This window comes from Serinus canaria, chromosome 2 (genome assembly GCF_022539315.1).
Source record: "Serinus canaria isolate serCan28SL12 chromosome 2, serCan2020, whole genome shotgun sequence".
Taxonomy (NCBI): domain Eukaryota; kingdom Metazoa; phylum Chordata; class Aves; order Passeriformes; family Fringillidae; genus Serinus; species Serinus canaria.
The window spans coordinates 82,335,009-82,479,187 of record NC_066315.1 but is presented as its reverse complement, the minus strand read 5'-3'; the positions used below and the strand labels follow the sequence as shown (position 1 = coordinate 82,479,187).

General features: G+C 39.3%; 2 protein-coding genes across 3 annotated transcripts in view; both read right to left on the bottom strand.

Moving 5' to 3' along the window:
• SPATA48 (spermatogenesis associated 48) overlaps positions 1–14,480 on the bottom strand; it is a 19,911-nt gene extending 5,431 nt beyond the window's left edge. Inside the window, 13 exon segments of the mRNA XM_050971021.1 lie at positions 4,823–4,922; positions 5,289–5,304; positions 5,443–5,470; positions 6,626–6,693; positions 7,153–7,264; positions 7,266–7,289; positions 11,992–12,075; positions 12,077–12,187; positions 12,189–12,267; positions 12,270–12,359; positions 12,362–12,420; positions 13,405–13,466; positions 14,310–14,480. Coding sequence (XP_050826978.1) covers positions 4,823–4,922; positions 5,289–5,304; positions 5,443–5,470; positions 6,626–6,693; positions 7,153–7,264; positions 7,266–7,289; positions 11,992–12,075; positions 12,077–12,187; positions 12,189–12,267; positions 12,270–12,359; positions 12,362–12,420; positions 13,405–13,466; positions 14,310–14,480 — 1,004 coding nt within the window.
• A 32,009-nt stretch (positions 14,481–46,489) lies between these two features.
• Positions 46,490–123,678, bottom strand: VWC2 (von Willebrand factor C domain containing 2). Of its 2 annotated transcripts, none has more exons than XM_050971068.1 (4): positions 123,528–123,678; positions 99,035–99,816; positions 92,321–92,450; positions 46,490–46,864 (listed from the first exon to the last, which is right to left on the bottom strand). In XM_050971068.1, the coding sequence occupies exons 2-4, from the start codon at positions 99,746–99,748 to the stop codon at positions 46,713–46,715; spliced, it is 996 nt and encodes a 331-aa protein (XP_050827025.1). In that variant the 5' UTR covers positions 99,749–99,816; positions 123,528–123,678; the 3' UTR covers positions 46,490–46,712. The 2 variants fall into 2 exon arrangements, with proteins under 2 accessions (XP_050827025.1, XP_030084010.1); XM_030228150.2 differs by lacking the exon at positions 123,528–123,678 and adding an exon at positions 100,973–101,008.
• Between the last annotated feature and the right edge of the window lie 20,501 nt (positions 123,679–144,179).

The following is a 144,179-nucleotide window of genomic DNA, read 5'->3' as shown; positions in this document are numbered from 1 at the left end:
ATGATGACTGCCCCATTTTTCACTTAATTGAGGAGGCAGAGGCTTTTACTGTGGAACAAGAAATCATAATTACTGTCCTAACTGCTTTTGTCAGATGTCAAGAGGCAAATTCCAACAGGCACAGCAGTGAATGAGGAAGTTATTGTGTTATAACACCAAAGACACACTAAAGAGAAAAGCAAAAGTCACATATAGGAAAGGAACCTGGATTGATATAACCTGTTGCTGTGTATGCTGGAATGCACTAAATGTGCTACACCATTACTACATTAAGTTCTACCAGCTCACTGAAGGTGAGGGAGCTCTAACAATACCAGGGAGAAGAGTTTTTGTGCTTGTCAGACCAGAGCCCAGCCCCAGAATGCTACAGAGGAAATCCCCATCACCAAAGCGTGGGAGGCTTTTTTCCATTGACCCTTAAAACACCTGCAGAATCTAAAATACCACATAGAGCATAACCTTGTTTCAGTAGCTGGTTGGGGAAGAAGTCAACAGAGGAAAAAAGCTGGTAGCTAGGGTGAAGTAGAATTATACATAATAAAATATGAATATAAATATTTTTAAGAAGAAAAGAACAGCAGATGATTATGTTGGAAAGCCATATGATCCAATAAAACCAGTTTCCCTACAGTTTTCAAAATTGTTGAGTTGAAAATGCACTTCTAAATAAGAAAGACAGTATTTCAAAGTAGTTGTTAATAAAAAGAAACAATTATTTTAGTCATTACTTATTTTCACTTTTTAATAACATGGCACCTCTCAAAAGTGCTAAGAGAATTCATCAGTCTGAGCCTTCTTGGAAGTCACTGTAGCTCTGCTGCAGAATTTCCTCTGAAAACACAATGTTTTTCCAGTGTTTGGGCTGTCCTCCTCTTCCTTGGTGCATATGTGGGTTGGAGCAGCAGTTAGACACAGGAGATCAGATTGTGGTGTTTGTGGCCAGATTTTCGCAGGAGCGTAGCGATCACTGTGCACCCAGAATGTGAGCTCTTTCAGAATTCTGGTTTGCATGTGTGGTTGCTGAGCTATTTTTGAAAGCCTGGCTAGCTGCACAAAACATACTCATTTAGCACTCAGTTGCTTACCTAAATAATATATGGGTAGTTATGTGGCATATAAAGCCAAATGCTTTAATCATCTTCCACAAATAAAATGAATATTATAAGGGAATTTTAAACAACCAATCTACTAAGAAACAAAGCAAAAGTAACCAAGGAAAACAGACACAATCAATTCAGAGTTTAAAGTCTTGTAAAAGAAATCCTAGAGGTCTCAGTTCTGCAAAATATGTGAACAGATTTTCAATCCTATCCCTCTTCAGGAAATCTTGTTAGGCAAATACCCTTAATTCACTGATTCCAATGGAATTTACACTTCATGGGCTTGAAAAAACAAGAATGCAAATACAAGAGAGTTTACAGTTGGCAGACAAGTAGAGAAGGTAGGAAAAAAAATTAAGGAAAAAAAGTATGCACAAAAAAATGGTGCATTTCAAAACACCACAAAAGCCACTTGAGCCACTGGGCAACTGTTATCCAGTATACCTAAAAAATCACTCAAGCATCGTACACTGAAAATACAAAAAATTATCAATGCATTCAGCTTGGAACCTCATTAATTTTTGGGATAAGAAGATAAGTTTCAAGCCTACACCACATGTGTTCAATGCAGCCTACTCAAGCACTGAGCTGTACAACAGGATTATAAGTTTTTAAAAAAATTTTATGAGGTCTCTTGGTGAAAGAGGACTGCATCAGAGAGAGATTTTCAGAATGCTCGTCCACAACAGCTTCCTAATTTTTTGACTGTCCCTTTAAAAAAACCACCAAACTTATTTCTATATTACCCTTGACAAAGAAATGGTAGAAGATTCAAGATTCCAGCTTTTAGGCATAGATCACAGCATATCTGGGGATGAAAAAGAGCAACAAGTTCATTCTAAAGCATATTCAGAGTACATATACAAACCATGGATATTAGGAATGATGCTACATTCCTGGGCTGGAACAGACCTCAAAAGACTATGCCATTCATGATTCTTCCCAAAGACAGGTTTTAATGAAAGCCTGGAAGAGAATGAGAAAAACTGAATTATGATCCAGGATTTTTGGTCACGTGTATAGATGAAGAGTCTGACCCAAAGAGCACATCTATAGCTCTCTTTGGGCAATTTTCTCTGATTATTCTAGACTGCTACCAGATTACCCTCACAATTATTAATAAACTCATATTCATAAATTTAGCACTTCTAGATGAGTCACATTTATGACATGGCTTTTTACATGTGCTCCCACAGTTATTCCATATCTGAACCACAGAGAAAAGCTGGATAACACGATTTTGATTCTTAAATTTTCATTTTTATTTCAGCCCAATTTTCAAGATGTATGACCATCACTTTGTCCTAATTAATATTATACAAAACCAAGTTTGAGCAAAGAAATATTTTAAAAGCCTAAATATGAGAGTTCAGTTTTTAAAATAGCACATTCTTGGGCTCAGGATATGTGAAGTTTCATTCCTAACTGTGCTACAGATTCCCAGTGGGAATTTAGTGAATGACCTTATCACATTGCTATTGACTTCATATTGGAAGTCTTACTGGATTTACATCAGTAAGATTTCCAATATGCATGGTGATGACTTCACAATACTATCATCTAGAGTGCTGGTTATATGCACAACAGCTCTTCACAACAGTGATCTTGTATTAGGGGCTTTTAGGCTCAACTACAGCTCAAGACTTTTATCTTTTTTTCTAATTCCTTAAGAAAAAAAGAAGAAAAACAGAAGATGGTTTCCTGTTCTGCCAAAAGGAAGAGAGGGTGGGTGCAAGGCTAACATAAAAAAACATGCCCAGGTTCACCACTCTTCCTGTTTGTCTCTGCAGCTACATGACAGATGACTCTTAGTTACTTTCAGCTTTGCTAGTAATTTGAATGGCAACCACTTTCTCGCATGGTTTGGGGAAGAACAGTGTCTCACTCTGGAGTAATGCCCTGGCACTGATGCTGTTGCCCAAGTGCTGCAAGCAGGAAGTGCTGTTGCTACTCTGTGAGAGTGAAAGTGACTATTTACTAAGAGAGCTTTACCTTTTATACTTAAAAATCCCATTTAAGCTTCTCAATCCAAAGTATATATCTGACTTTTCAAGGATTTTGGTTGAATTTAATGGCCTTTTTCTCAACTTTCCAAAACTACTGGCAAACACACAAAGTGAGAAAAACAAATTATAGGCAAAGTTTTATGCCTTCTGACTTCCTTCTTTCTTCTGCTCAAAATCATAGCAATCTTGATGTCTGACAGTCATGGATGGATAACAAGTGTGAAAAACTTAATAAAATTTTCCAGACACAATTGAGTTTATTACAACTGAGCTTTTTTGAGCTTTGAGATGTCAGAATCCTTTAAATCTTGGAGATCTTGGGCTCCCTGTTGCCAGAAATCAATGAAATCCATAGCCTTACTCACTAAAAAACAGAAAAATGAGACACAGGGTTCCAGAGAAGGCAATACAGAATGACTTGCTCAGACTTACAAATCACTCCATGTGATGCAAATAGTCCTAGAGAAGATGTCTGCCTGCAGCAGGGTGCACACATCTGCTTCTCTTCTTCAAAGTTCCACCATAACAGCAGTACAACCTAGCAGAACTAAGGGTTAACAACTCTGTAACTTCACCACAACCCAGACATCTCTGTTCAGCACTGTGCTGTTTCTGCTGTTTGTTCTGTATTTTGAAAGCACAGCCATTCCTCAATAACCATTTAAACTGTTTTTGTCATAATTCAAGCAGAAAAATTAGATGCAGGCTCTGAGAAACCAGATGACTCGTGCAGAAGGTGAGATAAAATAATCAGAATGGTGCATTATGTCATAAAAACTTGGAATTGATAGGCTTGTTTGCAGTAATATGGATCAAATGTTACCTTAGAACCTTACAATGATTAGCACCTCGCTTTACCTGTGAATCTGCTGCTGTGTGAAAAATGATGTGCTGTTCCCCACACAGGTAACAACATGTGATGCACTGCAAAAGGATATACATTCACCCTGAAACAGATGTAAGAAACATAAAGGAACAGATCTAAGTTGTAGCTCAAAAAATTCCAGCTACTCACAGGGCAGCTCCCAACAACCAGGAGAGTTTAGCACATGCTCTGATGTGAGTAACACCCAGCATCAAGTCTTTCCTTCAGAACAGGGAGGGCAATATTTCTACAGCTTCGGACCCTCTGCTTTACCCAGTGAAGTATCTTTTCTGTACTTTCCTCACAAATGTGAGCTGGAGAAGACCATTTCAAGGATGCACAGGAAAGGCTGATGCAAAGAGAAATTCTGTTCAACTAAAAAAACGAATGTAGTTTCTCTTTTGTTTTATCATTTTAATTCTTATCATTAAGCTGTTACTTTTACCATTTTCCTTTCTCAAAAGTTTGCAAATAAGCGCTTAATATCAGCTCAAGCTACTAAAGACAGATTTAGGAATGGCTTAAAATGAAAACCTTCAAAGTTAATGATCTAGCTAAAAATATAATTTTCCAATAGTATTCAGGGAGATTTTGCACACTCAAAGGCCATCTAGTGACTAAGGTTAACAATCACACACTTTTGACAGGGCAATATTCAAATCATATTACTCATCAAACATGCAACAGACCATTAATTATAAAGACCAGGAAATATTTGAAATATGAAAGCATGGTATAGTGTGAAAATAAACATGTTTCCGTTCTTTCAGATTTTTAACAGTTTTTCCCTTTTCCCAAGTAACAAGCATGCAAGAGGCAGTGTCAAAATGATGCTAAGAAGTGAGACATAGTGTGCAGTGTTTGTGTAGTGAGGTTTGGAAGTTTGAACATGGTTAAGTAGGACTAAGTCTACATCAGCATTGCTTTCAAAATTTACTGCACCAACACAGCAGATAGAAAGTAAATCAAAAATATGTACATTATTTATAAGACAGCTGGTGGAGGCAGCTGAACCATACGCTGCATGCTCCAAAATTCTAGTTATTTATTAAAATGGTCTACAAGAAAAGAACAGAGAGTTGAACGGCCCTGTGTGCTTGGCATATCCCAAGATGAAGGCAATCATCTGCTGAACTTGCAGCACATAAAGACTGACAGCTCTAATACATATGTTCAGAGAGGCTTGGGGAAAAATGGAAATAAGGTAGAAAAGAGTCATCTCTTGTCTTTTTGGCTATTCTTAACATCAGGGATACTCTTACAAAGTGGACATAACAGATTCTGACTTCCAGTATACGGGTAAAAAGTTGGAGATACCCACATGCAAAGGAGACTCAGCATATACTCTGGCACCAGGAAATGCCTTAAGATTAAATAACATAGTCCAACTACAATTCTTGTTTCAGAAAATGAGAGAGGGACTGCTTGGGCTTAATCAAAAATGGCAAAAGTTGAAACAACCCAGGGATACTGTACAGGTTTGAGAGCTTTGGCTTACACTTTTAAATACAAAATAGATCAATCACTTTTTTTTTTCACCAGACAGAACATTTTGATAGAATATTTATGAGGTCCCAAAAGACAGGGGGTGACAAGTCAAAGTTTGCCTCTTGGAATAATACAGTGCTCATTTGAATTTGGTAAAAGACTCTGGTAAATATTTAGTTTGGCATATATGTTAAATGAACCAGCTCAGCAGGCAGAATCTTATCTTTTAACCTCTGCTGATAGTAGGACTACAGTAAATTTCATAGGAGAGTATAAGAAGTTTTCTTTAAAATTTAACTACGTGCCTTAAAGCAACACTTATTTCATTGAGTTCTTGAGAACACAGGACAATTTAACATCAAGTCTGAATTTCTCTCTTCGTCTGTCCCTGCAAGCAACTCTCACTATATCCCCTTGAAAGAGCATCATTCAAGAAACGATGACAGCATTATCTATCTATCTATCTATCTATCTATCTATCTATCTATCTATCTATCTATCTATCTATCTATCTATCTATCTATCTATCTATCTATGCTTTTATTCCACCTTCCTGAGGTACCTGTCTCTCCCACCATATGCCTGACTCTGCCCAGCAACTCACCTATCCATTGAGTTTGACTGAGCAAACCTTCTGGCTCATAGTCTGGAAGGAACACATATTCCCATTTTTCTATCATACTTTGATCAACTTTTCTTTCTTTGTCTCAGCTTAGCTCTTATTTGACCCCTTTTAACACTTCTGTGACTTTTTACTGGACATATCTAAAATACTTCACTCTGAGATAGATTTGAATAGGTGAAATACAGAATAAATAAAAGACACCAGTGCAGAAGTGATTGTTTTGGACAGACAGCAAAAATCCCCCTGAGTTAGTGCGTGGGTATGGTGTTTTCATAGATGTCAGGTCTTAATGCAAACATCAGATGTATGAAATCATGTCAATCATTCCCTTTGCATGTTTCTTCTGTTCTGCTTTTTATATTTAACTCTCTCACAGGAGAAACATGCAGAAAATATTTTCGATACAGTTATTAACTGACTATCTTAACTTCTCTAGCTATAGAATGCTGCTGAATTTAGTCTGCTGAGATAATTAACTGTCCGCAGACTTCGTAAAAGGACTGTTCAGGCAACTCCAAGATTTACAAAACCTGAAATTTACAAACCACCAGATCTCTGTGGAGAGGTAAAAGATCTTGTTTGAAATCTGTCCTAGAAGTCTCCAACAATCTAAAATCATAATTACGTGCTTCTTGTATGCAACATTAGCAAATTAATCTGACTTAATAGTTTCTTCAGGCAGCGATCAGAAACAATTGTAAGAATTAATTTTAGTTTTATTAAAAATAATAATTGTTACAGTTAATAATCACACATAAATTAACTTGAAGTGAGATTTATTAAGGTAGATCATTCCTATCAACCAATTTTTTATCAATATTCTTGTACTTGGTTTTGATATTCTGCATGCATGTCTTCTGTATCAATTTACAGAGAGGGCCAGGGAAAAAATATGAAACTTGAAATAGTTTGAGCAGTTACTGGCATGAGGTGGTGACCTTTAATGTGCACTTGAGACTATTTTTACTTGAAAATATTTTTTTGGGTTTATGTGGATGACCTACACAAATTTTAGGCTCCCTTTTATTAGCAAACCTAAAAACAGTTACTAAGAAATTGTTCACTGACTTGGCTTATTTTAGGTTTGGAATTGTATTGTCTTTTTGTGAAATACTGGGAAATAGGATCATCCAACATCTCCCCTTTTGATTTTGGAGGCTGTATTTTGGAAGAAAACATTATCCCAAGGAGCTCCTTTGTAAGCTCTCGATCAACAATTAAAAAAAAAGTAGAGAAAAAGTTCCCATATAATCATTAATGAATGACACTGGTAGATAGATATAATGACTAAGTGACATAGATGTAGAAAGTAACAAAAGTATCGACTTCTTTTTTAATGGGAGATGAAAAGCTGAGGATTATGTGCTGCTTGCTGGGGAACAGGTAGTTACTGCACAGGATTTTTCACTGGATTATCTTCTTTAAAATGGTCTCACTCACTAAGTGAAAGAGGTAGCTTCTTCTCCAATAAGCTCACAGTTGTGAAGGGATTTATTTTGTCTGAACTTGAATAATCAGTAAAGGGAGAGGAGACATAAGTAGGGACTGGACACCAAGCACATCATGCCCCTGATAGGTGCTGAAGACAGAGGTACAGCATTCCCTTTTGGAAACTACAGTTTCTCTTCACTGTCTACAGGGGAAGTGGAGATGAAAAGCACGGACTGGATACAAGCTTCTAGAGAACAAAAGTTCATGAAATGAATCCTATGCTAAACACTATTAAACAGCAGAAATTCTGATTGCTAGAAAATTTTTTTGTAGTCTTGTATGTTCTGCTACCTAAAAGTGCTTAGTAGCACCTTAGAAGATAAAAAAATGAAGTAAAAACAAAAGTAAAAACTGTTTTAAAAAGAAACAGCTAGTATTTGACTTGTAGACACTGTGCACTGTTTTTGACCCCTTATATTTTAAAATTAGGAATATTAACTTTAAGAAACAAATAAAAGATTTTCAAATGACTTTTCCAGATTCTTTCACTTGATTTTATTGGTTAATTATTCTATTTCTCTTCATATACAAACGACAAAGATAATACCATTACTTCTTGTCTCTCTTTTAGTCTTTTGATAGAAAAGGCTACAAATGACTCCCTGAAAACCACTTGTAACTAAGCATGAACCTCACCAGTTTATATTGGAGAGAACATCCATGGCAAAATGAGCCACAGAAAAAACTTAAGCTGTTTAATTAACAATGAATTATTCTGCTATTGGGCAAGGAAGAACAAATGCAAAGTGAAATACTTTAACTGCAAGCATGATAAATAATCTAACCCTTAGTAAAACAACAGTTGTTCTATTCAATGGAACTCAGCCTTGAAGAGATTATTTCAAGTTTTTTTACATATTTCCAGATGGCCTATTAGCTTATTCAGCAGTATGCTATTACAAATTTCATTGTTTTATGGGTATTTAATAGCACAGATATTTTTGAGTATGCTGTAGGCCATTTTTCAAAGAATCACAAAATATTCTGACTTGGAAGGGACCCCCAAGCATCACCGAGTCCGGATCTCCAGTTTCCTTTCCATGGCACTTCTTTCCAACATCTCATTCCCCAGTCTGTTCATGCAACCAGAGTGCAGATTCCATCCCTTCCCCTTGTTGAACTTAATTTGGCTGGTTGTTGTCCTGACATAGAATTTGTCAAGGTCTGAATGTCCATAAATTGTTCATTTGTTGTTTTTCAAGTTGCACATTTCTTTTCACTTTACTTTACATTTTTTTTGCTTTTGATTAAACTTTCTTCTTTCTATTTCCACTGGCATTCAAAACTTTTAACTTACTAAGTACCAAAATATTGCCTAAGGTAATTTTTTATCAATATTTGAAGTGGAAAAAAGGCTGAAATCCTACCTTGAGATACCTCTCAGTCAATGTGATGATTGCTTCTCTAGAGTAATTATCTATAAGTAGGGAGTTGGAATGTAAGTGATGTGCTCAAAAAGCAAATGTATATATTCATGAAGACAAATCTATGAATCCATGACTATTAAAACACATAATATCCTGGTCATGAATCCCTGATCAACAAATCATCACATGAATGGAAAATATTTAGAGGAAGGATGATGACTTTACTAACTATGCACAGTCTTGGATGAAACCCTGGACTACATGGACTTTTGGAGAAATTCAAAATTCTAGTAGCAGCTTGAGTAAACTACTTATTCCTTTAAAAAATGGTTACTACCAAGTCTATAAGGTAACTCTATAGTATTTCCTACTTCTCATTTCCAAGATTTGGAGAAAACTGTGTCTTCAGATGTGTTAGCTTCCAGCAGAGGCAAGAAATCATCTCTGCTCTTTATCAAACTTGTCAGATAACCTGGTTCATTCTGCAATCCCCATAACCTCTGTGTTAAGGCCTACAAATAGAATAATATTTACAAACTGGGCCGGGGCACTTAATCACCAGGTCCTCAGTACAAATACACCTGTATGGTCAAATTCTTAGGTCATTCTCCTCCTAACCACTGCAAAGAAAACTTGAGACCACAGTAAAAAGGGCAGAAAATTCTGTTGTCATATGAGTGAGAGAAGGGGACTCTACAGGCAAACACTATTAAGTCCTGTCCTTCTAGCACAGAGCACCTCCCCTGTATGGAATACATGGGAGAATAGCTCCTCAGCTGTCATCCTTTGTCTGATTCTTCAGTCTTAGAATAACCTCCTTCACCAGCTTCTCAGATTTGCTTTGCTATTACAGAACTTCACAGAGCTTGCTTTGCTCGGCAGATGCAGAAGTCTGCTAAAGGAGTTCAAAGTTGTGGACTGCCAAAGCCACAGTGCTACATCTTCTCAAAACAGAGAACTGTCTGCTGCAGATGTTTTATATACCACAGCTCATCTGTCTCAAAGGCTGCTTCTCTCTCTTTTCATGCTCATCCCAGACATGGTGGAGAAAGTGACTGTAGAATTTGCTTACAAAATGCCTGACTGATCTCTCTTTCAGCACAACTTCCCCAAATGACTTAGCTGTGGAATGTCTTGGGACTGGTATTTAGAAAGGTTAGTAACTTAGATCACATGCCTGGGGGCTGGTAGTTGGGGTCTGAATCATACAGCTAAAATCTGGAATTTTTTTATTCAGTCTCATTAAGAATAGTACCTAAAAACTCATTTACTTTTTATATTAATATTTACACATTTGAAGGTAATACCTCAGCATCACAAAAAAACTTGTAAATGTATATTAGGTTTGGAAGAACACTTATACCACTTCCTTAAGAAATTTATGCTGAAATTTACCTGTTTTAAGGTTTGTCCCTGAGTTCAGTTTGACTTTTCCTGACAACTTCAGCAGGATCAGCATTTTAGCCTAATAGTGAACTTTCTGAACAAAATAACATCAGAAAGCCACCAGGCAGTTTCTATCTGCATCCTGGAACTGCTGTCCCTTTCAGAGCACTTTCTTGACTGTAACCCAGGTTACTGACTTGATGTCATTCAGTTTCAGGTTTTGTCTGTGTTCATTTCAGGTGTGTGTTCATTTCGGTGTGTCTCCATGTGCCAGAGTATGTCTCTCTCTGCCTGCTTTTCTTTGCATTGGAAAAATTATTGGGAAGATAAAATTGCTTATCTCAAATCTTCTTTCCCCTTCACTTTTCCAGAGGCTTGCAGAAAAAACAGCTGAACATTTCTGACTGATGTCTGTACTCTAATTTCCATATGTAAATGAAGAAAACAGTAAATGAGTAATAAGAGTGAAAATTACATGGTATGGGCAAGAAAAAAACAAAAATGAAAATAATGTAGTATATTTTTTCTGCCTTGTGGTTTCTTGGGTTCCTTACAGTTCTTTTATATGGCTGCATTAAGCAAGAAGTGATTTAAAATACAAAGTTTGAACAGAAACCGGGAACCAAAACCACTGCCAGAATCTATGGTACTTAGAGACTTTTTGATGACAATAAAGTGCATAAAGTGTTGTTAACTGTGCAGTAACTGCACTGTTTAACTGTGCAGTGACTGCACTATTTCATAGCAAAATGGAACTAGGAGTTTATTTACATTTTGCTACCATGTTCTAAGAAACGCCTCCCCTCATCTATGAGCATGCAGCGTGAGATACCATAAACATTTGTTCTAGCTATAATGAGCATTTCTCTATGCAAGCCCCTGAAATTAACTTCAAACATATTGTTTTTGTTAATTATGTCCATCCTTATAAGTCCTGGGCTGGTATTTCTGCTTTCAACAATTTTTATCAAAAAATTCTGAAACCATCAAGCGAATTTTACTATATGTTATAAGGAATGAATTTCCATTTTGTTGCTACAATCACTACAAAATAATCAGATTCAAATTTGGGTGTAAGACACTGATATAAAGTAAGAGGGTAATGTTGTACTTTGGCCAATATGTGATAGCAGTCTTCAAAAGCTACTGTTTGATCAACCAGACACTGGAATAGTCTCTAAATGTGCTGCACTGCAACTTGTCAGGAAATACTAAAATACACTGAAGTATCCAGGGGATTTCCTAACTTTGGAGTCATTTGAGTTTCTTAGTTTGCATTAAAGTGGGTGTTCATTAGAACTATGGTAAATAACTTCACATTTTACATAAATAGATTTTTTTAAAAACAGTAATTACCTTAAAAGTTGTTTTGGTGGTTTTTTTTTTAGCATTAGAATTCTCATTAAAATTTGCTGACTGGTATCTCTTTGCTACAGCAGGGATAATGAATCATACAAACTACAGAATCATCATACTGCAGTTGTTCTGCTCAGTTCAAATATCCAGGACAAATGTAAGATTGTTCCTTTAGGATTGTTCCTTAAACATAAGATTGTTCCTTTAGGACACTGGGGAATGGAGTTCTGAAACTCATTTTATTTCTTTGTTAAGCACCACCAATTTCTTCAGTAATTAAAAAAATTGTTTACCTGTGAGTCATAACCTGGACTTCCCCCTTCTGTCCTGGCTGGTTTCCCCCAGGAGGTGTCCGTGGTCAGGCTGGGCTCTCTCACCTGTGGTGGGGACACTGGTGAAGTTCTCTGTTGCTGTAGTTTGCCAGGGATTCAATAGCTCTTCCAACATTGGGCTGCTGTTCAGCACCTGCTGCTGGACTCACAAAACCTGAGCAGGGATCTATTATCCTGGTGAGGAAATAAAGGGTAATTTGCCCCTACTGGAGGGGTGAATAGATAGCATTTAAGTAAATAAGTACTGTTCTCTCTTCAAAGATGGCAAAACTGTGATTGCTCTCAAGATCCCTCATAACAGACACACACATCTCCTTCAACAGACTTGGATATCTTTGGTGACCATCTTGTGACCTGGTTCAACTGGCAAGGCAGTTGAGGACTTCCCAAAGGCACTTTCCTGCCTTTCAGGTCCATCAGAAAACAGTTATTCTCTTCTATTTTCCTTGTGTGCAAACTTAAAAGATGCAACTTGCTTCTCTTTTTCCAAGATTCTGAAGTCCCAGCCAATAAATCACAGTAAAAGCAGAGGTCATTCTCCAGAAAAAAACAGTGTATAGAAAAGCATGGCAGTGTTCAATACTGAATTCTTTACTGAATTCTCTGAAAAGAGGTTTATCAATTTTGGTACAGAAAGAACAGGGCCATTTCGTGCTCAGCTTTTTTCTGTTACTTGGTAATGATGGAAAACACCTCTTAATGAAAATTTTTCTGATGTGAAACTTAGTTCATGCCAACCACTACAATGTAGTCCTTCAAGGGGACACATAACAAATTGCAGTGACAGCTGAGAATGTTTAAATGCAGTGTGGGCACTGTAAGGCTAAGCCAACACACTGAAAACACACAACTCTGTCTGATACATCCTGTGTCCACTTTTTATCATAACTCTACAGTTACCTGAGTAGAAAAAAAACTTCCAAAAATTTGACTTCTGCTAGTAACAACTTTTAAAATGCCATACTGGTGTCTATATTTACTGACTCTCAGTAATTTCCATATCAAATATTATCAGTTTCACACTAGAAATTACATTCAGTGGTGCAGACTGACTTTTTCCTCCCTACCTTCTTATGTCCTCCTGGAAAGTTTTAGAAAGAGATGACAGGAGAGGTGAATACATGGGACCTAGGTAAGGCACAGGATGGAAGTCATCACAAGGATGGGTCTTGTTTTATTGCATTCACCTTGTAGAATGAAATGCAATTTAAGCTGTCTTGGATTTCATTGACAGGGATTCTATCCTGTTTATCCTCATAAGTGAATTGGCCAAGGAAGGCTGAATTATTTCTACTGTCAACATTGTGAAGTGATCCATGCCTAAAGAAGCACATGAATGAATTGATTTTGTGTCCGGGCTAGTCCTCTCTGCTACAGCCGCCTTTTACTTTGCTTCAGGATTCCTGTGGATCATCCTTGCTTCTTTGACATACAGAACTGCTTTCATTCTCTAGAAAAGTAACAATATACCAAATCTTCCACTATTTTTTTTTTTTTTCTGTCAGACATTATTTGCTCCCCGGAGAATTTCTCGTGTCTCTCCTCTCTTTTCCTTGTCTCCATCTTTCAGAAATCCCTTCTCTACGGCAGCACAGACTCTAAATACTCAGAGCCACAGGAACATGCAAACGACCTCGGATTCCTGACACTTTTTAATTGTCGTTTTGTAGTAGTGCAATGAAGACGGAGCAGCAGAGCTATGGATGCCCACGACAAGGTCTAGTTTAGCACTTTAGTTCTTTAGCTCTGCAGCCAGGACTTCCCTGGTTCCTATCTTTTTAAGGAAGAGCTGCAGGGAGCGCGGTTCCCAGCGCCTCTGGCCGGGCGCAGCCAAGCCTGGCTGCTCCAGAGGAGCTGGCCCGGAGCGGGCACGGCTTGGGACAAGTTCAGTAAACCCAGCTGCGGGACGATTTCGGATGGCAGAGCGGCGGCGGCAGCAGCAGCAGATGTTTTCCTGGGGTTTGAGGATGTGAAAGCCTCTGCTCTGCTCCCCCTCCCTGCTTTCGCCAGAGGCGAAGGCAGAGCTGGGCGCTGCGGCCGGGAAAGCCCCACGGCTTTCCGCCCGGGAGCTCCAGGGCAGGGAAGGACGGTGTGCCTGCCCTGAGGTGCCTGGCGGGGTGCGGGGCCGCCTTCCTGCCCACCCTCACCTCCTCCACCTCCTCCTCCTCTTCCTCCTGCCCACCCTCTCCTCTTCCACCTCCTCCTCCTCTTCCTCCTGCCGCAGCCCACCTACCTGTTCCAGCACCTGACAGCCCTTTCAGTAGAGGCATTTTCCCTGTCATCCCATCTGAACCTCCCCTGATGCAGCTTGAGGCCATTTCTTCTGCTCCTGTCGCTGGTTACTCGGGAGCACCCCTTGGCAGGCTGGCTGTTGAGTTGGTGTTGCTGTCTGGGACACGCTGTTCCACAACACAGGAGCTTTCCCCTGCGGGTTTTGTTTTACACCTTCCAGCGCTTTACCCATCTAAGCTCACCCAGTGGGATTCAGCTTCCTTTCCCTGTGTGAATTTGCAGATGGATGCAGGAAAGCTAAAGGATTATCTAATTTGATTCCTTTCCCCCACAAGAATGAAAAAAGAGTGCTGGAGACAGGGGTATTTTGCCTTCCCATGTGCCAAAGAAGTTGCATGCCAGGGTGGGGGTAACAGTCTCTGCTTCCTAGTGAGGTTTGGAAATTCAAACACAGTAAATTGCTTAAGCTTTCTGGTAGTATTAAGCTAGGTAGTTTAATCAGTGTACATATGTGCTGGATCTTATTCTATGGTCTGGTTGTGATCAAAGATGAAATTAAATGTTCTACTTTCTGACAAAAAAGGGAAACCCACATGCAGCGTTTTAATACACAGTCACTAAAATATCAGAGTATTTTTTCTGTCTTTGCTTTGAGTAGGCATCATAGACGTTGTCTTCTCCAGAAAAGACATTTCCATTTTATTGCACTAAAGTGTCATTAGTACAGTCTGAGTTTCAGACTGATGTAAAGAACATTGGACTTTTAATTTTGGTTTGCTTATTTGCTGGTGTTTTTGTTGATTTTTGTTTGTTTGTTTCCCCTAGGGTTTTTAAAAAACTTACAAATGTTGACAGTTTTGGTACTATATTTTACCCTGATTAATGAAACTTTTGATGACAATGTAGAGCATATTTCTTGAAGTGTCATAATTACATTTGAGTTTTCTGAGCCATCTAAAGGAAGTTTTGGTCTTACTGAAAAAACACTGCATTTTTAACTTTGGCATGCTATATGATAAAGAAGTTTCTTTTTGAACTTTGGAAACACACGAGTGGTGTAGTTGTCAGAAAGAAAATATAGAGATCCACTTGCAAAACATAAAAGAGTTGATATCTTGCAAGGTTTTTGTCTAGAAGGTTACACTTAAATGTGACAGATTAGAAACAGAAATTATTTCTCCTGTATGACTTTAAAATAACAAGTAATAGAAATGGTAATATTTCTGCACAACACTTAACTTGAATGGGCAGTTTAGAAATTCCAGCTGTCATTAAAATACTTGGATCTAGAAAACCAACCTTGACTATTAGCATGATTGAGAAAAATAACTTAAGTAAATAGAATTGCTATTTATATAATCGTTTGGTACAGAAATCTCTTTACTAAAACTATCTCATAATATAATTACTTTAAGAAAAACTTTTGGCAGTTACCGTAAATATTTTCCTATCACTTTATAGAATTTTAATTTCTAAATACACTAATTAAAACAATGCCAATTGAACACTCTAATATAATAATACAGCACTTTATTAATTAATAAACTGACTGTTTAATTATTTAAGGCTCATTCTAAACTGTTTCCTGCCAGTGCAAGCGTCAGACTAAATTTAATTTTATGATAAATTCTTGTGAAGATATTTGATTTTGAAACTCTAATGCTGATTTTAAGGTGGAAAGATTCAGAAAAAAATATTTTATGAAATAGTAGGATGTACTTGATGTGAAACTTTAAGGGGGTGAATGGCATTTCCTTTCAACTCAATGGGCTTAGGAATAATGTTAATTTGGTCTAATATACCCTGGTTCCTCCTTTCGACAAGGAGTGGGAAGAGACCCTTCTTTACCTGAGGCTGTTGTAACTCTCTCCTCAGGGTGGAGCAGGAAGGTTTGTTTTCCTGTGTGGGAACAATCCACCTACTCTTTCTCATCTTGAATCAAGACTCTTCTCCAATATGCAGAACCTTAGAAACACAATAGCTCGATTTCTCGAGCTATTCAGTAGAGTCTGCACTGCTGCCCAAGTAGATTTTAAATGCATTGAACTGGATGTTATCATTTTACACTTGAATTTAGCTCACTGCAGGCTCTTTTGGCCTGTTTCCATGTCATAAATTAGTAGCAAAGCTGTTGAATTAACTCCATCTGATTTTAAAGTTGAGCAAGGGATCCTCAACAAACAGATACTTTATATGTCAAATGTACCTTTTGAGGGCATGGTCCCAACTGGGAGTTTAGAACTATCCTGAGCTTGGGGGTGAATTGCCCCAAACTTCTATGTGTCTGATCACTATGTAAACTGTTTTTCTTCATATGTGTTCTTCTGCAAAAGGAACTGTTGTTCATACATTGTATAATGCCTGTAAAAAGCACAAGCCAAGGAGCAATCAGACCCTACGTATTTCTGGTGTATTTGGCTGATTAAAAAACTTAATTAGAGAGTTAATTTAGAAATTAGTTTTTTGGATTTTTTTCTCAGAGGGTACTGAAGCAAAGGATTTTCCCACTGCTTGTTAAGGATAGGTTCAGACAGAAGAAATGGAATAATATATTTAGTTACTTTAAAATGTGGTTAAAGCAGTTCCCTTGTACTTTATTTTTTGTGGCTCTTTCTGTGGGACTTACTGACTTCTTAATACTTTATTCTTTCCCTATGGAATCAGAGTCTTTAACCTGGTCACATTCCCTCTTTACACAGAGAGAAGGAATGGGAAAATCACTTGTACTAGACCCTGCTGCAGCAAGCACCATTTAAATTCCAAAGGAATTCCAGTAAGAAATCTAAAAAAAAGTTTTAAAAATTTTTTGAATTGTCTCAAATGTGAGGAAAGCAGTGTTTGAGAGCTGGAATTCATCTGTGGACAGGAAGATTTGCAGAGTGAAATGGCTGCAATGAAAGTGAAATGTGTATGCACATGAAAGAGAATTTAAACTGATTTTCTCACAGCATAGCATGCAATGCCATTAAAGATACTAAGAAAGTAAATCCAGAAGTTCTACAGTATGTTCCTTTGGTAACTGTATGGCTTTCACTTTTTCTGGTTCTTTTAAAATAAACAGTTCAAGAGCTCCATCTTCGGGTTTAAGGTGTTATTGTAAAAAAAAGGTTTCTTTTTGCATTAATTACTACCTAAACCTCCTACAAGTTATGTGATGTACATATTCTCATGTCTTGTCAGTTTGCAGTGCTTAACATTTCTAGATAAATTTATTCCATTGCATTTTGATAAACTTTGAACACTCTCTTTTTAATATCATTGTTTTCAGTTTTTATTTCACTAACTCACCTTGTTTTGGTGCATTATGTTTTCCCCTTTCAATTATGATACATAAATCAATTTGACATTTCATAAAATATTTATGGACCATGACAGAAAATAGTGGCAGATGGAATTTTAAAACAGGCTGTTTTTCAGGTAGGCTTTGTTATTTGTCAGGAGTTAGTATGCTTTTATTAAAATGAGAACATATGCTGATTTTTGTCATTGGGGAATCTGTTCTTTTGGGAGCAGAATTTTAATGAAACAACAATTTTGTTTCTGCCAGTGCAGCAGGGTTCTAAAAGACTTAAATATTACAGTGGAAAAAAATTTAATCAATTTTATTTTTCAATAAAAAGCCTCTAATATTCCATGAAGTCTTTGGGGAAAATAAAGTTATTAGAAAAACTTTGCTCCTCAAACAAAGTTGTGAAAGTGGTACATAACAAAAAAATATTGTGAAGTATATTAAACTGTTAATCACAGAAATCCACCACCTATGAGATACTCTTATCACTATCTTCTTTTTTTTTTCCCCTCTCAAGTGAAATTTTATTTCTTCCTGCTTTCTAGGTACCTTCAGTGGCATACCCTGCTGAAATTCTGACATGACAGGTACAGGCAGTTCTTTTACTTACCCTGACTGTCTTGTCCTTAGAGCCAGAGAATTTGCCTTGCTTCTGTTTTCCATAACAACACTGTAGAGAAGTACAATTGCAATTTTTGTAATGGAAGGGGTGACTTGGTGGTTACCCATTATTGCCTAAATTATTGTTTAAATCAAGATAAATCAAATCCAAGTTGTGATTTGACCCCATATTTCTTCTTGTCCCCAGCCAATATCTCAATCTGTAACCAGTTCTTGTGACTATTTATTGTTGCTCTTAGTTTTTGACTATTGAATCTAAGTTAGCAACAAGCACCAATCTGGCGTCACATAAATATTTAGCTTGCCCTCTTGAAATATTTGCTAATATGGTCAGCATCTTATTGTTGCCTTTTTTATTTGAGAGCTTCTCCTCTATTGTCATTTATTTTCCTTTCCAGATTTTTCCAAATGAATTAGAAATCACAATGACTGAACTCCCTGTAACTCACGTACTTTCCAAGCAGAAGGTGGAGACAAAGAACACAAAATGCTGAGAGGCTGAAAGCTGTCCTTATCCTTCTGCTGGCTCCAGTTCTGTACCTCAGAAAACTCTGTCAGAGACCCTCAGATCTGACTTGTACTAAAATGCCACCTGAACAAACTGTCAGTTTTCTTCCAGAAGCCTTGAGCATCTTGCGAATGCGGGATACAATCTTTATGAACGTTTTAAAGTTCTATTTAAAATAAACAGAAATTACAGCAGAAATAAAATACCTTGTATTTAATCTCACGAAGAAATTAATAAGGTCACAGTCATGACAGAACCCAAATTCATTGCTTCATTGAGGGTTGATGTATAAATGGATTGACCTGCTGACTGGGAGTGTTGTAACAAGGTATCTGAATTTTATCCATGTTTTGGAGAGTGCTTTTTCCCTTTTTCCTCCTTATGGACAGCCTTAATTTGAAATGTGTCAGGTCCTTCTTAAAACATGAATATATTCAAAACTAAATTTAAACTTAAGTGCTATTTAGAATCAGAGTGCTTTTCTGATATTAGACCTTTGGCATTGTTTTTGGTTGCAATGAGTCGTGGTTGTAAAGATATTAAGCAGAAATTAACTGAATACCCATTGAAGAAAACAGCTATTAAAGAGTGTAGATTAACCTAAAGTATGCTGATAATTTTTTTTTTCTTAAACCTTAAGTAGTTGTATTAATGTCATAGTTCTGTCTTCCAAGTTCAACTCTTTAAGAGTTTCTAAGTGTGGCACCAAGACAAAACCGCTTAAAAATAGTGGGTTACGTTTTATTTCCAGTTTTTCTTTAAATATAAAGTAACAAGTTCAGTGAAAATATTTTCAAGAGAAAAGGCTCTCCTTTATCAAATCCCTTGTTACTTAGTGGTTTTAAATTATTTTAAGTGTTTTGAGTAATTACAATTCCAGACTGATTGATGTATGCTTATTAGGTCATCTAGCAGAATTTTTTTTTATTATTATTTCTTTGGATTCTTGCTCATAATTTTTATGAAACCAAGATAATTATATTCTGTGATTGTTGTTACAATAACCTTCTTTCTACTCTTCCATTTGTCCGTAGAACTGTTTACCCCAAAATATTGCTTTCTTCTACAGTAGGTATTCCAACTTCATCTTATTTGTTATGTTCACCGAACATAAAAAAAGGAAGAGTTAAGAATGTATTGCTTTCTAAGTTGCATGTATCTAACTTCAGAAGAAAAAGTTGCCACTTTATTTTCTCATTAAACAAAACAATTACTGGAAAATCTGAGACTTATTTTTTTCTCTAAAGGTGAAATAATTCTGGGAAATAATTTAAAGATTTATTTTATTAGCTTGTAATATTATTTAATGTTCAATAATGACTCTGAGTGGTATAAAGGCTTATCTTATTAGTGTATATTTTGCCTCTTCTGACTTTAATACCTGTAAACATGAATACTACTTGAATGGCTCAGTGAAATTTGAAAGTTAAAAGGTAAGATGTAAATGTTTTATCCCAACTCTGTTTCTAAACAATTTAGTATTAGGATAGAATATTTTCACTATATCTGGAATAGACCACTGTGAGTATTCTAGGCTTGGCTCCAGTGTTCTTATGAGATGCAGGGCAATATCTTTATTTTACAGTTGCGTTCTTTCTTTTTTCCCCACAAAAATTTGGTTAAATACAATCCTGAACTTTTTAAATCCTCTAATTTTAAAATACCTTATGTCAATATTCTTTTTTTGGGACACTATCTAATCTAAGATAAATATTTTTATGATGAAGAAAATACAAACAAATAAGACCAATAGAAAAGAGCTTTAATTAAAGAGTCAGGCTTCATTTTGAAAGGAAAAATAAAAGGTTGCAGTTATTTGTTTCAGCCTTCATTTTCTATCATATGCCCTTCTGTATCCTATGATACATGCTTGCAAAACTGTCGAGGAAATTTACAGGGGTATGACAGAATTTACCGCTTTGGCAGGTTATGATGATAATGACACGATAATTTTGTTACTTATGGATACATAGGGCTTTTTTCCCATTCCTCCAAGAGAGAACAAAGTGACTTTGAGGAAATAAAATATGTGAAGAGGGAAACATGTGCAGCATATAAAATTTTTGCCCCAATAAACTAATAACAAACCTGCTGGTTAGTAAACTTTGAGAAAAAGTAATAAAGATTTGCATTGGAAAATGACTAATTGGATTGGCAAATGCATTGACATGTAGAATTCCTAGTAGTTTTCATGCTTCAAGGTTAAAAATGGACACCTGCAAATGGCATTTATTTCCATGATAGTGTATTGCACAATTGGAAATGTGTAGTATGCTGTTTTCTGCATTACAAGGTACAGTAAAAAAATCTGAGTATTAGCTAGGATGGCCTACTGATCTTAAGAATATCAAGATTCTTTTTCAGAAAGATACCTTTAATGATGTCATTGTCTGAATAATCTAGTATGGTGTGAAAACCCCATATCATTGTTTCTACATGGAGTAAGTTGGGTTACTTGTATATTTGTTATTTTCTCAAATAATAAGAAGATTGCTTAGAGATCTTGATTGCTTCATCAACAATATCTTTTGAAGTCTGAGCAGGGAACCCAAGCTCTGCTTTTTTGTTTCCTTCTATGCATGTCTCAATTATTCTTTGGTGTAATTTCATTTTTTACAAAGAATAAGAAGAATGTTATGATTAAATTATAAGCCTGTTTAATCTCTTATTAATTTTACAATTTAGACTGTGAACCATTAATCCTTTTACAAGGCAAATCCTATCCTATTTGCTTCCCTCTTAGTTTATACTAGCATCTATCAGAACTCTGTCCTTGGTCTGATATTTTCCTGTTACACAATCTGAAATATCATTTATATCATCAGTGTTATTTCATTCCTAATCCTGTACATGCCAACCTTCATGGTAGAGCATCTCTCATGTCTGTGATTTTTATCTAATACTGCCCTGTGTTTTTGCTCTCAATCTGATGAAGGACTTTCCCTTCTGAACTTTTAGCATGCTTTGCCTCAAAATGGTTTTGTTTATATTTAAGGCTGTGGGCAATGTCCTTGTAGTTTAGGCTGCTAATCTCCCTTTGGATGAATATACTCTCTTATCTGAGTGCCCTGTAGCACTGTAACTGATATATTTTGATGCCCAGTCTATGATGCATGACAGACACAGTCAGGAGTGTTGAGCACTGAACCTTATCTGATCTGACAGAAGAAAACTTCTGATTCACAATTAACAAAAATTGCCCATTTCACTCCTCTGGCTTCTGTTTACTGAAACTGCAGTTTCATCTCTGTAGAACAGAAAACCATGGAGACCTCACACTTCTTCCAGTTGACAGGGCTAAATCCCTTAGGGCAGATTGCTTGAGTAGTATCCCAAGTTGCTATGTCAACCTTGGTTCAGCAGGGAAAAAAATGCATGGTGGCAGGGATTCTTGGCTCTGTGGCAACTTCAGGTGTATTGCAGTCAGCAGCAGGAGGGCAAAAATTGCTTCAGTAAGAGAAAAAAACTTATGATTCCCTGATTTAACTTTGTATGGGGATGAGTAAGGTTTGGGAAAAAAAATTTTTTAAAAATGTTGATCAAAGACTTCATCTTCAGCCACCACAACTTGGTAAATACCAAGAAGACACTCCTTATTTTAGGACTTTGATAATTTTTTTTTTATTATTAAAAAAAAATAGAAACAGAAAAAAAAGCTACTTAAACTTTTAGCTCATTAAATGTTTGCTGTGTAAAAAGAAGAATCTGATAATTTAGCCTCCTTTAACAATGGGTGTAATCCTCTCTACATAGTAAAAAATATCTGGGTTTTTGTGTGACTACTGAGTCTTCTTATATCTCTCATAGCAAGTCTCCATTACAGTAAGAAATTAGGATTCATAAACTTGCTTGATACATCATTTTATTTTCAGTGTGGTTGCAGGAAAGAAAAAATGGAAATGATGAATTAGGAATCAAGTTTTAGGAAAGACTAATAAAATACCTCTTCTTGGGATGTTTTAAAATAAATAAATGCAATTGTTTAAGCATAACATCAGCAGGCAGAGAGCCTATCCTTCATTGCACTGTCAAAGTTAGAAAAACCAGCTTCTCTTTCAGACACATTGGCTCGTGACACACACACTCCCCAAGAAGGTGTTTTTTGTCCCAGAAGTCTGTCTAGCTGCATGCATTCAGACATCATGACTGCAATAAAAGCCCACAAAATGCAATAAACACTTTTCTTTCTGTAGCATTAAAACCCAGTTGTTTTTTGAACAAGCAGCTTTGTTCACAGATTGTTCCCATCCATGTATAGAGTTATGAAAAATTAAATACTGCATGTAATTTAATTTAAAATCCGTAGAACTTTAAAATTAGCAAACCATTTTTCTTCAGCTGGCATAGTGGCTCTTTTGTACTGAGATCTGGAAATTGTATTTTGAAGTTTTTGAGCAGCTTTTGAGCTGGCTGAGAATAAGAGGTTTTTAAAATACACTCTGAATGAAGGGAAAAAACTTCTCAAAAGAATTGCTTCTTAAGTTCAGGATCTTAGAGTTTTACTGCATTAACCAGAATTTTTGATCTTCTAAGCAGCCCAAATAGAAGAAAGAAAAAGATAATGTTTCAATTTTTATTACCAAATGCAAACATTGGAATAGGCCTGTTCCAACTGTGTGAAAATGAACATAGGAATTTAGATTTACAGGAAAGTAACTGCTTTTCATGCACATCACCCCTTAATATATGCATAGAAGGAATACATGTGGGGCAAGATTGTGAATGTCCTTTCATACTGGAAAAAGAGCATCCTAGAATTTTGTAAAACAAAGCAAATGAATAACTGAGAAATCAAACACCTGCAGTCAGCCTCTCAAGTATAAGCCAAACCCCAGACATTTTAAAGCCTTCCACTGGTAAATAAACCAGTTCTTCTGTGGATAGGAAACAAAAGAGAATCAGAAAAAATATAAAATAGATTATAGTAGATGGGTCTATCTGTATACTCATTTTGTCCTTATAAATGGTACATGAGTTATTTCCTGATAATACTGTCAGAGTCCTACAAAACAGAGTGTATTTCATCCCTAAGAAGCTTTTCAGTTACCTCAAGTTTATTATATATGTACGTAAGTACATATATCAATATATACACACATATAAGTTTTATATGTACATATGTTATTATATCTGTTACCTTCTGCTTCTGTACATGAATAATTAATCACTGAATTCGGGCATCTTTATATATTGATTATTTAAATTTGAGCATGCACAATAGTTTAATCTGAATTTATGGTTTGGATTGATAGCTGTTTCTAATCGTCTAAAAATTCTAATTCTTAAAAGCCCATCAGCATGATTCTGTTCTCACTTAATTTTGTTCTTATTTTATAATTTCAAAATACAGAAGCTGATCTATGTAAAACTGGTCTGAATAAGAGATAGGGTGAAAGGATGGGCAGTAACTTCATCTTTTGCACTGAAAGAATTGGAAGAAGAATCAATCTGTTGGTTTTAAATTAAGTAAACAGAGAAACTAAAAATAGGAACATTTGCTTCAAATAAAATTATATAAAGTTAATCGATTCATAAGCCTTGCTTGATCCATCATTCATACTTTTTCAGTGGGATTTAGAATCCGTAACAGAGTTCTCACAGAAATAGCTCTGCTTTGCATCCTTCTAATTCCAGAGGGTCCTGGAAAATGGTCTAGCTCCCTCTCTACCATTAATTTAAAAAGAATTTCAGTTTTAAAATATGCCAATTTCCACCGACTCCAGGGAATCTCTGAATTTGCTTTTGGTCCATGGTGCATGTGAAAAGCATCCTGTGTAATTCAGACATGTTCTCACAATCACAGATTCACAGAATAATCTCAGTTGGAAGGGACCCGCAAGGATCACCAAGTCCAGCCTCTGGCCCTGCACAGGACCATCCCCAGGAATGACACCATGCACCTAAGGGCATTGTCCAAACCTTTCTTGAGCTCTGTCATGCTGGTGCTGTGACCACTTCCCTGTGGAGCCTGTTCCACTGCCTGACCATTCTCCAGATAAAGAGCCTTTTCCTGACATCTACAGCAAAAGAGAGGCTACATGTAATCCCAAAATCTGCAAGATAGGTTTACCTGAGAGAACTGCTAGAGGTCCACTTCTAGTTTTGTTTTTCTGTCTCTTACAGTAGCATATAAAGGATTGCTAGGGGGAAAATGTAAAAACAGGCCAAAAATGGAATAAAGTTTTCATGGTGTTGACTCTTGCTCTCGGCAGTCTGCAGTTTAGAGACACCCTGAACCAAAGTCGGTGATATTAGTCTCTGACATTACTTTTATAATTTTTAACTGTTTTTAAAAACAAAACTCTAACAAAACAAAAAACAAAACACCAACAAAATACCAACCAAACCAAAAAACAACAAACAAACCAAACTAACCAAACAAACCTCCCTCAAGTATGTATAATATTAAAAACCAGTGGGTTTGGGTTGCTTTCAACTTGTTTATTTTTCAATGGGTGTCCCTCTTTTCATTATCACTAGTGCTGAAAAATTGTTTCCTTAACTCCCTTCCTCATTTAGTTTTTCAGTTAACACAGAATCACTGAATAAACTCAGTTGGAACTGCCCCTCAAGGATCATCAAGTCCAAGTCCTGGTTCTGCACAGCACCATCCCCAGGAGTCATGCCAGGTTCCTGAGAGCATTGTCCAAATGCTTCTTGAACTCCCTCAGGCTGGTGCTGTGACCACTTCCCTGGGTAGCCTGTTCCAGTGCCCAACCACCCTCTGGGAGAAGAACTTTTCTCCAATATCCAGCCTAACCCTCCCTTGACAAAACTTCAGGCCATTCCCTTGGGTCCTGTCACTGGTGACCACAGAGAAGAGATCAATGCCTGCCCCTCCTCTTCCCTCACAAGGAAGTTGTGACTGCAATGAGGTCTCCCCTCAGTCTCCTCCAGGCTGAACAGACCAAGTGACCTCAGCTGCTCCTCATACAGCTTCTCCTCAGGGCCCTTCACCATCTTTGCTCCTCTCCTTTGGACACTCTCAAATAGCTCAATGTCTTTTTTATATCGTGGCTCCCAAAACTGCACACAGGACCTGAGGTGAGACCGCCCTCATGCAGAGCAGAGCAGGACAATCCCCTCCCTTGCCTGGCTGGCAGTGCTGTGCCCAATGCACCCCAGGACCTACCTGGCCCTCCTGGCTGCCAGGGCACTGCTGGCTCATGTTCAACTTTCCATCAAATATATTGATGAATATTTAATCAATATTCACATCACAAACCCGCTCACTTGTCTTACTGAACCTACTGCAGAGAAGTAACATGAAAAAAATTATTTCAGTGAAGGGTGAAAAACTTAGTCCCTTAAAAAAATTTGCTTTAGAAATAACTCTATGTGAACAGAAATTCAGCTGGTGGGCAGTATTCATTTAGATAATCCCATGGAGAAAGGCATTTTAGGTTTGGTTTCCTTTACAGAGCTGGGGGGAAAAAACCACATCAACCAACGATATAACAGGCTCATAATTTCATGATCTGAAAGGACATCCCTTACCCTCAGACATACCATTAAAATAATTAATGGTTCCCATGCAGAAATTCTGATCATTTCTGGTATATGAAGCATTCACTGTTCTAGGCAATAAAAATTCTACAATAAAGTCAGGGACTCAGTCCATCAGAAGAACAATTTACTTTTACATTGCTGATGTACATTGAAAAAATATTTCTGATCCCTTCGCAGGATTTCCAAGCTTTTTCTTTTCCAGACTTGCCATTTTTGCAGTTCAGTAACATGTTATAATATAGCAAAGCTGTCCTTGATACATCTTAAAGGTGTTCCAGCCATCAGTCATCTAACAGTGTTCTTGCTTTTGGCTCACACAGGACAGTTGTGGATGTCAAAGATCAGAACTACATGTAGTTCTCAAATCTGTGCAGTTTTTCTGACAATGTGAATCTGTCTCTTAGTTGTTGCAGCACACAAGAGAAAATGATGTCTAGTTCACAGGCTAAAAACCAAACCATCCTGCAAAAAACGAAGGACAGTGCACCATTATTGTAAGAGCCTAGGCAAATATGGAATCCCAAACTATTCTTGCCAAAGAACTTGTATTTTCTTTTTAATAGAAAAAGAAAATTTCTGTTTCTTTGAAACACAGTCATCTATACAACAAAATTAATCAAAAGCTCAGTTTCTTGTGGAACAGAGTTGTCCTATATCCTCCTGAAAAAATACTCTAAGAGATGCACTTCAATTGTGTTATTTTTATTTCTCAATATCTTTCTTAGAATGACAAACCAAGAAAACCAGCATGTGTCTACAGTAACACGTTGTTTTGAACAGGAGTGTGACTTGGAAGTGAATTGCTTGATTGTACCCACTTGCCACATTTTGTTTGGATCATTGTCTGGTTTCTTGAGTGCACAAACTGGAATCATTTCTGATGAAGCTTATTGAAGAGGTTTGCTTCAAAAAACATGTGCTCAGCCTGTAAAACCACATTAGGACTGGTCTGAAGTAAAAGCCCTAAGATATGTGTGATACAGATATTTCATTGATTTTTTTATTTTTCAGTCTAAAAAGAGACTGCTTTTGCACCACCCTAACTGTCCGAGCTTGTGTTGTCTACATAAAAGGTCTGAATTATTTAGATTGTTAAAAGTCTGTGGTGGGGTTTAGTCTGAAAAATGGAAACAAAATAAATATTTTTTCTCAAAATATTTTATGAAAGTGATAATTTTACCTTCAAATCTATTACAACTGACTCCAATATAATCTAATATAGGCTTTTTTCAACAGCAATATGGGCTGTTCATATCATTATTATTAAACCCTTTATTGTTACTGCCTGAAGACTTTTGAGGAAAGGACCCAACAACTGTCATCAAGTGACCCACATGCATGGTCAGTGCTCAACCCAGACCTTCAATAGTCCTTCTCTTTCAAATTAAAGGAACAGTTTAAGAGCCATGCTCATGATCTGTCCTTTGAAGAAGAGCCTAATTCCGCTCTGCCTTGAGCTAGGGAGATCTGTTAAGACTTTGGCCAGCATGACAATGCATAGCTTTATCTTCAGAAGGATTATTTTACAATATTAAACACATCTCTTATTTTGGCATAGAAATACAATTTTTGAAGGTCCATTGTGCAGTACTTGCTTACCATAAACTTCCTGTCTTGTTTACTTTGAGGTTTACTGCATGTTAAACACCACCAGCAGCTAGCTCATAAAGCAGCTCTGAAGACTGAAAGGTTGCTAATCTGTTTGACTATACAAAGGTATAAAGAGATTATTTACACATTTTGTCCTTTTTTCCAGTAATTTTTTTGAGTGGAGTCTGCATTTTTTTCCATTATTTATAAACTAACAGCAGTTAAACCTGATAGAACCCTCATAATAAACTACTTTGCTTATACTGAGTTATCACTCCAGGTAAGTGGGGTGGTCTTGCCTTGAAGGAGTTTTACTTTTTAAAATATGTCTTGCTAATTTAAAATAAATGGGCTTATTCAGAAATTATTATGCTGAGATAGGAACATTCTGTTTCTCTGGGAAATAATTTTTAATATTAGTCACTATCAGGCAGTTCATTTAATGCTATTTACACAGCCTTTAGTGAAGCTCAGTGGCTGGCTGAGAAACTTATGATACTGCTCTTGTCTAAAAAAAGAAAAAGAAAACATTAAATGTAACTTACTGAAAGGCAGCAATCCTTAATAACATTAAAATACTATAATTTTAAACAGTTACTCTTTAGGAGATTAATTTTAGCACAGCCATATGAATGCATTTCACACATGTTAATGCCTTGATTATTATCTGATTGTGTTTTTAAAGAACATATAATTTATTGATGTAATACTTGTAGCTTATTTTTTCCTGCTCTGAATAAATTTTCTTCTGTCAGCAGGTAAAAAGTCCTTGATAAGGTGAAATACTGTAAAGGTGTTGTACATTAGAACATTATTTATTAATTACTAGCTCTTTTTTTCTTCTTTAAAGGATATTCTGTTCTTGGGGAGATGTAGGAAAGAGCTCTTGTTGCCCTCAGCAGGAACTACATCTGTTCTTTAATTTCCAATGTATACCAGTGCTCATTTAGAAACACAGTACAGCCCAATAACTTCAGTTAATCTCTGAGGAAGTTTAACATTTGGTCATGTAGCCTTCATTCAGAATAATCATGATTTTAGCATCTGGCTTCCTTGACAGCACAGGAGAGGAAAAGGATTTTTGAAACAGTTTTGACAGAAAAGTTACAGTTTACATATATACAAAAAAAAAAAAATCTGAAATATGCAGCAACATATAAAGATAAATGTTCTAATAAGCTGCCTTAATTTGGTACTATGTTTTTGATGCTCTGTTTGTCCTATTAGCTGATTTCTTTTTTCTTCCTTGACACCCCTTCTCATTTTTGTGACTGTACCCACACCATGGTGCCTCTTCTTCACTTCCTTATTTCTATTTTCTATTTAACACTGTGTTGGTCTTCAGCTTTGGATAAGTAGAGTGGTTATCCTGAAATAACTGGAAAAACATTCATGGTACATTGGATTATTTGTAAAAGATGCTCAGCTATGCATTTAACTTCACAGTAAATGTGAAATAGCCAATCCATCCATAAAAGTAAATTTCTTACCTATACAAAACCAGTTTCAGTTTCTCACTGAGAAAGAATTCCTGTTCATCTATTAGTTCATCTAGTAGTTCATCTTCTTGTTCTCTGGGAAAGAGGATTCAGTTTTTACACCCCTGAAAATACTTTTGCAATAGTTGACTAAAAATATGTACTATAACTGACCAAAATATATGAGATGAAATATTTTGCCACATAGGAAAGTATATTTTGCATGTTTCTTAACCTTAGATTTCATACTCCCTATTCTCTTACTGTAATCTTCTGCTAGTTTAAATACTATGAAAGAAAAATTACAATAATAAAGAGTAAAACTTCTGGATGTAAACAAGAATGTTGAATTGTAAAAATCTCTTTAGTGTTTCCAACTGGCCAGGCTTATGCTATTTTATCATTTAAAATTCTGTATGGATGAAAAATAAGTTTAGTTTATACATTGAGGATTGAACCTGGAAATTTTATCTTCAAATATGCAAATATTTTTATTTTCTTGGTTTTATATTTGTTCCTCATCATCTTCCACATTTTTTCTTGAAGTTTATTCTGATTATAAAAATTACCATGAGTTCATGGCCTGGTATCAAACAGCCCCCTGGAACAGTTCCCATAACATTTCGGAGGAAGTATTGCTTCTGATACTAAGGAAAGTAGTTTCTGAACTTTGTGAGTGGCCATTAATTAAAGTCAACTTGCCATCATATAGAATGCAGAGGGGAGGTCTACAGAATCTTACATATTCAGGTAAACATCTGCCTTACTTTGAAAGCATGATTAGAATTTTAATTTTTAACAGTATTTACTGCTTACATGCAGAACATATTGTAGATTTAATAATAAAGTTTCTCGATTCTACAACTACATCCAAGCATTGAACGTGAAATTCATATCAATAGCAAAAGAATAGTTGATCAACTCAAAAGTGCACATTTGACTTTATTTCAAATAGCTTTAGAACTTCTTATAAATGTGGATAGATGAAGATATTTCGAATTTTGTATCATAAACCATTATAATGTCCCCTCATGCACAGTAACACAGGAAGGAAAGTGATACAGTGCATTCTTTAACTGCCCCAAGAGCCTTCATCCAGCCACGTGCAGCAGGGGCATAAATCACTCTGTGGATGCACCCTGGTCTTTATAAACATCTTCCCAAAGACAGACTAAGGCTGGATGTCTGATTTTCAAGAACTAAATCTGAGTGAGATGAACTTAAATACTTTTCCTTCTCTAAGTGGCACCCGTCAAAAAGAGAGATGTTATAACTTGGCATTTCTTTAAAACAAAAGGAGCCTAAAGGAGACTTGGATAAAACTGAGTTGTCAGAAATATTGAGTTGGCTTGATTTATGGCAAGAGAGTAGGTGTCTTGGGAATATGTCACCAAATGACAGGATATTTAAGGATTCTTAATGAGTGTGATTGTGTATTCTAATAATTGTAAAACTTTATATTTGATATCCAGGTATCTAGATGTTTGAATATGAATGAGTTTATACATAAATGAAGACCCTTCAGTGTCTTAGTTATTAATTTGCATTTGATAGTGTTGTAAAAATACATTTTTGCTTCAACATGTATTTGCTTTAATAAAATACTTTCATTATCAGATTTGCACTAAAGGCATTAGGTGTGGAAGGCAGAAATCTCAGTGCCATGTCAATCCAAAAGAGCTTTTTTTCCCTTTTTTTTATTTTTTCTTAAACCCTTCATTCTAAACACTGAAGCCACATGAAAAAAAAAAAAAGTTTCATTTATGCTTTGAGTTCTGAAGGAACCTATAACAGAGTTCCAATGTACAATCAGTTCACTGAAGTCCTTTGTTACTAAAAGAGATATCTAAACCCCAAGGAGGGGATACTTATAATTGTTGAGCTGAATGCACATTAGATGCACATTAGAACACCTGCAGTATTTTCTTGGACTTACTGTTTCTAATCATTTTGGTTCTAAAAAGGCCATTGTTTCCCCATGTTGTATTAGATTATTTACTATGTGTCAAGATGTCAATTTGAAAAGATCTCTTGCTGAAAAAAGTGCATCAATTATGCTTCATTTTTTTTTTCATTAAAGCATTGAAATCTTTAGTCTGTTGTGTTTCTCAGAAAACTGTATTTGTAGTGATGTACTTGATGGAAAACCTGCTTCCTCTCATAAGCAGTTAGTTAAGGTTCGTTCTAAGGTTTTTGAGACTACATAAATGAGATTTGGCCAATGTGCAGGCTTTATATAATATTGGAATGTTAGTAGGAGAAAGTCTTCAATGAGGGATTTTGATGAATGTAAACTTTGATATGAGCTAGTCATAAACTACATGGTCTTAAGTAGCTCCAAGTCCTAGAAAGTACTTTTTGATCTCTATATAGCATTTGATATTTCAGAATAACTTCTGTGACAGAGTTAGGTAAAGTAATACAAAGAGATAAATTCAAATGCTAACAGTTTATTTAATTCTTAATATGGCAGCTTACTTTAATGTCAGTCCTGGAGAGCAGTTCAGCAGCTTAGTTAGTAATTCCCCAGGTCTTGACCACAAGTTGCTACTAGGCAGCTGATAAGGAGTGTGGAGCCACACAAATGGATTAATAAAAGGTAATTATGCTTCTTCTTCAGTCTGTACTTGAAATCTCTCTTTGTTCCTATGTGTCAGAGACATTCCAGGGAGAATATAAAGGGTTGAGTGCAGGAGGCTCAAGAACTGGTATGTTTGTGTAGGGGGCTGGAGCAGTGAAAATCTTTAAAAGCACTAGCTATTAACCTGATTGATTGCTCTTGAGGGAAAACTCGAGTCCACAACAGAAACAGCCAGGAGCTGGGACTGTTATGGTTCCTGTATGACTGTCTTATAAAGCTGAATCTTCAGAAAACCACAACAGCAGGGAAGTTGTGAGGGAGTAGTTTATTTTTTTTAAAGCAATTCTGATTATATAAATCTGGGAAGAGTCCAGAATTATAGAGTTCCTTGCCATTAGAATTTGCAAATATCTGACAGTTCCCATGAAATATTTAAGTATACTGAAAATTAAGTGTAGATGTGTGATATTTATTAGAGGGATAGATTTCCTAAATACTTGCATCAAAGCTGACTAGAATCCTGAGTAAATAAAAAAATAAATAATTTCATTGACATTGTTCTTCTATAATCAGATGATGTTTTTAACAGTTGCTTCCTTAGACAGAGAAAAAAAATCAGCCTGTGTCAGCAGAGTGCTTTTGAGCACCTCAGAGACACAGCAAGGTGCTGTAGATGGAAGCATAAAACAGCACCTAACATAATGAGCCACTCTCCCAATAAAGAATAACAGCACTAAAAAAATGAAACTGCCTTTGTTTAGTAAATTATTAAATCGATAGAAAAGTCCTAGTGGATACAGAATTTTATCGGTTACAATTGCTAATATTCTATTGCCATTATGGGTAAGGCAGATCACACTATCAATCTATATTAAGAGCATAAAAAGTGGCAAGCCAACCAGGAAACTTGAACCTGTGCTATCTTATAAATAACCAACATGCTGCTCTGCAGTGGGAGTGCTTCTCCATCACTTCAAAGTGATTTTGTTATTGATTGGGCAGAATTTTAGCTGCCTGGGGGCATTTGGCTGTTACACTGAAGATCCAGAAGCCAGAGTCCTGCTTACCAAGTTAACTGATAATTCAAAGATTCTTAGAGGGAAAAGTACAAAGGGGAAGGGAAGTATGGCTGAATAGCAAGAAAGAAGTATACTTTTGTGTACTTAAAGTGCTTTGGGATTCCAACAGAGGGCTGAGGGACTCTAAACCAACATTGCAGTCATTCAGTAGCTTCCATCTTGCTCTCTGAAAAAAGTCTTAAAAAATCTGTAGGGAAAGCTCGCAACTAAAGTGAAACTTTTTGATAAAAAGGGATGAAGTTAAGAGAGCATGAATAAATTTGTTTTTGCCAATTTGTGTGTGTACTGAACCTTGTAAGCATTATAAATGCTTTTTCTTTTGCTTTTTCTTCTTAGCTCTCTTTCTATATAACTAGAAACTTTATACAAATAAAGCAGAGTGGATGTGAAGCACTGACAACTTTTAATGTTACTTTTTGTCAGATTGCTAATTTTTTTTGTTCTATATTCCATGTATTTTAGCCAGTTAGAAGTCACATCTTCAGATTTAACTACTATGACTTAAAGCCTTTAATATTCAAATAAAAAATCGTGTATAAAAATAGTCCAAAATTCATGAGAAAATAAAGCATTTTTAAAAACAAACGTTGTCTTTGGCTAGGGAGATGGAATAAGTGTGATGCAATAGAGCTCCTTTGGATTCTAACATTTCTGTGACTCTGTGCTGCAGACCCTACTCTGAAATGAATGTTTTTCATACCTAGGATTGTATTTGTACAAATATTTTTAGTAAGGGCATTAGTCTTCCATGATTATATTTGATTGATTAATCCTTATCATCATCAACATCATCACCATCATCATCTTCATTTAACTCAGTTTCAAGAGACTTCCAGCACTTTTCTTTACTGAACAGAAATAGCTAATAAAGATGGAAAGTATTTCTGAAATATAAGTAGACATAAACAATAGTATTTATGCAGATGGAAAACTCCAATTCTACTGAGGGTGGGCTCCAGCTCTCTAATGTAGGCAAAGTTGCCACAGATGAGCTTTGAAAATTCTATTTGTACAATCATTGAACAGTTTCAAAGACATTGAAGTAATTGATCAAGGTTTATCTAAACTAAATCAAACCTATCTAAGAATATTACTTGTCCTGCTTCCATTTAGCCACAGCCCAAAGATTCATCCTTTGGTACATCCTTTACATCTTAATCCTAACTCATACCTAGATGTTTTTGACTTTTCTTGTATTCTGACCTCTTTAAATCAAAGATTCTGAGAAAATCCTGTTTGCTTGAATTTAGGCAAAACACTGTATGGGGATATTTTCATTGTGGAACTGCCTGAAGTCAGAAGGGGAAATCCTGATTTATTCCCTGTAATACACCACACTGAAGGTACCCTGCAAATGGCAGGAGTTGATTGCTACCATCCCAGGAGTATACACGGAATATCCATGGAATGAATGCTCTAATACATCCTTACTGTTGTCTTAAGTGCCAAATTAATTTATTATTTGAAGTACTAAATGGTGCAATGCTTCTTTTTCTCTGATTGGACTCAGTACTTTGATACTTAACTTCAGAAGGTTATTATGCCAGACTCTTTGGGGACAAGCCTGTCAAGGCAACAAGCACTAGATCAGGTTAGTACTTAGCCAGAACCTTGTTCATTTAGATTTCATGCCAGACCCTACATTTCTATGGCCTGATTCAAAGTAAAAGCAATCAGATTGAGTTCAAACCTCTAAGTAGCAATGGTATTATTTTGTAATTAAGATTTAAAATCTGTAATCTGACAAGGTATGTTTCAAGGGCTCTTTGCCAATGAGACAAACAAGATAATTATTTTTGTTCTTAAATTTATAAAGGGGGTCATGATAATGGAATGCTTTCATCTAATTACAAATTCAAACACCCCATTCCAAATCTAAGTATAATAAGGATAATTGGTACAAGAATTGCTCTGTATAAATTTGCAAAATAAATCTAAATTTGAAAATCAAGTTTAGAAAACCAGGGGCTTTTTAGGATCACTTGCTTTGCATGGACTGCACTTTTGTTTTGGGGTTTCCCTCAGAATATTTTACTCGAGACTAAGCTAATTTGCATTTCTTTTTTCTTCAAAACACAACTTTCATATTAGCTCTGGTGGTTGTTTAACATAAGTAGCAAAAATACAACACTGTTTTCTTAGCTTCCATGCTCCATTACCTCCTGCACTAGACAGAAACATCACACAGCCCTACCCCAGTGTCAATCCAAGGAGCTGATTCCAGTTCAGCAGGGATTGCAGCAGCCACATCTTTGGCAGAGGCTTTGACAAGCTTTCACACTTGAAGAACACAAGAATCCTGAAACCTGACTGCTACTACTTGGCAGGGTTGAGGATGTCCCAAAGTCTGAGTGTTAGCATGCTCAAAAACACACCAGTTTCCTAGGTCAACATCTTGGTAAAATCAGGAATTTTCTTCCCCAGAATCCAAATCACATTGCTTATCATGTTCTGCTTATCATTCTACCTCAAGCCAATATCTGAGCTTCCGTTATACCTAAGAGATGTATCCCCCATAAGATTTTAAAACCCCAGAAGGCTACACAGACTCCCAAGGAAATAAAACTCTGTACTGCACATCCTCACCACTGGATAGCAAACCTGTATCCTACATGTAATGTTTGACTTTAATATCCTTACACAGGGGTCACTAGATTGTAACAGGCTATTTCGTATGAGCTCTTACCAGTGCCTTTTACATCATCAGACCTTTTCTCTTGGTCCACAGAACCTCTTTCACCAAAGATGTCCCAGCACACGCTTCCCCTTTCCATTGTGACTGTTTGTGCCCGCAGTCCTCTTTAATCAAACAAATACACAGGCCACTCTCATTCTTCTGTTTCTTCCTGCCTATTTACACACTCTCTTAATTCATGGCTTCTCACACTTTTATTGTCAGCATTGTCAATTGGGACTTTTTCTGAAAATCTTCTTAGTGGAAATATTTAGTAAGTCTCTCTAAATGCAAGCTCCAGAGTAACCCCTTCAGCAATTTCTCTCTAACTCTCATCTCCCTTTTAGGATTATTCAGTAATCTTTTTTAACTTCAATTCTGATCATTGTATTTTTTTTGGTTAATTAAATTTGTATGTGATGCCATATCGGGCTCCTTCAAATTAATTACATGTTTATCTTAATTTAAAAAACACATCGGATTGTATTTGCTTGACACTTAACCTGCATGGCTTTCAGCATTCACTCATGAAGTCTTTACATATTACATAAGTCTGATCAGCTGGTCTGTGATTTCTTATTTTCTTATTTTTCCCTTTTCTGAAGAGTTTATGGTACATTTCTTAGCAGTCACAGGCTATCACCACAGACACATTGAAAACCTCACATTACCCTCTGTGGGTCAATCCCACTTTGGAACATGCGAACAGATGCCACTCAAGAATTTCTAAAGTACATTAAACTTTGAGCAGTGCATCTGTTTCTAGTCTCCCTGTCTTGATAAGGATCTGACAGAAGGAAAGAGGTTATGGAGTAGGCCCAAGAGCATGGAAAAATTAAAAAACCTATCCATAGCCTCTGCAGGTTTCATAACCAAGGCTGTTCTATTTATACTTCTTAATACATCAAAATAGTTGATATTCAGTTACACCTGTTCTCTTTCCTCTATTATTTTTAGAATACCTCTTTTCACGTGGTGTTTCAGCAGTTCTGCTCCTGCATACTGTGGTGCAGTGCTCTGTTGGGCATCATTTATTTCACACTGCCATCACACAATCTGTGCACAAAGCATAAACCCCTTTCACTTACTGCATCCTCTGCCAATCCAAACCTTTGTATCAGAACTTGCATTCATCTTCTTCTCCACGCATCAGCCTCGTGCTCTTCAGTATCAAACAAGATCCAGATTTGTTTTTCCACCTCTACTTTTCTGCTAGCATGGCAGGAAACACCGAGCTATTGTCTCAACTTCTACTCCTGTTTTCTAGTCTAAATCTCTTTCTGAATCAGTTAAATGTGTTACCCTGGTTAGCCATTGTGTGCTGTACCTATCCATTGAGAAATCTTTTTGGCAGAAAACAAAGGTGGTAAAACATTTCACAGTTTTGTTCATCCAGTACGAGATAAGCCTCAGGCCAACCCTTTACTGAGCAGTTTTGTAGAGGCAATGTCTTAAAGACATCGAGTTAATGATGATTCATAATTCCATTTAGTGTTTTGCTTCTGTAAGGAGGCCTTGAATAAACAGAATTGATAAGCACAAACATCTGAGAAATTATTTCATATTATTTTGTATTAATTTTAATGCTTTTCTACTTTTAAAATCCTGTTTTATGATAAGTAATGTTATTTCAGAATAAGTTAATTAACAATTTTGGCAATGTGTTTGATCCACCATTAAATTTTACTGAAGATAAGCAATGGAGTCACTTTCATGTCATCAAAACTTTTAAATATAATTTGTATGCTTTATAAATATATATTTTATACATATATATATATATATATATATATATATAAATCACATGCAGCTGGGGGATTAATACAGTGCAAAATGTCATATATTCTTAGGTCTTCTCTGAGGAGAAAATTTGATATGAGATGCTGTAGTAACTTAATGAAATATTTTTATTCTGCAGAGCTTGATTTCCGTGTTATTTTTAGTAGACTAGATACTGAATAGTCAGTTCTAATTTGGTTTACTTCAGCTCTTGCTCACAGTATGGTGATTATTTATATTGCAGACATAAAGTAACTTGAAAGTTCAAAAGGAAAAGCAATATTCAAAGAACATTGAAACTGTCCTAAAAATCAGAAGAAAGTGCAAAATACTATTTAGTTTATAGGATGCAAGATAAGATTAGAATGTGTCCATTTTAGTTTGTGATGTGGCAAGTATGTAAAATATGCTGTAAAAAGTATTTTGTTAAGATTTTTATGTTTTCAAAGTGAATATAAAGAAACAGGGGTTTTCCATTAGTGAAAAGATTGAAACAACTTAACAGTTAGCGAAAGTTTCCAGTAGCTGGGGAAGCATGCTCCTGGTTTTTAATTCTGATTTCTTTCTGTTTTTCATGCTTTCTGATAGATAACAAGCAGATGACACTTCTGAGAAATAAGTTTTTACCCACCACTGTAAGAGAAGTCCACCTTCCTACATTTAAAGAAACTGAAAATTCTGAAGGATTTGCTAGATCTGTGTCTATAATCTTCAATAAAAAGAGAAGAATTATTCCTCTGGTGCACAAGATGATGGATTTTCCAGACAGAAAGGTTGCAAAATATCTTTAGTTACCTGTAAAGCTTTCTCTTTCCAATGCAGCCATCTTGGTCTGCCTGCACTGATGTACAGGAATGTTCTGACATCACCTGAAGAGGACTCCTTCCCTCTCACATTCCATAACCTCTAAAACCCCTTCCATCAACAGCAGTGGCAAAAAATGCTTGGTGAGTTTGTAACAGCCGCTGGGGATCCAGGGAATCCTGCCAGCCTCAACAAACAAAGATAAACCAAACCAAACACTGAAAATCCTGCTGGAGGTTTGTGCAGCAGTGACTCTGATGTCAACATTGAGACAGGCAGAACCCAGGGAAATGGCAACTCTGCAAAAGGGAATTAGCCTTAATTATCTTTGTATACTGAATGTAAATGCTGTTAGTTAAAGGCTCATTCAAAGAAAGGCTACCATTGCCAAATCAAGGTATGATTTAGTCAGTCATAACCAAGTAGCTCAAATCCTGCTTTTTTCTGCCAAGAGCACAATGCTGAGTGAGTCTTCTGCAGTGAAGTCATTCTGTAGGTGACTGTGCAGACTTTGTCAAATGGCGTAACATGAGCAGAGAGGAGAAAAGGATTTCATTCAGAACACTTGTTCTGCATCATACATTGATGTCTAATTTGATGTATTATTTTTTTATTATTTTTGCACTACTTCTTAATAATTACCAGAGTGCAAATTTCAGCTTTGTTTTTTCTTGTAGTACTTATACAAGGTGCTATAGAAGTGTATTTAAAATATTACTGCACTTAGGCCATGTTAAAATGCAATTGATGGGCATATCCCCCATATGAAAATGGAGTAAAAAGTGAAAAAAATTATGGCTTAAGAATGGATGACGTAGAAAATATATACAATTTTTTCATCATCAACTCAGAATGCTCAAAAAGCCTGTTCCAAGTAAAGATGGGCTGATGTAAGGAGTCTGTACTGTAGTTTTCAGCTCCCTGCCCATTCAGTCGTTGGTTTAGAGGATTAGAGTCAGCAGCCCATTGTGTTCATGGAAGGTCATGAATGATGCCATGCAGCCTCCAATGCAAAAACATCCTGAAGTCTTTCTTTCAGGGTTAATTATATCACCACTTCTGACCCATCGGTAACTTCTTCCCAAAGGATTAACATATCCACTTGGGTCAGTCATCTGTCCAGCTTTAAGAGACCACGTTGAGCACAAGACTTTTGCTCTTACCTGAAGAAAACAAACAGCCACATGAAGAACCATGATACTTTTCCTGACACTCATCTACTTTTGCAAGACTGCTCAGAATTAATAAGTGGTTGACTCAATGCATTCTTTGTCATCATCATTCACTAAGTGCCTTGTTTAAGTTGGTATTCACTAGTGGACTCCTGTTTAAAATCCTATTTGTTTTGTATTTGCAAATTGCTCAGTTTTTAATAAGCATTACAGAGTTTATAATCTTCCACTTCTCTTCCATGTAATTCATGTATAACAATCAGCTAGATGTGAAGGTCATTTGTGCTGGTTTTGGCTGGGGTAGAATTTATTTTCTTCACAGTGGCTGTTGTGAGCCTCTGTTTTAGATTTGTGCTGAATGATGATAATAAAGAGATGCTTTAGTTACTGCTGAGCAGGGCTTGCACAGAGCCAGGCACTTTTCTGCTTCTCACACTGCCATGCTGGTGAGAAAGTTGGGGATGCTTGGGAGGCTGGGAGGAGACACAGGCAGGACAGGTGACCCCAACTGACCAAAGGGATATTCCAGATCATCTGACATCATGCTCAGTATGTAAAGATGGGGGAAAGAAGGAAGAAGTGGGAACATCTGGAGTGAGGGTGTTTGTCTTCCCAAGCAACCTTTTTGTGTGAAGGGGCCCTGCTCTCCTGGAGATGGCTGAACAGCTGCCTGCCCATGGGAAGCAGTGAATAATTTCTTGTTTTGCTTAGCCTGTGTGTCTGGCTTTTGCTTTCCCTGTTAACCTGTCTTTATCTCCACCCATATGTTTTCCAGCTTTTACGCTTCCAATTCTCTCCCCAATCCTGATGGTGGGGCAATGAACAGATGGCTGCACAGACTTTAGTTGCTGGCTGGGGTGAAACCATGACACCATTTTCACCTCTTTGTCACATCTGGAGAATGAGGTTTGCAGGTATTTGTTTTTTCAAGCACAAATATGGACAACAGAGGTAAATATGAGTCTTCAGAAACTCTACTCTGAAAAAAGGGACTAAAAAGAAATACTGTCCTAGGTCTAAGAAATAATTTCTCAATATGATGTATTCTCTTAAGATACTATAAGATTCCCACTAATATCTTGTTAACATGACAGAGCCTGAAGCTCCAAATACATTATACTTTGATTTGACAGATACCAAACTGAAAACAGTACATTTGAAAGTAACTACTAAGACTGTGTCACTGGCCTTTCTGGTTTGAATTAAGTACAGATGAAGTTTTTTTGTATAAAACATAGGCAGCTAAGGCACTTGGAAGAAAATGGAAAGAACACATTTTTAGCATTCTACAGTTACACCGTTAACTGCTCAAACATTAGTATAAATGGCATAACTAGCAGAATATATAAAATAGTTCTTTTTATTAAATGCCATTTGAAAAAAAAATAGCTGGAAAAGAACATTACAAAATGTTTGGCAGTTAAGAAATTGAACTCTCTTTTACTGTAACCTTTGGAATGACTAAAGGCCACCTATTCCTTGTTCTCTTGTGGTAACCAGAATTGAAGAGATGACTGGGTTGTTACGTTAAGCAGAAGCACTGCATGTCTGTGTTATCTCCATGATTTCTCATTCACAGCAGCACTAAGGTAGTTAGCATTCATTTGAATTAGCAGTGGCTAAAAAGAGAGCACCACATACAGCATTGCTTTTGTGAAAATGCAGACTTTGGTTTTGTTAAACAGAACTGTAACAAGTAACACAGCACATGGACCTTACTGAGGTATGGATAGCGAACTAATTTGAGAATTATCCTCTGAAATGGATGCAGCTATTTAAGGGAATAGCCATTTAGGTTAAGCAGCACTTCGACATTTTTATAATTTGCCTTCCTTTATATCAGAAATGGAAAGCTCTCGTTGGCAGATGTTTTCTTCAATTAAAGGCATTCGTGGATTTTCATCTATACTTTGAGAGAGAAAAATAAAATGGATGTATTTCTCACTGGGGTATTATGCACACTGGAATACTGAATTTCTTCTCTGTGCACACATTGATGGATTTTAGCAGAGTATAGAAATAGTAGGAATTGGTCCTCCTCATAGGTGAAATTCACTTTCTTTCACAAGGTTTGCACAACCTTTAGGACTTACTGAAAAAAGCAAAGTGAATGATTATAAATAAAGGTTTGTATTTAATTCTGCCTACTATGAACAAAGGCACTATACACCAGGATTTGTGAATTTTCCCTCTCATTCAACAACTGCAGTCAAGTACAGAGACTTTATTATTTCTACCTGTGTTTACCTGGGCTTCTGAAAAATTCTTGTTTTATGCTGATTTAGCCAAGAAAAGAATTTTTTCCTATTGCTGATAATTTAATATTCTGTATCATTATTTCCACTTTTCTGTAACTACTGAGTGACACACTAGAGTTTGGAGTTTTCCTGTAATTTTTTTACAGGCATACAAAATAAATAAATAAATAAATTATAAACTAGATTGTGTTTATTTTTTGCTTGCTATTGAAGTTATTTAATGTGACATTTCAAGAGGCTACAAATTTTCATTTTCAGTGTGGTTGAGCCTAAATATATTTTCAAAGGAGAGAGAAACCTGGGAAGGAGTGGTTGTCAAAACTGAACAACTTATGTACTTTCTAAAGTAGTACTTACCTTTAGCAAAAAGTGATGAAAATTTTGAATTCTCAGATAGTCAGGAAAATAGTCTGTGATATTCAGTGCTGCCTCCCAAGTTTGAGTTTGGTTTTTATTGCAGTAAGAAGTTGCATTTTTGCAGAGAGAAAACCCATGTTAAGACAGGCTGTGAAGAAAACTCATTGCCTTATAAGGGGAATAAATGGAGCATTTAATTGGATTACATTAAATTCTAAAATAATGTGTGCCTTTAAAAGCCTTCTATGTATCATGGAGCTATAATAACTTTGGTAATAAAGTTACTGTCAAAAGTAACATCAAATACTTTACAAGCATGACAGTGCAGCTCCCCATTTGGAAACAGAACAGCTGTTTTCCAAAGTGAGGGAACCTTTCATCATATCTTTTTCTTTCTTGTATGTATTAAAGACTTTATTCAATGTCACTTGAACCTGGTTTTTAGTTTTGCACCTCTGGAGAGCACACCATCCAATACCTTGCAGAGTGCAAGCTCAACTACAGCAGGCTGCTCAGGGTTGTGCCCTGTTGGAATTTGGCCATCCTCAAAGATGGAGACTCCAAAACATCTCTGTGCAGCATCCTTCAGTATTCATTCACCTTTACTGGGTGATTTTTTTTTTTTTTTCATTGCCAACAAGAATTTTTTGCATTTCAATTAGTGCCCAAATACTTTTCTCCTTTACTTTTTTTATCATAATTCTTAAAAATATATGGGGTTTTTTCTTTTTTTTTTTTTTTTGTTGGTCACTCCTATTGTAATGCCCAGCTCATACTTTCTCTTTTTCCCCTTTCTCTTTTACATCTCACATAATATTTGTGTATCAGCTCTCCCATTTTTGTGGCTTAAATGAGTAGTACAGAGAATCCTACTGCACACTAACAGTGCAATTTTATAATTACCTGAAACCATCTAGAATGTAATCTCTTCAGGCACCTGCTTACACAGGCTGGAAGACAAATTCATGTATAATGCACTCCTACAGAAATGGATTGTCTTGATTTCAACTGGGAAATGAGCAGAAGCAAGTGAAGCAGAAGCAGAAATCTCATATTCATGCCAATGCAACAAGAACATCTGAGAAGAATATTCATTATCCAAGCAACAGACCTTCAAATACAAAATTATTCATCAGTTATTAGTGTGTCTGGAAATACAGCTTTAATAGACACAGCTCACCTGCAAAGCTGAAGAACTCCTCACGTGCAGGATGCATAATCCTGTTTGCACTGATGCTAAAACCAGCTGAGTAGCTAGGCTTCAGTAGGGAAGACAATATTTTCTGGAGTTTAGGTCACTGGAAATGATGCAGATGACTTTTCTCTTATTTTTTAAGGTTACACATGAACAGGTATATTACATAACCAAAGCATAACATTTAGATAAGTACATGTGGCCACCGCAGCAGTTCTGGGGTTGTTATTTTATTGCCTTGAGATGAAATTAGTTTAAAGGCAAATGATTCCCAAAGGCATTCAATAATGGCTAACTTTAAACATTTTACTTTTCCTATTTTCATTATCAACTCCAATAACAAGAAAATTTTAAACTTGTCTGTGTGAAGTGACATTAAACATCAAGCTGTAAATCTCAGCTCCCCAACTCGTCTGCCAAAGGCCCATGTGCTGCTTGGTGCAGTCACTGGTTGGAGTCAGGATTTTGGGGTCTTTTGGTGTGTTTGCCTCTGTCCCTGTGTGGGGTTGCTGGCAGAATCATCACATGCTGGGATGGAATTACTCTCCCTAATAGGCAGTAGGAAGCTGTGGTTTAGGCTTGTGACCAAAGCAATGCTGAAACACACAAGTGCTTTGGCTATTGCTGAACAGGACATGCACAGTGCCAAGGTCTTCTCTGCTTCTCACTCATCCCCTGTGAGTAGAACGAGGTGGGTTAGGGCTTGGGAGGGCTCACAACCAGCAGGTGACCTGCACCAAAGAGATATTCCATGCCATATAGTGCTCTGCTCAGCAGTAAAATGAAGAAGAGGGAGGTTGAGGCTATCTTTTGCTCAGGCCACTGGCCTGCCCATGGGAGGTGGTGAGTGATTGTGATTGCAATTGCCATGCTTTTTCTGATGCTTCTTTCTTCTCTCCTTTCTCTCTTTATTGAGTTAGTTTCACTTTGACCCATGAGTTCTCCTGCTTTTACTCTTCCTTTATTTTCCACCACTCCACTTGGGTGGGCAGGTGGGGAGTGAGTGGCCATGTGGTACTTAGCTCCCTACTGGGGTTATCCCACAACACACTGTGTGGCAACTGGGCAAGACTGGTGAGATCTGCCTAGAAAGAGTCACTCAACTCCTTTCCCCACCTCAGGGATAACCAAAGAGCTCTCATGTGGTAATACTATAGGCCAAAGCTGGATGTGGCCAGTGATCTAAGCATAAAAAAGGTCAAAAACTCAGAATAACTTCTACATCACTCCACAAAAAGAAAAAAAATCTAAAAATACCTGAAGTTTGCTTCTCAAAAAACAAAAAACCCATATAACTCCAAATATAACCTCTTTAAGAAACAACTCATAGTGCTGGATGTCAAGATGAACACTCCTGGGAAGTTTCACATGCAATCAAAAGGACCATCCTATTACTACAGTAAAAATGACATTAATATGTTGGTACCACGACTGAAAGACAGAAAAATATTTTTGAAAAAATGTGCAATAGAAAATATTTATAAAAGATACACTAGAAACTTACCCTTTACCTTTATACTCAGTACTCTAACAAAGAGAACTGCCTAAAAGAACAGAAATTCCCCTTGGAAATGGTCTAAGGCTTCACAAAAACCTTCAGTAAAGAAGCAAAGTGTTACTAGTCTGAGGCGAGAATTCCAAAAACTTACTCATTTTGGCCATACATTGAAACACATAAACTGTGAGTTTCTCACAGTTCACTGAAAACACAAATGTCTCTTAGAGTCACCAAGCAGCCTGCCTGGAAAGGCACTCCCATGTTGAGTTGCAAGTTCACCTTCTCTGCTCAACTTTCATGCCTGCTTCCGACATGGGTACTTCCACTTGTCTTGAGAAGTCCTTCATGGAAGACCACTGACACTCATGGCAGTCTCTCAGAGCTGTGCTGGCAATTGATTTCAGTAAGCAGAAGCCCAATAGCCATGAGGCATGGGTCTGACTGGCTCAGGAGCTAGCTCTCTGTCATATGACTACTGACTCCTCTGAAATGGACTGGTATGCTTTATCACAAGTTTTAGACAAAACATACATCCTTTACTCCCAAATAACTCACAGTGAGAGAAATATGCTCAAAATAAGGACATGAGGTGATAACTGGGGTCCACTGAAGTCACTGGCAAAAGTTCCTCAGTGTTCAGAAGCAGCAGGAAGTCTACTTTGTATGGATGCAAAGGTGGCAACCAGGCTACACCATAGGAGAAATTAGCAAAGATTAGGTGGGAATTTAAGCAACAATCTTCTCGTTTCAGACATTTATTCACCAAATCTTCCCTTCAGCAAAAGCTTAAAAGTAAATCCATATTTCTTGAGTCACTGCCTTAACAGATATCCCAAACAGATATATTGTTGGATTTGATGACAAACTAAACTAAAACTGAAATGAATTTAAGCAAAGGCTGGTGGTGGCTGAAGCAGGGAGATGTAATTCACCTCCCATGCAGTCAGGGTCAGATTACGTGCTAGAAATCCTCTGATGGATTCAACGACAGTGTTTTAAACCTTTCACTTCAATACAGAGTGTGTACAGATTCTGTACACTCTGCCAAACAAAATGTTGAACCAGGTTCCAAAAAGGTGGCAAGAGCAGGGCTAGGGAATGGTGCAGCTACTAACCAGCTCTCCTGCCCACTACTTAGCAATGTGGAGCCACATCAGTGAAGGCTTGTTTGGCTGCTGTAGCCCTTCCAAGCTGCACTTCTCCACATCCATTATGCACCACATCAATGATGCTCTGTGGTTACTTACCATCACTCCCACCAGCTTGGTGATGCCGTATTATGTCACAGCCATATCTGTCCTGCTGATAAATTTTATGTCTGAAATGAATATTAAGAACTGAATTCATCTGAATAAATTTTTAGCAGCAGCTATGACAGACCAGTTTCGCATTACCCACTGCTCCAATTATCTTGGCAGTGGATCAGGAGACAGGAGTACAAGTAAAACTGAGATATGGAGCAGACTCACCTCTACACTACAGCCCATTTACATTCACAAACGAACACATGTTCTCTGAAAGTCTATTCTTCTCCTCTTTTTTCCAAAACTGAGAATGCCAAAGTTTTGTCATGTGCTATCTCTTGCCTGCCCCAATAAACTCAAAATAAGCAAAAGCAAAAAAACCCCAACCCCAAAACAAAACCAACAAACATGCAAGAAAATCTTCATATAGCGAAACTGGAACAGAAATGTATAGTTTTAGCCATGGCACATGTGTACAAGAGTAGAGGCAATGCTACAGTACTTCAATCTGTATTGTCTATATAAAACATTTATTTTTAAGCTCTATAATGGTATTATAGAAATACATAGAATATTTTATAGTGTATTTAAGTGTACTCACTGTGAAAATAACACATTTAAGACAGGTATTCTTATGTCCAAATATTTTAAATATATGCACTTCTTTGCCTTGCAGTATTATGTTACTTTGAAAAACAAAATATCAGTATTTTATTCCTTGCTCCTCGTCAGAATCTTCTCATTCGGATTTCCCTGGGTCATCTCGGGTGCTCACTGCTGTGGGATATTTTATAAAAACCACAAAAAGTCTGTAGATTTGTAGATTTCCTATATTTGCTTGCATTCATGTCTAGTGCACATTGCTTGCCGTTCAATCCTCCAAGTGCCTTCTTCGTAGGTACAGTGACATATAGTGCATTCATCCGTTTTCACCTCCCGGCCTGCTGGAATCACAAGGGTTTCTGCAAAGCAGTTCGGGCCTGAAAGAAGGAGAGAGTTCATTATGTGACACCAACAGCACACTGCAATCCATGGTCCTGGTCCTGGGCACAGAAAGCCTGCAGCAAAGTGAGTAATGCTGGGCACATTACCCAAACGTGGGCATCATGCACAAGGCATAAAAGCAGCAGAGAGCACAAGGAGCCTGCTTGCCCAAATGGTTGGATGTTTCTGGTACAGACTGTCCCTGCTCCCTGTGCAGGAAGGTGCAATAAAACCTTTCTGTGCCACATGCAGCTGTGACAGAGACCTGGGCACACCCAGATGGTGCAGATGAACACAGACTGAAGCTAGAGGAAATGCCAGCTGTTGATAATTCTGCAGTGCTACTGTAAGCTAGCTACAGAGCCACTCGTACATTTTATTACATTTTTCCCACTGGAAGCAAGCATTTTACTTTCTGTAGTAATCAGAGTATCACATTAGTTTATCTTCCCTTTCATGAGAAAATAGTCTATTTCCAGCAGAGTGGAATAGCTTCAGCCTCTTCTGAAAGAGGATACTTTTCATGTATAAAATGAAATATTCCATTTTATGTAAGTCAGTAAGTCTCCAAACACCTCTTTTCATAGTACACTGAAATAACTTCATTCCCAAGGATGAGGCAGGAGAAAAACCCACCAGCACAAAGTTCAGAAGACCAATCTGGTTCTTTCAAAAAGCAGAAGGCTGTAAGAGCTGGATTATCTATATTTCTTTACACATATTTTTATATGTCAAAAAAGAAGTCTATTTCTGCCTTGAAAATCCACATGCCCTTGCAGAGCAGTATTAAACCCTCCAACCATGCACCTATTCACTGTCATGCCCCCAGTGGAACCTGGCCCTTCCATTTAATGAGCACAAACAGCAGCAGCTCAGGCACAGCCTGGCCAAATCTCAGCACTTTGGCACCCCTGTCATCAGGGCAGGATCTGTAAGAGGGGCCAGGACACACTGATCTGATACTACTGAAATTCTTAAAGGCTATGGATGCACAAAACACTTGTTGACTGCCAGCCTGTTTGCCATACAAATAAATATATCCCAGATGGGCTCAGTCTTCCAGTGCTGAGGGTTTACTCCAAGACCTACACCAAAGAGCATGGCTTCCTCTTCTACAGAAAAGTAGCCCACCTCCTGGGCAGTGCATTTAAAAGCACAAACCAAATCAGTTTTAACAGTTACCTCATTGAAACAGGTTATGTCACTGTGTGCACACAACAGCCTGAGAACTAGATGCCAAACTGGCCATAAAGAAAGCCTCTCCTCACGTAAGAGCTACCTCTGGATGAGACCAGCAAGACCTGCAGAAATTTGCTTCCCCATGTTATACTCTTTCTTAATGCTCTTAATATTTAAGCCCATACTTTGTTTTCATAAAATCACAGACTGTAGAATCATTAAGGCTGGAAAAGATCTCTAAGGTAACTGAGTCCAACTGTTAACCCACCACCACTGTATTCCAAACTAAACCACATCCCCAGGTGCCACATCCACATACCTTTTCCACACTTCCATGGATAGTGATTCCACCACTTCCTTGGGCAGCCTATCCTGGTTTTGGAACTGACTGTTGACAATTATCTCCAACATGTGGCTTCTTTCACAGTTTTGGGTGACTTCCTGCGCATTTGGATGCAGAAAGTGCAGCAAACTACATCATATCTCATTTAAAATCATCTGCTTCACTATCCCAATGTTACTGTGATACTTCTGTGTTTTCAGTCCCCTGTACATGTAAAGTATTACTGAGCTGGAAATACTGCAAGGAGGACTTTTGGGGTGGAAGCAATGCTTCTGGGTCCCCACTGAGAGGTGCCCAGATTTTCAGCCAAGGTGAAGCAGAGTTAACCACGCTGTCCTTCGTGAAACATATTTGAATGCTGATCTGTACAATTCTGTTTCTCTAAAATACAGTATTCTTCTTGCAATTAATAAAGTTTCATCCCAAAATGAGTTCACCTGCACATTACGTAAAGATACCTGAATGTTTTTCAAGTTGGACTGTAACAGCCCCATGATTTACAAAGCTATATGATATAAAGAGTTAAAATATTAAAAACAGAAACTACTTTCCATGAAGAATTTGTATGAAACCAACAAGACCACTTGAAATTTAAACATTACTTAAAAGGCACTATAGGAAAAAAAGTGATGTCAATCCCCTGCAAATGGGAAATTCAAATGCAAATTCTGGAAAAGCAAATGTTATAGGTCATACTTGGTTATAAAATCAACTGGGGAAAGAAGTAAAAATGGTACAACACAAGTAATAAAATTCACTTGGATTCAGAATGTAAATGCCTCCCGTCACAATTAGCAATACTTTAATGTCATGTGTGAGGAGTCCTTTTTACACCAGAAAGTCATTTAATGAAAGATTCAACAAGTAAGTCCTCAACTGTTAAACTATTTTATATGGGGGTAAGTAATTGCTTTGGTAAATCTATGGAAGAACAGTAATCGTTGACCTGAAACAGGGACCTGAAAAAAACAAGTGGCAGCAACAAACGCTGTTTTAGTACCATGGAACTTTTCCTTGGAAAACTGCCCATTTTCTGATTCTGCATTTGCATCCATCATTACTGTAAGTGCAAGTCTTATATTGTACTTAAGCTGACCACTGTGAGCTGGCATCCTTGCCCCCACCTTTTTCTCTGCAGTATCGCACACAACATTGTGGGCAATGTTACAGGAAAGGTCATGGATGAACAGGCTGAACTGACTGGATTATTGCAACATCATGCACATAAATGTCAGTGCAATACAGTGTCCAAACAAGGGAAGATAATTCCAAAACTCTTCTTTCATCATTTCTCCAAAGTCTCAGACTGCTAGGGAAAATAACTCTGAGCTTCACCCCAACCATCATTCAATTTTGAAGCTGTATTAGCTTGTCCTGGCTCTTGGTGTCCTGTGGCTCCCTTCCCACAGCACAGGGAATGCTCCCCTTTCCTCTTCCCCTGAGGAGCATCCACAGAACACAGACTATCATGGCTGGACTGATGAGACCAGCCTGCAGTGATGGGTTATACATGGGACAGCACTGGTGGGACCCTTGGTGAAGGGCTGCTCTGGCTACTCCTGTGCCTCCAGCAGCCTTTCCCTGTCCCTGCATGTCACACAGTCACAGAATATTCTAAGTTGGAAGAGATTCACAAGGATCATCAAATCCAGCTGAAGGGACAGCGATGATGATGCCACTAAGGATTCTCTGCCTGTCTAAAAGGAGAGTAGGGAAACTGAGGAATTGAAGATTTTGAACAGACAGTGAGAAGACATGGAGGCACAGCAGGCACACAAAAGATGATTTTAAAAGTGTAAGAATGTCTTTTCCTCAGTGTCCCTCTGAAGAGGGAGGTCCTCCACATTCAAGGAGGATGAGCTGCCACAATGGCAAGGCACTCGCTGAAAGTACTGCTTTACTTAAAACTGCGCAGTTAATATTCATTTAGCAAGATTTTCAAAAGATTTGTTGGGTTTTTTTTCATTTTTGAGTTTTAAAGTTTGCAAAATTACCTGACTTAGCACATGAAAAGCATTTCCAAGTAAATTGGGGCTGTTTCAACCCCATGGCAGTGGTGGGCTTTCTCACTAGATACTGCTAGTGAGAGCGGGAGCATTGAATTTGTTCTCCTTGGTTTACAAAGGAGTTTGCCTGCTTTCTGAGCTCCTTTTTGGCTACACCACTACTCTGCCCAGCTTCAGCATCTGGTACTTGCTCAGTGCAGTGCTGGCTTGTTTGCTCTGCAGTAAAAACCTCCTGGCCCCATCCCCATCTGTGTGCACTTACATAGCACTAAGGCACTCAGTGGTGCTGCACTTCTTCACAGCAGATGAAGATCTTGTGTATCACTCTAAATCTGGCAGAAAATTCATTATGACATATTGTATCAATTCTGAGCGCAGCTTGAAATCTACCAGGACACTGTTTGTTTTCCTGAAGTATACAACTGGTGCTGTCAGACTCCTCTCGAGCCATGCCACGCTGGTATCAGCACAGATTTCTTTCCCAGGGCTAAGGCACAGTTGCTGCCATTGCAGCCATGTCTCAAAGCAGCAAGTTCAGTGCAAATCCTCAGTTCTCACACTGAGCACCAGACTGGCATGCAGCTCTTGGCTTCCCTGCATCTGAAACAGTGAATCCCGGCTTCCAAAAGCAACATTTTTACTGGGATCTAGAGAACTAAGAAGGCATTTCTGGGTGGTTAATTCATTGAGCGATTATAAAGAGATCCTCATCTTGGAAACACTGAAAACCTAATGAAGTTTCAAAATATTATTGGGGTAAATGCTGCTTTTGTAATTTTTTTTAAAAGTAATTTCACTGGTCCTGTGGAAAGTTTCCAATGACTTACATGCTATGCTTCAGTGTTGACAAAGGCAAAAATCTAATTAAAATGCAAATTTTTTTATTTCAGACGGAAACAGTTGATGCCAGTTCTCAGCAGAAAATGCCCAAGCCGCTCACCTACAGAAGTACCTGTAACCTTGGCAACCTCAGAAGTGTCTCTCTGAAACTACTCCTCCCCTCCTTCCACAAAACCACAGGTGTTTGTCACAGAGCTGTTCCTGTTTCCTCTTCCTCCTGTCCTTGCTTTTGTACATGGTCCAATCAGTTACAAAAGATGAGATACAGCAATTTGGTAAATCCTGATTTAATCAACTGTTTTCATCAAGTGTTAAACCAAAGCATGGACAAAGAAATCTATTCAACTCCAAGTTACTGTGCTTGCCTGGAGAGTAACTCATGGTGGATTTTTGCCAATTAAAACTACAGTGACAACCTCTCTGTAATACAACACTTAGACTTAAGACTCCTCTGGGCTCTGGTTTGCACTAAGCTTCCTCACAGCTGCCTCTCTCTAATAGCTCCTTGCAGCAAACAGGCCACCTCCCAGGCACCTGATGGCAGTCCCACCTACCCTGACAGTTTTCTGGCATTCATCACTGCCATCATTCATGGGGTATTAGAGCACTTTGCAAATTACATAACCTCAGTATTTACCTTACCCCCTTGGGTTATTTACTCTTTTCTTCACTTTTCACAGAGACAGTTCCAAGGGTTGCAACGTGGAAAGAGAGGTCCTACACTTCGCCCTGGAAGTGTGGGGAACCATGACAATATACAAGAATGAGCAGTGCTGGGTGAGATCAGAGGTCCACCTGCATCAGCAGGAGGCAGAACGAGATGCATGGGGAAGTATACAGGGACAGAGCAAGCACACATGTCCAGCTTCCAGCACTGCATGCATTGGATACTTGGCCAATTGCTCCTCCATGCTGAGTTACGGAGTTAATGGATGGAGTTAAAAGGTTACTTTATGATTAACCTCTCCAACATCCTGCTGAACCAAATTCTGAAACAGAATTTGGTTGCAAGGAGGTCCACAGCTATTGTGCACAGGGTAGAACCATTTTCTTTTGTTGTTCACCCACTAGCTCAACTTGGTATTTCAAAATCCTCATAGTGGAAGAGGTGGTAACAACCATCCTCACTTCTGTCATGCTGTCATGACCTATATCATGCTTCCCTTCCATCCCAGTACCTCACCTGCAGGTTGAACAGGCCAGCTCTGCACCATCACTGTCCCTGCTGACCTCCCCAGACCTCCCCCAGTCCTGCTACCTCTTTTTGGGGCTGTGAGGATCAGACCTGTGTACCTGTATACACAAATTGTACAGACACCATGGACCTGTACAGTTAGCACAGTGATATTCCCTGTTTTGTTTCCTATTTTACTCCTACTTCCTGACATTTGCCTTTCTGTTGTGACCACTGATGAAAAAGTTGAGCTGATGTTTTCATTACACTTATGAATTTTACATCAGATAGAAATCTTACAGAAACAAACGTGTCATTGCACTTAAGTAAAACCTGTCACTGCCTGTGTTATGTAAAAGTTTGGCCGCCCAGAAATGCTATTTGACAGTCTTCCATGTACAGCAGAAGTGTTTTTGTTGCTCAGTAGTTTCAGGAACATGCTGGAGAAAGCAAAGCCTCCCTCCCATCTCTCAGATCTTTGTTCTTTCTGACCTTCCAAGACTTTCTCCATTGCAGGTACCAGGGAGACTAATGAAACACTGAGCTGGAAAATGTAGACAACATTTCAAGCTGTCTACTGCTGCAGATGACCTGTGATGCCACAATACAAAGCCAAGGATGTTTTGGAAGTTACACTGAGGAGCTAGGACAACTGAGGACCAAACCACAGGCAGATGCCGGCTATGCCTGCCTCCCAGTGCACATGAACACAAAGTCCCTTCTCACTTGCTCAGCTGTTTGAGATGGGTTTTGAAACGTGCTAATGTGGCATGGTGAGACATTAAAATAAGGCACGTAGCTCCACAACAGAAAGATCTCTGAGACACGGGCACTATCTCCCTCATCCCTCTCAAACCTAATCACTTTCCCCAGGGATGGTATCAGTACCTGCCTTGTGTGCTTCCCATCTCTAATCTCTTCTAAGGGGTCTGTATCTCCCTGGCTTGATTTTGTTTCCCTCTCACGTGGATGTGTATATATATATATATAATACATCTGTCTCCTGTGAAATGTCAGCTCAGAAGATAAAGCACAAAAAGCAGCTGGCAAAAGGAGTCTGTAACCAGGATTACAGCAGACTCTCATTCTCTCACAAAAATAAGTTCATCACCCCTGCTACTGTCATGGTTCTGACTTCTCCCAGTCCATCAAAATCTTTTACTTGCCTCAGTACCTCTGGACACAACTGAACCAAGCCCAAAAGAGAGTTTTCAACAGAAGAAGGATTCAGGTAAACCCAATTTTAAAAGCAATTTGAGACCCTGAAAATCATGTACTATTTCCACGGTTTATCAATGCTTTAAGATACTGGCAGCTAGAGAACCATGGCAGGTATCCTAAGAGACTTCCTGTAAATGTGTGTATGTATATATACATATGTATGAAAAGGTAAAGCAAAATGAAAGTATATCCATTTTGTGATATTCCTACCTGCTATGGAAGTAACAAAAAAGCACTGGGTGCAATATGCAACCCTCCATGAAAGCATATTTTTTTTTTCATACTAGACAGAGCTTTGGTGATTTTAACAATAATAAAACCCCTCCTTCTGTTAGGGCCATATTTTGTTAGATGCACAGGGAAATGACAGATTGGAAGAAACAATTTAAAATAACATTTTGCCAACAATTTAGAAGGATGTGTATGGAAGTGTCTGCTGTTAGCAGACAGACAGAAGAGAGCCCAAGGAAGCTCTTCTGTAACTAAACAGGGTGACCACGTCATCAGTGACACTGCTGTAACAAAGTGGGTATCAAAGCTCTGGCACTTGCTGTAGCCTACGTGTGCCAGTGTGGGTACATGGGCTTTAATCCAGAAGATAAACCAGCTATAATCTACTTAAGAGTTGGGTTTTAATGTTCTGCTGATGGGACTCACAGCCCTGTTTACGACTACGTTCCGTTGTTTTACTTTTTCATTTATCACATGTGACAGCACTATTGATGAACAAACATTTAATTCTGGCTCCAGTTCTAGAAATTGCACAGAAAGACCCACAGAACATGAAACAATGCCACCGCAGCCACTGGACTGATCCTTTTCACTGCTGCTTCTTCCCAGCTCTGATTCTCCTTCACCTTGAACTTTTTGGTGATGTTGACATCCCTGGAATGAAATGCCAAATACTACCAAAACCACTGACAATGCCAACAGTATCACTACCAAAAAAGGCTGCACAGTTTTGCACAGATAGAAATGGCTTGCAGGAAGGGAACAGTCTGCAACCTGCCACTGCTGCTGTCACCTTAGATTTTCAGGTGTATCCAGTGAGCAGCACTTCAGCTCTTCGCGTACTGCATACAAAGAAGCAAAGGAGCATCAAACACCACACCAATACCACATGAGCCAAACAGAGAGTCTTGAAGCATAAAAGGACCAAATTAAACATGAGACTTGACTGCCATAAAATATACTGTATCAAACAACTTCCTTTATCAGAGAAAATACAGGAAGACTCAACTAGGCTACTTAAAATAATTTCATTACTTGTAAAAGGACATTGTATTCAGCCCAGGAACAGCACCAATTAGACATGAGCTGAACATTGTGGGTATCTCAAAGAAAATTACATAAACACTTAGAAGCCAGCAAGCTGCATATCAATTTTAGGTTCAGCTTTCTTGCAGGTCTGTCACAACCCAGATGATTAGGAAATTAAAAGCATCAGGCTTGAATGTATGGATAAAAATGTCAGATACCTGAGATAACAAAGAATCACAGAAATATTTATTTTGGAAAAGATCTCTAAGTTCATTGGGTTCATATGTTAACCAAGCACATGCAGGTCTACCACTAAACCATGTCCCCAAGTGGCACATCCACATGCCTAATGAATGATTTCAGGCACTCATTGGCATGACAGCAATGTCATACTATTACTGTTTCCCTGGGCAGCCTGACCACCATTTCTACAAAGATTTTTTTAATATCCAGTCTAAATCTCTCCTGACATAACTTGAGGCCACTTCCTGTCACTTGCTGCTTGGGAGACATGACCTGCACCTGGCTGCAACCTCCTTCCAGGTAGTTTTAGAGAGCAATAAGGTCTCACCTTAGCCTCCTTTCCCCAGGCTGAACAACCCCAGCTCCCTCAGCTCGTCTGCATGGGACATGCACTCCCTACATCAGCTCCAATGCCCCTCTCTGATGCTCCAGCACATCAATGTCCTTGTAGTGAGGGACCCAGAACTGGACACAGGATGCAAGGTGTGGCCCTGATGCTGAGCCCTGGGAACACCAGCAGTGACCAGCAGCCAGCTGGATGTAGCTCCATTCACCACCGCTCGCTGGGTCTGGTCATCAGCTGTTTTTTTACCAAGTGAACAGTGAAGCAGTGCAAGCCACAAGCAGCTCATTTCTCCAGGAGAATGCTGTGGGAGAAAGAGGAACTCTGGGGGCTGGCACTCCTTCCCCTGCTTACCATTGTCCCTGCCTGCTGGGCCAGGCACAGCTGCACAAAGCTGCCTGCCTGCACTCCCTTAGCTCCATCTCTGCTTCCCCTGCACCACCCAGACTGGAGTGTGAGCCAGCCTGGGCTAAAGCCAGCCTGGAAGAGAGGAGGGTGACTTGGTCTGGGACATGAGCTGTGCTGCAGCATTCTGCAGAGGTGCTGGCAATGGAGTGGAGCCCAGGGAGTGTGTGGGAGTAGCACTGGCTACTTGGAAATTACTTCTGAAGCCCAGAGAGGGCACTCATGTCCAAGAAAACAAATGGAATCATTGCTAATTTTTCCCTCTGTTACAGACACTGCAGAAGCATTTGCAGGCATTGCAAGGACTGCAGCAGTGATGGGGCAGTCTGTGGGCTGCAGTGGAGTAAAATGCCTGCCTGCCCCAGCACTTGTAGCATGGGAGTTTAAAAACCCTTCTGTTGCGGTTAACGGGGCTAATCCTTCCCTTTCTTAAACTGTTTATCATCCCAGTGACCCTGCTGGGCTTGGCAGGATAACTGAGGGCCTGGTGAAGCATCTGCTCAGCACTAAGACATCTTTGCACTGGGAAACATCAGCTTACTCTTCAGATTAAGCAAACCATGTGAAATGTCTTGGCTGAAAGATCCTCAACAGGTTGTCCTAAAAACTGTTATGCGAGTTTAAAAAGATTCTGCTCTTCCAAAAGCTTATGATACAGGCCTCAGAGATTTGCTGCAAACACTGTAATAGAAAGCACATTTTAATTAGCCAAAATACTGCAGCACTGATGGGCTGTAGGGTCTATCACAGGCTAGTTAGGTTGCTGAGAAGAGGTCAGTAACTTAGGCAAAATGCACAAACAGTCGGGATTTTATATGTCCTGAAACAGAGGCTAAATTAAGGATACTAATGAAGGATAAGATTAGAGAATTATTTTGGGAAAATCCCTAAAGATTTCAACTAAATCAAAAGCTAAAGTGGTACCAAAATATAGTATAATTCTGCTTTAGCAATGAAGCAGAACCTAAATCAGTGTATTTTTCCAGTCAGTCACTATAAATCACTGGGTATGGAGAATACAATATGTGAAGATGGCCAGTGGCTCCCTACTACTACAAGGAATCATTCAATAGAACCAACAAAACATCATCAAGCATCAGTCATTTTTTCACCACATTTTAGATTAAACACACTGAATACAGTTAAACCAGAGGTTATCTTTCTTACAGAAAATGATTTATACCAAAATCCTTAATGTAGCATCATTCAAGTCCTGATGGACTGTCACAGCAGACAGAGACAACTCTCCCAATTACACAGTCCCCTTGCAAATTTAGGTCTTTTAAAAAGACTTGGTTTGACTTGTTGTTATTTCCTGTTTTGTGCCACCATTACTGATCCTTTGGGTTTTTACTTTTTGTTTTAGTTATTATCTTTGGGGCTTGCATACACAGACAGATTTCTAGCCACTCTTCACTAGAGCTGATTTGCTCTAGTTGTAGGTGTACAGAAGTCCCAAGCATGCCTTTCTCTAGGTAATCTGCTGCTGAACTAACACACACACACACACACCAGTGAGAAAAAAATGTTAATGCTGGAGGAGCTGCAGTCTGGGATCTCAGACACCTGTGTAACCCTCTCATACAGACAAACTGTGAGCACAGCTGACAGCTGCAGAAAAAGGAAACAGAGGTTAAGGCTCTTAAAGGCAATAAAGTTTCTGCAGTAACAGAAATAAGTGGTCTGTCACATCTGAACTGCTCAGCTTTGTACTTGAGGACTTTGGCCCTGTGGCATTTTCTTGATTGTATCTGCGATTTTGTGCTTATTTTATCCATTTGAGTTACAAAAGGTAGGTACCTAGCCAAGACCAGTACCAGTACAACTGTTATGTACATTAAAAAAATCCAAAAAGTTCCACAAAGGATATTCTTCAATATATACTGAAGACTGACTACCTTCTTTCCCTATCCTACCTTTCTCATTTAGAATGTTTCCAATAATCTTCCTCCTAAAACCAGACGAACAGTACCCCTTCTAACAGGAATAGAAGCGTCAGGGATCTGTGCCAAAGAATGAACTACAACTGTCAGCATGTCATGCATCATTTTAAAATACAATGAATTCTAACAACGTCCTTTGCTTTGCTTTGTTAGTTACACTGTCTGAAATAAAAAGCTGTCCTTGTGAAAAACAGCTGTAATGCATGGGAACCAGAACAGGAAAATGAAGAGCCTGTTTAGTCAGTCTTAACATAATAATTCCATAGGTGTGAAAATTTACAAAATATACAGTTGCAATTGCTAATTGTTTCAATGTCATACTATTAATATGTCAATATACCTGTAAAAAATGGAGTTGTTATGTTTTCCTAAGGAAAAAATTCCTAATCAGCTAGCTTTAAGATGCACCTAGGTTACTCCACAACTGAGAAAAATCACAGTATTTTTATGAGCAAAAGAGAGGTTATGCTTTGCCCTCCATGCTACTCAATCAATAATTCCAGCTTTTTATCCCCTTTAACGATTTTCCCCTGGGGGTTATGAAACACAGCCCTGACACAGCTGCTTTGGAAAGACTGCATTTGGTACCTGTGGAGGAAGCTGAATTTAAAATCACAGGAAAATGTCTCTGTGAAAGCGTGCTCTTCCTGCCCCTGGTACCCCAGGCAGGGTTCCCCGAGCAGCCCTGCTCCCATGGCTGGCCAGGATGCAGTCTGGGAAAAGTTTGGCATCAATCCCTGTTCCAGCACACTGCTTCTGGCCAGACACAGTTGTGGGCATAGGCACCCAGCTTTGCCCCCTAAAAACGAGGGATCTGGTCCAAGCCATGGACTGTATGCAGAGGGAAAGGAAGAGGCACCTCTGGGGACAAGTCCTTGTACCTCCTGCAGACAGGTGATGCCACAGCTGCTCACCAGTCTGCTCTGCAGGTTGAGCCCTGCACCAGCACACAGGCACGCTCCTCACATTCCAGCCCCATTTCTCACATGGGCTCCTTGGATCACTCCCTTACCTCATCAAGGTCTTGCACAGAATACTGAGTGAGATGCTAAAACACCTCAATTTGGATGAAAGAAATACTCAGGATAGGAAGGGGTGCATCAAATATTAGTTAATCTGGTGATCAGAAACTGTCAACAAGTCAGAGCTGAACATTTGAGACACCATTCCTGAGGAGAATTCACACACTCTGCTTAGGACCATGTTAAAGCCAGCTTTTAAGAAATACAACCAGGTATTATGCAAATCTAAATATATTAAGTTGCAACATGAAAATCCATCACTACCTGAAGTTAATTTCCTCTTGCTTCCATTTGCATCACTCTCACACAACTCATGAATCAAAAACTAGCTAACAGAGATGCTTTGGAGTAGGAAGAGTGGGAAACCAGAAGATGGAAGGGTGATTGATTGCAAAAGCAAGAGATTAGGAAGCCACTGGTGTTGGAAGAAACCAAATCAATGTGATTTTTCAAGCAGGAAGGAAGAAAGAAGAAAGCAGGCAGGGTGACTAGCAAAATTATTTTAAGGAATCACCTTTTTGCTGAAATGGAAAGACAGATGATTTAAAGTGAGAGACATGAATCATGAAAGATATGAGAACCATCTTTGTTAAACATAAGGATTGCCTCTGTGAGTTATACAAATCCTTTCATCCAAGAGAAGTGCAGCAGCACAGAAATTTTAGATCACTCACAGGGGCACACATAAAAGGACACACACTACCCAAAAAAAATCTTCCACATAACACTGCCCCACTTCTTCACTTCTAGTCTTAAGCAGCATTTATTTTCCCAGGAGCTGCAAAGCCCAGAGCACCATTTGATAGTGCAGTGCCCTTCTTCCATGATGTTTAGTGCAGGCTCTTTCTTTCCATTTCACAGGTGTGAGAAATTGGGCAGAGCCCAGCAGAGAGCAAAACCTCCTTGGAGCAGAAAGATCTCTTCTTCCTGGACATATGCCAGCTGGGGCAGGGGCTAGTGAAAGAAACCCAGAGTGAGGCTGATTAGCTCAATGTTCCCTTCAACATTCCCATGGCAACTTGTTAAGGGCTATCAACGGATTGAGCCACCAACACTAACACAACAGGGTGGGCTATTCTGGCTGGGAAGATTCAACATTTGATCCCAGTCACACAGCAGGATACAGACACCTTAAAAAACACCAGGGCTCATGTAGAGCCCTCTGGGTTTAGCCAATGGAAACTCAGTCTAAGAAGCCAAAATTCATATAATGGAGACTGCAAAGATGTCTGCTCTTCTAAGGAGAGACAAGATATTCCCAGCAAGGGGTTGAACTATTTAAATGCCCAACCACTAAGCCAAGGCACTAAGCCCTAGAGGAGACAAGCACTACCAATATTACTGGGGTTCCTGTTCACAGAAGTAGCCATCAAGCTCCTGCAAAGATGCTCAGGGAAAAGTAAGAAATCAGATCAGGACTTTCATTAAATTAATAGCCTAGAAAACTCTGAAAAAAATAAAACTGGATTCCAGAAATGGCCCCCAAGATGGTCAAGTTGGCACTGGGAACTTCCTAGAACATTCTTTTCCTTTTTTTTCCCCTAACATGTATGACCTCTGCAGCAGTTACTGAGGCATGAAAGCCAGTCTTTGTATATATAGTAATAGAATTATTGTAAACCTATTCTTAAATATTTCCACATATTTTATGCTTCTTCTTGTAAAATTACCTCCAAAGGCAATTATTATGGAAATAAAAGTACTGGAGGAAAACAGCTGGTACTTTTATGTTTATCTGAAAGCTATGTTTGTTTTTTTCCTAGGCAAAACCAAAGCATTATGAAACTGTAAATGATTCCCAAGGCATTTTGAACTGATTTGTTTGAAACTCAGATTAGTGCACTAGAAAAAGAGTAATAAAAAAAATACAAAAGTGGTAGAAATAAAAATTACATTTTACTTTTCTAATGAAGTTATTACTCCAGAATGTCCTGCAACCAACAATTAAGCACTTGGTGTAAGATTAAAGTGATGGCTACTCAATCTGTCTCGGGGATATTCTACTTCTGGTGATAAAAATGAGCACTGCTCACCTGCTGCATACACATCATAAGTGTAAAGGAGACTTGAGAAGTTTGTGTTGAGTCAAAGTTATTATTTTCAAGAACCTCTCTAGAAGACAAAAGTAAATTAAAATGAGAAGCTCTTAATTACAGAGTAGATGGGAATGCTGTAAAACGTAAGATTCAGGGATGTGGAAAGGAGATGTTTCCTGCAGAACAAGTGATGTCCTAGGAAAGGGGGGTATCAGCCCAAGTGGGAGAAACCAGCAGATCTTCCAATTCGCTCCCTTCTGCAAGGCGACATTCATTCATGTCTTGCTCTAGGGCTTAATTTGCAATTACTCCCTTTGCACTTGGTGCCATAACCATTAATAGCACGATATGTACTTGTAAAATCTACAACCATTACTGGATTAGTAATTTATTTTCTGATTCTTTATTCCAAGTCAATACCTAATTTATGCATGTGCAATTGAAATCCATGTAATAGCATGCATAAAAAATGAATTCTGTAAGGAATCTTTGTGGAACAAAAGCTCTGGATGGGTTTTCAGGAGAGGAGAGAAAATTGGACAGAAAAGAGGTAAATCACCAAAAAACCCTAAACCAAAAACCAAAACCAAAACTCTGCAACAGTTTTTAAGGGAAATCTTGACCACAATGCTGTGAATAAGACCATGTAAATGCTTCAAAATAGACTAAACCACTTGGGAATGGAAACTTTCATACAGAATATTTATCATTCCAGGCCCATTACAACAAGGAACAGAATACATCAAGGAGTCTCTTTCCTCAAGCATGATTGTCAGCTGACTTCTACTGTATTAGGAACACTGCTCCAGGTAAAAACATCTATCAGCAAGGCAAAATAATACAGTTGTAAACATGAGATTTCATGAGGGAATTACACAAACAGATCTCCTTCAAACATCTCTTCAAAATGCCAGCAATAAAAACCATGGTTAAATACATCTTCATCTTTGGCTAGTGCTGCAAACACCAGAACTGTAAAAGGATACCAAAACTAAGTCAAAATACCCTTATCATGGTTAAATAATGGGATTGACAAATTTATAATTCTGATTTTAAGCCTTCTTGGCACATTAAGTAATTTTTTTCCTCTGGGCACGATGTCTTATCAAATGGAACACCTCTATACCTGTAGTTATGAGACTGATATTTCAGCTAATTATGGCATATTCATTCTTAATAATGAAAAAAAAAATCATGTTGTCGAGTAATGACTAAATACAGATGCTGACAAGCCAGAAAGGGGAAAACTCTTACAATAGGATGAAATGGCAGCTATAATGGAAGGCAGGAAGAAAAACTTTGCTTTTTGGTACTTCCCCTTGTTAGTTTTAACTTCTGTTCAAAGTGAAACTCCTAAAAGCTGCACTCAGTCACTTTTTTTCCTCAATAACTAATCTGTTGTGGGTTCTTCCTGCAGATGACATTGCTTTTAAAAGATCATTTCTAACACAGGCTTCTGGTTAAAGACAGATTTCACTTCCAGGCTGTTAAAAAGTGAGAAAAAATGTCTAAAGGAAACGGCCAGCCTGCGTAGCCATATCTGACCACACTGGACTCCCATCACAGACAGAACACCTATGGCTTTGCTTCTTGCTAAGTGTTTAGAGAAAGATTTGAAGAAAAGCTTCAACCCTCACCTCATTTATTTCCCCCCCTTAAGGTACAGTCCTGCCCTGTGTTCAGATTCCAGATGTGAGCTGTGTGAAAGGATTGTAGGAAGACTGTACAGAGCATTTAAGCATAAGACTTAAGGAAGAGAGCACCTTGGCCATACTGCAGTAGAGAGTAATAGGGAATGATAAAAAAAAAAAGAGTGGAAAAATAAGAAAGTAAGGAAATGAAAGAATCTGCAAGGTTTCCATGCAGAAATGTGCAAGTCTGCATGTTAAAGAAAGCAGGCCCAAGGCACTAAAAAGATTTCAAAAGAGGTCATGCAATATAAATGAAACTTAAAAGCACTTTCTCTTCCTCCAGCTATCATGGCATGAGCACATCACATCTAAACAAGTTTTCTCAAATGTACCCACTGCCAAGTCTTTATGTGCTGCTGCAGCCCCCAGCAGCACCCTTAGCACACCACTTTTCTTACTAAGTCCCTCACCTGCCAAGTACACACAAGTACCATCTGTAAGCAATTTTTTTACCTTTTAATAAATTGTAAAGTTGATAAAATAAAATTACGGTATGCAAAGATCTCCAAGTTCTCATTCCTTTTATCTTTCTGTCTTCACCTCCAGTCTTTCTATCTCCTTCTGCTCCAGTCAGATTTACTTTGCTTCCTTCCCTGCCCTTAACTCCTCCTGATTTCTGAGACAGCTGCAGGATCCCATCATCTGTTGTGCAGCAGCACCACTTCATGCTGCCTGTTCAAGCCCAGACAGCAGATCTGACCAGAAAGGTGCACAGCATCACATTCTCCCAGACAGGCACCCCAAGTATTCCCAGCTGCACATACACTTCAGGAATTCCACACCCTGGTGAGGCATTTGCTTTCTCCTCATGAATACTACAGCTTTCATTATAGAAGAGCATGTTGCATGAATTCACCCATGCATCTCCTGAACTCCTGCAGAACATGGATAAAAAAGCTGGTCCTGACATCTTTGTTGTCACTAACATTCTGAGGTGTATTCAAGGCTGATCAAAAATACTGCAGCCACTTTGGTGCTTTTGAACAGCTGCTGTTAGTGTGCTTCTCTCAGAGAGGCATTTTTTTTTCCCAGCAGAAATCAAAGAGCCTTATTAAGATCCCAGCAGAAATCTAGAAAAATAATTGCCTCTTGGTTTTTTTTTTTAATGACAGGTTCAGGTTTTTGAAAATTTCCATGTTTCTAATACAGGCTAGTCATTGTCTTAAATTGATAGCATTGGGGTAATACAGAGCTTCTTCATATCATTTCTTTCCAATCAGTAACATTTTCTTTCAATGATTTAGCCAATATGTAGCATACTCAATACCTTAATAAAGTTTAAATTGTTTCTCTTTCTCAGTGCAATATCTTGTGTCACTTCACAGTTGTGGGGGGTCCCTTGCTGTATGACTTTTTGCCCTATAGTCATTACATAGACTGAGCTGCTAATTTAGGCATGGAATGCTGCTGACCATCCACATTTTTGCTCATTTTTTTTATTCTGCATTTTGATGGACTTTTCTAAACCATCCAAAACCTAAAGATTCCCAACAGTTTTAAGAAAAAAAATGTTGCACATGCAACTCCAACCCAAAACTCTGATGTCACACTGCTGGAAACTGCTGTCCTCATAGGCCTGCACACACACTCATATACACTAACTCCAAAGTAGTTCAGTGACTTGAGGAGGACTCAAATCTCCTTTCAAAAAGAATGAAACTGTGAGACACAGTGAATAAGTATGGGCACTTGGGCACCTATAACCTTTGCTTTTAGTATATTAGAGATATACTTATTTGGATGTTCCCTCATTCATGCTTTTAGAATAACAGTACTTGCAGAAATCACAGGCCAAGCAGACTGCAAAACACCTTTCAGAGTACTAATAGCAGCCTGTGAACTTTCAAGGAGGGGACAAAGAGGCACTTGTCATCTTCTAATAGAGATACCTCAAGGTTGTTTTGATATAGATTTAATGCACATAAGAAATTAAAATCTTGATCAGTCAGAGCCCCAGGACCACGTGGCTAAACAGCCTGTCCTCCTGCAGAGCCCTGGTGCAGCATGGGCAGTGTTGATCATTCCAAGGACCAAAGGAGATGTCAGAATTAGAATGAGTCTACACATTCAGCCAAATAAGACCCAGGACAAATGGAAGGAAGGTGTTTCTTTTCAAGAGCTTGGGAAGAAGGGCAGAACAGAACAAACTGGCTTCCTGAACTCATGCCACGAAAATTTCTGTACTCATATACATATATACATATATAACTAAAATGTTATATATGGCTAAGATAATCTGAAACCTGATCAATTTCAAATAGAAACACACTGGTTCTTGTTATGGTAATTTCCATATGCATTTGAAATTTTCATTTGCAAGGAATATATCAAGTCAATAAAATTCTACCAAGGCTTTGCAAAGTAAGAATATACTGGAGTCACAATTAAAAGTGGCACTTTGCAGATAGACTGCTCTCCTCCCTCCCAACATCTGTTCAATAAATAGATTAGTCTTAGATCATACACATAACTTCTGATGTTGATTCTGTGTTCAGTGGCACACACACAGACACACACACTCAAATTTCTATGAAATTTAGTATTACCTGTCTGCAATATGAAATGAAGCACCTATGCACATATACATAAACAGAGGAGCAGCATGGAAGGCAACTGAAGAGCAAGAACAATTCCTTAAATGAAAATTGTGTAGAATAGTAATATTTAATGCTCCAGCAGAGACCTTAATCATGATACAATGCACTACTGTATAATAAAACTTGTTCTGCTATAATTCACATTCAAGCAAGAAAAAAACAGATGAGGCAAGAGAGATTTTCATTCTCATAATTTTAAACATATGAAAGTTATAAATTCTTTTTCTCAAGGTCATGAGGAAACTCTGAGGCAAAGCAAAGGTTTCTATGAATACATTCAGTGGTATTCACAGCAGGTGAAAAATGAGCCAGATCCATGGCTGTTATAGCCCATATTAGCTCCATGGGCTTGGAAGTATGAGCTTGAATGACCTGTATTGACAGGGCCTTGCTGACAGTGCAGAGCAGTGCTACTTTGCTGCAAAGCAGTTAACTATATGATCATCAATGAGGGGCAAGAATTTAAGCATTTTCTTTTGAAGGCAAGACTAATGTTTCAGCATATAGCCAACACCTTTGCAAATGGAAGTGAAGCAAACCTGTGTCCAGCCTGAGGGAGATAAACCTACTAGGTGCAGTGATGCCTAACTGGTACAGGGAGTGCAGGACAAACAGACAGCCTGGCACAGGGGGAAATATCTCATGCAGAGCGACTTTTTTGTATTAGAATTTGGGGAGAACTGTAGCCATGATATTTTCTGAAAAATCCTTTCCTTAGGATTTTTTTCTCCTGAGAAGCTGAGAGGCCTCAGGAACAAATGTAAACAATGATTATCTGTTGCTGTGGAATGCAACAGGGGGATCTGTGATTGGTCTCATGTGGTTGCTTCTAATTAATGGCCAATCACAGCCCACCTGTCCAGACTGTCTTGGTCAGTCACAAGCCTTTGTTATTCATTCCTTTTCTATTCCTAGCTAGCCTTCTGATGAAATCCTTTCTTCTATTCTTTTAGTATAGTTTAATATAATATATATCATAAAATAATAAATCAAGCCTTCTGAACATGGAGTCAACTTTCTCGTCTCTTCCCTCATCCTGGGACCCCTGTGAACACCGTCACAGAGAATATTTGGATCAGCCTTTGAAATGGATCAGGGTAAGACACATGGTGGCCAAGTCTGTGATTAAAAGCATTTCTGGAACATCTTCTGAAACTGACTCAAGCATGAGTCTGCACCAGACCCAGCTTGCAAGCTCTTCAGAGACCCATGTGTGCCAAGAATGTCCTCCAGCCCTTCCCAGTGACCAGCACTCCTGACAGGGAAGAGCCAGAGTGGGACTCATGGTAGGCAACCAGCTAGAGGAAGCTGAACTAAAGCAGGGAAGCATGCAGGGGGCCCAGAGAGCTCTCCCAGGGCAAAGGGCAGGTTGATGACACAGAGACTACACAAAAGATCAGCTTCTAAACCCTATCAGCTTTCTGTACAGCCCAGAAGAACAGTGCAGGATAAGCACTGTTCTGGGCTGTACAGAGCCTTCCAAACCATCCTAGTGTTGGACAATTTGGAACACCCACAGAAACAAGCACGGCTGGCAGGCTGACTGACCTCAGCAACTGCAGACAGGATTTTCAGATAATTCTTCCAGCATCTACAGCTGAAAATTCCCATCTGAGATTTTTGCCTCACTACTATATATGTTTCAAAATATTAAACCTCCAAGGTCCTGGTTTTATTATTAGAATAATTTTCTGCAGACTCCCCCCCCAAATGTACCATTTGATTTTTAAAGAAATTTCCCCATAAATTATTTCACCCCCCACACCCCCCAGTCAAAGCGTTACACTGCTTGCAGGAATTACATTAATTCTACAAAGACAGACAAGAGTTTAGTGGAAAAGCAGTCAGTCAGAACTCATCATTGGACATGCTGGACCAGCATTTGCCTCTCAGCTCCTGCTCCCTCGATAGGTGATGCAAAAAACCACAGATGCCAAATCATTTTAGCAGCTGACTATAAACAAACAAAAAAAAAAAAAGGATTTTTGAAATATCTTAGTGTGAAGGATTAAAAGAGAAAAATGATTTTAAGGTTTAGAAACAAATAGTAGGAAGTCTGAAACAGTGTCACATACCTTATGCAGCCAGCAGCCTGGCCAGTACCATAAATTCAGGTACTGGCCAGGGACTTAAAAATTGTGGGAAATTTTACCCAGCTAGAGGTGTAATTAAACACAGCTGGAGATCACACTTAAAAAGTGCCTCAAGGACTGCTCTTGGATGTATGAGTTTTGTCCATCTTGCTCACAACATGGAACTTGTCCAAGCACTTTCAGGAAAACACAGCCAGGGATCACTCTGCTCCTCAGGCCCAGCTGGTACTCTTTGGTCTCCACAATGTGCCAGCTTCTAACTCCTCAAATTGCTTCTCTGTGCTGATCAGGGTCTCACAACAACAACAACAGACAAAATGAAGTTCCTTGCAATGGAAAAAAAATTGTATTGAAAGTCAGTGTCCTTAAGCCTCATGCTCTTCTACTGATAGCTAGGGACTTGGTTAAAAAAGAAAGATTTTGAGCCATAAAGTAAAAAAGAAAAAAAGCTGCTTGAAGTGTGTCACACATTTTTGCAGAGCTACATTCTCAACAAGTTTTCCAAACATGTGGGACACCACATAGTCACACTAAAAAGACCCAAGTTTCAGCTCATCACAGGATATAAGTTCATGGAATATTCTTAAGTTGCACAGATCTGTATTCAAAGTGCAATTTCAGCTTCTGACAATACTTTGAATTAAGGTGAGACAATATTGAATAAAAATTCTGATATTACTTTGAGAATTTACACAGATAAACCGCAGATTTTTGGCTGTCAAAGAACTTGTCAAAGACTGCTGTGGGAGATGTTGTACTGAACCATCCCAGAGCACAGATGCATGTTGGCCCTATATTTAATATCTGAAAAGATCTGAGATATTGATTTTCATTACTATTACTATTTCTTCTTATTATTTTACTTAATTTCAAGTTATTAAACTCTTTTAATCTCAACCTAGAGGTTTTACCTTTTTTTCTGATCCTCCTCCCCATCCCACTGGGGGCAGGGAGGGAAGGAAGTCAGTGAGCAGCTGCATGGTACTTACTACCAGCTGGGGTTAAACCAAAACAGAAGCAAACAGCTTCAGCTTACAGTAATAGAGGTCAAAACCTGTCATCTCATCAACATTTGACAGCTCATAAACCTGTGGGTCAAGGAAAGTTAGCTCAACTTATCTAACAACACAAAGGAGCTGCAAAGCAAGTTTCTTTGATGAGTTCTTCCAGCTAACCAAAGACAAAAAATCCTTCTCAAAACCCCTCTATACCACAAATTACTTTTCTTGTGTCTCATCCTACACCTAGGAGATCCAGTTCAGTCCCCCTATATTAGCAAACACAGTGCCTGGGCTTTTGGTGATCTAACATGTCCAGAGCACCAGTAATTTTGAACATGCAACACAAATTAACCTTAAATTAATCATGTTGTTAATACATGGGCTCAAAATCCTCACAGCACTAACAGATCAAAATGCCTTTTTGGTGTGATAACCACTTAGTGCACTTGCAGGCAAAGAAAACTGGGAAATCTTCCCAGCTGGACTAGTATTTATTGGGGAATATACTCCTTTCTGTATCTGTGAGAAGTTCCTATTCATGAGCAGCTCTTCCACTGTTCTCATGAAGAAACCAGCAATTCATGTACCACCTCCACTTCCCTAAGAGCACAATGACCAGTTAACACTGCTGCAAACTCCCCTGCCAAAAGAAAACCTGATTCAATATCTACTGGACCAGCAGATAGGAGAACAAGGTAGCAGCTGGAGACAGCTCCTGCAAGGCAAAAACCTCCTGACAGGACCAACAAAGTATAGGGATGGAGCCCAGGGCTTTTGAAATTCATTCATTTCTATCCTTTCTTACCAAATCAGTCACAGGAATCAGTTCCCCTGAGGTATTTCAATGTTATCAACAGATACTTATATTAAACTTTTTCCTTTTTCTTACAATTGATTTAAGCAAGGTTGTCTCTAGCAAGGCTATCTATCTATCTATCTATCTATCTATCTATCTATCTATCTATCTATCTATCTATCTATCTATCTATCTATCTATCTATCTATCTATCCTCTCTCTCTATATATATATACACCTATAGATGTAAGCTATCAATAAGAATGGATTTATTACTGCTAGGCTACCACTGAGAGGTGGTCATCAGGGACAAATCAGAATCTACAAACAGGCACAATTCAAAAGAAAATCCCCAAATCTATCACCCTAGGTTGTAACAAGCTGAAATTTCACAGTGAAGCTCAATGACTAAAACTGATTGGGGGAAGACACCTGCTCTATTAGAAGCATGGACTGAATTACATTTTCCATGTATTATGGCAGCCTTTCAGTGGCATTTTCTGCTCAGGGGAGCTAGGAGAGAGACCAATTAAAGCAATTACAGAACATGTACCAAGGGATATTTACAAAAGGGACTAAGCTGTGATCCTGCCATTAACTTATTATAAGTAGATGATTTTATACATAACTTACACTCTCTCCTGGTCAATGAGATGCTGTAATTACACCTAAATCCAGTACCCCTACAGGAGTAGGTTTTTCAAAATAAAGAATATGTCTGTACACAGATACACCTGTGTCTACACACACACACACACGCATAACTAATATACTGTGTGTATTAAATAGTAAATTACTGTAGAATGTATTGAAAATAAAATTATTATATACTACACCATCTGTATGCATTGTATAAAGTGAAACAGGAAAGACAGTATTCTACTTAGCATTATAAATCAGAGGAAAAAACCCACATGCATTTGGTTAAAATATTCAAATATAGCAGCAAACACGAGCCTGTCAGTGACAATATTTTCTTCTTTTGTAAGATCTGGATTTCCTGTACCATGCTGCTTTAGAAACAATGAATTTTTTTTTCTAACACTAAAGCAGCAAACAGGTTGCAGGGATAAACACACTCTAGCTGCCTGCTAACCAGCTCCAGAAGAGGAACACCAGCCTCTGTGGGAAGTGTGTTGAGGCCACTGGCTCAGCACGATTCATTTAAAGCTGTTACTGAAGAGAGCTCAGCTCTGCCAGTGCTCACCTGCCCACAGTGCAAAATGAATACTTGACCTGGGAGCAAACAGCTTTGGTTCATCTGGCATGAAAACTCAGAGCAAAGGAAAGCACAAAAAGACTGACAAAGTCTTCGTTCTGCAAGATGAAATTTGAAACCATAGGCTTAACTGTGAATCGTTTGTGTTTTAAAACCAAGACTATGCTATCCCAAAAACACAAAAACAGAGCTCAGCCTCCCTTACCAAATAAAAGAAATGAGTGCACAAGCACAGACTTCTTTCTCCATACAGCTTGCACACTCCTCTCTCATCCACATTCTGAGAGGTGCCTCTGTTTTGACAGTGCTGTGCTGGAACAAAAAGCAACTGCACACAAGAACAGGAGGAAAATTCAGATGAGCTCTAAGTCTTCAGCCACTTCTCTTGAATCTTTGCCTAAAGGAGAAACTGCAACTCTTCTGAGGAGCCAGTTCAAGAGAATAACTTAAAGGTCTGATCAAGGCTCAGGACCTGGGCTGTTGTGCCAGGAAACCAAGGGCAGCAGTGGAGTCTGATCCCCACAATGCATACAGTTGGATTCTCCACAAAGCTCAAAACCAGGGATAAACTACTTCAGAGTATTTTTACTGTTAGGCATGTAATTATGAGCAATTATTACAGAGGCAATACCTGTAGTATCACCTGTCCAGAATCACTGTCATCCCCAAAAGATAATTAGAAGAGTCTGTTTATCATCCACTAATTATATTGTACCCATTTTAATTCTCTCTTCCACTTTTAAGGAAATATTTAATGACTCAAATAATAAAATTAAGGAAAACAAAGAATCGTGCAAGTGTGACAGCACACTGTATAGGAAAACACCAGTTTTGTGAATCCTCACCTCTGAATGACTCAAACTCTTTACTGCTGTTGGAAACACCTCAACCACAACCTCCAAGTGGGGTTTGAACATAATAATGCCATTCCAAGAAAACAGCAAGTAAAGAAATAATTAGTCACAGGATTCTAATTTTGATTTATGCTTTGTAATGTACCAGGAATTGGGTATAATTTAAGGGTGCCTGGCCAGTGGAATTTCATAGGGTGTGCCTATTTCTTACAATAGTTGTAAAACTGAAATCATTATTTTAAACCTTTAAAATATAGACATGATGTATTTACAACCAAGTCTTAAAAATAATTGGATCATTATCATTAAAAGCTCTTTAACTGTCTGCAACTTGAAAGTACTTGCAATGGTGGAGATATGATGTATAAAATGAGCACATTTTTAGTCTTGTTTTTAATCTCATTTTTAATGCTATGTGATCTAAACAACCAAGACATCAAAGACTAGCATTTTCTAACAGCTTTTTTTGTTTTTAAGTTAAATGACATCCAGTTTTCCTCTGCACTTTCCTCTTTGTCTCATGTCTTTCAATTTTCCCATTTATTTAAAATCCCATTAAACCTACAGCAAAGAGCAGATGTGCAATCCTAAATGATTCTCACAGTGGCAGCCCCCAGTTGAGAGCAGCCAGCACCACCTCTCTCAGAGGTGACTTTATTTCCTTTTCAAATAAACGTCAGCTTCACAGCACAGGCAAATGAGTCAACATATCCTCTAATTATCAGTAATCCAAAGATGACTTGAAAAGATAATGAATGACAACTCTGATGCTCCAGCTCTCTGCTGCTGCTGCCTTTGTCCTCATTTCCACTCCTTAACAGATTTGTCCCTGACCTTGTGAGGGCACACCTGACTACGGCACTGCCACATACTAATGTAAATCCTTTAAACCACAAGGTGGTTTGGAGAGGATTTTCTTTGACCCTGTTCTGTGTGAAAGCAGCTTCCTGCTGCCACAGAGGCTCCTTGGCAAGCACTGCTGGCTGGTTCCCTTCCTGAGGCACTGCAGCACTCATTCCTTCAGCTGCAGCCATACAGGCAAACTCCCTGTGCAGTCACACCAGATAATCTCTTGGTTTCTCCACTGCCAGCAGTCTGATGCCACATGAGCTCCAGAGACAAAGGTTTAACCCTGTTTTGCTTGCTGGGACACCTGGAAGCCAGAGGAGGAGTAGCAGCAATCTACCTGTGAAGGGCGGAGGGGGAAGGGGTTCCTGTCCCTTTGTGGGTGAGCAGGAACTGGAAAAATCCTTCATAGCCAGAAAAGTGCTGGCCAAAGACAGGAAAAACAGAGAGGCCTAAATGTCTTGGAGAAGACTAAGCAGCACTGCAGGTAACATGAAACCTTGATCAAAGGAAGAGTGGAGGAGCCTCTCCTCAGTCAAACCTTTCCAAGCCATCCACATCACAGCCTGGGAGACAGGAATGCTGTGGACAACCTCCTATGGTCGGACACAGTCCAAGTCATCTGTTGACACAGAGGTCAACAGCTCAGTAGTGAGTTAATTCACAGGCTGCAGAGGGGAAAAGAGATCTGAACAGTTCAACACCTTGAACACTTTCAGCACTGAGAAGTTACAGAGCATCTTTGCACACCATGACAGCGTGTGCACAAACTCACCCTCTTCCTTCTCCCGTTCTCCTTATGCTTGCACAATTATTTATTTAAGATGTGAGTTGTTCACAGGAAGGGCCATCTGTTTTCTCACCTCACAGATGCTCTTCCATTATTAAAACCATGAAATAACCAAACCCTGTCCTTACTGTAAAGCACATGGAGTATAGATATGTTGGTCACTTCATGATGTGTTTTTCTTCGGTGGTGTTTTTTTTTCCTGCAGTGTTTATTACACGTAGCAACAAAGACCTTGTCCTAGATTAGGATCCTGCTGAAGTTCTGCTGTCTTGTTATTTTCTTATTTGTTTTTTATCTTTTGTTTGTTTCTTTTTTCTCCAGAAGTAAGGTCAGAGCACAGTGTATCCTAGTTTCAGTCTGTTAGGACTGCATGATCACGACTGTGCAACACAGCCAAATCAGACTGGGTAACCCAAAGAGCTCAGCTGCTGCATCTAAATGTCTATATCCAGGACAAGGCACTTCTTTCTTGCAGTTCTGCTAAATAAAATCTGCAAAATTGTTGCAATGGCAATCTGAATTCTCCTGTTCCGCACAACTGCAAACAGCAGAAGCCCATGGGAAATATTTATAAGAGTGCACACAAATCAACACATGCACTGTCTATTCTGAAAACACTATAAATAGGCAATGACCTGAATGTAACCTGGCTATGGCCCAAACCAGTCAGTTTGAAAGCTGGCAATTAAAATTATACCAACCCAAGAAAACTACCTGAGAAACACTACACCTTCATTCAGATAGAAGTTCTTATCCAAGAATGACTTATACTTTTTTTTTTCCCAAAGGAACTGGGCAACATGGCAGTATTGATGGCACTAATAAATGCCTGAGTACACATATTCTAAATAAATGGTCTGAATGTGGAAGTGGAAAGATCCCCATTTCCTTAAACATGTACACCTTTCTTGTGGTTTAATAAAAGCAATTAAAGAAAATGAAGTCAGGGTTAAACAAACAAGCTTATTAAACTGGAACAATCATATTTACAAGTAACAATTATTTTTAAAGCAGTCCTGAAGGTTTCTTGCTTCTTTCACTGGTCAAGCTTCAAGATCAGTGATTGACACCATTCTCTAATTTTTCAATACTTTCAAACCTTACGTTGGCACAGGATTATCAGTGTAATGCCCTGGATTGTTCTGGTCATGAGTAATAAAAACAATTGGATTTTTTTCCATCCATACTTGATACACATCCTTCAGTGCTATCCAAATCCCCTATGTTTTGTGGTTATAAAAGATGACATGTTAGGGTGAGAAAACCACTCTCTACAAGGCAGGCAATTGATAATTTAAGTAATGATAGTGTGGGGAATATGACATTAAGAACTGTATTAATGAAAATAGCAATATACTCCTTACAAGAAATGTGCATTTAGACTGTATACTGGTTGAAGCAGGGATTTATTTTTTATTGTCCACACAAACCCTCATGGATTTGGAAACTGTAGTGCTATTTCCCATACAAGCCAATTGCAAGTGTAGTGAAAGTTTCCCCAAGACTAGAAACCTCTCGAAGCAAGAGACATTTCTGCTGGCAGTGTGGTGTGAGGAAGGATGCATTGAGATGCTAAGATACATTGCTTGATCTGGTCAGGAAATCTGTGCTAGAAATCCTTTCTGAGTTATGCAAGTAAACACAAAACCACCCAAAAGCAGCTGAGAGGGAGTAATTTTATTCAAGCGATGAATTCATTACCACTGCCAAAAAAGTCACATGAGCTACAGGTGCCACTAGACATCAAAATGCTCATTTCAGAACTTCCTGTTCACATGGATGGCATGTCCTTAAAATGAAAGAGGGAGAAAAACCAAATAATTCCCCAAACCTGAAATATTTTTTTTCAAGCCAACGCCAGTTTTGATGGCTACAAACAGAATTGGGCACCATGGGCTCCCCTCAAACAACATAGCATAGGGATATCATGGACTATACTGGATGAGATTCCCTTGGGTCCCCATTCTGAGTTTTTCATCCTCAGGATGCTTGCCCTAGACACTGAAAATCTGGGAGTCTCTAAAGTACCTAAGAAAGAATTTGGATATGATACTGACCTTAGAACAAAGGGAGTCTTTCTCCTCTTTGCCACACTCTCTTCAAAAACCAAAAAAACCCCAAAACAATTTCCTTGTGATTTTGGTACTCACAAAAGATGAAATGGTATCTTACAACCTGCGGCATGGAAAACTTTTGCCAGCAAGTAAAAGCATCATGTCTGCTCACCCAGAAAAAAACAGCTCAGAAGTGAAATCATTCAATATTTCCTTAAGTTCCTCTGTTGTTCACAATTAGTTTTAAGGTCATGACAAATCTATTATGACCAAAGGCAATAACTAATTAAAAAAATCAAATTACCAACCAAAAAACCCAATCAATTTTCTTGAATACCCCTGTGCCTCTATTGACTACAGATCTCTATTACCACATTTCCTTTTTAAAATAAACATTTAGCTGGGCAAAAGTCCTGCTATGTTTCATACATAAAAAAAAATAATAATAACAAAATCTCCTGCCAAAGCAACAGAACTGTGGTTTGATGAAAGCCATGCTGTCAGACTTATAAAATCTCAATAATCTCATGAGTATAATGGCTGCTTAGCTCCTGTGATGCTGGGAGGAAAGTTTTAAGATGGTGATGGATGACTTTGTTGAAGATGATTAAAATGATGAAATAAATCTGGGGCTGGTGCAGGACAGATTCAGGGAAATCTGCACCAGAAACACATGCACCACACAGTTTGTGCCCATCTGCCTTGCAGGGTTATGGTCAGCCAAGCAGATGCAGGCTGGGTATGTGCAGAATATATGGCCACCACAGCTCTGCTTTCCATGCCTCCCACTCCCTAATTCTTCACTGGAAAAACATTTTGACTTGACCCTATGGCTGGGTATGTTCTTCTCCTCCAAACAAATATAACAAGATAAATCAGACTACAATAAAAGCACTTCTTACCTACCTTACTATGGGAATACAATCTTTTTCTTAAGTGTGTGTCTCTAATTCATCCTCTCCCATCTTCTTTGACTCCTTCTGTCTTTCTTCCTCTTCATCCTTCCCTCTCATTTTTTCCTCATTCCTATACCTTCCATCTCCTTTCCTTACATCACTTAAGTGATATTTGAACTGAGATGCTGGCAGAAGTAAAGACCAGCTTAGATGACCAAGAAATATCCACACCAGATAGGTACACCAGAACAAATTTTTTTAGAAAGGCAAAAATACTATTTTGTTTCATATCCCAGGAATTTCCCGAGCTAACAAATGAACAAAATGGTTTTTGTTTAAATATTTCACATTTCAGTGATGATATCAGAAAAAGTGCCTGCATTTTCACTGCAACACCAGAAGAGAGGAGTTTACTCTCTTTACAAGTCTGCATGTGTACAAGGACATAACAAGGGCTAGCATACTCTTGTTTAAAATTGTTCTAGACAGAGGTGGAGACAAGAAAAAAAAGAATGCAAGCTTTCCCTTCCTTATTTCATATTTTCAAATCTCCTCATATCAGCGTGTTCTCCTCATATCAGCGTGGGTTTTTTATCCTTTTCTCATTCCTGTGCACATAATCTTTATCACAGTTTGGCATGGCTTTGCTCTGTGCCTCTGCAAACAGGTATAGCTCATTCCAGTGGGAAAATGGCCAGTGACAGAATTGAAGCTGCAAACCTCATAGCTACAGACCTATCTCAAGCCCACCAGCAGTCTCAAAGCTGACAGAGAAAATACACAGACAGCACACTGGCTTCTGGTTAAACAAAGAAAATTGGATTTTTATCAGTTCCACTGTCACCTTCTACATAGCACTGTTTTGTCAAGAGCCACTAATGAAAGAGATTAGCAGCAGATGAAGAACATACAGTTTTGACTGAATTCATAGATTTATCTAAAACATTTTCCAGCCAGAATTATATTACATTCTTTTCAGAGCTGAAATAGGATTACAAAGCAAGGAAATGAATGTCTTAAAATATATATCTATATTATTGCCTATGACTGAGAAGCTTCATTAATAAAGATGTCTCTAAAGATTTCGGGTTTGTGCATAGTCTTGGTGGAGGTTTAAATATAGTGACAGTAAATGTCAGTAATCTATATTCCCTTCAGCTGGCATCTTGAATGGATGTCCTAGGAAAGAACAGAGGGATTTAGTAGTTCATAGGCTAAGACATAACTCAAGAGTTAACATGCAATTTCCTTTTCCATCCATGTCTCATGTGCACATCACCAATGGCATGATATTTGGACCACCAAGATTCTTCTCCAACACTAGCTCTGTGTGTTGCAGAGGCACTGTGTGACTGAACTGCACTGGAGATGGTTGGGATGACTACATACAGTGTGCTTGTGGAGGTCTGTACAAACACCTAAAATAGACAATGCTAGCTGTAAGACGATGCAGCTGGAAGACCTGGAGGTCTTTCTGAAACGCCCACCTAATCACTCAGTGGGGCAAGAAGAAAGGAAGAAACTTCTGAAAAAATGAAGGGAAACTCTGAACCAACACACAGCTTTTAAATGAGACCATTAAAAGAATGTGTTAAAAAAGATAAATTATGGGATGAAAACACAAATCCCAATAGCAGAGCAGTAGCACAAACTCTTCCCATAAAACTGGAGAGGGAAACTCTTTTCCAGAGTCAAATATAAGGCTACCCCAGGCAAGGCAGCTCCCAGCAGACACCTTCCCATGCATCCAAGGAGTCAGAGCAGACTAAATAACGTGGTAACCACATCATTTCTTTGTGCACACAAACTGCAGGAAACTTGTGTGCCTCAAGCGTACTCACCAGATGGGATAATTAGGCTCAGACAGATCACTGACCTTGCTAATAAAAATAACCCAGAAATAGAGGTTGACTGAAAAAATCTGTGTCATCTGTGTCTGTTTGTTACCAAACTCCTAAACAGTCTATGGAAAGCCATCTCTACTGACTCACCCAGTAGCTTGGTGTTCCTACAGGTGCATCTTGTGAGGGCACAAAACACTTGCTTTGGGGCATTCTTAAGTATTCCTTGAATTTTCTTTACGGAAAACAGGCACTGAGATTTCACTGCTGGGAACTACTCAGTTGTCCTTCTATGAAAATGATGAAAGCACATATATATGCATTTATGCTAAGCTATTCTCTCTATAATTATCACTGAAGCTGGTTTCTCACACTAAAACAATTTCAGAGAACTCAAGTCTTTCAAACATCACAAAATGCAAATGCCATTTAACCTTCCATAAATGGAAGGCTGGCACCCATTTAAATAACATCATTTTATCTGGAATTAGAAATGTAAATATTATCAAATAATCTGATGCTTGAAAATAAATTCATTATTTTAGAGTTTCAAAGGCCATATGAGATGCCATGCTCTCCCTGAAATCAGAGAGGTTTCCATCCTTTCCCCAACGATTCTGTTTTTCCTTCCTTGATGTGTACCACAATGTTTAAACCCGTGTTGATGAATAACTACATTCACACAAGGCTACGCTGTTATTTTCCAGGCACTGTCACATCATGTAATTCTCTTCCATGTCCTAAACCAGAAAGGATTAGACACAGTGCCAATTATTGCTAAGCACAACCTGCTACGAACAAAGCACACACCACAATCCCAAAGACAAGCAATTCTGCAAGTTCACAGGCAGAAGATAACTGCAACTCCTCAAGAGGCTCATCGCTCCCATGGAGATTAGGCCTGGCTCAGTGAGCTGCAGCAACTGGCAGCATCTTTTCTTGTACACCCATGGCCTGACATTCTCAGGCAGCCAAAAATTTGATGTATCCAGAAGCTTTCTATGAACACAGCCTATGAACACGTCCTCAACACAGACAGGCAGCTCCACTTGGCCAAGCCCTGGATGCCCATGGATCCATATTGCTATTTGAGACCTAGATCTATTTAATTTCCACAAGGAAAAACTAGGCATCAAGGCCCAGTCCTCATTTTATTAAAACACATATATTCCAAAAACCAAACTAACTAAATATTCTAATTCAACTCAGAGCAATACCTGCCTTTTACAAGCAGGGCTTCTTTAGCTTAGTATTCAGAGGAGACTGAAGGGACCTACACTAAAGTTTGGAGGCAGGGCTTTGGTGAGAAAGTTTTAGATCTCTGACTCCACACAAGACACACTCATACACACGGACACAACTTCCTATATATCCAGCTGCTGTCCTGCAAAAAATCGTGAATCGCAACAGAATCACAACAGTATCTGTACATTTAACTTCTGATCCCAACCCCGACTGAAAATTATGTTAACAGCTATTCAATTCAAACTCTGCTAAAAAGCTAACCCACACATTTGAAAAGGAACACAGATATTTAATTATAAAGTAGGCAAGAAAGCAGGGAGGGGAAAGAGAAGACAATAAGTCAAATCACCTTGTTACTTACCTCAAAAACAGCAGTCACTCCACCAAAACAAGAGATAACAAGAATGTATGAAATGACTCAACCCAACTATTTAAGCTCTCTATTTTATTCCTTTTATGCGAGTCCCACCTGCGTCACAACAACCCACAGCCCAAATCTACAGACAATTCACTACATGGTAAGAATAGATTTGATCTTAAAATTAATGCTGACCTCTAGTGACAACTGATGGGAATTTACCTTTTTATGGGCCTGCCCATTTGGGAATAACCTTCGGGCTTCTCTGTAACAGAGCTTGCTCCAACTCACAGCTACACCCACTGCAAGGAATGTACAGCCAAGGAGAAACCCTGAACTCACATTTATTACAGTCTCAGGTGAACTAAAGGTGACTCACCACGGTTGTAGAAATGTTATGATTAAATCCAAACCTCTGATTTCACTTATTTAAAAGAGGAACCGGCAACAAAATACAAGCACTAGATACTGAGCCTCGCAACTGTAACAAATGCATTACAGAACCAGCTACACACAACTAATGACAGACAACTGCCCACATCTTCAGGCAGACAACCAAAATGTCATATTTCATCTCCAGGACCATAATAACAAGGGAACCTCTTGTCCTCTAGAGCTCTACAGCAAAAGCAGCCCCGCAGCTTAAGCAATACTCCTGCAGCTTTCTCTGCAAAACAAGGGTGTGGTGAGCCCTTGGGGGCAGGCATTTCCCCTGTACACCCACTGCAACACAGTCCAGATGGATGGATACTCAGGTTACACTAAGTCATCAATCACCTCATCTCATAAAAGCAGGGAGGAAATGACAGTGGCCACTCCAGAAAGCAGGCTTGAGTGCTTCCAGTGATGGAGCATCAACAACATCAGCATCATAAAAAAATTCTTCTTTACATCAAGTCTAAATCTAATTCTTATTTACATCAAGTCTAAATCTAATTCTTCTTTACATCAAGTTTAAATCTATCTTCTTTTAGTTCAAAACCATTACCCCTCGTCCCATCACAAGAGACCCAACCGAAAAGTTTGCCCCGGTGTCTGAGAGGCAAAGTAAAAGGGTGATGCTCGTGGACCACTGTAAGCAACTGGTTCGAGAGGGCTTCCAAAGTGGGAGATGTTTTCATCAAGTATGGTGATTGATGACCCTTGTACCATGTGCTTGTGTGTATATACATATCTGTGTACACACACACACATTGAAAGAAAGTACTTAGCCAGGAGGCTGGAAATCTGCCAGCTGGACCTCAGATGGTGAGAACCACTTTTGGAGGTGATCCTAGCTTAAGGTAAATTTAAGTGGGTTTTTATTATCTGAATCTCTGATGTTCCCTTTTGCATTGCCCAGATGTTGTAACCCATGTATATAATTTATATGGCCATGACTGGCATCAGGGGGAATTTTCACATTCTGTCAACTGTCCACCCCAAATACTTGTCTCTGATAGAGCCCTCAATACCAGAGTCGAGAAAACTTCTACCTTCCTAAAAGCTTGCATAAAGGACAGTAAAAGTTTCCAGACTGCTCCTGCACTTAGCTGATAACACAGGGATTTTTTATGGAAGCAGCTTCTGTTGCACAGCCATGGCCAGGTGACAGCACAGACAGCAGCACAGCCAGGGAGAAAGCCCCAGGGCCCTGAGGAAGCGTGCACCACAACAGAGCGCAGAGCCAAAGACTAATCAGTCATACCTAGGCACAAACCCATGTACATCAAGATAATTGGCTGGACTCTTCAGTCACTCTGACTGGAAAGAATCAGCTGTCACAACAAACTTAACTTCAGAAGATTGGAGATTAAACACTCAGCTGATGTGAAATTAAAAAGCCCACTCATACTGACAAATACAGCACCTTCTCATAATGAAGACTGCACAATGGTGAAAACATCTCTGCTGAACAAGCTGTGGGCAAGAAAATCCAAGGAAGTGTTTATTTTTCAGCACCACAGGCATATAAACTGTACACTTGACATACACCTGCTTGCCAGCAAGCCAGGCAGCCTCTGGCAGCAAACCTGGATCTTCCTTGCCCAATACTTGGACTTGATGATTCTTCCAATGTCTTAACAGCTTATCTAATCACAGCAAAACACAACAGTCATGTGGGAAGGAAAGCATACCTTATTTAAACACACTGAAATCAAACTCCAACTTGCGGACTTAATATCTAGGCTACGAAGTGGGTAAATGAAGCTTCCTCATGGATGCCAGCCACATGTAGGAGTGCTTAAAGATGTACATATATAATTAGACTTAATTATCTAAGAGGTTGGCAGGGGAGAGTGGAGGGGAGAGAGAAAGAGGGGGCAGGGGCTTAATAATGGATACAGAATTACCTCTAAGTTGTCATAATCATCACCTAGCTTAGACATCAGCACAAAGTGGTCCTAATCATTTGCTCATGTTAGTGGCTGTCAAAGCTCCATCTAATCCATTCATTAACAAAATATCAGGTTAGCAAGCTGCTGTGGCCAGAAGATAATTAGTTCTTATTGTGGGGTGGCACATTCTGGATCACATTGATATAATAACTCCATAAACTGCTATAATTTATTTGCTTCTGAGCCCTTTTTTTCCCATTATTTCTTCAGCAGATTGTACTAAACCCACGCTACCCAGAAATACAAAGTCCTTTGACCAATCTCAGAAGTCTTAGACAGCCTGGATAGCTATTACACAAGCAATTCATGGGTGACTAGCCTTTAGGTCATTTAAAGAAAGCTTGATAGAATAACTGAGAGCAGACCATGCCAAAAAGGCATCCTCATTAGATCCCATCTCCATCATCCAGAAGCACGGAGTAAGGTGCTGTTGTGGCCCAGCACACAACACAAGGATTGTGCAATGGTTGTGCAGCAAAAGGACTGCTGCTCTTCTAACACCTCTTCATTAGCCCTGTGCTCTTGCCTTCACAAGAAAATACCCATCCAACAAGGGTTTGGCTGGGCTGAAGTCAAGATAGCCTAATCCTTTTTCTGCAAAGTAATTAAAAAAAAAAACAAACAAAAAACAGTTCAAAAAGGAAGTTGTAAGATGTGGACAGTAGAAAACAATGTTATATTTCTGTTCATGTAAAAATGAGAAGGTTTCTGGAAGGCTCTTCAGCATGCCACCCCAGCCAGTCTTATGGTAGCTAGGTTAAGGTATTTTATTCCTTCTATCAAAGACATGATCTTTATTCTAATCCTAGGAAACTGTTTCAGCACTGTCTTCTGCAGTTCATGGGTTAATTACACAGTGCTCTAAAGAGCTCGTGTTCAATGTCTTTTTGTTTTCTTGCTTCTCCCTTGACATAGGAGCACAGGGAAGATTTTCATTGGTACTGTCCCTCTCCCCTGGTACCACACTTTATCACATGATTTTTAATTCATGTGCTATCACTACTAGAGGCCTCATCTCTTCTCACAGGGGAATGTTCAGGGAAATTTCTTGCTGCTCTTCTCTGTACTTCTGCAACCTCTTCTTGCTGAGTGCTCAGCAAACATGGAAGATTATACAAAGCAGGTGGGAGGAACCAGTCTTCAAATAATAGTGTACTTCTAATACATTCAAGCCTTTCTTAATGAAGCCTGACAGATGTTTCCATACAGTATTTCACACTGATATGTAAATAAAACCACTTCGCAGAAATCTTAAAAAAATGGTCATCAAAATACTCAAGCAATTTCTTTCACTCTTTAACATATGGTTTTGCTGAATTTCATTTACCACTGTGCTGCCTTGTTGTTTGGCTTCATGAGATATTAATGGTCACTACTCCTTCCTTTTCTGTCTTTAACTGGACTTGTTATTTGTGTATCTCCCCCAAAATTGTCCAGTTTAACCAGTAATCTCCCTTTTGAATTCAAAATGTTTGAGAAGGTATTACCAGAAAGAAAAGGAATGGGAACCATTTTCCAGCATAACAAGCTACTTTTTCTGGAAAAAGCAATTCACACTTCAGTGAAACTACCTCTGAGAAAGGAAATAACACTGCAAGTATTTGAAACACAGGAGGCCCAAATGCAATTGTTTGGATAGGGATCTTCTTTATTCAATGCTAAGCACCAGACAGTATTTTGAGTCCTGTTACAATGCATTGCTTGTTCTCTTCTTTTTGCCACTGTTCCATCTGATCAACTCCACTTGAAAAGAAAAAAAAAATTAAGTTACATGTTGGGTGAGCACACAGTGAAGATACGGTTGTCTTTTCCAAGGGTAATAAAGAGTGTGTGACTCGCTGCTCACAAGTACTTCAAAGAAAGCTGGTCAGTAACCAGTGTGCAATAGTGAGATGAAATGATGCAGGAGAAAAAGCACTCATCACCTACAAGACTGTAAGGTAAGTAGAATTTATGCATGAGGTTTTTTTTAATGGGCCCCTATCCAAGGGCTAGCAGCACAGAAATAACCAAGCAGAGCTGACGACTCAGCAAAAGAACAGGGCATTTAGAAGAAAGTGATGTTTACCAGTAGGAAGTCATTCCTCTAATGAAAATTTAACAACCACTAGTGTAGGCAGAAAAAAAAAAAAAAAAAAAAAAAAAAAAAAATTACTGTTTCCCTAAACGAAAATAGCAATCAAAGTTTTTGATTGCCTATCAGCTTTGAAATGCTAATCATTATGGTAACTGTGTTGGTGAAGGTAAGGAATTACTTAAAGTGTGTTATTTTCTTTTTTTAGTTTTTTTTTTTTAATCAGTGCTGCTCTACAGCTGCACATGCTCAAGGAAACAAAACTGTATAATTACCCCTATGGAAGCCATCCAAAGGTTCACGAAGTAAAAGCTCATTCCACCTTAAAGATCAAGGTTTTAAATTAGGAAAGTACTTAGGACTCTAGCTGACAAAGGTGTTTGACCTGCTGGGCAAAGGTAATCTCCAGGGCCTTAATTCAGGACTCTCACAGCACACAACATAGGGGGGATCCCCAGTGCAGTACTTTGAAACAGTAAGATGCTACTTAGAGCAACAAGAAAAACAAGTACTGCAATTTTACAAATATTAATAAAAAATAAGAGAAGCTTTTAGCCTTTTCCCTAAGAACTCATCTTTCCTTTTCCTTCAGAATCCTTTTCCAAACACTGGCAGAGGTGTCCCAGTCAGCCCCTGGTTGAGCTCATGTCAGGAAAGGAAACAGGTTTTCCTGTTGTTGATCAGATTTTGACCTCATTTACAAATACAGTTCCATCAGGACTGGAAGAAAACTTCTGAGACTTCTGTCATGCCATGGTAAGAAAGAAAGAGGAGTTATGCTGACTTAAGACAAACCTGGCATTAGCAATTCTGCACTGTGTGGAAAGGCCATCACAATGGCAAAGCTCAACCCCAGAAAAGTAAAGTGGTAAGGAAATGAAATCTAATGAAATCAGCTAATTCCCTGTTTCCATCAACCAGAAAGTCACTTGGATCAACTCAAATCGTTCTTAATGCCTAAATCTCAACTTCCTATGAAAAAATAAGCTGAGAAAATTACACTGAACCTAGAACTATAGGAGACTTTGACTTTATCATTAATCAGAGGGCAAGTGTTCTTATATGAGAGAGATATACCAACATACCACAGCACTTTAATATAAGCCTCCATTTCCCCTCAAAGCCAAGCAAACTCTTGGATGCCTCATTGAACATAATGAAATAGCGATGAAAAAACACAAAAGAACATAAAGCAAAATGCACAAGGTATCTTTCTTCATTGCTCCTTTTGATCACACCACAAAATCAGCCATGTAGACCTATTACTGTAGCACCTAGCTAGTAAACAGCTTCTATTCACAAAGAGGATTACCTGCAAAGAACAGAACTAAGAGCTCACATGGGCAGTACAGGAGCTCAGCTGACATTGGATAATGAATTAACCTATGGTAACTCAATCTGGATTAAGACAGGGTTTCAGAACCTAAGAGCTCACAATTAAATCAAATAGTGTAGTGCTCTATTCACAGGGAATTTTACTCCAAGGATGTAGCATACAGCAAGATGCACACAAGTGTTCCAGACCTTGGAAGCCTACATGCCCCCCAGATGCTTGCCACAATTTCAGCTAGTGATACACACAAAATTAAAACAGGTGTCCAATAGCAGAACGGGGGAGAAAAATTAGCAGTGGGAATATTTCCTCTAATGCAAAGCATATAAAGAAATACTGGATGTAGGAGACAATGTTTGCTTTCTTTGAACAGCAAAGAACTAACGCTGGGGGCAGTGTATGGAGCAGGGGAAGCTCACAATGTGAGGTGTGGGATCTATTTTTCTCTTTTTACATCTTACCTGTCTCCATGTCTGTGGAAATAAAACTGCAATATAAACTCTGAAAATTCTTATATGAAGAACTTAAAAATACAAAACAAACAAGCAAACAAAATCCCAAAACAATTGAAAACTTCATTTTGGGGAGCATGGGCTACCTATCCTGTTAGAAATCAAGCAAATGCCCAAATGTGGCTCAATGTAGCAGAGGAAGTGTCAGGAAACACAAATCAAGCAAGAGCACACTGTTTACTCCAATACTCTGATGGGTACTGGCATGAAGGCACTTTCCTGTCTGAATCCTAACCAGCATCCAGAAAGACACACGATGGCAGATATGTGAAACTGCCATGACAAGCACTGTAAGCTGCATCAGATATATGAAAGTTGCTAGAAAATGTTCTGCTCCCATCCCAGGATTTCAGTGTCCATTCTTTTTCTATCAGCACCGTAAGCATGTTCATTTTTCTGCTCCTGAGGCTGACACAAAACACACTTTAAGAAGCCAGGTAGCTGTGACACACGGAAGTTCTGAGCACCATGGGGAACTGGTGGCTTGTTTCCCTCACTCACCTGGGACCACCACCACTAAATAACAGTTTAGGGCATTTCATCATTGGCTTTTGCTTCAGCTTACAGTAAAATGACAATCCCTGCAAGCAGCTGTCACAAAAGTGGACTGATACAGCAGAATTTAGCTTTGCTATATGACTTAAACCTGCAGTATCAAGTAAGAGGAAAAAAAGTGAATGGTTTTCAGGCTCACTGTAACAGCCTGTAAAGAAAAAATATTGCAAAGCAAGTTCTGAAAACTTTATAGGATACACTGCTTTTATAGTTTGATAGGCTCTTCTACATCCTTCTACTTAAGTATGAAGTACCACATTAAATACCAAGGTTAGTGTAATTTCTGGTTGTCCTCATGTGTCTGAGCAAAATGATGGGACATTATATACTCAGAGGAGTTACAACTGCCTCTTGACAGCAAAACTCCCAACTGAGAGCATTCTGGCCTCTGGAAGAAAAAAAAATGCACACAATATTTATTTGCAATAAATACATACAGACTATATAAACTGATTTATCCTTGTAACTGATCTAGGCTCAGGATTTGGATACTTATGCCATACCTTCAGACAGATCCTCCTCATGGTCTGATGGGTTTCTATACTTAGGAAAACATGTATACTCTGGAAGTCAACATAACTTGACACTAAATAAGCACCCTTGGAGGAAATAACACACCTACTACTCCTTAGCCAGCTGAACACGAGCCATGCCAGCAGCGGACCCTACATCCACGTGCACGCATGTGAGCTGGAAACAACCAGGCCTCTGTGGTTTTGGCAAAAGGTTTTGCTCAGCCCACTTTGCAGCGCTGATCCATGTGCATTTAAACAGCTTTGGATCTGAAATAGGGCACAAGAGTAAAATTCTGTGATTTCTGCACAGGAAGCACACATGGCCTACGCAGCCACCAACTTCCCCGCAGTACAGAGAGAAAGGGAGTGGAGAGATAACATGAGTTGAAAGGAATTCCTTGAATTAAGACAATACAGACCAAATTTCCTCTCAACTTCATCAACAGCAGAAACCAAGAATAAAAAGTAAATGAAAAGTACTGCAACTAGTTTGCTAACTTCACCTTCCAGATTTGGAAGCCACTTTAAACACCCAATGCAGACTAAAAGAAGCAAGACTGTTGTTTTCAATACAACTGCCAATGTATCTGCTAGTTTTTCAACCTACCTGCATAATTCCTAGGCAATTTTAATCAGATACAGCTGTTTGTACAACTTAAATAGTTGTACAAACAACTCCCTAAAACATTCATTCCCCCTAGAACATTAATATTTCTTGGTTAGGAGTCCCATGTTATAAATCATTTTGTGAAATACGCTCTATTAAAGTGGAGAGTCCATGCAGAAGTTTTTGCTAAGAGATTCATGAGCACAGAAACATGGAGCAAATGTTACCCTGCATACACAAGCATTCAAATGCCTCAAGTTAGAAGGGAACAAATCACATTGGTGCATACTGTCTGGGTGGATAACCAGCTGATTTGATACCCTCCCCCCATAATGTAGACTGAAGAAGCCACTCTTAGGTTTTAAAATTTCTAGATCTCATTTGCTATATATAAATAAGCTGCTAAAGCATGACTGAAAAAGGTATTTAAAGTGACAATAGAAAAAGGAAGGGAGGACAATCAAAAGCACAGATTACTTCAATTTTACAGCAGTTCCATTCCTGATATTTGCAATAGTCCTGCCTCGCCCTTACTTGGACACCAGCATGATGATACTTTCTTCATTGCTGAGATTAAGACATTTATGGTCAAGGTCATGTCATATTTTATTTAAACACAGTGCAGGAGGACATGAAATGTTACAGGTCAGATTCACCATGGCACTTGAGCAAAGCTGGGGCTGCAGGGCAGAGCAAACAGCCAGCCCTCGTGAGAGCTGCCAAGGTGCAACTTCCCTTCATGAGCCCAGAATAAACATCCTCTTCTTTCTTATGGCCAGACAGGTCTCTCAGCCCAAGGTAGCCTCTCTCCACCTGGAACTTAGAGGGATGACAGGGACAACAGCACTGCATCAACCAGCACAGACCTGAATCCTGAGGTGAGACGAAGCCTTGTTTTACCAACAGTAGCAAAAGGAGACAGGAGCTCTGCCTGCCACTACCAGGGTTTCTCAAGCTGTCCCTTGAGAGCTCCTTCTCTCAGATGGAGGTCCCCCCTTGCCATTCAGAAGCACTTTTAAGTCACCTTGAGCCCAAACACTGCAATTGTATGGAAAGGTACTAAAGCAAGTTTCAGTGAGTCAATCTCAGCACAGGGATACAAAACCATCACCACACGCCCTCCCTGGCCACAGCACATTACACCTGCACCTCACTAGCAGCAATCATTTCAACCAAATGATGCATGGATTTCAACCGTAACTATGAACACAAATATCAAACTAGGTCCTGAAATGACCTAAGGCACCTGAAAGGACTGCAATCAGTGAAGTCTCCCTATTGCACAGCCAGTAAGAATAGACATCTCCTGCAAATGTTACAGCCCTGGGAAGACACTTGATCCTCCAGGCATCAGTGTTTTTATTTTTGACTGTACAGCTATAAGCCTTTGCCAAAAGGAGAAGCTCAGCTCTCCCTGCTCTAGACAGAGAAACAACACTGACACACAGATAGATGAATGCTAGGAGTGCAACAGGATCCACTTCATTTTATCTGGGGCAATCTTTCAGCCATATAATGAAATAAAAATCTCTTGGGGACCTTAGATCAAAATGTTTTTTGGTCTAGCAACCACGACTCCCCCTCAGGCTCCACATGGGTTATGGGTTTAATCTCATCTTCCTGCAAGCACACTGTCAGGAGCAGGGCCACCCTTGACTCCATCAGCTGCTCCATGGCTGCAGGCTTAGGCAAAGCAGAATTCAGCTGTGTATGCCTACTAGGACTCTAATGCCGGGAATAGAAGTGGAACACACAACCAAGGTAACTTCATCTAGAGAAAGATAATTCACTACCAGTATTACTCCCCACCCCAAATGCATCAGAGAGAAGCACCCAGACTTTTCCCAGTGAAAGAGTGACTGTATGCCCATTATCTTTACCCTGATCTCTGCACAAACTGTAGAAATGTCTGTACTTGAATCTAAGGTTATTGCTATCGCTGTGAACAGGGATGTCTTCCACAAAAGTAACCACAATGCTATTGTATAGCAGATTGGAGATCTGAACTGGGCACCTGTTACTTAATGTAAATTTCTGAAGTCAGATTTAACTTTCTGGATTTTTTCTTGTGGCTGGTGCTGATGGTTACCAAAAGCATGAAGCTTAACATGTAATCCACATGAGAAGGAAGCCTCTCCTCCATCCCCTTCTGTCCTCACCCTGTTTTCTTTCAGGCCATTTATACAAGAAAAAGACAAAACAGCTCTCTCAGTTGCAGTGACTTGAGACACAAAAAGCAAGAAAATTACCCAGGTCCCAAGATCTCAGAGAGATGTTATCTTTTCTCTCTTCTATATACTACTTTTCAGAGCAAATTCTTTTAAAGCACTCCTTGTCCCTGCCCACAAAGGTGAAAATAATATCTTCAGCTATGGAAGTATCCAAACTTCTTTTTAAAAGTCAGGATGTGATATTGAAGATCATTAAATACTACATATGCAACTACTCTTTATTTCCACAAGTCTTCCATTCACCACTGCTTACATCCAAAGCAAGTCTGTACCTCCACACGTGCACAGTTGTGTAGGGCCAATGTGCAGTTACACATCTGCCCCTCTTTGTAAAGGCTGCCAGAAAATTTGTGAAAATATAGAAGCCAACTACTTACCTGCCTTTCTACAAGAGATAAGGCACAGGGTCTCACACCTGTCAATATACTGAATTCATTAATTTCCAATAATCACAGGCTTTCACTGGATCTCCTCCATCCTTGATCGGGCATTTTTGTATGTTCTTACCAGCGACAGAGGTAACAGCTCTCACTGTTGGGTCACTGCCAGCAATCCTCCACCAGGCAAGCTGGGAAGGTGTTGTATGTTAGGAAGTGTCAGGAAAAGGAGGGAAATCAGTTTGACTGTGTGCATGGTCAACACACAAATGCTAGTAAATGTAGAGAACCCAAACTTTACCTCCCACCCCTTCTTGGTCTACTGCAGATCATGATGGCAGGTACCTCACTTGGATGCTTTCCATGGCTCCACCTTTCCCACCATTCAGGTTAAATGGCTGAGCTCCCTGTACATCATCCAAAGCTCTTGTGTGTCACTAACACGATGTCTGTCATTGATGTCATCGCTGTAACAATCAACCCTGAAGCACAATACAATGATTGTTTCTCCAACCCACATTCACAGTACATTTGTTCCAGCAAGCTTGAAAATGAGAGGATGAGGCAGGCTAGGCTTTCCTGCTCAGTAGGTTTTTGCTCCAATCTAGTTAAAAACATTCAGCAATTCACTGAAGTTCCCAGAGAACTGCACATGTACCACACTTTAAAATAAGCTCAAAAAGCAAACAGTCCTTTTTTTAAAATAATGCACTCCCCCGATGGAGAGGTTTCCTCAGAAGTTTCTTCGTGATATTATACTGAAACTGCTGAACCAGAAAAGCTGAGCTGCTTCTGAGCTATCTTGGTCTTGTTGTTCTTGCTAATGGTTTTCTTCTTCATCTAAATGCTAACAAGGAAAGCCACTGCTGGTTCTCTGACATGCAGAGAAGTGACAGTACATCTCACTAGAAACAGGAAGCTGTGGTCACCTTGGTCTGAAACTGGGTCAGAGATGCCAGCTCAGAGTTATATGGGAGAGATACACCAGTAATATTGGGGAATCAGAGGCTGAGAACAAGATCATCCTTTTCTTGCTGGTAGAACTCAGGTAATATAGCTTTAACAGCTCTGAGAAGGCAGCTGCCTCACAACAAAAGGTATGTTTCATGTACAGTTTTTGGTAACTTTTCCTCATTTCTGGGAAAAGTGTCAGGGAATCTGTGTGCACAGCCAAGCCAAACCCTGCACAGCTACACAACCTTAATCCGAAAGGGACCCATCAATGGGAGATTGCCACTGCTGTGCATTACATTGCTGCTTGTGGGAGAATGTGTCTGATGGAAGAGCAACCCAGCTCCAAACACTGTTAAGACCACTGGACAAGTTCAGTGAGAAAGACTACAGAGTCTTAATGCATTCTGCTTGTAACTCCATCCCTGACAGACCTTTTGCCAGCTAAAGTCACTTTGACCTGGGAACTGCAGCAGACCATGTCATGCACAATGTCAGCAACATTCCTGCCATCAAACAAGTGCTAAAGGATCCTAAGGACTAGCTAGTTATGACATCACCACCTTCCAAATTCAGACTTTCTCAGGAACTGCCCCTAAATGCCTTGAAAAATGCCTGTCCTCATCTCCAGAAACAAGAGTGCCCTTAAGCTGTACAGCTGAGAGCAAATTCCTTCGGGGTTGTAACAACCAATTAAGGGATATGAAGCAATTACTTTTATATCCATACAAATGAAACTCCTCCAATGCAATTAACAATCCCTTATCATCTATTGTTGAATTTGTGGAAACCATATGCTGTACACTCTCTCCTCCCCCAACTTCCCCACAATTTAAACCACAATTGTTTTAGCTAATGTAATTATACCTACCTATTCAAGAGAAATAATAGATGTGTGCACATTATCTGAGTATTTTTAAATGTCCTTTTTAATTTTAAATATAATTTCATTTGAGATTTTGCAGCTTTCATTTCTATTAATAAATTATCATTTCTTCTTTATAAGTGATGAGCTAGTATGTCATGTAATTTCTTTCGTCTAAATAGACTAAGACTTTGATCTAATACAAGCCCTTGCTGGGAGTAGAGAGACTTTCTGTCTAATTTAGTTACAAAAAATATTCAATTAAACTTGGGAGTTTAATTCATTTAGTTATGAAAATTAGATGAACTCAATAAGGTACATTTGATTCGCCTTAAGGAAAAAAAAAGTACCAAAAAAAGGAGAAGAATATCTAAAAGGGAAACAAATATGAATGGAGGAAAAAGGTAGTTTTTCCTGCTCATGTTGAAAGGTGGATAACATGAAGAGTCTGAGTTCCCTTTTGCGTGCCTAGGTAAAACACAACCACAATGAGATAGATATATATCCAAGAGATACACCAACAGCTGGTATTAACATCCTAATTGTCTCTTGGCTAACAAAAATCCACGTAGGTCATAATGGAGTCCGCCACAATCAAGGGAGATCTGATTCCTCACAGCAGGATTACACCATCCATAAACATCTCCATCTCCATTCGAGGAAAAAGACAAATATCTGAATCATTTTTCAAAAGCAGAACAGAGCACCATGGATCACTCAGGCAGAGGCCTCCTGCTGGCTTTGCAGCCATCACTCACCATTTTTGCAGATGGGGCAGCACTGGTCAGGCTCGTACACGGGATCCACGCACTCGGTCTGGGGACAGGCTGAGACCGTGCACAGCACTTCGCCGTTGGCCTCGCAGCGACACCGCTCGCACGGAGAGACCTGCAACACAAACCAGGCACCCTTTAGCTCCTCCACTTCATGCGCTCCTGGCATGGGCAGTGCCCCCCTTCTCATCTGAAATGTTCTTTCCTTCATGTCTTTCTCCTCCCCACTCTAAAACAAATGGGTTTTGTGGCCTAAATAATGCAGAGAGAAAGACTGGGCTCCTCCAACAACAGCAGGAAAAGAAAACCAAACCAAACCAGGTTCTCCTCTGAACCTACACACTGGATGGGGAAGTCACAGGGATGTTGAAAACAACAACGGCAAAGACTTTTAATAGGACTAAAACAAAAATTATCTTGCTGAATTTCTAATGAATTTCCAAAAATTAAGTTCATACTTTAGTTCAGTTCTATTATAAGTTTAAAAATAATTTAGAGGAAAAAAATGTATTTTAAGATGAAAAGTTTTGCTAAATGAAGTTTGAAACTTCTTTTAATGGAAATCTTTAGTGTATTTTTTTCAGGTTTGAACATATGAAGCTACATTTTATTGAAAATTGTATTTTTCAAAGAGAAGTCAGGTAAAAACCCCATCCTTTTGAATTCCGTTATTACCCATAGGTTAATTGGTTTTGGACAATTCTAATATTTGTAACTTTCTGAAAGGAAGTACAAATTCAAAGAAGGGGGTTAAGGAAAATACAGGTAATCCTTTATACCTAGTGAAATGTTACTGCCTTTGAAGAACTCCTACAGAATAGGAATACCATGAGATAGTTACTTGAAAGACCTACTTCAGAGAAATTAATTCCCAGCAAAAGAGTAGCAAGACTCTCTTTAGTAAAAAATGGACTTTGAAATGTCTGCATTTGCCACATGTACAATTTGGGCTGTCCTCCTCGGCATTCCTGACCAGGCACATCTCACTTGCATGGCTGATATCTTCATACCACACAAGATGGAGGGAAGCAAGGATGCTGTACTGTAAATCTCATTGCCACACTCCAAAAAACCACATGGGTACCCATGCTCAGAACACAGGATGAAAATGCAGCTGAACATTATTATTAGTGATCCTATAAATCTAAAATCTGTGCAGATTACTGATTTACTTAGAGGAGGAGGTTGTTCTTTTTATGGACCATTTTCATTCCAGATTCCAGCTGATGCAGACAATCCCCCATTTCACTTCTCCAATAAGAGCAGAAAAAAATAAAATCTAAAAGAGAAAATAATTATTCACTTCGAAGAATCACCCAGATGTCTAGCTTGCAGATCATCTGTTTCTTCTCCCTATTTTTCAGGCAGCCTATCACATTTTTTCCTCAAATCCATTCTCTGCTTGCTTTCCTCTCACATCCTTCTCACTTCCAAAGTTCAAACATGCTGATGCTTGCAAAGCATCATCTCCAACTAAATGCTCATTCATGCTTTGCTACTTCCCTTCCCACCTGCCAAGGCTGTTATTCACTTATGCACTCAGATATCTTTCACGCCCTTCCCTCTGCTTAGAAAGCCTAAATAGGGTTTCCTGCTGTGTTGCTTTCTTCTTTTATTACTATTATTTATTTCAGGTTTCCTTTGCTGGCTACTCACTTTGCATCTTCTCTTTGCTTTACACTCTACCAAGGATAACACCACGCATATGTTTAGGAAATCCCACATGGAGGCTGACAGTCCCGTGCAGAAGTTCTTTATTGCAGACTTTGGGACAACTTTGTCCTGTAACTGTTTTTAAACTGTCACATTGACTTCCAGAGCTGGAATGTCAGCAGATAAGGAGGTTTCTGATCCAGTGCTCGGAGTTGGAAGGCTCAGGTATTTCAAGCTATCACTTGAACCACACGTGAAGTTTTGAGTGTCAGCAAACCTGAGCTTCTAAGTATTAAGGCAACCACAAGAATCATTCTTTCTAGAGTTATATCTAGAAACAATACTTACTAAATTATAAAAACATGGGTTTTAAGGAGGATTGATTTTTAAAATATTATTTTTAATATAAAAATATTATACAATATATGATCCTACTTGAAAAAAATACCAGCACTCAGTTCCAAGAATAAGGATCAACAAGGCAAACCTACAGCTTTCAATCAAATTTTAACACTTTTTGCCATGCCTTGAAAAAGATGCAAATTTGCCAGCCATCAAAGCTGAATGTGATCAGTAGCTACCACAACAGACATTCCTTAGTCCAGGACACTTCTTAGTAGCTGTGTCATTTAATATTGGAAGTGGTGTAAAAAAATAGAGTATCTGACAACAATCAGGAAACAAGGCAACACACAGATGTTATTCCTAAAATCTGTCCTCTGTAAAATTTAAGCATGTTCCAATTCTATAGGTTTACTAGATTTCCAAATTCGACAAAGGCAGAAATTCTCAGAAAAAAATAAGTAATTTACTATTGATTTAGAAACAAAACTGGTCTAATTCTTATCTAATAATGATGATTCATGATACACATTTCTGTCCTATACAGCACACACACCTGAAGACTACATCTTTAGTGAACAGAGTGCACTGTTATTGTGATACTGCAGTGATGAAGACATTTCTAATGTAGTAGATCATGGGATTTCAGGGGAATACCTCCAGTACACTCTTGGTAAGTACTGTCATCTGTGCAACCCACCAACCTGAGTAATGGCAGCAGGAAGGAGGGTATCCATGATATTTTTTCTACAAAGCTCTTTTCAGGCATGCAAGCAAACCACAGTGGCTGCTAAAATGGTATCAGTGTCAGCCATTATCTGTTCATCCTTGGACTAAACACATTGCTTTTTACTGATCATCAGGATGCAACAGGAACTTTAGAAAACCCTCACTTTCTGCACCTTAATGGCAGCTTAATACTTGGAGACATAATTATCACTAGAGAGAGAGACAATAAGACAGTCACCGTATGTAACAGCAGCTAAATAAATCAGAATGAAAAGACACATTTGGTCCTTCATTTCCCCTCTCTACTCATGCAGTGCAAGCGCATTCCCTGCAGCGCAGTTCCCAGGGCAGCTATTGCAAGGAGCATCCCTCTTGTTCCTGTGGGGAATGACCAGCCCAGCAGCACTCATACTCAGCACTTCTACATAACCAGGCTGGACTGGAAATAATATCAATCTCTCTCTGACAACTAATGATACCACATCTCCATGGTCTACAGATGAAGCTGTTAACTCCGTAGCAGCAGCAGTTCTGCCTATGAATAAACTGCAGGAAGACAACAAGAGGCAACAGAAGTCTTGTGTATTCACCAGGCAGCCATAAAACTTGTAGAAAATAGACTACAGATGGCAAAAAAACCCCTAGCTCTTTAGAATTGTTTAAAGGGAAGTTTATGAGCAGAGGTATAGGAGCTGCAGGCACTGTAAAAGAGCAAATGCACTACTGTGTAAACTGCTTGTAAACTGCCACATTTTCCACTCGTGCGGTGTGAACAAAGCTGTAGCTTAGTAAGGCTAGCAGGTCTATCCAGCAGCTTAACGTAAATTTTCATAATTAAGATGGGACAAATCATTTGTAGTCCCAAGTAATTTGAGCTTTCCCCTACCAAATGTCCAACTTTAATTACAAACCAAAGACATCCAACAAAACCAACAAAAAGCTGGATTAATAACAGATATACAATCTACATTTGGTTCCTTCAGCCTTGAGAAGAACCAAACTAAAAAAAAAAACCAGTCATAATCCCAAATTTATTTTCATTTATGGTGGAATTTTTACTAATATTTTCTTGCCACTTACACAGCCCAGGAGAACAAGAATGGGGTTACACTGAGAATAATAAACATACCAGCCATGTTTTTACTCCTCTGTGCCTTAAAATAGCACTGATCTTTCAAAACTCCTTTGGGTTTGTTGACTTCCAGATTTCCAAGCAACTTACCCACAAAACAAATACCACTTGTGGTAGCAAGGAAATTCTAATAGACACAAAGCAACAGGTTTCAAAATTATAGGTCTTTTCCAAAACATTGCATTTCTGAAGATAATTCCTCATTCTCCTAAGACTTTATACACCAGCCTTCATTTTCAAATTTTACTTGGAAGACTTGGACCACGTGCTTTGGAAATCTTCAGCTTCAGTGCAAAACTTTAACATCCATTGCATTTCACCAAATAAAGATTTTTGCTACCAGTTCCACTAATATGGATGTTGTGATCACACTGCTATTCTGCCCCACAATACCCAAGTGTGACCAGAGTGGTGCTGATGGAAACAGCTTTATGAGACTTCATCCTTTCCCTATACCCAAGTTGTGTGTTGTGCTGACATCCATGTTCTTTTTGAAAACACAAAATGCATGCATACATGCACACGCAAGCAAAGCCTGAAGGATGGACTGCAACTCAAAGAAGAAACACATCAAACCTCAAATTCCATGGCACACTCAGCTTCTGGCTCCAGTCAGGGCACTTCTTTGCCATATAGGAATTTTATAGAAGCAGACTCACAAACTTGCGTGCATAATTACATATCTATACATAAATTTTTATACAAAAAATGTCACTTAAATGTTAGGAGGTCACCTTTTTTTTCCTTCAGGTACTCTTTGCCATAAATAGTAGGAGCAGATGCAGAGAAAAATCACATCACTATCCATTTATAACTCCTTCCCTGACCTTAATCAAGAGATTGCATGGTCAACCAAGACCATCAAGTTTAAACTCACAAAATTACCTTTGAAACTGTGCAATTGCTTGCATTTTGCAATTGCTTCCACTGAGCAGCAGCAACCTGACTACATCTGCACCTTGTGTTGCCAGACAACTCCACTGATTGCAGTGGCCCAGGCAAACAGCTGCACTTACAGCTTGTGCTCACAATATTGGAACCAACACTGAATCTCAACTAAAAAAACAAGGTTCTTTCATAGGAAAATAATCAGGCTGCAGTTCCACTGCCTGATTGCATCAATAACTTTCCTTGCTCGTACTGAGCAGACATCCCTTCTCACTTGTGTTTCCAAAGCCAGGTAAAACAAAGCAGTAATGTTTCATAGAGGAAGATATGAAGCCAAGGGCTAAAAGCTGAGTGGAGTTAAAAAGAAAGCTGAAAACCAAAATCTTTTCAGGACATTACTATAAATGTCACTGTTTAACACTATTTTTACCAAGGTTGTCAGTCATGTTCAAATGTACCAGGGAACATTAAGGTTCTACACTTACTACACATTTAACACAGTATTTTAGGCCTGCTTTACTGCCATTATTACAACATTACTACAGAAAAAGGCTAAGAAATGAAACTCTGTAGAAGAGAGTGAATGAAAAGCAGCGAGAAGCCTTTAAAACACTGACCTATGGAGAAGGTGTGGAGAAGCTTCATCTTTTGGCCACTCCTCAAGCACTAAGCTTGCTGGGAAAGAAAGGATCTCAAAAGCCATCTCTGAAAAGGTCACACCAACTAGCTGCTGGTAAGGTAGCTGCTCCCCCTTAAGGAGAACACTTCCACCCTGATGTTGAATGTAACCCTTGAGGATTACATGGAAATAGGGAGGATGATACAATGTTTTCTGCCATACCTTGCAATTCACCAGTGCCTTGGACATTACTGCCTAAGAAGAGCAAATGACAATGCTCTTATTATGGAAAAGGTAGTTCTGTTCTGTTATCTATTTTTTCTTAAATTGAAGAACATGAAAAGACATTACAAACCAAGACTAAGTTTTCAGGAACATGCAAATACCAGAGAGCAAAGGTGACAGCTTACTTTCAGCCTTCAAAAACACACTTTCTATTTCTCCACCCTGAGTGGGGCTCAGCCTCCAGAACCTTGAATTATATTTCATACTCTCCTCAATATATTCAGCATGAAATTTTGCAGTGTATTCAGAAATGGGTTTTGGAACAGCCCTGTATCTAACAGTCACTCACAAGAAATTTCGCAAGCCATTTTTAGAGCCTGCTCACAGGTCTCAACCACAATAAAATACTAAATGGAAAAAGACAAGGTAAATAAACAGAAAACTGGCCCCAACTCCAAAACTTTTGAGTGCACCGTAACATCTTGCATTTTCAATGATAACAACCTTGCATAATGCTAAAAAGACCCTAGTCTGAAAGGATTTCCCTGAACATGAAGCTTTTCAAGTCCTTTCTTTAGGTATCACTGCAATCAAGACTGCAAACTACGCTATTATTAAAAAGAAGGCCCACAGTCATTCACAGAGAGCAAACATTATGCAACCTTGGCGGCACTACCTAAATAGTTAATAAGGAAAAAGAAATTACTGTTAAAAAGAAGGGATCATTACAAACTGATTACTAGGAATAGAAGTCAGCAAAACCCTGCTTGATCCCTGCAAGGCAGAAGTTTAACAGTTAATAGTTAAATAAGGAAAGAAATGCATTGCTGAAAATTTTCTCAAAATCCATAACACCACTGAGTAGCATCCTTCCAAGTTTTTACTGTAAATACCAAAGGAATTAATAAAGATCAGCATCCTCACTTAAAATGTTAGAGTAAGAAAGGTCATGTTTAAGGGAATATTTTACAGGACTGCAGAAGTAATATTAGCACAAAAATGTGAAGAGGAGGGGGAAACACAGAACACTCCTTGAAAAAACAGCTGAAGACCATAATGCCACTTTAAAGAAGAGAAAAGCCCACAAAAGGCTTTTGGCTTCATTCCTTACCATGAACTCCTCTAGGGTCTGGTAGGTTTTCCCTCGGAACTCGCAGTAGTTCTTCCTCTCCTTACACTGCGGGCAGCACTGCGTGGTGTCCACATGGATGCAGCGAGGGTGGAGCCTGGGGCACTCGGGCTGGATACATAGCGGGCCCTCCTCAGTGCAGAGGCAGGGGCAGGCAGAGGGGCCCGGCGCAAACTTCTCCCCGATGGCATAGACGAAGCCGCTCTCGTCCACGCAGCCTTTCCCACGGTAGTCCGGATAGGCGTACTCCTCCGGAGGCTCGGGAGTGACGCTCGCAACAGATGCTGGGAGAGATGAATCTTCAGCCACCTGAGGTTCCTCGGGAGCAGCATCCCTTTGCTCTTGCACTTGAATGCTCCCAGATTTACTGCTTGTCCCCTGGCTGTTCCAAGCCTGCTTTTGCTTAGTCCAAGACTCCTTGTTCGAGTAGTTCCTGTTTCCTTTGCTCTTCCAGTCCCTGCTACCCTCCTCCCTCCCGCTCCTGCCGATCTCATTCATTTTCCCTGGACCTGTCTGGCTGTCCCTTGTAGACGTGTGATCTCTCTTTTCCTGGCTCGCCTTTATCTCCTGTTTGTCTTGAGCCTTGGCCAGTTTTTGTACGGGAACGGTGGAGCTACAGAGGGCAACCATGAGGCAGCAGGTTACGAGAAGAGAACTAGAGAAAGCTCCAATTGCCATTGCAGTAGAGCTGGGCATCACCTACTGCATCCCACAGGGGACACTGCATTCACATCGGAGGGAAGCGCTTCGTAAAGCCACAGTCCCTAGGAAAAGAAGGATTAGGAATACTTCAGCTTCTGCACTTCTTCCCCCCCGCCCCGCACCCCGCCTCGCCTCCACCGATGCAACATCTCAAACAATATGCAACCTGCCTCGGTAGTTTATGCAAAAGGCAAACAGCCTGCTGCTGCATCCCTCCTCCTCCTCCCCCGCTCTGCCAACTCTTATAAATAGCAGGGCTCTGGACACGGACCGAGGGTCTTCGGCTCCGAGAGAGCACCACGGAGAACTCCGGGGAGTCAGCGTTTGCAAAGGCAGGTTCAGGCAAAACTCAGAGCGCTTGGGGAGGTTATTTTTAACTTTCAAATGACAATGTGTGAAGAGGAGGGACGCCCGATGAACTAAATGGAGCTCCCCAAAATCCAGCAGGGTCCGGAATAGAAATTACCCAGCTGAATGCTATTCACTGTCTGCACACACGATGATTTTCATTAACCTCTTAATCAGTCTGAAGTACGCTGGTTTGGGTTCTGTTTAAATACCTACCAGCGAGCACGTTTCTGTAACAGACAAGTAAAACCAAACACACTAAAGCGAGCAAAGATAAACTACCTCCCTTCCGAACTACCCAAAGCAGCACACAACACCACCTCTCCCTCGCCCGTGTTCGAAAGGCAAGGTAGAGCCGCTCCGAGTTTCAGCAGCCAAGGCTCATTTAACCCACATCCTCCAGGAGTTAGGCAGCGCTCCCGGCTCCTCTCCCTGAAACACTGCACACCAAATCGGGGGGTGGGGGGACGGGACACCACAACAAAATAAAACCCCAAACCAAAATACGTACACTACTCCGGCCACGACAAGCAATGCCGCTGCAGCCTCCCGGCACGACCCCACCTCCGTGGTACCGCTCCCCAAAGCCATTTAAAAGCCTCTCTCTACCCGCCCGCCTCGCCAACCCTCGGCGATGGCATCGCTGGGCACCGCGCTCCGCCCGCCCGGCAGCGTTGCCCGGCCCGGCCCTGCCGCTGCAGGGGAGCCGGGGCTCCGCGCCGCCAGCCCAAACTTTCCGGAGGGCCGGGCGGCGCTGCCCGACCCCCTCCCGGTGGAGCTCTGAGGGAGCCGGGCCAGCCCCTTCCTCAGCCCGGCCGGCTTCCCCGTGGTCGGCGCTTCGCCTCCGTGCCTGTCTCCCTCCCTCCGTACCTGCGCTGGCGCCGCGCTCAGCCCCGGCGGCGGCTCGGGCGGGCGAGCGTCGCCCCGCGCCCGGCTCCCATGGCGGGGCCGCGGGCGGGCGGCCGAAGGCGGCTTGTTGCTGCCCGCTCGCCTCCGCAGACCTGCCGAGCCCGCAGCGCGGCGCGGCGGCCGCAGCCGGTGCGGCCCCGCCGCCCCGGGGACGGGCTCCGCCGCGGGCCCCGCTGCTCTCACATGGCGGCCGAGCGCCCCCGTCCCCGGGGGCGGCGGGGCAGGACGGGCGCTCCCTGCCGCGCTCCCTGCCGCTCTCCGCGCCGCGGGTGCGGGCCGGGCGCAGGGCGCGGCGCGGGGAGGGGACTCGGAGCCCGCCGGGGGGCGGCAGTGCAGCGGCCCTGCCCGCCCTGCCGCCGCCGGAGGGTGTGCGGGGCGAGGGTAGCCCGCTCCTGCCGCAGGGCTCCGCAGCAGCGGCGCTCCGGGAGTGGCGGTCGGGAGGGAAAGCGGGGCAAGGCGGGCCCGTTGGGGACCGGCCCCGCCCGCCAGCGGCTGAAACTTTTGGCGGTGTTAGGGGCGTCGGTTCGGGACGCGAGCTGCGCGCTGCGGCCCGTTGCGGCTTTGGGCGCTCTCCCCGCGGTGCGGGACGCGACCCCGCTGCCGGGACACACCTGCGGACCCGCCCCGGGCGCGGGCAGGGGCGGCTGAGCAGCGTTTATTCGGGACGGGCGGGCTGTGCCCGTCTGGTGCTGCCCGCGCCGCAGCATCACGCAGTACTGTGCCTTAGCGCTCCCCTGCTAGCCTGCTCTAGCAGTGAGGTGGTACGTGCTTTACTATTTGAAATACCTACTTGTGCTTTTGCATGGCTGATGGACAGTTCAGAAGTTAAATATAGTTGCGTTTTTCTCCTTTATACTTCTTTGATACAAAAAGAAAAAAAGGACAGCATGGTCTGTTATGAAATGAGTGCTGAACGAGTATTGGGACAAAAACACACAAGGAAAGCTAGAGATACTTTTGTTCAGGATCTAAGCAAGGGCTTGGAGTCCAAAAGGTTATTTATTTATGTAGTTATTTATTTTTAAGCTGCATTAGATGACATATCAGTATAATCTTCTTTTCTGAATTTTGCTTTACAGATGTTCCAGAACAGTCCCAGCTGCACTAACCCTCTGCCACAGTAGCAATTCAACATCCACTGTGCCCTGCTGGTGACTAGGGATGGATTTCACAACCTATTTGGCATTGTATCTGAAATTTTTAGGCTAGATGTAATTTTCAGGTTTGTTTTGTTTTGGGTTTTTTTTTTCCCTTTGAAATGGTATCACTGCAATATTGGTACTCAAGAGAGCAATGAAAATCTACTGGGTACTAATGTTTCATAGTTAAGTACCTTCATGAGCACCTGTTAATTATGAGAACCCAAATAAAATTGCTCCCCAGGAGAATGCAGGTGCTAAACTCTTTTAGCTGCTGGGTTGCTGCTATTAAAAAGTATTGACTCCTGTCTAATTTTAAAAAATATTTCTCTTGAAATCACATCATGTCTTCCAGTCAGATGTTCACCAGCTAAATAATTTTCTGAAACTTTAAAATACAAGACTTAAGTTTTGAAGGATATGAAAAAGTTTTTCCATAGGTTGCACTAATAAAATGAAATTCCGTATTGCTAGGAGATTTCTAGACAAATTTCTAAGGAGTTAAGATAGACTTTTCTCATTATCTGACTAATAATAATTAAGTACTTTCTTTCAAACTACCATCTCATTACCTCTGAGTAAAGGATTTAATCTTTGCCATGTCTAAACCTAAAATATTTTATGCCTTATGTAGTTTAAATCTTGACTTGGGGTGAGCAACCAGTACACGCCATTGCTGATTGCAGAAGAACAACTTAAATGATGGATCTGCCTTTGAGTTCAGAAGCCTGTGAGCACTGCTGTGAGCCTGTGAGCAGCAGCTGCTTGTGGCTAGTGCAAGGCAAAAGAAAATAAGGGCCTTGGAAGGCAATGCTATGTCTGTGATAAAGAGCAGAGAGAAGCCCATTTATGGTTCTGACATTTTCATGTGTTCCCAGGTGAAACTTTGGAACAAAATCTGAGATCTTCAGCATCCAGGGCTTTCTTTGTAGGAACTCTCCCTCTCCCACCCCTGGTTACATAGAACACGGATCATCAGCTGGAGCTGATGGTTCAAGACATTGCTCTGTAGCAAGAAGGGCAAAGACTCAGAGCACTATTGTAACAAAAAACTGCAGCTCATCCTATCCTACTGGGAAAAAAGTAAGAAGTAAACACCCTGATTTCTCTTTCAAAAGGATTTCTCATTGGGCTTCAGTCCCTGTTTATTCAGATTTGTAGGTATATTAAGTGATTAATTGTATCTGACATTAGGACCCTTACAGAACTGACACCTGACCACTTCATAAATGTCATAGAATCAAATTGCAGTATGTTACAGTCCAAATGGTTAAATAGCAGATATGTAACAAATGTTTGGTGTTTTCTCCAGTGAAGTGAAGTCTGAACTAGGAGAGAGAATAATGAAAATCTGTCATCTGAAAGCAGCTTCTAACAATATTTTTAATGAGAAATTGTATGCTGTACCATGTAAGGTCCTGGAGACTGGAACTCTGTTTATTCACAGAAAAAACTCAGCATAAAAATACAGCTCCAAGTTTCCCTACTCTGATTCCCCCCAAGTCAACAGTAGCAAGGACAACTCTGTATCTGGATGAGGATCAAATTCAAGACTTTCCTTTTCTCTGGGTCTTGTCTGCATGATGAGAGCCTTTTATTATTATTATTTAAATGAAAGCTGTCATTTGCACAAAACAGTTCTCTGTTTTAGCTTAGTTTTCCTAAGAATTAGCCTAATGTTATATAATGCAGTTGAATGGAAACCAAAAGGGAACTCGGTAGTTGAAATAATACTTGTTCTGGCAAGGAATAAGCTGACCATCTCCATTAGACCAGATCAAGATAGTGAGAAGGGACATCCATGCTGAAGATAGCTGACTATTAGTCAAAAATACTTAATTAAACATCTACTCATGTAGGTTAGGGGGACTGAAATTTTGATGAATATTTTTTAAGAGTGACCTTTGTTCGTACAATTCTTTGTATGAACAACAAGAATTGAAGTTTAGGATCTTTTGCCAAGTTAAAATTGGTTCTCTGACTGGGTGATTACGACATAAATTCAAAATCTCTCAGCTAGGCAGACATGATCTGGACATCTAAGAGCACTGAGGACAACCACTTTTAGCCTAATATATGGTTAAAATTTGGGATATGCACATACCCCAGTGTATACATGCAACCCTGCACTCTGAGGAGTCACCTGAAGCATCCAAGTCCCTGTGTTGTCATGCAGGGACTGTTTCATTGAAGGAAGTGTCACCTGCCTCCAGTGAGGAGATGGGGAGAGAAAAGAGGAGGAAGCTCCATGGGACCTTGGAAAGCTGGGCAGGGGAAGCAGAAAAGGAGCCCCAGTGCAAGTGGGGAGTAGGTGTGGGTGTTGGAAAACCCCACAAAACAATGAGGTTGGCTTTGGTGGCAGCTGTCTGCAGAGCCCAGGGGGAGGACAGGACATGCTCGGGGGAACAGTGCTGCAGTGTCTGTGTTGTGCAGCAGCTCTGAAACTCTGGAAGATGAGAGGGGAGGAGATATCCCCAAAGCATGACTCCTCTGGGAAAAGGGATGGTTGTGCCTTTTTGTTTTGCTTTGTTTCACTATTCTTCCTAAAAGGAAGAGAGTTGTTATACAGAAGGTGTTTTTATTGTGGTGCTAAAGTGGCAGTTGTTCAGGCAGGTTGAAATCACAGCCTTGAAAAGGTGGCAATTTGTGCAATACCATTAGTCCAGCCATATAAAATAAGGCCTTCAAATAGCAGTCAATCTGAAGACAGAAAGAGAGAGACAAAGCTAAAGTACGTATTACTCTAACAAATCATGTGTATTTGAAAGGCTCAATTATAAATAAGCAGTTTAAACAACTCTTAGAAAATAAATAAAGAAAAGCAAGCGTTCATAACTATTTTTAAAGTAGGTTAGCTTTCATCTTTTCATTTTTATTTCTTGTTTTCTTTATGCCACTTGTCAAAGTACCCAAGACATGTTCCTGTTCATTCTTTTTTTCTGATGCTTCTTTAGTTCTGAAAAGTAATTATTGAAGAAGTATTACACAGTATTGCACAAGTTGTATTTACAATTGTCTTCATTAGTTTTTCATAAATATTGATATGTTATAATATTATTTTTTCTTCTTTGTGTTCATGAAAACTTAGCTTCCCCCCCGTCATTTAGAGTGTAGGATCTTCAATACTCTCCTACACTTCTGTAAGTCACAGTTTGCATGCTGGGAAATGGATAAAAATGAATTTTTTGTTTAAGTTTTGCTTATACCTGTAATGCCAAAAAAAAAAAAAAAGCTCTGTAGACCAAGGGGAGATTTGAACTTAAGAAGTCATAGGTTTAGAAAACATCTTTTAAACAAGATTTTTGCTGCTACTGGTTAATGTTCTAGGAACTTCCCTTTAGCTTATGATTTGTTTCATTGTTAGGAAAAGTCTAAATCTAATGGTGTGCTGGTTTTGACTGGGGTGCAGTTAATTTGCTTCACAGTAGGTGGTTTTGATTTCTACTGAAAACTGTTGATAATTCAGGGAAGTTTTCATTGTAGCTGGGCAGTGCTTGCCCAGGGCCAAGACCTTTTCTGGCTCTCACCCCATCCCACCAGCAAGGAGGCTGGGGGTTCACAAGAGGCTGGGAGGGGACACAGCCAGATCAGCTGATCCCAGCTGAGCCCATACCATGCTACATGGCATCATGTCTAGGGTGTAAAGCTGGGGAAGAATAATGAGGAGTGATGAAGAATAAGTCTGTAGTGATGGTGTTTGTCTTCCCAAGTCAGCATAACGTGTGATGGAGCCATGCTTCCATGGGGTTGGCTGAACACCTGCCTGCCCATGGGAAGGGCTGAATGAATTCCTTGTTTTCTTTTGCTTATGTGTGTTGCTTTTGCTTTACCTATTAAACTTTTTCTCAACCTGTGAATTTTATCACTTTTGCTCTTCCAATTCCCCTTGCCACCCCAGCAGTGAGTGAAGAAGCCCTGACTGTGTGGGGCTGAGATTACATCTGGAGTTAAATCAAGACAAATAGAAATAAAATACTTAATTTAATGTAAAATATCCTAATCAAAGGTATCTATAATGAAGCTTGTTTGAGAATGTTGGAAAGAAGACTGCTTTTATTTAAAAAATCTCTGAAAATCTCTCTTTGAAAATATTAATTTATTTGCCCTGCAAGCTCTGTAGAGATTTTGATGTACATATTTTGCCTTAGAGAGAAGCAGAGGTTTCCTTTTTGTATATGAGATGTCTACAAGTTCCACTACTTTTAATAATTTTCCAATTTTCACATGACTGTTGCATCTCTAATAGAGATTTTGGCAATATAAACTTGGGAAAAGTGTTATTACCATGTTAATCATAATAGTTATGTAATATTTAAAACTGGTCTGTAAAACCTTTGGAGAGCAAGGAGAATTCAATTCAGGACTTGTGCATATGGGCTAATTCTGAGGAAAAAAATAATTTTGTATTCAAAGTGCAGCGTTTTGTGCTTGAAATTACATAAGAAACATTGTAAATGCATTTTGATGCCCCTCTATTCACCATAATTTCAGTAGCCTAGGGTAAATGGATGGTAATCATGGCTCAGAAGATTTTTTTATGTTTGTCTGTTTTTGCTCAAAGAGGGATAAAATATTTTTGCATGTATGTACACATGAACATGCCCAAAAATACTGTGAAACTTTTAAATATACAAACTTTTGTATAAAGAAGTCTTAATACTTTACCTTGTTCTTCTATTTTGCAAAGCCAAAGGGTGGACTACCAATGTTTTTAGTTTTTACATTGTCATTGTTTTGGAAAAGTGAACAAAGTGTTTCTTAGGCTTGTGTTTAGGTTTCTTCACAAATAATCTAAAATTTAGCTAAAATTACAGATCATTATTACTTTCCCCTTTATTATTTCTGATTTAATTCTTGGTTTATTTCTTTGTAATATTTAAGTTTCTCCAGATACATTTTTGTTCACAGTAAAGTTCTTCAATAAAGGCAATATCAGCTTTCAAAAGCTTTATACGAAAATGTGGTTCCTATATTGTTCCACAGTTTAAGTTAATAGATCTCATCCTTTCACTGCTCTTTAGTACTACTGAAGAAAAAAAAAACCCTAAAATCAAAAACCCAGCTTTGTTCTCTCTCTAGTTCTCTCAGGGTTTCTTGACTTTTATTGTATTAAACATTGACCTAAATTTAGTGAACAAATGGAATTGGAAAAAAACAAACCAAAACAAAAAACAACTTATGTACCTTACAGGAAGATAGGGAAAAATAGAAATCATTATTGGCAAAATTGATTTAGCATTGTAACTCACACTAATATTTATTTCCATTCTCTAACTTTCTTTGGAACTTCTGTAACACGAATTTTACTGTTTAGTATTTGTCTTCTGTTGAACTATTTGAAAAACAACATAGGTGTTTTCTGAAATATGTATGTAAAATAAAAATGTGCTTAAACACATTGCTCTTATTTAAATACTCTGTTAATATTGTTAGTGTAGAGTAAAACCATCTATTATAGAGTTGTTAGTTATAAACTCTTGTCTCCTACCAAGACAAATCCTTAAAAATAATTAAATTGTTTCCTATAGCAAGAACTGGAAAGATAAGGAATTCATAATATTTGTGCAAAAGCCTCCTTTCTCCCCATAGTTTATAGCATTAGAGTACAACCTATAGGCACTTGATCCTGTACAAAAAAAAAAAGAACAAATCGAACAAATCTAAAATCTCAACAGTCTGCAGACTCAGGGAACCATCATGGAGCTTGTGATATTTTCCAAAACTTACTGAACATAAACCCCTGGACACAAAGGCCTCAGTGATATGCTTTCCAGAAGATATCTTCAAACTTTTCCTATTCTTTGCCCTCTTTTTTTTTTTCCTCATTATTACTATCCATTTTGTAAAAATTGAAGCTTTTGCAATGACAGTTTATGTGAAATGCAGACACACCTTATCCTACTGCCCTCCTTTTTTTTGAAGCTGCTGTCTAAGCTCAACCAAACTTGAAGAATGAATTGCCTTCTCAAAGTTTCACAAAAAGAGGTGAATTGATACGAAAGAGCAACATTGCACTGACTGTCCCCAAAGATGTGCCATGTTATACCCACCATGACTTCACAGGAGACAGCACCCATGGAAGTGCCCAGGACACATAAGGACCCATGGAAGTGCCCAGGACACACTGAATTTGCACCTTGGATGCTGGAGTTAATAGATTTAAAGTTACCAATCTATAACAAAATTCTGCTAATTGCTGTGTTCAAATGCCTTTGATTTCCTGTCATTATTCTTCCCTGCATTGCTGTAGAAGTCCCTGTGTCCCTTAGCAAGTTACTGTGATATGGCACCAGGTGAGCAATGGATTATTTTGTTGCTCTTCTTAAATTACAGTCCCAATGAGGCCTTTAAATTAATACATATGCATTTGATAATGTCATCATTTTAAAAACTGGATAAATTATTATTGGTAACATATTGAAAGTTTCATGAATTGCAGATTCCCAAGTGTTCTGTCCTTATATCTAATTACTGGAGATGATTACATTCAGGACCTTCTGAAATCACAGGGGCTGGTGATACAGTTTTCTCTCTAATGAGAGAAGTTACATGGCTCAAAATTAATGATTTAGGCTTCAAGCTGATAGAGCAGAGCAAAAAAAGTCAGAGTAGCCAATATTTGGGCTAGAACTTGAATTAGGAAACAGACAAACAGAAGGCATATTAATTGTTGTGTTTGCACTAAGGACTGAGACACTCCAGATGGAAACTGGGAGTCCACATATAAGCACTGCACAAATGCCAAAAGAATTGTTTGGGATCCCCAGAACTGTCCATCCTTCAGTGACCAAGAAGGAAGGAAAAGGACAGAAATAAATGGCCTGAAGTCATACAGCAGGTGTGGGCTGAGAAGTTTATATAAAACTCCTGCTTCTCTCTCATCTTCTCTTTTCATTTCACCTTTACCAGTCCATGTTGCCTCTCTTCCCCAGTAGAATATTGACTGCACTGCTGCATAGCTGGTGTACCACATCCCTTATGCATGTACAAAAGTTTAGCTCATTTGTGCAAAGATCTTGGTGCTTTGTTTGGCTGTTACCACCAGGCACTTGTGTACTGTTGTCCTTAGGTCAAGTGTAGCAAGGAGGTTACTCCAGCACCATGGTACAAAGTTGAATCTGAAATAAATTGAGGAATTTTGTAATTGCAGTAATGAGTGCAAGCTTCTTGTGCTGGTTGAATTTACTATTTGTTGGAAGAAGATAACAGGGAAAACCACAATGTCCTTTGCTACTCACAGTACTGCTTGAGAGTTATTACAGAGAGGACTTGGTAACTGACTTTTCAGATTAGGTCCTTGCCAAATCAGTGAAGAAACTGTCAGCCTAGATGCTCACAAACAACCCCCTGTGTCACACTAGTGACAGTGAATCAGGCACCAAAAACCAGATAAAACCACAAGTTTCTTCCATTCCTCACCAGAGGCTATTTAGCCCTGCAGTCCTACCTTCCCTAACCACCAGGTTACTGGCAAGTAATTCCTCACTTCATACTACTCTGCTTTAAATAGTTTGCTGGAGAACGACTGACCAAGACTCAGTCATCCCCACTGTCAAGGCAAGCAACTTCAGCATGAAAAGGTGAGCAAACCTCATTTAATGCCCATCTGCAGCTCTGCTCAGAGTTTCAAGACAGATTGGATTAAACATGTGATCCTAGAGGTTTTTTCCAAACTTAGTAATCCTGTGATTCTTTGTGTTTTCTTCTAATAATTCTAACCCTAATCAGAAAATATTCTGTAAGCATGACCCAAATAAATTTTCATGTGGACAGGCCTTGTGCTCTAATTTCTCAGTCCCTACTTCAGCATTGCTTGTTCTTCAGCTTGGTTTTAGAGCAGAAGCCACAGACCAAGAACTGACAAAAAAGTTTGGCTTAAAAAAAAAAAAAAAATCTTGTTCTAGGGTTAAAATGGTTGTTGGGGAAATATAAGGATATTAAATCAGCCATGAATTGGTTTGCCTGAATCAACCATCCCCAACTTGGTAATCCTCACAGTGTTAAACTCTTGCCTTTAAAGGCTTTCAAAATGCATTCTTCCTTCCTCCATTATTAAAATTAATGCAGATTTAACACAATTACTGATTTCTAAAGCAGATTCAGGCTGCTGACCCAATGCAGTAATTCCATACAAAGCTATACCTCAGCTTCTGCCTGAGATCAGCAGCAGCAGTATCAGAAGGAGAAAGGGAAGATCAATGCAGGTGGTACCTTCAAGACTCAGGAAGGATTTGTCTGGCTAGGACTTTTGACAGGCCAAGCTAAAAAAACAAGGAGCCTGATTGACAAAGATCCTCAGGCCATTGGGAGCAGCCTGTGCTGAAGAATCATGGAATCATAGAACAGCCTCACCTTGGCAGGGACCTTAAAGATCATCTTGTTCCAACACCCCTGCTGTGAGAAGAGACATTTGTCCCACAGAAAACAAAACAATTAAATCACAGATTTCTTTTATTTCACTGTAGGACAAAAATATTTTTGCCATTCCTACATTTAAAAAGTCTCAAAAGTCCATATAAAAAATACTTCCAAAACATTTTTGCTTAATAGCAGATTAACTGATATCATATGCTAATTTTGCAAGTAGTCACGGTGTATAACGTGGCATGTGACAGAAAATCCACTCGAGATATAAACAGTGGAAAACAATATGTCCATCCCCTCTTGAGAAATAATATGTGGCAATTAGTTTTACAGAAGAAACAAATAAATGCCCAGGACTTCTGAAAATCTAGTCTTTAGGATGTCCTATAAGCACTGCCTTGTTTTTTAACTTGTTTTCTAGCCACCGTTGAGCCCCCATCATCATTGTCCCCAGAACAGGTATCTGCTGAAAAAGTAATCTAGGTGTTGACACTGACATGAACTTTGTTTTGCTAGCTGTTTGATTCCTGAAACTTAGGTTCCTTCATATCATTTTCCTTCATGTCATCTTTTGCCTTTCTTTTCTTCCACTTAAGTTCCTTCTCCCTGATAGATTCAAAAACAGGTGTTTATGTGGACATATACAATTTTCTTTTACTATTGGAATGAATTCTATATATTTCATTCAAAAAAGTAATTTTTGTTTTACACCAGTAACTACTACATAAAGATCGTTTGGGAAGCTAGGAGCCTAGGTTATTCCTGAGTGCTAAAGCTGTCATACCATGTGTATTATGCCTGGCAGTCCATTGCAGTTCTCATTTTCCTCCTGTATCTTTTGGAATCAATCACTTCCAGTTGTGAGGGTGTTTTGTTTTGGGTTTATTTGGTAGGTTAGTTTTTTTTTCCTAAATTAAAGAGAGCAACAATTGATATGAGTTGAAGCCACAAAAGGAGATGCCCTTGCCATTACTCCATCAAACTCTAGCTCAGGCCTTCGGAGAGATCCTTACATAGCAGCTTGCAGCCACCCCAAGCAGTCATATTTCTCCCTGTAAATTAGGTTTCTTTAAAAAGTCTCATTTTATCCTGAGGCTGGAATTCTGTTCCAGTAAATTCTGATCTACAGAGACATCTACTTCCCATTGAAGTTGATGAGAGCTGCAGGTGACCGGTGCCTCTGTGGCTCAGACCCTTAGGCTGGATTTCTCCCAGAGTACGAATATGTTATTAATAAGAGCTAGCTATCTTTGGCTGAAAGCCTGGTGGAAAACACTTTTGTGCTTTAAACAGAAGTGAGATGGTTGATTATGGCACAAACTCTCAACTCTCCTCGAAAGTTTTTGCCTGAGTTTATTTTAAATCATTTTTTTTTTCAAGTCAAGCCTTAAGTAAGAGGTAAACATATGAGCAAGCTCCCAGAACTTTTCTACTTTTTTGGTTAAACAGAATGGAATGAGATAAATGGAAAAAAACCAACCTTCTTCTATCCCCAATGCATTTTGTTTTTCATTTGGGATTAATTTTTCTTTAGAAAGATAGAGGTTATAACTGATTTTATAACTGAAAAAGAAAATATCAAGAACACCTGAGGTTTTAAACAAACATTTCCTGCTGTTAAACAAATCCACAGTGATTTGTAGATGGAAGAAAAATCCCTGAAGCAGAGGTGAAAAATCCAGTTGTAGTTCACTGGATCTGTATCTAGGCTCTTACTTTGGTACTAATGGGATTTCTTTGATATGTTGAATCAGGCTTTTGATAGAGGCAAGATCTAGTGTGAAAATGTTCACAGCTTTCTTTTGCTGCCTTAGTCCATATGTTTGGTTTCCAAGTTTGGCGTTTGCATTGCTTTTTCAAGTCATTGCACAGATCACATCTGTAACTAAATTTCTCTGGTTTTTTGTGCTTCAGTGCTCAGAGAAAAAGAGAAAAGAGAAAATTCTAAATTACTCTGTTTTGATATGTACCTGACAGAGACTAATTTGCCAGTATGTCAGGTTCAAATTAAAGAATAACTTTTTGCCCTTCTTCTTAGCAACTCAAGATTGCCAAACACACCACACGGCGAAAGAAAATGCATGGATAGCTGCCAGCCTTTTCACTTGCTAGCTGGCACCTGGACAATCAAGGGCTCTTGAATTGTTAGAAATGTTTTGTGTTTGTTTGTTGATCCATGGCATTTGGGTCCCCCAGTCCTTCTTCATCTTAAACAGAGATTTCAGTAGGTGATTTGAGAAGAAACCTGCTTCAGATTATGCATTAAGTTCTTGCCTAAGAGGGGAGAAATTGAGTGTTGTGCTGGTGTGGGGAACCCTCAGTCCCCAGGGTAATTGATAAAATTGCTGGAAAGGGTTGTCAAAGCCAAACAGTCAATTACATCTGGCCTGCAGGAACCTGATGACAAGCCTCAGGTCAAATCTCTCAGCACAGGTACATGCCATATTTTGTTAGTTGCATTGACACTGCATCATGGTGGGAAAGAAGCAGTAATAAAGGCAAAGCTGGAGCATCACAACTTGGATTTTTTGTACTCAGAATAGAACTAGTAGAAAGAAATAATTAATTATTTTACCTCAAGTCATCTAAGAGGAATTTGGAAAATAGACCTGAAACTATCATCCCAGAAATGTATATTTTAAGTGTTAAAACTAAACAAAGTCCCACAAGCCCCAAAAAAACCAAAACAAAAAATCCTCTGCCTTCCTCTGATCTCTTCCCTTCCCACACAGTGAAGCCTCACAGGACAGAAAAATAAAAGATGTCTCAACACAGCCAGTAGAATTGCTCTGGCAATGCAGCGAGTGGCCTGCCTGAGAGGAAGGCAGGGAAGTGAGAAGACAGCAGAGGACCAGAGGGCAGGTTTAACTGGGAGGGTTGGGCTGGAACATCATCACACTCTGTTTGCAAACTCCTTTGATTTTTTTGACAGGTATGTAAATTCAGATAAAAGTATGGTTAGAAAGTTTAATGAAGTAGCCCAATCTTCTGGTTTACTGTTTCTATTTAAAGTTTTTGTTGAGAGCATAACACCATGAAAGGCAGAATATGGAAGGATGTGTTCAGGAGGGAGAATACATCTGAGAAAAAATTCTGTGGTGTTTCTGGATAGCTGATGTGTAAAAAAGTAAAGTGATTTTCAATTCTTTTTAAGAAGTAGGAACTTGGATTGTGATCAAATTAAATAATTCATATTAAGTTTTGTTTGATGGTGAAGAGCTACATAGCATTCCAGAATATCTGATTTTCATTCTCAAAAACCACAATGCAGTAACACTCTCAGTGCTGCATTTTCATATTGTCCAAACCGACAAAAAAAAATTCTATGATTTATAGATATCACCATTCTCTCTCCCTATCAAGGACTATTTACTTAAGTGTGGAGAGAGAAATTTATGAATAAAAGTTCACCTAATGGGACTGACTCACTTGCAACTTTTATGGACAGTAAAGGATTAACATGAAGATTTCCTGCATCGTGTGCAATTGCCACAACCCTTGAGTGAAAGTTATTTTAGTGCCACCCAAATACCTTCTGATGAAAATCTCAGTGAAGCAGCTACAACTCCATATCTGTATTCAGTCTGACTCAATCAATCAGAACCATTTGACAAACATCACATTAAAAAGTCTTCATCCAGCAGAATGCAGAACTCTATTGCAAGGCTTTCATTTGTGGCAGAAAAAAATTTCCTCAGTTTCTTGCTCAAGATAGACTTTTTCTCCTCCACTGGGTATTTTTCTCTGAGTGTCTGGACTTAGCTGTAATACTTATTTTATTCAACTGCTGCACCAATTTACTCCTGTGTGTGTATAAAGTAAGAATAGAATGAAACTTCCCATCTTTCCCACTTTATGCCATACACCCTTCTCCTGAACACTGTCCCAAATGTAGGTCCAACCCAAGAGTGCATGTATGTTCTTGGTACTGACCATAACAGGGTAACACCTCCCCAGTATATTGTATTACTTGATTCCCCTCACTCAAAAAATATATATATTTTAGTTTTGTAGTGGAAATAGAAGCCTAGGCATCTTTTTGAAACAAACTGCATCAGAAGCTCTTGAAGGAAAAGAGGCAATAACAGAGAAACAAATTTAATTTTTTGTGTGTGTGTTCACTGTGAAAGAAACTTTTTTTACAGGGGCACATCAGAGGTTGTATCTCAAACAAATCCTTGTTCCAGAACAAAGCTGAGCTGAAGTACAGGAGCCATTTTCCTTTCAGCCACGAGTTTTTGCCTAATACTGAACTTTAGCAGCAATGTGCAGTTCCTCACATCAGCCTTCATATCAGAAGGCTGTAATGCTAGCTCTAAGGCTTGCATGGAGTCCCAGAGATGTCACTTACCACAAAGCCTGACATGATGTGAAAATCTGTAGAAGAAAATCTGAGTAATGTACTGGCTAAACCAATACCAAAGAACAAAAATAGTAGGCATATAAGAAAAATAATACACTATGGGTGAGTCAAGCAAGATATTTATGCCCCACAAATCTGTTGGCATTGTTTGAGGAAACTGAGAAGGGTGTAGATGAATATGATACTAATCTACAGGGGTGAAGGCTTTGAAAGTCTTTCCCAAAAGACTTGAATTTACATGGGTGGAAAGGAAGGCATTCTCATGAAATAATAATGGACTAAAACATGGGACAAAAAAAAAAAAAAGGCATGAATAAAGCATTAGTTTTCAAAATGGAAAGAGATAGATTAGATTCTGGGGTATCTTCACTCTAGTGTATTCAAAAGTAATCTAGAAAGTGATTGGATACAAAGAAAGTGGTGTGAAGGGTAAAAAGAGAAGCTGATTGTAAACCATTGCAGAGGATTTCTTACAATAAAAAAGATTACCAATAAAAAACAAGAATAAATTCTGTTTTAGTAAAGGAAGGTAATGAGGGGAAAAAGAATTTCAGAAGGTCCCTAATGATGAGCTGGGAAAAGATTTGGAGTTATAATTGATTGATCTAAGGCAATATCCGGTTGATGCTAATCAAACAAGGCATCCTGTGTGTTAGGCATCCTCTTAAAAAGTATGGAGAACTTCCATACAGGCAGGTTTGATTCCCATCATCTCCTAATGAGTGTGGTTGACTGAGAAAAGGAACAGAAAAATGTGACAAGCAGGAACCATCTGCTCGACCAACAAGGAGAAGCTCTACATACCAACACTCCTCAGCTTGTAAAAGACATGACTCCATGAAAACATGATAGTCAGGAGAGACATAAAGAACTTGAATATAGAATGATGATTCAGTTTTATCATAATATCAGAACTAGAAAGAAGCAAATGTACATGTATTTTGACCATACCTTCCATATTGAACAGTGAAATTGATTGTCAAAAAATCTTGCTGGTGGGAATGGGTTCAGGAAACAAACTCTCTTAGACAGATGCACAAATATGAAGTGTGCTGGCTCTATTGTCCCCTTGTTGCTAACTGCTCTTCTTTTTCTAGGCAAAAACTTTGGAGTTTTAATCTAGCACACAGCAGCTGGTTTTGCAAGTTTTTAATGCACTGTCCAGGAGTTGTGCATCTTCATCTCCCTCAGTGAAGGAGATCAAGAATTATATCCCCTTCAGAAGATCAAGAATTATTCTACATGTTTTGAACTTTTTTCCCCCAAAGTACCTATTTCCTCTGAAGTCAATCTTATGTTCAGAGTAGTGGGAGACTTCTGGTCAAATCAAATTTCTGGCAAAATGCAGTACTTCACCTCCAATTTTCCTCAATATATGGTCTTGTCATATTTCCATGATCAATGATTTAGGATTGTCTCAGACAGGCTTACGGTGTTCAGCCATGTAGTAATGTCTGTCATTGTGTTGGGAGAAAAGGGTGAAAACTGAAAGATTTGTCAAGGAGCAGAAAATAGTTTCATTCAAAGTGACTTTGCAGCTGGGAATGCTAAAAATATCAGTATGGGAAAACTCCATTTATTATGCCTAGTGTTGCCTGGTTTTAGAAGAAGAATTCCCATGGAGAGATAACACACAACACTCTCTGAGACATGCCCAAAGCCTTTTGTTCCAGTGAGGCAGGCAGTGAACCCCCTGCCTCTGTAGGATGAGCTAAGCCAAGCAGAGCCTGTGTCCCCGTGTGTCCGTGCCACCCAGCACTCTTAGTGAGGTCACCAGATAAATCTGCTCTTTGCATTTCCCCCGTGGTTTGGTGGTTGCCCTTGGTTACCTGGATGTGTCAATTCACACATTTTGCAATTTTTCTAACCATTTTTGAAAGCTAGACTACTGCTTCTGACCAACTTTGGCCTAGCTAAATCTGGAGAGAGATTATGATAGATGTCCAAGAAGAATAATATGCCTTTTAGGAATGGTTTTCCTAAATATAGGAAAGGAAAAATCCCAAAGTGGAATGGTACAAAAGAATAGAGTTAAAATAATAAAGTCAGGAGACTTTGATAATACAGAGTCATTGCATATTAAAATTCCATACCTAGATGCAATCAATATATATTATAAGTGCTACATAAGGTATAACTGACCACTCCATCAGGACAATGATAAAGACTGTGTACTGCTGAAAACAATTACATACACTGCAAGTATAGAATATTCAACAGTAGTAGAACTCACTTATTCTCAGTGGTAATTATTTGGATATATTTTAAAAGAAAAAATGATGAAGATACTTAAATTTTTGACATTACAATGGCATCATGTTAGACTATTTGCTGGAACAACAAAAATTTACAAAGGCAAAGTTTAATCCCAAGCAACAGAGAACCTGGTAAATGTGTATCTGCCAATGATCCACTCTGTCACCATGGTTAAAAATATTCCCTACATAACATTTAGGTTCAAAAAAGAGGATTACATAAAAAGCTATGAGACAGGAAAGGGTAAAATACTTTTTGCTGTCAGGATAACAGTTTAGAGACCCCTTTTTGATGGGCCAGACTAAGTCAACATTACCTCTCAAGAAGAAATTACTAGAAGGACAAGAAAAAGATGCTATACTTTTAATAGCAAAGTAAAGGAGGTTAACAGAATTAGTAGATTCTTCAGTGTCTGAAAATGTGTTCAGATGGAGGGAATATGAAACTGATGGTATAAATATAGAACTTCAATAAAATATGAAATAAATTCAGTGTGATACAGAATGTTTTATAGGGATATATTAAAAAATATCTATTTATATAATATACATAGACAGAGGTGTTACAAAATATGAAAATTCAAAACCATCATGTTAAATGATGGTTTTGAATTTTCATATAACCTAGAACAGGACAGGCCAAAAAATGATTTTTGAGGAACACTTGAGAAAACAATTTAAATTTCCAAGGATATTTTTCAAAACATTAGAAAAAAGAAAACTACTAAAATGCCAAACAGAAAATGAAACACAATGGCAGTAGTTATGGGGGTAAATGACCTTAGATTTCTGTGCCAGAATCCTTCTTTACAGAATGCTAATTTATGAAGCTATGGCCCAAACCGAAGCATTAGCAAAATGGCCTTTGAAACCAATATATAGAATTCTTTAAAAGAATCAATTCAGAACAGAGTTCTAAGATTTCCAATGGAATTCCACGAATTCTAAAAGAATTTAAATGTGAAATTGCTAGATGTTAAGTACTGTGTTCAGTATACCACATATGTTGGTCTTGCTGTCAGAGAAACAGAAGATATTTTAGAATGCCAGTTACATATTTTTTAAGAGGCATCCAAAAGTACTTATGGGTCATCACTTTTGGTATTTCCGACATTTAAATTATGTGAGGTCTTAATGCATATATGGATATATGCAAACAGATATGTCCTAATGAGGAATAAATCATGCCCCACAAATTTCTTAAAATTCTAAAAAAAAAAAAAAAAAAGGTACATGAAAATATTGTAAAGAATAATCTAGCTAGTGAAGTAGAGTAAACTGTAGTTTTCCATAAAAGCTTAGACAAAGTTCTTTACCAGAAGGTGCTAAAAAATAAAGTGTAGTACAGGAGAAAGATCTGCTTGTGTAGAGGAAATTAGCTAAAAGGCAGGGAGCAACATAGAGAGGCAGGAGTGGAAGCATTCCCTAGGGCCAACTAATTTCTCTTTTTCACCATAATATGAGACATTTGGAGAAGAAGTGAAGGAAGAAGTGACAAAACTTCAAATAATGTGACAAGCAACCTTAAAACAAAGGGCAAACAACTGATGGACTCCTTTTGGGATATATTATCACTTAAGAAAGACTCCTGAGGCATTGTTGGTAGGTATTTAAAATCTACTCTACAAATCTCACTGGCAGTCAAAAAGAAAAAAGAGAAATATTAGGAACTGTTAGGAAGAAAGAGAAAACAAAGAGACACCATAATTATGACACGGCATAAATTCATACCTCAGATGTCATTATGGTACAAGAAGTACCTATAAAGATAAACATAAAAGCCAGATTATTTTTAGAGTTATTGAATTATTCATATTTCAGATAAAATAAATATCAAAGGCCACAACAGTTTAACATAGAAATGACTTTTGAGCACAGGGAGCAAGAGGAAAGAGAAATCTAGACAAATCAGAGGGCTGGGCAATCAGCAACCAGATTTATTAAGGGTAAGTGTGAATTCTGCACCTGGCATGGGACACCCCTGGATGTAGGTACAGACTGGGGAAGGAGATGCTGGGAAGCAGTGGCAAGGAAAGGGACCAGGGGATCTGGTCAGTGGCAAGTTGAACACAAGTCAGCAGAGCCCTGGCAGCCAGGAGGGCCAGGAGTGTCAGGGGTGCATCAGCCACAGCATCACCAGCCAGGCAAGGGAGGGGATTGTCCTCCTCTGCTCTGCACTGAGCTGGGGCAGCCTCACCTCGAGTGCTGGGTGTCACAATATAAAAAAGACATTAAACTGTCAGAGAATGTCCAAAGGAGGGATATGAAGATGGTGAAGGGCCTGGAGAGGAAGCTGTATGAGGAGTGGCTGAGGTCACTTGGTCTGTTCAGCCTGGAGAGGAGACTAAGGGGGACCTCACTGCACTCTACCTGGTGAGGGGAAGAGGAGGGGCAGGCACTGATCTCTTCTCTCTGCTGACCAGTGACAGGACTTGAGGGAATGGCCTGAAGTTGTGCCAGGGGAGGTTAAGGCTGGATATTAGACAAACGTTCTTCACCCAGAGAATGGCTGGGCACTGGAACAGGCTCCCCAGGGATGTGGTCACAACACTGAGACTGACAGAGTTCAAGAAGTGATTGAACAACACACTTGGGCACATGGAGTGATTATTGGGGTGTCCTGTGCAGGGCCAGGAGTTGGACTTCGATCATCTTTGTGAGTCCCTTTCAACTCAGCTTATTCTGTGATTCTGTGAACTGCAAAAATAACTGAGGAAGGAGTTAAGGGAACAAATTTTCAGCATTTGTTGTTCTATAGGGAGTAGGGATACCCAATGAAAATTAAACAAGTTTAAAGCAAAACAAATCCACTGATTTTTAATATTATACATACTCAAAAGGTGATTTTCTGTTTTGCTTTTTTTTTTTTTTAATCAGAGTATTGTCTTTAAAAAACAGTTAAAAATTATAGAAATAATGTCAGAGATTATAAAATAGGATGGTCCTGATACAACCTCTGATTTAGGGTGTCTCTAAACTGCAGACTGCCAAGAGCAAGAGTCAACACCATGAAAACTTTATTCCATTTTTGGCCTGTTTTTACATTTTCCCCCTAGCAATCCTTTATATGCTACTGTAAGAGACAGAAAAACAAAACTAGAAATGGACCTCTAGCAATTCTCTCAGGTAAACCTGTCTTGAAGATTTTGGGATTACACGTAGCCTCTCATTTGCTGCAGAGATTTGTTTTTAAATTTTATTTATAAAACATTTTCTTCAGTTTTCATAGATTCAATGCAGCTGGCTGCCAGTTTATTTTAAAATTAAAAAAACAGAACAACAGAAGTATCCTCTTGCTAGTTCTTCCTTTTCACAACTTTGAATTTCTGAATTTTAACCATGTTTTTGTTGCAAAATGATAGCTCTAGACTATTGTTCTCTAAAAGGACACTGGCAACTTGTATTAAATAGTTTTAATTCCCTCTAACTACTCCCCATAGCCCAAAACATTTTCTGAGATCCTAGGAAACACCATTTCTTTCCTCATTGATTTTTTTCTTTACTATAAAACAAAGCATTGATTTTTCTTCCTTGTGTCTTGTGTTTCTAATGGTAGGTAAATTAACAGGGTTCATTTGTATGCCACCTTACCAGGACTCCTTGTCAGAGCAGCATCACCAATAACAGAATGTAGGACCCTCCACTTAATCAGCAACCTGATAAACGTTGCTCCAGCTGACAAGAACAATGGTTGGATTTGCTCTTCCTCTATGCCCTTGAGCAAGACACTTACTCTAGCCTGCCTTTTAATTCTATGTGTACAGCATAGGGAAACTGTTTATTTATGCCATACATGTTTGGAGATGATTCAGACCCATTAGTGAATGTTACATGGGCTCAAATACCTCTCACAGAGGCAGAACACACAATCCCATTATTTGGATTCAGAAGGATGAACATATCACAGTTTCACTGGTAAAACCTCTCTCGTCGCTGCAGTAATCAATACATTCTTGAAGCTGTGCTATTCATCCTCTCTTGCTGAAAAGTCTTCTACTTTACAGGTGCTATTCAGCATCACTAAATAAAATTTGATTTTACAGTATAAGCAGGATTCTTAAACTCAAAAAGAATTTGTTACCACTTTCTTTGATTCTTAATAATTTCTTGCAGCTTCCTTGCTGTGTAACAGCTGCTAAATAGACCAACATTGCCATTATGCCTTATTAGATGTACTCATGTTTTATTTTATAATCATGGCCTCTTTGCTCAACGTTTCTGTGACTCCTCAGTACAAACCAATGCTCAACTAGGATTCATTCGTTTGCTCTATTATCTTTATCTTGAGCATGTTGGGGATTTCTGAAGAGCTTTTTGTTTGTTTTGGTTTGGCACCTTTTTGTCCTCTTCCTTAATTTACAGTGACACTGGTGCATCCAGATGCAGAGCAAGCCAAAAGGACACAAATGTGAAGGGCTTTGAAACATTTGTGAAGACTACCCATGGCTCAGGCATTTGGCAATAAAATAAGGACGTTTTATATCACAGGACAGTGTTCCTCAAACAAACAAGTCAGAACTGAGAGGTGGAAGAAACATTTCCAATAAACAAAGTTCCGTTCCTGCCAACACGCACCCTGCCAAAAGAAAACATCTGCAGAGCTGGATTTGCCCCCAGCCAGTGCTTAGAATCTGAATGAAGACCTAGTGTTATAGTATTCACTCATTCAGCACAGCTCAAAGGCACATGGGAAGTGCATGAAGAAATGAAATCTGTTGACCGTGGCCTTGGAGCTCTCCCCTCTAAAAAGACTGGTTTCTGTGCTGAGGGAAGACAGGTGTAGAACTACACGGTCTAGTTATAACAGCACTTGGAAATACATTGGCAAACAGGACTTCTGTCAAGCACCACTGGCCTGAAAAATGTCCCTAAGCAAAATGCCAGGACCAGATTTTACAGACAAGTCTCCAGTAAATAACTTAAAATTATCTGTTCTTGAAGTTAAACGTTTCTAGAGCTGAGTTTTCCTAACGCTTATGTTGTGCAATATTGCTGTAGCTGATATTCCTAAGAGTGAGAAGAGACTCCTATCCCTGTGGATGAGATGTGAAGATAATTAAATGCTCTATGTGATAGAAGAAAGCTTATTATTATTTTTCTGCCAATAAATTATGTATCAATTTGAAAAGTAAAATGTTAAAGTGAATAGAAGTAAAGAAAACCACATAGAAGAAATCAGTGTTAAAAGTAAACTGACACATTCAGGCAAATTTGCAACACAATGACTAGCTTGTTTCAAATACAACTTTGCCAATAAAATTGAGCATCAGGAGAACTGAGTACCACATAGTAGGGAAATACAGTGTAAGTGAATCACTCATACTTGTCAGAATTTGCTGATTTTTGGAACGTTTTCTGAGCCTGAAATGTGTTCTTTAAGAAATGAAAAGAAGTCTTCAAAGCTGCACTCTAATTAACAGATACCACACTATCTTTTTTTCAAGCAATAATCAAAATACATAGAGCTCACTAGCCAAAAGTACTTATTAAACAGTTAATGAAAAAAGGCAGGCCTAAAAGTGAAAGAATCTCACTTACACACACATGTTCCAGACAGATGTGTGATTTTCAGCAGTACCTGCCAAAGGAGGTGGGCAGCAGGAAGTGAAATTCTTTTCAGGATGAGAACAATTTCATTGGAAAACTATTTATTTTTTCAATTGTTTATGCTTGATATTGAAAAGGGAAACTTTTACAGACCTCTTAATTTTCCAGGAGTTGATTCAAACAGATGAAAAAGCCCTATTGATAAACTATTGTGAAAGAGGTTGGCGATTTCCCTCATAGTAATTAAAATTAAATAAACCACCATTCACATAAACCATCACTGACATTAACTGGCATCCCTAATTATATTGCTAGTAAAGCCAGTAGGAATCCAAATGGCACTAAAAGCTGAAAAATGTTCACATTTTGAGAACCTCAGCCAGTAGAACAGGAGGAGAGCCATGTAGGCATGTTGATCTGTTATGCAGTTTGAAAAGATTTTTCCATATTAGTCTGAAATGTTGTACGAAGACTAAATTCCAAGTAATATTTAATTAAAGGGAAGCCATATATGACAGCTTTGTTAAAGGGTCATGAAGCACCTCTTACAAGTGACTCTGACTGCTGTGTGTAAGCCTGAGGTTCCCAAGTGATTGTGGCTACATTGAAAGAAGCTGTGTTGACAAAAATCTCTCAGCTACAAATAGTGAAACTGTTTGAAAATGTACCACCTTGTGCCCACAATGAACAAAGAAACAGATCTTTGCCTGTTCACAGCAGCATATTAAACACGTTGCAGGATAGCACTGTACAGCCTAGATAGATAGCTGGGGATGTAATATTAAAATGACAGAGGAAAAAATGCAGAGGAGTAAAGAAAGGTATATTCAACAGGTCAGCAAGCTTACCTAAGGAAGTCTCAGTCCTGGGAGTGGAGACAGTTCAGACTAAATAATCTCCTCTGATCTCTCCCCAGCAAGAAGAGTTTTCCCCCATTCATTTATATGGATAAACAGCACACAATCACAACTTCAGTCTGGTTAAAATTGAAAACAGTCAATTCATTTGAAATGAATGAAGTCCACTTGCAACAAACTTCCTGGGCTAGAGTGAGAGAATGATGTAACAGAGAGAAAGGATCAGATTAACATGGTAGAACTTTGTAATGAAAGCAAGGAAGCTAGCAGCTGGGAAGCCAGGCTGTGAAAAAGGGAAGGACCAACACTTTCTCATCTGAAGAGAAAAAAAAAAAAAAGAAAAAAAAAAAAAAAAAAAAAAAAGGAAGAAGAAGTTATATAACACACTGCAGCAGCTTTGATTTTTTTCCTCTTCCTGGCCAGAAAATCCCAATGGGGTGGAAAAAAAAATCGTAGTGAGCTTCATCCTGCTGTCCACAGGTAAGCAGAACAATAGGGCTCTGAAAGTGAGATCAGGTCAATAAAATAGGGCATGAATACTTGTGCATTTCTTTCTGCCTTGGAGGCTGCACAACTCGGAGAGCACTAGGAAGGTTTAAACTCCAGTCATCTCCCTGGAGCTGTCCCATGTAAAACAGCATCACTCTAAAGCACTGTAATCTTTAATACCTGTCTCTCAGGTCCTGCAATTCACATTTCCAAATTTAAATTTGCATGAAATACTCAAACAAAAACTCCATGACTGCTGTCTGCTGGGCATGGTCAGAATTGTTCCCCTGTTGTTATTGGCAGGGATATTTGAACATCTTCATACCTTTTTTCCCTTTGATTTTGTGTAAAGGGGTCAAAGCAAAGCTGTGGATTTGCATGGGAGCTCTAACAGAATGGTGTCTCCTTGAATTAGGTGGAGTACACGTATTTGCATTAATGTTCAGTATAAAAGGCACATGTCTGGCTATGTGAATGTGTTTGCAAAATCAAATAATTTCCATCAGACTGACAAACTCTATCCCAAAGAAAGTGCTCTGAATAATCCATTACATAAAAGGAAACAAAAGCACAGCATAAAAAAAGTGATGTATTTAAAGCTTGTTCATTTAAGAGACATTGGAACAAGAACAGACATCTATTACTCTAGCTTTATACCTAGTCAAAGGCATTTGTGCTTTACTGGCAGTAAACAATTTCAGGATGCTTTTGAAATGTCATTGTTCTTGGTTTGTGCTCCTCAGAACTGCAGCTGTCTGTTACTGCCTGGCTGCTGCTGGGTGCTTGACTTCATTCACTTACATTTTCATTTCAGGGGCCCACCTTGTGAGTTCACTGGGTAGGAATTGTGCAGATACCATGCATGGACCAGCAAGCTGTAGCCATTCACCAGCAAGTCTTGAAGCAGACTAACAAAATATTATTTTCCTCCAATACTCAGACTAAAAATTTGCATAATGGTGGGATGTTTCCTTTACTGAGCTTTGGTTTAACAACAGTGGATTTTACAATATAGTGCTTCCTGCTTCTGATAGCCTAAGAAGCCTCTGGGGAAATGCTTTTTTCCCTGATGTTTGTGATGGGTCCTCAGTCAGGAAGTCCAGAAGAAAAGAAGAAATTAATAATTACCAAAGGTAACCCAACTAGACAATAATTTTATTCTTTACAATTATTTGCAGGCTTCTTCTCACTTAATAAAGTATGCAACAGCTTAGGACTGTTTTGGGGATTAGGCTAGGGATTTTTAATGGATGGCCTGATCTGTACCTATCACAGCAAACAGCAAAACTGCCCTTCATTCCCTTTTTCAGTGCATAGGGACACTAAATAATGCCCTTTTCTTTACTTGCTAAAATTTCCAGCTATCAAGTAGAAAATCCCTGGAATTTCAATAATTTATCTATACTTCTTGCAAGTCCAAAAATCCACAATTTCAGCAACCTGTGGGCAAAAGGTGGAAGAGAGAGTATTTTCTTTTGGTAAAAAAAAAGCTGCACTTTTTAAGCAACATCACAGACAAATCATGGCTTGAAGACCAACCCTCATAAAGGTGAACATTTTATTTTTGCAGAAGACTAATTTTTGACTTGAGAATTAGGATTTTGTGAGAATTGCTTGCTAATGGTGCACGACAGATCAATACAGCCCCTTCTGCAGCATGTTTTGACAGCATATGGCTTCCAAAAAGATGACGACAGTGTTTAGTACCCAAATCCAAGTGCTGTCTTCCCCAATGAAATAACCAACTCCTTCAGCTTTCTTTGAAGGTACCCTTCCTGTGCTAGACACATATGTGTGACTTGCCTGTGTTTTGTGCTGCTCCTCTCCTCATTACAGCTGACACAGCCCAAGACTCAGAGGTGGATCTTCCAAAGCCATATGCTCATTTCCTGAAAACTCAGTGAAATGCAAGGACTCGAGGATTGTGTGTGTGAACCAAAACATTGTTGTTCTTCTCCCCATGCCCCCAAAAAACCCCAAACAGCCCAGCACTTCAGGCCATATGCAGCATATGAGTTGGCACCAAAATCGTGTTTGGCAAGATATCTATGGCTGCTACTTAAAATAAAATTGGAAAAAAGCACAACCTCAGGAGGCAAAGTTTTGCACACAGCTTGGTTGCACAATCTGCCACAGAGGAACCTCTACCCTGAAGAAATTTTTATATATTTATTCACTTTCAAATTACTTTCCTTTCTGAAATAGATATCAACCTTGCGGAATCTTGTTCTCTACAGAGAAGTGAATCTAGATTTCTTTTTCATCAAAACCCTCCAAATTTGCCACACAGATCCTGCAGAAAGAGGACAAAGGAGGCCTTGCTTTGGGGAAAAAGTTGCTCTCTAATGTCAAGCCGAAGGTTTGTTAAGCGGAAGCACTGACAAATTATTTTCCTTGTCACCAGGGCTCAGAAGTCATTAAGGGAGAAGCAGTTTCTACCTTTTCTTTCTCTGCTGGGCAGAGGGCAGACAGGAAGCTGTGCTGCCTTCATCAGTACAGCTCAGTGGTGTAGTTCACACAGCCTTTGGTACGGACTGCATCTCTCTCTCCCTGCACTTGTAGGACAGCCTGGCTGCAGTGTGTGCCAGAGGCATAAATCTCTCCTCTGGTGCCTTCAGAGCAAGTTTATCAGATTTGCTCTCCCAGGAGTCCCAGTTTGTCTTTATATTTTTAGTCTATCTCTGGTAGGCTACAAAACCAAGCAGACTGGCCAGCAACTCCTTGATATGAGGAGTGGGAGGGTGCCAGGGATATCCTTGTGGGGCCTGGGGACTTGGACTAGAGGAGCAGAAAAAAGCCCTACTTAGCTCCTGGCTCCCAGCACAGCAAAGAGTGTGCATGAGGAAATCAGAAGACATCCATTTCTGTACATGCAAAAATCCCTGTGTTCAGTAAACAAAAAGCACCGTGAAAAGCAGAGTCTTGACTTTTTGATATAAGGAAAGGAAAAATATAATTAATCTTTAAAACTCTGTGTTTGTATATATATATATATATGTGTGTGTGTGTGTGTGTGTGTGTATGTATATATGTATATGTCTCCAATGCATATATTCATAATATTTATGTATGTAAAAAACTCTGTTATATTTCTATAAAAATCTGCACATATAATAGAGATGTCTACGTACAAAAATATTATTAATACATGCATTAGAGACATACATATACATGCAATTTTAAAGATTAATTATTAAGATGTTTCATTTCTTTAGACATACTAAACCTTCTTTCTATAATGAGTACTTCTGTGCCAGGGAAAGTTTTAAATAATGCAAATGAATAAATATGTCCCAATTCCAAACAAACACAAGATTTGGAAATTATTCTATTCAAAGCTAGCCATGTTGTATCTGCATTTCTATGTGTAGATTGTCATCTGTGCAATCTGTTTTAGAAATTGACTGTGAGTGCACCTATATTCCATCATCTATTACAAGAACAGTGAGATAGATGACATTTTAGGTGGTGAAAGAAAGCACAGTACAGTTACATTTATCCCCTGATAAAATGCATGTTAGCAAACGTCTTTCAGGACTTCCCAGTCATGATTTCACTAAAATCCAGAAGTTTATTTTAATTTCCTAGAGACGACTGAGCTCCTCTGGTTCTTCAGCATGTGCTCTCAGACTTTGCAAGGAATTAGAATAAAAGATTTCTGTCTCAGCAGCTGCAAGCTCAGAGCAGCCGTGTTTATTTCCCAACTCTGTTCAGCAGTGTTCAATGCATGAATCAGAACCAAAGAACCATTAAGGTTGGGAAAGACCTCGAAGATCACTGAGTCCAGCTGTTAACCCAGCACCACTGTTTTCACAATTAAACCCTCTTGCTGAATGTCACATCCACAAGTGTTTTGAACCCTATTCCAGTGCATGACCCCCCTTTCAGGGGACAAATTTTTCCTACTATCTAATCAAAATGTCCCCTGGTGTAACTTGAGGCCATGTCCTATACCTTGACCACAGCATTGCTTTGGCTTTCCCTGCTTTGCTTTTCCTCTTCCACAGATTCTCATAGCTGCTTTAGTGATCCCCAGGCAATAAAGACTCTTAGCTCTGCATCCATGGGAGGAAGTTTCCCCTCATGGGGCTTTCTACCTAGGAAACACAGCTACTTGATATATCTAGAAATGGCTTCACATCAGACATCCCACAGTGCAGAATATGTCACTGCAGAGGTGTGTACCACGGGACCAAGGGAGGTCTAATTTGAGACTTTAAAATGCTGATCATTTAGCTGGTCTTGCCTGGTGACAGCAGGGTAGCAATTTTGCAAGTGTTCAAAAAAATGAAGAAAAGGACAGGTATGGATGTTTGGTCCATAACTGTCTCTGGGGAGATCTGGCAAGGAACACAGAGCTATCAGTTATATTTATCTTGTTTCTTCATTTTGTGATTGAAATTTTATGAACAAATGGTTGACTCTGATTAGCAATTGTCTGTAATAAAAAATGTACCAGTGTTAATTGAGGCCACTGCTCTGCTAGATCACCTGGAAGAACCTGCTTAAAGCTCATCATACCTATGGCAGTAATCAGTAGTCATTAGATAGTCTCTAATGACTATTGACAGAACGAATACACAGAGGAGACAAATTCAAACACAATAACCTATTAATTTTCAAGGGCTGAAGTATTATCAAGACCTTTAAGTGAATGACAAAAAATAGGTCTAACTGGTAACTCCAAATATATCACACTTGATTTATTTAGAGGCTGAGGTGCTTTATATGCGCACACTCAAAGGGAAACTCAGCACTACAGAGCAAAGCCAAGGTGATGAGTTGCTGCAGGATGCTGTGCCTAAGGCTAGCAGGGCTGGGTAACTCTGACCTTTGTGCACAAGCCTCAGCTCTTGGGCTGTGCAGCTTGGATGCTCAGAGCTGCATGAGCTCTTGCTCTACCATCCCCATCCTTCTGCAAATAACCCCACCTTGTCCCCTCTCTTTTCACTCCTCCTGAACTGGAAGCGAGCTGCACCACACTGTACCAATACCATGGCAGAGAACAGCCCCTTCACTTGGGCCTAGCCTGCAAGGAATGAGGGAAGGAAAGAGATTTTATCCTGATGATGCTGTGAACTAGGGAAGCAAGCCAAGGTTTAAAGCAACAGCTGTCATGTCTGACCTGCCAGCCCAGAGCAGCCATCTGTGACTGACCAGCTGCCACGTGCCCTGAGAGCATGACCACAAAAACATGCTTCCCTACTTTTTCTACCCTGTATCTTTTGCTATTGTGTCTGTTTTGTCATATGTGAGAAAATGATCTCTGTTCTCACAGCATTCAACTTGAAGAGTCAATAACGCAGCCTTCTTTCTAGCTTTATTTTACAGCCTAGGAGGCTGTCTGGCAGCCTCTTTGGGCCAAAGGGGCTTGCATAAGCTTCAGTAGCTGGTCTTGCATTACTATTCAGCTCCAGTTTCAGAATTAATTGTGACTTGGTTTTGGTTTTGCCTTTCTTGTGTGTTGTACTTTAAATAGTTCCAAAAGGCAATGTGTGTTTTATAGCCTCTTCTGGCAGACAAAGTAAATTGAAAAATTTATACTCAAAGGCTGAACACTGTTGCTAAATATTTTAGGAAAAAACAAGATTCCACGATTTTAGTTCCCTACATCTTGTTTTATCTTTTAAATTAATTCCTGATTAGTTTCTACAATATCAAGTAATTGTCTGTTATGGAAGATGAAGTTTCTACTTGTAGAAACACAGGAACTAGTTATATGAAAAATAAACACCACCACTTACCAGAAAAAACTTTAGCAACCATTAATGCTTTCTTCTCTCTCTGCAATTTGGGTTTCAGGAGGTAAACAACTGCTTGCCATATCATTATTCCTTTTGCCTTGTCTGATGATGTCTGCTATCATGTTTCTACCAACAGGTAATTCTGGCACAGCTACTGAGGAATGGAGACTTGCTCTACAAAGCTCACTGCACTGGAGTAAAGCAGATGCAAGTCCATGGTATGTCCTGTGTGTGGGTGGGAAAGGTATGAAATCAAGCACATAAAGAGAGGTCCACAGAGAGTTACAGATGAAGGCCAGAGAGCTTTTCCTTCTTACCTTTAAGCAAATAATCAGTGCACTCAACTGGCCTCCTTGTGTTCTCCAGGACCACAGTAGCTTGCCCTCCAAATCTCAGGTGCCTTCAGGCCAAACTGCCTCCAGTCCCTAGCTAGTCCAGAACTCATTATTCCTTCATTCTTTAGTAGCCAGTTAGGGAACACTGTGCTTGAATATTGGAACAAAAAGACAGTGGTGTTGTATGGTGTGGCACATTATCACACAGAGGTGTCAGCTTCACGTGAGCTCTCATTTAGGTATTGAAGAACCAGCGCAGGAGGTACAGCTGGGAGTGTATTTCCTGCCAAAAATGGGATCCTTGTTTTGCACATCTTGTATATACCCAACTGTCATGGGAGGAATTGTGGGTAGAAACCTCAGGCAAATGATTTAATTTTTTTTAACCTCAGCATTTCCCTTTCCAGTATCAGAGAATGCCATGATTGCCTTGTCTTTGGAGACTAAGTATTTCTGGAGTGTCAGGTTAATATTTTGAGTACTTAAAGCAGCTCTGTTGTTCTTTCTTGTTGGCTAACATCACAGAGGAATTAGACCCACAGAGAGGGAATTGCTGAAGCTCAATAGCACATCACTTTATTTCATGGCTTTTCTCTCCTTCCCCCACCCCCCTCCTTTTTTTTTAATAAGCAAACATAGCTTATAAAATGTGTGAAGGACTGATATTAATGTAAGCTATGGGGATTAATACAACTACAGTTCATGAAAACTCCTTCCAGTTTTTTGTTAATGGGTGCATATTCAGTGTGGTCCTGTGGAGAAAAAACTCTATGCAATCAAAAGAAAATGGAAGGGATTTGCCAGATGCCCTGCTCCTCTCCAAATGGTGCCAGCCCCTCTCCTGCTGCTGGTCTGAGGTGGCCCTGCTCACAAGGCAGTGCCATGGCACACAGAGAGGATGGCAGATGTGGCAGACATGAGCAGCACTGCCCACCCTCAGAGGTGCTGCCCTGTACAGTCTTGTCCTCGTTTGTCCTCCACTGAGCTCCTGTACCATCAACCAATGCTAGATGTTTAAGAAGTCAAAGGCCTGCAGTACTATCAATATGGAAAAGCCCACAGCACTTTGAAAAGAGTTCTTCTTGCCTGGGGCAATGTTTTATGGCTAGCAGAGACCAGAGATTGGATTCCCTATAAATGTAGCCCTCTTGCAGTAAGGCTGCTGCAGATTTTATGTTTTGCAATCATGGCTAAATGGAAATACAGATCCAGACAGAATCTATATCTGAAACTTTTATTTTGGTCTAATATAATTACAGGCTCATTTTCCCCCAATATTTTCATACTGCCTGTAGCAAACCAATGAAACAGCTATAAAATGACAATATTTTACCATATGCTATGTTATGTTTTTCAGATAGGAGACCAAACCCATCCTAATCTGGTTTCAAGATCTGGTTTTTAGATCTTTTGAACTAGAGTTGCCCAAGGAGAGTGTTTCCCATACTGACATCTACAACAGCTCCACTAACAGGAATTCACCTGTGAGTTATGTCTTGCCAATTTTGGTCCAAGCAGATTTGGCTGATCCTAACTAGTTTTTATTATAGGATTCATTAGTTATTTGATAATAATTTGTACAACTAGGAAAAATTACAGTGTAATAATTCCATTATTAATGAAGTTATTGACCCAAGCTTCAGGTGAGTTTGTTAGTCATTACTTATGTTGCATATCTTTTCCTGTTCATTGCAAATAAAGTATTTCTAGAGGAGCATGGTGATGCAGAGAGATCCTGCTTCTGGTTTATCTTAATTGTCATTCTTTCATAACCCCATGTGCTTTCTCTGATATAACTTAAATGAGACAGTTTGCACTTTGCACCACAGAGTCACCAGAGAGTCTGGTCAGGCTATTTTTCAAACTTCAATGTTTATGCATTTCAAAAGAGAGCAAATTAAAATAAAAAATAAAAATAAAAATAATTATTTTGATAAAACCTAAATAGAAAGCTAAGAAAATGCAAAACAAAAGAGAGCTGCTAGAAATGAATTATTAAACCTCTCAAACTGAAAAGTTAGTCAGCTAGGATGTGGGGGAACATGGTTTCAAATAACTGCTTATTTCATTTTCCTAGTGACTGTTCATATTAAAGCAGTGATAGAAATGGCACTGGAAGTTGATTAATAAGACATCTGAGAGGGTGAAAGCTCATATTCAAGTCCCTATTTTTAAAGTATAAATTGCTTTTTCTTTTTATTCCACAGATTGAATTAAAACAAAAATATTTTCTATAAGTTGGAATTGTTACTCCAAATTAACTGAAAATATTGAAATAAGTAGCCTATATCTCCATCTTTCTTAAATTGTGTGTCTGAGGATTGTTTATTGTACTTATTTTTAACATTTAAAACCATATTTAGGCCCAATATCAGTGCTGCCTCCACCAGTGTAGGATGGCCATAAGCAATTTGTTTTCTCTTGCAGTTTTGATACAAACTTAATAATTTTAAACTTTTGGGAAAACTGAGGATAAAAGACACTATATTATATTTACAGTAAATGCATTGCAAGTGTTTGCTGAAAATCTGAGAATTCAGCATATCATCCAGGTAGAATATATAAGGAAAAAGTATGGCCATAATCATCTAGATAATAAAATAAATGTGTTCTGACAAGAGGAATGGCCCATGGCACTACACTGGTTAGAAATACCAGCTAAAAGATGACCCAGCTAAAGCCATTTGCAAACCCTCTGAATACAAGCAATCCAATTGTTGTATAGTGAAAATAGAAATATGCCTGGAAGTGTGCTTAGCATTTTTATAGGATTTAATCAAGGTATAAACATTTAACAGAGAAGGTTTCTTCATAAATACGGCATAATACTCTCATACAAATATTATGATATTTTCTCAGATATCATGTTCTACATATTTTATCTTCACGGCCTCCAGTAGCTACTGTTATTCCAAATCATACTGTTTTCCTCTGTGGGAATGCACTAATAGGATTTTCTTCTTCTTGCCTGAGAGTCATGATTGTAATATTGGTAATTTCAGGAAACTGTGAATACACTTTATGCACTAAAATTAGATGTGTGTTTATGTAAGTGCTTGGCATGTACAAATAACCAGGACATACTATTTTATCACTGCACAAAATCACGGTCTTCACTTGTCTGAGGACTCCATCAAACTGGATGTATATGCATTTCTGTAATTTTCTTGTGATACAAATTCAGGCCTGTACTCTTCTGACAACAATTTCCAGAAGTGTATAACTTTTAGAAATAGTTCATAGCTATAGAGGAATATGAGAATCCCAAGGAAGACCTAGACATGTATTAAAATGAGATGAACATGTTCCAGCACATATACTATTTATAAAGCAGCTGTATAGCAAAAGTTTTAATTGATCTGTTCAGAAAAACATTTATAGAATGTGAGAGTGAGCTGGGACACTTGTCTCTCTGGCTTAGGTGCAAGGCTTCATATAGATTTTATTTAAGGCAGAGGCATTCTCTTGTAGCTTCATAAATAACCTGTATTACACATATTCTTTCCCTCCTTTGTTAATTATTACAGTTTTGAGGCTGCCTTCTGTGCCTGAAGTTGTTTGCTTTGGAGTTCATGGCTCCCATATTCCCTTGTGCTGGGATTATGCTGTTTCACTGTGCAGCCATGATGAGCAGGACTATTAATAGCTCTCTGCCTCCTGCTGCACTTCCTGGGAACTTGTGAACAGCCAGAAGAGATGTAGCGGCGCAGCGCTACGTGTCCTTCTGCTACGGCCTTTTATCTTTCCTCTGTACTCAACAGATTTGATTACACACTGCAAAACACATTTACTCTGCTCTTCCACATGCCTGGTGGGCCCTCACAAGAAGAGGCATGCCACTCAGAAGAGCACCTGTGAGAATTCAAAGCTCTGGTCGCACATCTAGCTGCTATGCCTAGTGGTATCAAACTGCTTTGTTTACAAAAGAATTATTTACTTTTTCTTGCCTGCAACCAGGGCTGCTTCCAAGCACATTCAGAACTAGCAGCAAGCTCTCAGAAGAACCTAAACATGCAGGACCTTCTCCACAATGCTCATGCACCCTACAAAGCCAGGGTGCCTGCTGCTTTGTTCAGCTAAGGGATAGAAGCAGGATAGGGGATAAGATGGCAGCCTCACTCCAGGGCTTCCCAGCAGCAATCACAACCTGTCTCCTACCCTCATGCTGTCAGGAAACACAGAAGGCTCATCTGCTCTGGAGTTACCCCAAACCTGATTGTCCCCAGCAGTCTTGTCCTGCTGCCATAGGAACCTCCCTGCCTTGGCCATCCCACCCTGCCTACCCTCTTCCCACTCAGGTGATGGTGGAATCTGTTCTGCAGCTAAACCCCATGTTGCCTACCTGCCTAAAAACACCTGAGCCGTATCTGCTGCTGACCCAGGTCCCTCTGGGTCTTCCCTCTTTGTTGTGCCAGCTCTGACTTCTCAGGCCAATGTGCACACACAGAGAAACTTGCTGAAATCCACCTTTTTTCCGGCTGTCTTGTTCAAGGAATAAGGATGTGGTTAAGCTCTTGCTAATTAACCTACTGGGAGTATCAGAATTCAGTTAACCATCCATTCCTCTCAAAATTTTTTTGCTGCAAAGCTGAAATTCAGCTATAGGTCACCTGATAGGAGAACAGGTGATTTTTGAGGCTGGTATTGAGGGATGGGTGACCTTTAGCTTGCCCTCAGTAGGAGTGATACCTCCCTTCTGCAGTCTTCTTGCCTCACGTGTAGCTGGGTAACAAGGAAATGGATTCACCAATTTGCCTCCTAAAGTGGGGAAATTACATGGAAAAAGATGCAAAAGGCTGTATAATCCTGGAGGTAGGACAGACAGCAGGAGCAGAATGTGGAGACTGCCCTCTCTTAATGGGGTATAGCAGGCCTGAACTGGAGAGTGGCAAACCTCTGGTTTTCTCAACATGCTGAGCTGGTGCATTCAAGGATTACAAGGAATAACTTTGCAAGTTTATTTTCACAAGCATCTGAATAATAAAGCCCCCTTTAAAATAGAAGAAAAAATAAATCCATGATGGCATAGAGACTGAAAAAGAGGGATGTAGAGAGAAGACTTTCCCCTCAGCCATTTTAAGTCCTTCCCATGGCTATCTGTCAGCTGTGATTTCCTTGTTTTTCATATGTCCTCACCATCTATTTTACTATTTATTTGTTTTTTTAGTTGGTTTGTGTGCAGAGAGGTAGGGAGCATCCTGAAACTCCGGAAACACTTGGCTGAGGAATCCCAGGGAGCAAGACACCAGACCCTCCATTTTCTAGGAAAGTGTGCCATGCTTTGAAGAAGCCAGGTGTGTGCAGCAGCCTCCTTCAGCAGCCTCATTGACATGCTTCTCTTTTTTTCCTCCTTTTTTTTTTTTCACAGACAAGCCAGGCAGGTTCCACTTTCAATAGCTGACTTTAAAGCTGTAGTTTTTTGCGTTTCATTCTCTCAGGGGTGCAGCAAGAGCCCCTGAGCAGTGACTTTTGATGAGCAAGTAGGAAATGTGAGCTTTCGCAGTAGCCATCACTGTCAGGGTAAGAACTTGGCAGACAAAGTCTTTCATCTGTCTCAAGCCAAAGCATAATTTCCCACACATGTTGAGAAGTAGAAGTTTTTCGTCCCTTGTCAAGTGAACCTGAGCATGCAGCCTGCTGCTGCTTTAGCAGGAACAACAGTGCCAGGAAAGAGAGTTTACAAATCATCTTTTGATGAATTCAAAGTCCTACACCATGCACCAAGACATGGGCAGAAATTGTCAATGCCAGGTCTCAATGCAGGCAGTAAATGATTCCTTGTTTTTGATTCACAAATATTAGAAATGAGGCACCAGTGAATATAACCAAACCAGACACCTTTGATAACTTATTTTGAATTAACACCTTTCTATCTTTCCTCTCCTCCTCACTGCAGTTCATTTACAATTTTCAGTGTATGGTAAATGCTCTTAGCTTCAGGAAAAGAGCTGATGCTTCTCAATGAAGACTATACTTCACTTTGGGGAGAAAGGGAGTTTTTGTATGGGACTGTGGTGGAATATTCAGGGATGGTTTTAAGACTGTTAATAATTTTTTTCTTCTTCTCATTCAAAGCTTTTCTTTTCACAGGGGTGATATTCAATTAGGAAACTCCTATGGAGCAGAGGGGGAAACCAGCAGTCAAGGAGTCAAAATCTCTGCAATCAGCACTGATAAAGGGCTGGTTTTTTGACAAATGGGATAAAAATAAAAAGCATAAAAGGCTGCAGCAGGAGGCCTGAAAGAGACGCCGAGCACTCTCCTTACTCAGCGAGGATGTGTTTGCCATGGTAAGTCATGCATGATTGTTGGAGGCGATATTCTTGATTTGTTACTGCCTTTTATCTTATTAGCAGTTACTGTAGTTTGAAATGTGTTAAGCAGAGCAATGTCTTGTGCATGTAATGCTTTCAAGGGTTTGACTGCAGCATTTTAAATCATTTCACAGGCCTTCTGTGTTGAAAGAATGACCAATGGCTCAGCGGTTTGTGTTTTGATGTCTGCTCTGGTCTAAAAGAGCATCAAACCTGGGTACAGAAGGCTCAGTTCAACACACAGGGACCGATGGTTCAGGGCATTATTTACAGGACATTGTATCTGACATTTGGCTCTCTGCTCTTTACCACATTTCAGAGCCTCTAGGATGGCCAACAGGTTGCCCAAAGCAGTTCTCTGTGGCTTGTTGAAGCACAGTGACTAGGGAAGCACTCCTCTGGAATGTTACACGTCCAGCACAATTACTTTGCAGCACTGGCCTGCAACATACAAACTGAGCACCATGTGCCGCAGAAAAGGAATTGTACGTGTCCTAGGAGCTTTTCTAAGGCAGCCCAAACTAACATTGCATACACAGAGAGCAGTGGAGAAAAGCCAGGAGGGTGGATGTAGTGAGCTACGTCTGAGACACTTTGCAGCTATTAGCATGCTGAAATAAACTGGATTAATTTTGCAGCCACAAGTTCTCAAAAGTTGAGTCTGGACAATTAGATAAAATGCAGATGCATCCTCATCCAGATTTTCTAGGAAAGCTGTATACTTCTAATGGTTCGGACACCAGAGTGTCCTATAGCTTCATTTCTTGCTTCACTTGTCCTGTGCTGCAATGTCTGATAAACCTGTTCAGCTCTCATTGTTGAGGCTTTTTATCTGTAAAACAGGATTAAAATACTTACTACCATCCCCTGAAGGACATGATGGATGCATGCACCTCAGGATGGAGACAATGATGAATTGTCTTTGTGAGCCAATTTAGAACTGAAACAGCTTTCCATGGACTTACTATGTCCAGTAATATCACATACAATCAAAGACTGGCCTAATCTACAGAATCAAATTGTTTGGAAAACACTGAATTTTTCCACTTTTTGTAAATGCCTATTCAAACTTCTCACATATATTTTAATCCTAAAGAAGTAGTAGCATGTTGATACTAGTTTACGTAGCAGACTGTGATACAATATTCATTACAAAGTGATCAAAACCAATCATACAGATATAATCTACTGAGGAGACAAAAGCCCTGAAAAAGAGTAAGAGGTTACCAGCTCTGCTATATATGGAGGATGATGATGACAAAAGCCAGCTAATTATTGCAGTTATGCCTCAATAATTTATAAAGTCAGCCATTTCCCCAAAAGATCTATAGGTCTCTTTTGACTCCCCAAGGAAAGGATAAATGTATCACAAATAAAAGTCTAGGTTTTCCACAAAGGGGTTAGAAATGCATGGGTAATGCTGATTTCCTGTCCTTTGAGAAAGTAAAGTTTAATAAAAATGTACATGGCTGTTTGAATGAACATCCTGAATTTGGGGCTATGCCTCTGGTCTCCAAAAAGACTGACCATGGAAAACAGAAAGTTTTGTGTTCCAGAATAGTTTTCTACAACCCACTTGTAAGCCATAAACAATAATGATAATACCCTAATATTATACCCATACAACATGTCCTGAATTTTTCAGAACTGTTTAGTGTTTAAATATCCAGATATCAAGGTTTAACCTTTCAGAAGGTCCTAGCCCTTTGTTCCTGAAAAACTTCTGTCCTTATCTGGTATCTCCAGTTCTTCATATAAAACTATAAAATTATTACTAACATCTTTTTCCTTCCCTCCCCCCCTTTTTTTTAGCTAAAGGGAATTACAGCCTAATTTGGAGGGTAATATAAAGATAAGCCTGTCTATGAAGTCTTGAGATTTAATATGGGTGCACAATTTCATTTCATAGTAATCAGTCATCTTTGCTATCTTGGAAAGCAGGTAAGAGAGCTCACTGAGCAGTTACCTGCTTCAGCTTTTAGGAGAATATTGAAACAATTAAAATCATATACCAGTGAAATGTGTGTGCAGACATTCAGGTGAATGTGGTTTAGGAAATTAAAGTGTTATAAAACCCCAAGAGACAAAGGCATTAGTTTTCAACAGTGTTTATAACAGAGTTGCCTCCACCTGGTGCCAAGTTAGGCCTTTTGTGTGCATGCCACTTGTGTGCAGTGGGCTGATATCTGTACATGCCTGTGATGCTCCAAAAAGGCATCAGGAATGCTAAGAATGAGAATTTAGATAATTTTCTGTGTGCAGGTAAGGCTGCCTTGCAGCAGTGTGTGGTTTACTGTTATGCTTCCTTCCTCTCACCCATCACTGCATTTCAGTGTGATAAGGAAAGGCCTCTCTGGCCAGTTTACACTTCTCTTCACCCTAGAGGGATCACGGGTTCATGTTGGAAAAAACCTTCAAGATCTCTGAGTCAATGTTAATCCAGTCCAACTGTTAATCCAGTCCAACTGTTAATTTCCAAGCCCACCACTAAACCACGTACCCCATGACTACATCTGCATGTCTGACACCACCACTACCCTGGACAGCCTGTTCCAGTTTTAGAGAAAATCCTTTCAGTGAAGAAATTTTTCTTAATGCCCAATCTAAATATCATCATTACATCCTATTCACCACTGGAAAGGGATTTATTAGGTTTGGATGAAGAAAATTTCTTCAAAGCCAAGGCTGAAATTTTCACTGAATTTGTTGAAAAAACCCCACCACTTAGGAGTCAAATAATCGAACACGATTCGTTTCAAATGGCCCTTTTCCAGCTAAAATGTCCCTTAATAGATGGTGCTTAGGAATTGTACTTCCTAATTTAGCATTCCCACTGAAACTACTGTGAACCTCAGGCCACTTTCTCACTCCCTGTCTCCTCCTCCCCCACCCCTGCAGTGGGCTAGAGAAGACAGCTGGGTGAAGATCAAAAGGTGCTCAAGAGGTGAAGATCAGAGGTTGATATAAGAACAATTTACTGGAAACAGCAATGAGATAAGGAAAGAAACAGTGACAGCCACAATAAGTGACAGAGGACACAAGAAAAGAATTATGATTACTCACCATGAAAACCCCTGACAACAGACACCCAACCACAGCCTCCCTATCCCGACAGCTCCCTCTGGTTTGGGACCAGCACCGTGCAAGCAACACCTTCACCCCACAAGAGAGTCCTTCCCCTCCCCTCCTCCCCCTCCTCTCCCCACCTCTCCTCCCAGCAGTGATGTGAGGTTGTACACAATCACCTCTGGGTTCTTGTCAGCCTCCCCCCCACCCCCAGCTACTGCAAAAATTAACCCTGCCCTGGCCAGATCCTCTCATGGAAGCCTACTCTTCCTTCTGACAGCAGGCAGTAAGAATTCAATTTCATCTTTCAGTGGTCACAGCTAAGAAGTTGCAAGAAATTATCCTGTTTTATTCTGTATTTGAGGAATACTATATTTACAAGAGAGAAAATAAGACTTAAAAATTTAGGTCTAATTTCATACAATGTCTAAGGGTATGTACATTATTTTTTGCTCAAAGAATTCAAGTTACAAAAAAAATTGTCATGATGGCTATGAGGTAGAATACAAACTAATAAAATATGTGTGATGGGTGGCAAAATATAGACATAAAGGCAGACAGCCTGAAAATTCAAAATTCTTGGCAAATACAGCAATACATCCTATTAGAAACAGAACTCACTAGGAGAAGGACTTCAGGTTATGGAAAGCACCCTCAGGTGAAACGAGCATCCCGAGATTTCCCTTTTTCCAGCTCTGCTACAGCTCTCCTTTGATAATTTATTCTCACCCAGTCTCCAGCACATTGTGCCCAGTCATCCATACAACCATAAAGCAAACAAAAACCTGTAATAAATTAATCACACCATTTCTCCTGTCTCCAAGGAAGAAGAAAGGGGACTAGCTGTTATCTCTATTTCAAAACAGTTGGGCGACAGCCACATAAGTGTTTTAAGGTAAATAAGTGAAGAGCAGCTTCATTAAAGGAAGGAAAGTCTATTGAAATGCACGGGTGCAGTCCAGAGCTTTGACTGCACACTAGGAAGAGTTTTATTCAAAGTTTGCTATCAGGAGCTTTTGCAGCAGCTAGCACAGGCATGCTTACACATTACTTCCCTTCTGTCACATTTAGCTGTCTCCTTCCTACCGAGCACCATTAATCGCACTGATGTTCCACCAGTAAATAAAAGAGGGCAAGTTGCTTGTCCCTAAGGATGCCACACCATCCCATACCCTGAAAATCAGCCTGAAGAAGCAGAAAATGCAATCAGCACAAAGTAATGTATGGTTTTTGGCTTTATTATGCTGCAAAGGAAAAAAAAACCCAACAAACCAAAAAACCAAAAAACTCAAAAAGAACCCCAAAAAAGGACCAGTGAGAAAGGGAGATAAAAAGGCTCCAAATAATATTTGTCCCAAACTTTCAACTGAGCAAATATTTCTTTGTGGCACTAAGGAGAGGACAAGTACGGTCAGGGTTGTGTCTTCACCTGGTTCTCAGGCATACAAAAGCTGTCTGTTTCATGACTGCAGCCTCCTTAGCCCCTGCAGAGGGAGCAGGAACACCTCATTATCAGAGATGGGAGATTTGCAAGCAGGAATCTTGGATGAGATGCACCTAATTAGTAAGACTCTCTCTCCCATCATCAGAAAGTGAGAATGGACTCAAGGATTTTTACCATTGGCAATGTGTTCTGAATGAAAAGGGCCTAATGTGCATTCTATTGTAGCATATTCTGTAGGAAATGCATATGAAAGCCATTGCTGGCAGCCAGTCCTGCCTGTGCAGACATTGCATAATCAAGGCCAGAAGCCCTAGGGGCCTGACAGCCAGTTGCTTTAAAAAAATCCCGCTGTTTCACTGCACTTTAGAGAAGATTTTTGTAACTTTTGCTTTGATTACTTTCCTAAGGAAAATCCCCTATCATTTTTCCATTGTTCCTGATCTTGCTGGGTTTTTTTTTCACTGAACAGAGTTTCGAAAGAAGACATTCATTTTAAATAATTCAATTACTCCTACTGCTGCGCAGTATGCCTTAAACTCCATTTCTATGCCCAGAGCTATGCTCAGGGCAAGAGAAAACTTCTAATTATTTGGACAGTTTTGCTCTTTAATTATAGAACATCTTTGGCTAGAATGACATTTTCAAGAAACGAGGAGAGGCTTGTTAAAGAACGATAACAAAAGAACCCAAGAAACCCAAAAGGCTGAAATCTTTATGTATTCCTTGTTTTGATATGCTATCCATTATGATAGTGTTGAAGCAGGTTTAAAGCCTGGGGTGTTGGAGGGAGACTAGATAACATGGTATGTTAGAGAGTGTGAGAAGTACTGCTTCTGTCAACACTGATTTTTCTATTCTCTGAGCTCAGTGTTAGGATATCCTAAGAGGTGTTCTCAGTTTGTTTAATGTCCTTGCAGGTTTGGCTAAATCCTTAAAAAAATAGATTGATAGAGATCTGTGGAAATGCGATGGTGACTCACATATTTTATATGTACTCTTATTTCTCATGCAAGGGGCTTTCATTTCCTGGGAAGATTTCCTGACGACTTACACTCTCCATCTAAGTAGTGTTTGGGCATCCTTCCCTTCTTCTTCCTCCTCAGTCTCTTCAGTTTAACTCCCAGCAGCCTGTTATTGTCCATACTGCTCCCCCTTTCCAGTGTTCTGCCTGCTGTAACTTCTTCCATATTGTGTCTATTCCAGGTTCTCTGCTCTTCCTCAGTTTGTTTCACAGGATGACATCACCGTGCCTAAAAAATTGGTTCATTCTTTTTTGAATACAGATGCAGGAAGTGCTTCCAGCCTAAGCTCAGCACTTCCAGAATCACATCATCTTCCTCCTTCTTGAACTGAAGATAGCACTGGAGAGGGAAACTCATCCTATGAAACAATGAATTATCTCATCAACTTCAGAATGAGTCAGCTCTACTGGAAATACTCACTCCAGATTGCAGCTTGCAGCAGCTACTCCCCACAAGTTAACTGTGTGCTGCTGGGAATGTGGCAGCAGTTCCTGGTACTTGGAAAGGTTTTCAGACAGAAGCTGTATCATGCAGACACACACAGGTGTTATGGGGAAGCTTCTAAGCCAGAGCAGCTTTGGCACCAATCCTGACACTACTTTTCATGACACTGTAGGCACTAGAAAAGGACCTAGGTTCATGGAGCACCTATCTCTGAAAAGTTAACACATGATGGTACCTGACATGAAAGGACCATGAAGGGATCATCAAGCTCAGTCACCACAAAAATATGAGCATATTCTGCCATAAAACCGGTTCACATAAGGAAAAATATATTCCACTCACTGAATTAAGTAGACTGCAATTGAATATTGCCAGACTGTATCCGTTGCTAAGTGTTTAACATTCTCCGAGTACTTACACACGCTGAATTGAAGCCTGCCTTGTAACACATAGTGTCATCTCTAAAGACAATATTAAAGCAGCTGCACAGCTTTGGAGTTATTACCTCCAAGAGCTCAATAATTTCTTACTGTGTAGCATTTTGTGCAGGTTTGTAAGAAGCAGGTCTGTTAGTGAGTCCAGCAGCTCACTCTAACTCAGTCTAGCTGCTGTCAGCATTGTGCTGCTGCACCCACTTCTGAGATGGTCCTGGGAGGGATGTGTCTACCTGCAGGCTCTGGAGAGGATGATGCTAACTACAGCTGCTGCCTAGGACATGCAATCACCCCCTGCTGTTGTCTTTTGGGGTTTTGATTGCAATCTCTTTTTGGCTGATATTTATCAAGTTGTGATCTCCACTCCTAAATCAAAGAGTGTCATCAGTAGAGAGTCTGTAAATTCTCTTCCTCCACAGACATATCCTTTTCTCGTCTATAAACTTTTCCTGCCAGATCTTGCACACTTACCTTCCTAGTCACTTGCTGACTTTATTGTCTACACCCAGGGACTATTCTGATCCCCATACATCGCTTTGATGTCTTTAAGCATGGCTGGATTTTTTCCCAAATACATGTAATGGATCCTTTTCTGGTAATTTTGCCACAGCCTATGCTACCAGCTGATTATATTAAACATAGGCAACCACCAAACAAATAGATTTTGTAATAAAGTTGCTGCAAATGGTACAATTTCATATCTGCATAAGCATCCCGTGTTTGATCTGGCACTCCCCTCCTGGTGCAGTGATGGATACATTGCCTTAAGATCAAAGCATCTATATTTTCTTTTAGTTTAAAGCTTCAATTTTAAAGGAAAAGTTGTAAAAAAGTTTCTTTTGCAATTTAAAAAATTAACACAAATAATTGTCTTTAGCTAGAACCAAGAAAAGCTGACATCATCCATTTAAACTGTAAATGTAGCCAAATAGGTTGTCTTCTCACATCAAACTTAGCTCAGGAATTTAACTTAATAGAAAGGTCATATCTTTCCACAGGTTTTTCTGCTGAGATTCTGAAGTTTTTAAATATAAGATAATCTTCTAAGCAGAGACTAAGAAAAATAATAAGGAATGGGATACAGTAAGGCAATTATGCAAAGATTCAGGATTAAAGAGGCTTTATTACTATTTCTCTCCTACATCCTCCCCCTCACCATCGGGTGGATAAAGGGTTGTAAAAGATGTGTGTAAGGGAAGAAGAGAAGGAAGAAGACAGTTTCTTTGCTCCTCCAGCCAAATCAGTGCTTGTTAGTACACTCCTTAGGGATTACAACTGGATCAACTTCTCTGTTGCTTATTTTAGAGTCAGCTTTTGCCAAACTGCTGTGCTGCTTTCCCATTTTGCTGTT

Coding starts and splice junctions, on each gene's coding strand:
- VWC2 (XM_050971068.1), bottom strand. CDS start 99,748: ATGCCCAGCTCTACTGCAATGGCAATTGGAGCTTTCTCTAGTTCTCTT. Junction 92,451..99,034: donor AGACCCTAGAGGAGTTCATG/GTAAGGAATGAA, acceptor TTTGTGTTGCAG/GTCTCTCCGTGCGAGCGGTG. Junction 46,865..92,320: donor CTGCCCCATCTGCAAAAATG/GTGAGTGATGGC, acceptor TCCTTCTTTCAG/GCCCGAACTGCTTTGCAGAA.